At 48.2% G+C, this 136,562-nt stretch overlaps 3 protein-coding genes across 6 annotated transcripts in view; 1 reads left to right on the top strand and 2 right to left on the bottom strand.

Annotated features, from left to right (window-relative positions):
* Positions 1 to 20,636: 20,636 nt before the first annotated feature.
* LOC133359376 (uncharacterized) lies at positions 20,637 to 46,885 on the top strand. The gene is made up of 10 exons (XM_061577775.1): positions 20,637 to 21,248; positions 27,435 to 27,531; positions 27,857 to 27,985; positions 30,403 to 30,516; positions 32,561 to 32,683; positions 33,874 to 33,962; positions 34,101 to 34,389; positions 35,913 to 36,188; positions 37,210 to 37,388; positions 42,864 to 46,885. Exons 1-10 carry the CDS (start codon positions 21,192 to 21,194, stop codon positions 43,026 to 43,028), a joined length of 1,518 nt encoding a protein of 505 aa, XP_061433759.1. The 5' UTR covers positions 20,637 to 21,191; the 3' UTR covers positions 43,029 to 46,885.
* A 14,247-nt stretch (positions 46,886 to 61,132) lies between these two features.
* On the bottom strand, positions 61,133 to 85,020 carry LOC133359611 (uncharacterized). Of its 2 annotated transcripts, none has more exons than XM_061578077.1 (10): positions 84,205 to 85,020; positions 81,667 to 81,787; positions 79,797 to 79,925; positions 77,532 to 77,651; positions 75,875 to 75,991; positions 71,178 to 71,230; positions 70,209 to 70,500; positions 66,044 to 66,319; positions 63,685 to 63,863; positions 61,133 to 62,286 (listed from the first exon to the last, which is right to left on the bottom strand). In XM_061578077.1, exons 1-10 carry the CDS (start codon positions 84,250 to 84,252, stop codon positions 62,122 to 62,124), a joined length of 1,500 nt encoding a protein of 499 aa, XP_061434061.1. In that variant the 5' UTR covers positions 84,253 to 85,020; the 3' UTR covers positions 61,133 to 62,121. The 2 variants fall into 2 exon arrangements, with proteins under 2 accessions (XP_061434061.1, XP_061434062.1); XM_061578078.1 differs by having other exon boundaries at positions 70,209 to 70,497.
* A 27,856-nt stretch (positions 85,021 to 112,876) lies between these two features.
* LOC133359698 (cGMP-dependent protein kinase 1-like) overlaps positions 112,877 to 136,562 on the bottom strand; it is a 329,349-nt gene continuing 305,663 nt past the window's right edge. For all 3 annotated transcript variants that reach the window (XM_061578215.1, XM_061578213.1, XM_061578216.1), the window contains 11 exons: positions 135,879 to 135,944; positions 132,193 to 132,267; positions 130,097 to 130,193; positions 129,234 to 129,373; positions 128,561 to 128,650; positions 128,040 to 128,181; positions 122,614 to 122,777; positions 120,334 to 120,456; positions 118,451 to 118,513; positions 117,993 to 118,059; positions 112,877 to 116,709 (listed from right to left, as the gene is read on the bottom strand). In XM_061578215.1, coding sequence (XP_061434199.1) covers positions 116,611 to 116,709; positions 117,993 to 118,059; positions 118,451 to 118,513; positions 120,334 to 120,456; positions 122,614 to 122,777; positions 128,040 to 128,181; positions 128,561 to 128,650; positions 129,234 to 129,373; positions 130,097 to 130,193; positions 132,193 to 132,267; positions 135,879 to 135,944 — 1,126 coding nt within the window. In that variant the 3' untranslated portion in view covers positions 112,877 to 116,610. The remainder of the gene's footprint in view (positions 116,710 to 117,992; positions 118,060 to 118,450; positions 118,514 to 120,333; positions 120,457 to 122,613; positions 122,778 to 128,039; positions 128,182 to 128,560; positions 128,651 to 129,233; positions 129,374 to 130,096; positions 130,194 to 132,192; positions 132,268 to 135,878; positions 135,945 to 136,562) is intronic.

Genomic DNA, 136,562 nt, shown 5'->3' with positions numbered 1-136,562 from the left:
GGGAGCGCTGCGTAGAGCGGCGCACGAGTGGGTGTCGCGTGTGTGCAGGTGTGTGCGCTCGTAGCGTGGGGGAAGGGGTCGGTGCGTTCCCAGGTACCCGCTTCGTCTATCGCCGCAGGGACTCGCGCGGTGTGAGGGCATCGTCATTTGCCCTCCGACCCCTGACCCCCGTTTAGACCGCGTGATTGGTGGAGAGACAACACAACGTTTGCAGGTGAACGAGAGCGGGCGGCGAGCTATGCCTCTCACACGAGCTCGCGGAGGGACGGACCAGGGAGGGGAGCCATCGGGCGATGAGCCCAGCGACGGCAGCAGCTGCTCGCAGAGTAGCGAGGGGTCGGCGAACGGCGGAGCCCCTACCATAGGCACAGAGCAGGGAGGGACTTTGGGGACCAGCGGCCCCAACAATATGCTATTGCTGCTGGCGGCAATAAAAGTTGTTTAAAAGTCAAAAGTCTCTTTTTCCAATATCTCCCTCTCCCCATCCCTCTCCCTCCCTCTCACACACACGCGCGAAGGCTATGCGCAACACTTTGTAAGCAAGACCCCCCACCCACATCGTATCCCAGGTGATGCGCATTGGAGAGACGTCGAATGGCGTTCGACTTGAGAAATCAACGAAATTAATATAATCTAACTTGTACTGCAGTACATCAGTGGTGCAGCAGAGGGCAGTCGTCCCACGTCAACGCACAAAGCCACCCCATAGCACCAACGCGTAGTGGGCCAGCGTGGTGAAGTATGGTCGAACGGAACGTGCGCCATATTAAGTAAATACAATTAAATTGTACGTGCTATAAAACTACGGTGATTATCTGGCGATGATGCTACTACATAGAGAATAATGTATGCATAGAGACCCATAGAGATGCATGTCCAATCATATATACATATACATAGAGATGCATGGAGAATCATAGAGACCCTTATAGATGCATGGAGAAAAACAGAGATAAATACAGACCCCCTATAGATGCATGGGGAATCACTGAACTAAACATTTTTTTATTGTAGCTCTTTTACATTGAGCTATCGCAAATCATAGCAGCTCAACAAAATGGCTGATATCATCATCACATCGACATTTACAGCAGGAGCCAAATCAATCTAAACGCGTAATGTTGATGCTGAACGTGTAGGAGGAAAACCGGAGGACCCGGAGAAAAATTCATGCGACCACCACGGGGGGAAGAGAGAGAGACGAAGGCTCCAAATAGAGAGCAGCAGGCATCGTCAGGCTCGGGATCGAACCCACAAACTCCTGCATATCTGGAGAGGGAGATAACATCTCGCAGGGTCGGGATCGCACCCACGACCCCATGCATACCAGGCGAGGTAGTTAACATCTCACAGGGTCGGGATCGAACCCACGACCTCCTGCATACCTGGCGAGGTAGTTAACATCTCACAGGGTCGAGATCGAGCCCACGACGTCCTGCACACCAGGCGAGGTAGTTAACATCTCGCAGGGTCGATATCGAGCCCACGACCTCCTGCACACCAGGCGAGGTAGTTAACATCGCACACAGTCGGGATCGAACCCACCACCTCATTCATACCAGGCGAGTTGCTTCTTCATCTCCTTGCCACCGTTGCGCCCAATTCAAATCACCGGATGGAGCGCGCGTGACTGCCTCCAGTCTCCCGCCAATATCTCCACGGTAACTGAACAAGATGCGCGATGACATTCCCTCCCCCTCGCCTCTACCCTTCCATTCTAAGGACGAACGCTTGTGTTGCGTTCGAAACGTCGTGATTTATTTTATTTCTACCTACGTGACTTTACCAAAAGAACCAAAGAGTAAACATAGTTTATGTCAATGGATCACTATGCATCTATATCGGGCTCTATGAATATCTATGGTTTCTATGTGTATATATTGGTATCTGTGTCTCTTTGGGTCTCTAAGTGTATCTATGGGTCTCTACGTGTATCTGTGGGTATCTGTATCTCTTTGGGTCTATGTGTGTATCTTTGGGTCTCTGTGCATCTCTACGCATTTATAATATTTGGCTGCTATATATCTCGAGGTGACGATAGGCCACTTCATTATACTTTTTGTAACAGCCAGATCGCTTCTGTAAAAAAAGCTATATAGCTCAGCGGGCATTACCTGGTGAAAATTACAGTTGTTTAGTTTACAGTTGTTTAGTTTAGTGCAATAAACACTAATCAAGGAATTGTCTGAAAACATCTTAACTTAATATTTGAATGTAGAAGCCTCCTGAAAAGGAGTCATACGACTCGTTGTGCCCTCTCCTGGATGAGTTGGTACGAGATTATAATTTATTATTAGTGCCGAACACATTAATACTCTTGGGGCATATCATGGCCCCTCTGGAGGCTCCTTCTGTTGGATGTTTCTGTTAGGAAACGTCACTTTAAGATGTTCTTTGTTATGAGTTGTTTGTTGCGGTTGCAGCCGAGTAAAGAGCCTCATGGCTCACAGGGCTATACCTGAAAAATGAAACTGGAAAAAAACCCTGAAATTAAGCCGACAGAGCAGTCTCTCTGATCATCCTCGGATGCCTTTGGAACTCCCTCACCTGCCTCAGAAAGATTACGACAATTCGGATTCGGCATTTCAGTGTCCATTTTATTTAAACTCACGCGACGACGTTTCCGTTAGAAAAGGCTTTTAGAGATGGATTTCCATTATATTCCTCCAGAATAATTATTCTGATTCTGATTCTACACACGTTTCGATGCCCAGAGCTCGAACCCAGGATCTCGGTTGTTTCTCGTGTGATGCGTTGCTCCACTGTGTGTGTTGTTCTTCTGGCCGTGAACTTCACCGAGTTCACAGCGGTGGTTATCAATGAATTAAATTGACAGAGGTTTAAATTGCGCCGGTGCGTTTGTCTTCTTGCGTTTGCTTGCTTCACTTCTCTCTCTGTCACCCGAGGGAGACCCCAGCCGCTCCCCGCTTGTACTGCAGAGTTTGCGGTACACCTCACTGTTTGCTAATTGTTTTTTTACCCTTTTATCTGGCAACAAGACTGACACTTTTTTGTATACAAGGAGTCATGTTTGCATTGACCACAATACCTGCAGTCGGAAGGCGCACATATGGGCACGTCATCTGGTCCAACACCATGTGAGACTAGCCTCTAAGGAAAGCTGTCTCGGGTGTGGACCAATCAATTTGAAGGACAGTGCATACATTATCAGAGTTATGTTTTTTGTTTGCATTCCGACTGCAGGTATTGTGGTCAATGCAAAAATGACTCCTTGTATAAAATAAGGTGTCAGTTTTGTTGCCAGATAAAAGGATAAAAACTCCATTATCATATTTTGCTACTGGCAAATGAGGTTCCAATGGTATAAATATCTCACTGTTTATCACCCCTTCTTCAGCCACCAGGAGCTCAGGGAACATCTAGGCCAGTGGTTCTCATCCGGGGTTACCACGTGGCAATGTCCCGGGAGGGTATGTGAAGGTTACTTATATACGTGTGAAATTCTATCATATGTGATAGTCATTGGTGAATAATCACGTATGTATCTGCCAATCTAAAATAACTACGATAGCATTTAAATCGATATGGTAACCTAGAACGATTTAAAAATACCTTTCTAAACTTATCGATCATACACAATGCGGGTTTCCTCACACTAATGGACCATTGGCTAAACTGTTGTTGTTCATTCTTCGTAAAATGTATTTCTCAGAACCACGTTGGGTCAGGCAAGAGGGGTACAACTTTTCGGTTGAAACTAAATTTAACAATTGGGGAAGGGTCACACAGTATTGTAGCAGCCAAATAAAAGGTTGAAAACCATTGACCTCTAGGCAACGTTGAAGAGTCACGACCAGTGCCCGCTTATTCATTCCCACTGACTCCCGAACACGATGGCACAATGAGTCCTAGATTACGACTCACTAACACTGCCACCCGCCGTCCCCCCCCCCCCCCCCCCCCGAGCGCCTCGTGTCTTAATGCACTGCCCCATCTGCCTTTGGCCCAATCACATACCTGTCAACCTCGTATCAGTACAGACCAATTCAGACGTTACAAAGTCCCATCACAAGACAGAAACACAAACAAATTGACAAAAATGCCCATATTGAAACGGCTGTATGCCATTTAGACCTGAAAACGCAAATTCCCTGTCCACGAATACATGGTAAACCGTATGCGTTGACAAGGTATGCATTTAATTACGTCACAGATTAATTTTATCATGTTACAGCACGTCTTTGTAGTTGCTATTGCTGCCTCAAATTAATAAATAGAAATAAGAACATTCCTTTTAATACCGTGCGAATATTTATCAAGCCGATGGGAGGATGGCAAGACAGTTGAATTTCCTGCCAAACGGCTCGAACGGTGGGCGGTAACTCCCGCATTGACCTCAATGTGGGGCACGAGATGGCCCCATTCAAATCTATGGGGAGCGCGAAACAGTCGGCTTTCCCGCGAAACGGCTTCGAATGGTGGGCGCGCGCTCCCCATTTCAACCAATGGGGGGCGCGAGACTCATCCTGGCCAACAGCTCTAACGGTCGGCGCGAGACCTTTACCTGGGGGCGCGAGACCTATCCCTGAAGACAACGGATTTTACGATGGATGCTGCTCATGTCGCGCGTACATACGAGTCGTGCAAGTTCAACGTAGCCGCGCCTGCAACCTAGAGCAGTGTGGCTCTTAATATTTACTGCAGCATTGCACTGCTTTGATTGATGAAACAAATTAGATGTTGTACTTACGCGCCCATGCCTAATGTGTGTTTTCATGATTTACCTTCGAAAAAAATCTGTCCATGTCTCGCTACCCCCAGAAAGGGCATCTCGCACCCCAGCGAGTGCGTGCGCCGCAGGTTAAGAACAACGGCCCTAGAGGGTCGCGATTCAGCCCCTGGCTGAATGACTTAGCAGATGGTCACCTTCGCACATTTTCCGTCTCTCCACGTAACAAAACTAAACGATTTCTTAAACAACCTTCTGGGAGCGCCTACAATAGTTAAATAATTTGGTCGTTAAGCAAGTATATGAAATACACGCTAAAGGCTTTATTGATTCCAATATCGAAAATGATCCCTTTTCACCCAAAAAACGTACTTTATAATATTTAAACAATGGATATGAATAAGTAAAGATACTAACAACATTATATACACGGAATATGAAAATAAACACGGTTATTTTATGCCTTGATTAATATTTACTGTTACCTACAACAGCCTGTCATTAACAGGGGAACATGTTGGGATCTATGGGGGCACTGCACTATTATAGACTATACCACTATAGAATACTATGCACTACACTATACACTACACATTAGGCTCTATAGAGGCCCGTCGTTAAATGATTCGTCGCTAACAGGGGTGGCTGTTAAGAGGGGCTTCTGCTGTATTTTCCTACAGAACTGAATATACGAAAACATTTCTTTAATCGATTTATAAATTCTTTATTCGCATTTACTTTTTACAAACTTCTAAATTCAACGTCAACGCCAGCAATTGTCAACACACATTCCGTCATCTCCAAGGTACATTTTGGGCAGAATTTCTGATGAAAAATATCGTCCTAGACGTTATGTAGTAGCGCTTTAGAGATTTCAATCCTTGGTTTGCGGGACATCGAGGAGGCTATTCATTACATTGGCCATCTACGGCCTATCCACTGATCGGCGAAATCATCATTAAGCTTCGCGTATGAACCGTTAATAAAAAATGTGGTGGAGCTCGAAAAAATAAATGGTCAGCTTAGAATTAATGGCAAGATGGTTACAATATCTACAACACTCTTGGAGTGATTGTACTTTCAAAATAGTGACTTTTCAGACATCCTAAATTATCTACAATATATTCCCTTGAAGACTACGGTGTTGAACAAACCTGTTGAATAGTTTTTTTTATCATGGGATACCTTTTTTTTACAGAAACAAAGTATAATAAATAAGAATTTTGATGTTTTACCCTTTCTGGCAATAAAAACACAAGTTGTGTTAAGATGGTCAAACACCAAATAGATACCCTTTACAAGGGATAAAGTACTGTATAGACCACACTGTAATTGGGGTGAACATGCAAACAAGCATGCTCTGCTAATAATATATGCATCGTCTTACTGCCATAAAAGTTATCCCAATGATATAGTTGCTTACCCCGAGCTATAAATGTTCTGATAAGTGTGCAAATAAGCTCCTTGGACACATCCATTTTTGTACAAGTAGAGATTTATTTCTAACAATGTACTTACAGTTCTATGTTACAACCGCCACACTCCTAATTACTTTGGCTATCTTCAGAACCGCTGGATTGCACCAAGTGGGTTCTCAAACAGTCAGCCCTGATGGTTTCCACCTATTTGGTCACAGACTTTTATCCCCGATGGTTTGCAACAAGTTGTTAACAAACAGGCAACCACGATATTTCCTACTTAGTTGGTCACAAACAGTCAACCCCGATGGTTTCACCAAGTTGTTCACGAGCAGTCGGCCCCGATTGCGTCCACCTTGGTCGTCAATCAGTCCCCAAGAAAGTGCCCAGACTGCGCACATCACTGCCCCTTATATACTCGCTCGGCCTCGCCCCTATCAGACAGTGTCCCTCCCCCACCACTCTACGACAACAAGTTGTGTCCTTTATTTAATAATGATTGCAGTGCCTTCCGGCCACCTGTTAACAATGATCTCAATCTTGATTTGAAGCTTTCATGACTGCAGGAATCCATACTCTTTCGTTCTTTCGGTAAAGTCAGGTAGGTATAAAATACAAAAAATCACGACTTTTCGGGCGCAATAAACAAGCGTCCGTCATCGGGTGGGAAAGCATGGTCTGCTGCTGAGGCAGATTGTTTTAAAAAGTTTGAAATGGGTGTAGGCCAAGGGTCATAAAGAAGTGGCCAGGTCTAGTGATGTTAATATGGGAAATTAGCATGTAACTGTAAGATAGGAGAGTTGCCTCCTCGATGAGGGCACGGAAGTGTGAGATTAGCATGTTAATGTAAGAACGAAGAATGGTGCAATCCAAAGGCATCAGAGTGCAATCCAAAGGATATGTGAGCATGAGAGTGCAATCCAAAGGACATGTGAGCAAGAGAGTGCAATCCAAAGGCATGAGAGTGCAATGCAAAGGACATGTGAGCATGAGAGATCTAAGAGAGATGCACCGAGAGAGAGAGAAAGACACACAGAGAGTCCGAAATAACAGCTGACATAGGCAGGTAGAATTGAAACAGCACAATCAATTAAGACTTTACCTGGTTAATAACGTCCTTCCAATGATTTCTCAGTTTGTACCCATCTTCTCGGTTGAAGTTGTGTCTGTGTTTATATATCTGGATGGCTTCATGAAGAAATCTCTGAAGGTAGCCAGTAGGTTTGCAGAATTGCGTGTGAGCCCACAGCGTTAAAACAATGAGCAGCAACGGAAGAGATATTGGCCCAACCGTGTTTCAGAACTGCCTTGTGTTCACGAACGCGGTCCGAGACATGTCATTTCATTTCCCAAATGTAACTGCTGCCGCATCCACAACTCAGTTTTTAGACACTAGGATATTGCATTTCAGGAATCATATCCTTTACAGATGGGATTAAATCATGGATTTTGTGTTCTGTGTTGAAACGAACCTGGATCTTGTGTTTGTTTAAGATTTTGGAAATATTTTTGGTAATCCCTGCTATGTATGGTAAAGTGATGGTTTTGGTTGGATCCTCAGACGGTTGTCTCCGCATGGCTGGGGAGACCGCTTTGCGGATTGGACGGTCCGAGTATCCGTTCATCCTGAGGGCTTGGTGTACGTGCACCAACTCACTGGCTAGGTGGTGCTGGTTGGAGATGCAACGGGCCCTATAGTGTAGTGTTTTGATGAGGGAATTCTTCTGGGCTGGATGGTGGTGGGAGTCAGGCTTTAGATCGGCATCCGTTTGGGTGGCTTTCCTTAGACCGAATGTCCCAATGAGCCATCAGGTCTCTTCTCGATCAAACATCCAGGAATGGTAGCTTGCCATCCTTTTCCACTTACATGGTGAACTTTAACGAAATAACCAAAGAGTAATGATCTCAACGCACGCCTTCCCGCACTGTCGCTGTACAGTCCCCTACATGTGCATTGTCTTTGTATTGTTCGCCTTTTGGCGTTTTCTCTGGGCTGACACTGGTGGTGAGACTAGGCCATAAAGAAGGCTGTTGTCTCTGGCCAATCAGTTTCAAAGACAATGCCCATACAGTGAGGGAAAAAAGTATTTGATCCCCTGCTGATTTGGTATGTTTGCCCACTGACAAAGAAATGATCAGTCTATAATTTAAATGGTAGGTTTATTTGAACAGTGAGAGACAGAATAACAACAACAAAATCCAGAAAAACGCATATCAAAAATGTTAATTGACTGTTGATTGGGTTTTTGGTGGTGATGAAGAAATTTACAATTAAGACTTTAATATTAATGTTGATTTAAATATGTAAAATACTCATCACAATTGGGTCTAGACTATTAACACTGGTGTTCAATCCCATCGACAGGGCGACTGAGCTGAGGTGTTGTTGTTGTGACGTGGAGCGTGATGAGGGGTGGTGGTTCGTTGGGTCACGATCGCAGGCAACGCAAATGCCCCTCGGAAGAGACACTTTGAAATGCCGTTTCATAAACCTCTGGTGCTCATCTGTTGTGGAGTCGCCCTTACTTCTCAGGAGGACAGAAACACAACGCGGAGTCACAACTCATCATCGTTTACGAACTTTATTATTGTTAGTTTAACACATAATAGTCGTATAGGGCATTAGCGACCAATTTCTATCCACAATGGAGGTTATTTTGGGGTGAGATTGCGTAAATATAAATGTGTCGTTAAGCCCGTGGCTACAGGCTTTGTGCTGCTTGGATATCTATTGTTAAGTGATACATGCTTTAACTGCACGCTTACACAGATCACCATACCTGGATGGTGATTAGCTGTGAGCAGCCAATAACTCGTATTGCGATTTTTGCACCCAAAAACGTCAGGATGTACATACATGGCGTGCATGAATTATATGCATGCGTGATGTACGTACATTATGTATGTTGATTAACTGTGCATCACCAAACCAATAATAGATATCCGTGGTCATTTTCGTGAATACACAAACCCCCCCCCTGGTTCTCGCACCTGATTAGCTCACAAATGATGACATCACAGTTATCCCTCCTCGATTTAAGATAAAAATATAATTTCTCTACAACTCTTACTAATTGGCTTTGTAGGGTGGTGGCAGGTTGAACGACACATTCATTTTAACGCGATCTAACCCAAAAACCGTGCGAACGGTGTCCCCTTTTGTGGTGCCACAGGCTTCCTTAGGAGACTCTCCAAGAAATCCCCCGTGGATCTGAACAGCTACAGCGACGTTGTCCTCCGGGACAAAATCTGCTTCCAGACGAGGGAGCTGCTCCTGGCGCTGCGCGACGACCTGACGCCTCTGGTCTCCCAACTGCATATCAGGAACATACTCACCGACAACAGTGTGCTGGTATCTATATATATAAAATCGCGAATCTGTCTGTCTGTGTGTGTGTGTCGCCGGACCATACGCACTTTCATTGGACGGCGGTTGCCCCTGGCAACGGGTAGCGACGCCTTCGCCGCTTTCATTGGACGGCGGTTGCCCCTGGCAACGAGTAGCGACTTTTTCGCCGCGGGGTGGACGCCATTTTTTATTCCCGTTAAAAATAGGCGCACGCCGTAACACAAAGTTTAACGTCCTCTTCACTCCCCCCCCACCACAATGTGTGCAATTACTATTATAGGGTCGGTCGATTATTAAATTATAGCGATTACACAGTATTATTGTATCGCGGGGGATCGGCGCGCCTCATTAAAACCCTACAACGGATCGGCGCGCCTCACTAAAACCCTACAACGGATCGGCGCGCCTCACTAAAACCCTACAACGGATCGGCGCGCCTCACTAAAACCCCACAACAGATCGGCACGCCTCACACAAACCCTACAACGGATCGGCGCGCCTCACTAAAACCCTACAGCGGATCGGCGCGCCTCACACAAATCCTACAACGGAAGCATAACGCATTGTAGTGTCGTGGTTAGCGCGCCACGCTATGAACCCGGCGACCCGAGTTCCATTCCCGCTCACGGCCACCACCGGTGACGATTATTTGAACCGGTCCTGAGCCTCCCCTAGGTCGACTCAGCCTCAAAACGAGTAACTCCTGTGGCGTATGAACATCGCCACTGGGGACACAAAGGCGGCCTAGCGTCGTGGATCCAAGACCCGGGTGAAGCCGGGTAGTAAAGCTAGTGTCTGCTAAGATCATTATAATCATAATCGTAATTTATCATCTCGTAAATAGGTGTTTGGTATTCGGGCACCGAGGTGTCGAACTGTTAAAGCCTCGCGTCGGTCTCTCTGCTGTCACCGCCTCGGTGTGGAACTCTCTGTCCCGTGGCACATCCGCAACATCAAATGCACTCTGACTTTTAAGCAACATCTAAAGGCCTTTATCTTGTTTGGGTCAGGCTTTCGAGCAGCCGAGCTTGGCACTGCGCCTTTGAGATGTTGACTTGTCTGCAAAATGTGGTGTGTTATAAATGTCATTATTATTATTATTATTTGAATAATAATTCATAGTCAGAGTGCATTTGATGTTGCGGATGAAATCCTCGTTTATTACCTCAGTAGTGGTCTATTTCCTATTCAGGCACCTCAACAACTCGTGTAGTTAAAGACGAACGCACATCCGGAATGGTATATTAACGATAGAGATCTTCAATAATAATGATGGGACAATGAACGCAAACAGTGACAGCGCTTGGCCTTACTCCGACTCGGGCCATAGCTCAGCCCCTTTTAACATGACGACCAAATGTAAGTTGTCTACAGCAGTGTATAATGTAGTGTATAGCGTCGTGTATAATAGTGTAGTTTCTAGTAGCGTAGTGTTTTGCAGTGTACTGTAGAATAGTGTATTATGGTGTAGTGTACAATAGCGTGTATTTATGTGTAACTTCTTTCGCACCATACGTATTGTATATAGTATCATACATAGTGTAGTGTATAGTAGTGTAGTGCATAGTAGTGTATAGTCGTGTAGTTTATCATAGTTTAGTGTATATAGCAGTGTAGTGCATAGTAGTGTAGTGTATAGTAGTGTAGTGCATAGTAGCCTATACGTATGTTGAAATGCTTTCCTGCTGTACTAAGCCAACCGTGTTAATCGGAGGTGTGAAAACCTGAACAGCCCAAAATAGGTTCCCGAGACAGCAAAAACGAGACAGTGATTTCCATGTTCATGATGGTCTCTTGCTGGCAGGGTTCATCCACAGCTGCGACACTTGCTTTGAGTGACCATGAGTCACTATTTTTGGCACCAGCTATCAGCATTTTCACTATGAGGCAACAACTGCTCCTTAAACAATCTTACCCAGTGACCGTGTGCCAAAAGAAACCTACGCGGCTGTGCCTTCGATGAAGAGTAGAAGAATTAAAAATGTTACTCCAATGGGAAAGACTCACACTTCGTATCAACCGACGCAGTACCTCAAACCGGGCATTGCCCCAAGGACCCAGAATGCAACATACGGAGGATGGGCAGGAAGCTGCGTGTGTGGGGAGGTGCTGGGACTGCCCACTTTGCCCCAAGGGGCGTGGCATGGTCTGTGCCTCCTCCCTGCGGCCCATTACATGGAAGGGATAACTCTAAAAATGTTTAAAATGTTAAAATATGAAAAAGTATTCGTGAGTGTCTGGGTTTTGTGCAACCAAACAACAATTAAGCGGATACACTATCGTTCAGTGCAATTTTATTGCAAACGCAGCCTTCAAAGTTCTTTATCCAGTTACATTTTGGACGTAAAATGTTATTACAGTGGCGGGCAAAGTGTGACACTCATACATTTAGGGGAATTTATTTTTATTTTCGTTTGATAGATTTGTCTGAGCTTTTTGCGGTTTCCGTATTCTTGATTCAAATTTACACTTAAACCTTTCTTGGATACGAATGCGCATGACCTCATTACCAGTTAATATGAAGGGTTTAATTTAAGCACCATTTTTTTTAAACAGTCGTCACACTGCAAAACATCCCCTGCATGCGTAAAGGGTGAACATTCCTCTACATAACAAATAATATTAATAGTCACATTTGGTAATGGCGCCATCAAGTGGTGCTATGTCACAGATGCAGACGCCCTTCCTCCACTAGGGGGCGTTGGGGCGCCATCTCCACCAATCAGCTGAAAATTTTAATCATGAAATTTTTTTTTTCAAATAAACACTTTGTTGACTTTTAAATTTAGTAAAAATGTAATGATTCTTTCAACGTTAATTGCCGAATCAGGATGACATTTTAATTTGTTCATGTTAGAAGCCGCTGCGACACCACGGTCTAATTTGTGCCTCGGGGAGGTCTCGGGGTCGGCTGTGAAGGCATCTGAGTGAGAAATTTCCTTTCATTCATTGCGATTACCTTCGAATTTTAGCCACGCCATTTGAGCCCCATTTACGGCGGTGATTACGATGTCACAACGCATGGTTGCATTGTGCAAATGTAGCAGGTTACGGTCTACACGTAGGTGGGTGTTAGATTGTATGCGGCTGTTATTGTACAGTACGCAGTGTCTTGGTTGCATTGGCTAATTTGTTGAGTCGTGTCAGCTGATCTTGAATTGTTCTTTAGGCTTTTGGCAGTGTCAAAAGGCTTCCGTGGTGTGGACTTGAGGGTCATGGGGACATTTGAGTGTTTTTTTGTTTTGTTTCATATTGTGTATAAATGCCTACCGTTGGTAGATAAGACAGTTATGTCACTTTCATGGGAAGGCCAATAACATGACGAGGGTTTTCATAATTAGAACACCAGATTTTCCGAGGTCACTCACAACAGCCGCAGCTAGTGAAAATATCACGAGCCACCACTGCACATATGGTTATCGTCTGCCAGTAGGGGGCAATGCTGCTATGCGCGCTTTGTATTATCTATCCTTCAATGTTAACCTGACTAGGCTATCGGCGTTGCGTTGTGAAACGAAATATCCTCTTCGGATTTCTCACAAAGCAGTATTTTATATATATTGTGATGCATAAAATAATAAAAGAAATATTCAGTGAGAATTTTTACGTAAAATATGTTGCAAAAATGTGAATGTAATTCAGTGTAAATGTAATTAAATGTGTGCTTAAGTGTAATTAAGAATGTGTTTTTATTGAATTCTAATTGTTGTACATCCAATTAAAAGAATGTTACGATTGATAATGTGTCTGATTAAGAAGCGATTATGCATAAAGTTATCACTAGTTATTATCATTGGCTCTCGTTGTCTAGGTGTATGTATTATCAATCGTGATAATATAAATGATTGTTGCTTATCATTTACGGATTCTCGCTTCATTAATCATGCGTAATTGTCAGGTTGTAGGTTCCAGATCTCACCACAGAATACAGTTCTCGCAACTGAGACAATGATACATGAGTTTGGACAGAAGCACTCGGAATCCTGCTTGATCTAAGCAACTTTAATATCAACTTACTCTAATATCCAAATACACTTGTCATCACTTGTCAGAAATTGTCAAATCTCACGATCACGTGATTAAAATAGAATAGGAAAATACCTCAAAATGGCAATATTTGTACGGAATGCGTGTAAAAAATAGAGAATGCATATGAAATGGTTAGAAAGCATCAACAATCGGATCTGTCGATCATGTGATAACAATAAAACATCCCGTCTCATGTCTCATTGGAACGCGACAATAGACAGCTCGTTTGTTGTGGTGTGTGATGCATTCAAGCTGAGATTCTTCTTCTCTCACAACGTGTACAAGGTTCAGTGAAAAATGGTGAGTGAGTGTAAAGTTAATGTCCCATCTTCTATCTTCTTTCCCCCTGAAAAATACCTCCAGTCCTACAACGATGTGTAGAACGGCAGGCTTCGTCGACAGCTGGAGAGCGCTCGCGGCTCCCGAGTCAGCACGCTGCAAGTCAGCCGTGAGCTGCTGCACACGCGTTGTTACCTGCACGCCAGGCTCGATCTGCAGCTGAAGCATGCTGCAGCACGCTGGCCCAGCACGCTGCCTGTCAGCAACCTTGGAAGTGGCTTGGTTCGCGAGCACCTTCGGTCGCTCACTCTTGAGAGATCCCCCGCTGTGAGGCAGCCTGCACGTGTCCACACTCACTCTTCTGACCTCTCCACAATCTCCTACAATGGCAGTCAATGGGGCTCAACCAACAAAACTTTTTCAGTCTATAGCTTGGATAATATTTCATGGGCACTCAATATTGGTGGAAAACTCGTCTAAAATTAACTTCTCACATATATTAGCATACTATGTTGTTGTGCGGGGGGCGCCGCAGGCACCCCCCGCACAATCACAGCCTGCAGCATCCCCGAACAACTACAGCCTGCGGCGGCCCCGAACAACCACAGCCTGCAGCGTCCCCGAACAACTACAGCCTGCAGAGTCCCCGAACAATCACAGCCTGCGGTGGCCCCGAACAACCACAGCCTGCAGCATCCCCGAACAACTACAGCCTGCAGCGTCCCCGAACAATCACAGCCTGCGGTGGCCCCGAACAACCACAGCCTGCAGCATCCCCGAACAATCACAGCGTGCAGCGTCCCCGAACAACTACAGCCTGCGGTGGCCCCGAACAACTACAGCGTGCAGCGTCCCTGAACAACCACAGCCTGCAACGCCCCCCAACAACCACAGCGTTCGGCGGCCCCCAACAGACTGGTCAAGTAAATCCTTACGATCCACTCGCACAGCGTGCGGTGGGCCTTCATCCAGCAGTGGATTTAATCACCAAAAAAACTCCAGTACTAATGTAGTGGACAGAGCACGGCTCTGCCTCAGGGCAGCAGTGGAGAGAGTGCGTCTGGCTCCCTCACGGCAGCAGTGGAGACAGCGCGGCTCTCCCTCTGGCCAGCAGTGGAGAGCACGGGGGTCCCTCAGGGCAGCAGTGGATGGAGCACGGCTCTGTCTCACTCTCACTCACCCATCTCCTCACTCCCACTCACCCGTCTCCTCACCCGTCTCCCTTGGGGCAGCAGCGGCCCGAGCACGGCTCTGCCTTAGGGCAGCATCGGGGGGCGTACATGTTTGGGAGGAGCTCAGCTCTGGTTGGCTGGTTGCTCGCGGTCACGTGACGCACTTAAACCAATCTGTGCCGCGTTAATCACAGGCACAGAATGAAATAAATAATGACAGATGAGGGCTATTATCTTCTTGGTTCTTTCGGTAAAGTCACGTAGAAGGGAAGAATTGTTTTATTATGTTTTATTATTTTATTACTTCCCTTCTACGTGACTTTACCGAAAGAACCAAGAAGATGAATCCCTGCAGTCACGAAAGCTTTAAATCAAAAAGAGGGCTATTATTTTTTATGAAAATTACTTCGCACATATCTTAGCTTATCACAACTATTAGCTTTGTGCAGTACAACTTATCGAAGTCCTTGACTCTGCAAGTGACTAAAAATATTAAGAAAACGTAAAATAAAACTGCCAGCGATACTTAAGAGTCTGCCTTAGCAAGACATCAAATACTCTTTGCCTCTGCAAAGCTCATTCTTAGCCAAATTACGGGTGCTTTCCCCGGAGTCTGCCTTAACAGGAGTGATGAATATGATTTTTGTATACTGTTACGTAGAATTTCTAGCTTATTTAATTAATTCCCAAAGACACATCGAAAGCCCAAAGCTTCTCGCGGTATCAATGATCTCGAGCATTCATCCGGTCAGTCTTAGTTCACGTTTTGTTCTGGTTCCGCAGACATCCTGGCACCTGAGGTCATAACCCCTATCATACTCCCTTCCTTCGGAGGTTTGTTCGTTTTGTTTGTTTCTCGATCCACTTTTCCTGGTGAGGATTGTGGCAGCAGCGTGTTGAGTATGGCGGTCCAGACCTCCCTTTCCCTGGCGACAGACTCCAGCACTACTATACTTTCCACTACACTATACACTACTACAATACATTCTACTACATTATACACTACACTACTATACACAAACCCCAGCTCTTCCTGGTGAAGTCCCAGGGTTTTCCAGGTCAGCTGAGCGACATAGCCCCATCAGTGTGTCCTGTGCCGGCCCGGGGTCTTCACTCAGTGGGACGTGCTGCCCGGTAGAGTTCTCGGGGGAGTCTACCAGGGGGCATCCTTACCAGGTACCCAAACCGCCTCAACTAGTTCCTCTAGATCTGAGGCTGTCCCGGATTACCGAGCTCCTCAACCAATCACAGAGAGTGAGCACAGCAACCCGACGGAGAAACCTCATTTCGTCCCCTTGTACCCGCGATCTCATCCTTTTTGTCATTACCCAAAGCTCATGACCATAGGTGAAGGTGGGAATGTAGAGCTACCTGTAAACCGCGAGCTTCACTACCATGGAACGGTACAGTGCCTCCTTCCCCTCGGACGCCGCACCAATCAGCCGGCCGATCTCCCACTTCCACTTACCATCGCTCGCTAAAGAGACCCCTTGGTACTTAACCTCTTCCACTAAGGGCAGCTGTTCCCCCCTCGCTTGGAGAGCACACCCCACCGTCTCCCAGGAGTGAGCCACGACCTCAGATTTGGAGGTACTGATCCTCATCCCAGCCGCTTCACACTCGGCATCAAACCGTTCAAGTGCATGCTGGAGATCACAGAGTGACGAGGCAACGAAGACAACGTCATCTAAAAAAACAGCAGCGACACCACCACCATGCCCCCAAACGAGATATTCTCCATACATCAGCTGGGCCTTGATATCTTGTCCATGAAAATCACAAACAGGAGTGGATACAGGATGCACCGTAGGTGGAGTCCAACACCTACAGTGAACGACTTTGATTTAACACCAAACAGGACCCTGCGGGGTGGGCTGGTAGGAACGAATAAGCAAAGAATATAAACATAATGTATTATTACACTTGTTTAGCCAGGAAAGCCCCACTGAGTCTAAAGATTGTTGTAGGGTCCTGCAAAGTGTTTGCAGTAGGGGGCAATGTTGCTACACCGAATCGGACGATACAAAGGGAGAGTGTGAGGCCTAGTTTTAGGCTTTAGGCCTAGCTGTAGGCGTTAGGCCACTGTGAGTTAATTTGTAATTTAAATGTTTTAATTGTTTATGTAAAAGCTTTAAATGTAAATGTTTCTATTTAAAAACATCAGGGAATGTAACATTGTAAAACATTAACTCCCTTTCACACACGCGGGGGTACGATACGAAGGGAGAGGTTGAGGCCTAGTTCTAGGCTTTAGGTCTAGCTGTAGGCTTTAGGCTGCCGTGAGTTAATTTTAAAATTAAATGTTTTTATTATTTATGTAAAAGCTTTAAATTTAAATGTTTCTATTTAAAAGCATTAGGGAATGTAACATTGTTAAACATTAACTCCCTTGCACACACGCGGGGGTACGATACGAAGGGAGAGTGATAGGCGTAGTTCGAGGCTTTAGGCCTAGCTGCAGGCTTTAGGGCGCTGTGAGTAAAATTAGAATTTAAAAGTTTTAATTAAAAGCTATCTCAGGGAATTATAAGGGAATGTTACACTTGTTTAGCCAGAAAAGCCTCATTAATTTAAATGTTTTACTTAAAAGCTATCTGAGGGAATTATAAGGGAATGTTACACTTGTTTAGCCAGGAAAGCGTCACTGAGTCTAAAGGTTTTTGTAGGGTCATGCCAAGTGTTTGCAGTAGGGGGCGATGTTGCTACACGGTCGGACGGACGGTCGGACAGACGGACGGACGATATAATCTATTGTAGGCTGGTCCACTTCGTTCCTACCAGTATAATAAGGAAACTGCTCTCACTCTGGGAATAGAGAGACCGGATAGTGCACAAAAGCGGGACAGGTGCATTATACTCCCGCAACACCTCCCACAAGACATTGCGGGGAACATGGTCACATGCTTTGTCCAAGTCTACACAACAGAGGTAGACCAGAGAAGCATACTCCCATGATCCATCAAATATCTTTGGGAGGGAAAAGAGCTGGTCTATTTTTCCATGCCCATGACGGAATCCACATTTTTCCTCCTGAAACTGAGGATCGACCACCGGGTGGAGCCTCCTCTCCAGCACTCTGGCATAAGCTTTACCTGCGATGCTGTGGAGTGTGATTCCTCTGTAGTGAGAACACACACTCCGGTCCCCTTTTTTAAAGTGGGAACCATGACCCTAGTTTTCCAATCCAGAGGTACTGTACCTGCCTTCCATGCGACATTGAAGAGGCATGTTAACCACAACACTCCTCCACTGTCCAGCGATTTCAACAACTTTTGGTGAATCTTGTCCACTATACTTTTAGGTTGTTTCGGTAAAGTCACGTAAAATAATAATAAATGAAAATAAATCAATTAAATCACGACGTTTCGGAGGCAACACAAGCTTCCTTCATCAGGTGTAAAAAGGCACAGCAAAATAACTGTAGCGAGAGGTATTTGTGATGATACATTATTATATAGGGTAAGAGGAGGGGGAGGAGCCAAGGAAGGATGGGGGGGGGGGGAGCCAGGAAGGTGAATCTTGCCCACCCCAGTAGCTTTGCTGATGTGAAGGTCCTCAGCAGTCATGTGGGTTCCGACCATATCAGCTGTTTCCAGGGCTGCCTCCTAAGAGGAGGGCATGTCCACCAGGTTGAGGAGCTACTCAAAGTGTTCCTTCCACCTCTAAACTATCTCCTTAGTTGAGTTTAATGTTTCACCCCCCTTACTGAAAACAGCCTGGGCCACGTTCCATTGACTCATCCTAAGGCGTCGGATGGTTTCCCATGACATCTTTGAGGCTGCCCGATAGTCCCTCTCTATGGCCTCTCCAAACTTGTCTTATGCCCGGGCTTTCGCATTCGTGACTCCTGCAGCTGCTGCTCTCTTGGCAAGCCGGTACTTGTCAATCGAGGCGGGAAAACTTTTTCTGAGCATAGTTCAGAAAGCCTCCTTCTTCAATGTGACAGCTTTCCTCACTGCTGGTATCCACCAGCGGGTCCTAGGGTTGCCGCCATGACAGGCATCAAGTTCCTTCAGGCCACAGTTTTCACAGCTGTATCCACAATCGATGTCCTGAATATTGTGCACTCGGACTCAATGTCCACGACCTTTCTGGGAGTGAAGGATACGTTTTCCCGGAGGTGGAAGTTTAAATATAAGTGCACTGGGTCTTCTGCCAGATGTTCCTAGAAAACCCGCACTATTCGTTTGGGCCTTCCACGTCCATCTGGTTATTGCTGCAAGTGTCGGATCCATCTAACCACCAAGTTGTGATCTGTGGACAGCTCTGCCCCCTTCTTCACCTGAGTGTCCAGAACATACTGCCTGAGGTCCGATGATACAACTAAAAAGTTATTAATTGACCTTTGGCCAGAGGTGCTCTCATTAATAGCGTTGTGTTCGAATATTGTGTTTGTTATTGACATATCGTGACTAGCGCAGAATTCCAATAACATCTCACGACTCGGGGTCAGATCAGGGGGGAGGGGCATTCCTCCAAATCGCGCCTCTCCAGGTGTCTCCATCGTTTCCCACGTCAACATTGAAATCGCCCAGTAAGACTATGGAGTCGGTAGGTGGCACTCTGCCGAGCACTGCACCCACCGTCTTCAAGAAGGCCAAATACTCTGAACTGCTGCTTAGTGAATGAGCAGAGACAACAAAGGGGTTTTCCTGGTATTGGGGATATAATGATAGATCTTCTAAAACTCATCGTTATGATCATAATACGTGATTATAACGTGCGTGTATAAATCATGGCAAGGTGCTCATTCTTTGTGCTCTTACCACTGTGGGCACGTCGGTGGCTAGGAGATGTAAACTTACCTCGCCTGGTACGCAGTAGGTCGTGGGTTCGCTCCCGACCCATACCCCAGCTGTATATTTGGTGTCTGTGTATCTCTCTCTCCCCGTGGAGGTCGCATGGATTTTTCTCTGGGTCCTCCGGTTTTTGCCCTCCATACTTGGAATCAATGCCACGTGTTTAGGGTATTTGGCTGTTATAAACGTCCACGTGATAAGACACTTTGTTGAGCTCTAATTTGTTATCGCTTCTGAAATAGAGCTACTATATAGCTCAGTGGGCCCTCATCTGGGAAAAAAACATTTTTAGTTTCTTACCCCTCTCCTGACAATGTGAACAAATCTCGATGTTTTTATTTAGCAAATTATCTATAACTTCCAAACCTCGATATTTTAATGCAGTAGACTCTCGATTATCCATGCTAATGACAGGGAGGATGGCAGCGGATTATCCAAAAATATACATTTTACGCACATATTTTTCCCAAAAACCACTCATACAGGTATAAATTTGTCGTTTTTTTAAGCACATCTGACGATTTTGATTGTTACTCTTTGAATGTATAACGAATACTAATAATTGACCGATCGATTCGCGTGCTCAGGGATAACACTTTCCTGCTCCTGCGCATAAGACTCAGCCCACTAACTGGACAGCAGTCACGTCAATCAAAATAAATCAAACTCTGTCCACTGTTTTTAAAGATCTGCAACTGCTGTATAGTGTCGAGTGATTACGTAGATTTCGGATGAACCAGGGCACGTATTTATTTGGTTTAAGAACGCGATTAGTAATTAATGGAGGTATGCGCACCACTTGGCCATGTGACCGCACCCAAATTTACGACTGCGTTGTCAGGGCTACAGCAGACTGCCAACTTCCTCTCATAAACTTAGCACTGTAAACCACGCACGTGACCTTTGCAAGGAACTCGCAGTAAGAAAAAACACGAAGGGAAAACTTGCCACAGTGTCACTAAGCAATTGCCTAGTCTCTTCGTTTAGCATTGAATCCGGCTGCGATTTAACTGTTAAGAGCGAGATTTGTAAAAAAAAAAAACACATTTGGAGGTGACAATGTAGAGAAGAAGCTTGCGAACTCAGGCTTCTGACAAGAGGGGGTCGAGAAGCGTGACAAGAGGGTGAGGAGACAGGAGAGATATAGTGGGGAATATAGAGAAACAAGACAGATGTGGATTTTTCCCTCCAGATTTAGAATCAACATCACACGTTTAGAGTAACGTGTCTGCTCTACAATTCCACTTGATAAGTCACTTCGTTGAGCTGCTATCATTTGTGATAGCCAGGTTGCTCTTGAAAAAGAGTTACACTGCTCAGTGGGGCCTTAAACCAGTGAAATAAAAAAATATAGTTAAAAAGTAGTTGAAGAGAAAAATAATATTACAGAGCCGTCATAGGAGGTGAGAGGTGAGAAAGGAATCGAAAGTCTGAGGGCGAGGAGTGAGGAGCTTCATGACCAAGCGGAGGAGCTCGCCTGGGCTGGCGCTGAGAGGAACACTCCTACTGATGGTGAGGACCACCACTTATAGTTTCATTCACTCGTTCATTCATGTGTAATGTTAAGGGCTATAACCTTCATAGGGGAAGCATTACTTGAGGATGAATAATTTTTCCATATCCAGCAGTTGATGTTCTCTCTCTGGAGTGTTTTTTCCTTTGGCAGCCATTTCGACGTTAAATCTCGACCTCCCGGCCATCATTCCTTCCCTCTATGACGAGTCCTTTCCAAGCTCAGTTACTTTTACAGTCAAGATAATTCTAGATTGGAAGTGTTCGTGACTGCAAGGATTCATACTCTTAGATTTTTTTCGGTAAAGTCACGTAGGTTAAAAATAAAAAATAAAAATAATAGAAATAAATTAATAAATCACGACGTTTCGGAGGCAACACAAGTCTCCGTCATCATGTGGGACCGTCACAGATAAATTTACTGTATCAAGTAAGGCAAATAATTATTTCTTTTTACCTACGTGACTTTACCGAAAAAACCTAAGAGTCGTCAAGATAATGTTTGAAACTTTCCTATGTTCTCTAAAACACGTTCCTCTTTCTCTCTCAATATAAATTCCAAACCTGCATCTTTCCAAGGTTTTTCGGCGCACGTATAAGTTTTTGCTCCATTCATTCCATCAATGTCATCGGTTCTTAATGAGATTGAATTTTGTTGTTTAACCAGGAGAAAGCCCATTGTTAATCACTATCTCTGTCTCAAGTGGCATGACAGTAATATTTACGAGTAAAGCAAAGATAATTTATTATTTAAGTAATCGATTACTCTATCCATTATCCATTTGATCACTCAATCAGATAACAAAAAAACAGTTATGGGGAAGAAGAAAAAAAATCTAACCTCTTCCCACATGTGTTGCTGGACGGGAGGTGATGGGCAAGGCTTCGTGACGCCATTGGCATCATGAGCCTTCAGGGATACAGGACGTGAGGGCAGCTGCCATTTTTTAAGGGGTCTAAGTTATTGACCACAAAACAGCAGTCTTTTAAGATTGTTTGGCCAATTCATCAATTAAATAGAAGAAATCGTCCCAAACTCATCTCTACAAAATCACCTTTTTGTGTCGATCATTGCGCCTATAAGTGGTGGCAGAGAGCAAGGTGCAGATACCGGGTTATGATCTCACCTGCTGTAACGACCACCCAGTGTTACAGTGAGGGAAACAAGTATTTGATCCCCTGCTGATTTTGTACGTTTGCCCACTGACAAAGAAATGATCAGTCTATAATTTTAATGCTAGGTTTATTTGAACAGTGAGAGACAGAATAACAACAACAAAATCCAGAAAAACGCATGTCAAAAATGTTATAAATTGATTTGCATTTTAACGAGAGAAATAAGTATTTGGCCCCCTCTCAATAAGAAAGATTTCTGGCTCCCAGGTGTCTTTTATACAGGTAACGAGCTAAAATTAGGAGCACACTCTTAAAGGGAGTGCTCCTAATCTCAGACCAACTGTAACGACCACCCAGTGTCATGTCCTCATGCATGGCGGGTGTTCTTTGAGTGTCCTTTCCTCCCAAACGATGCCGTGCGCTCGCTATTTCAAGTGCAATTGACAAACGTCCCAATGGTGCGTGATCCACTTGAAAAAAAGTTAGTTGATTCTTAGTCAGGCTGTTATGGGCATACCGGTAGATGAATTACATTGTAGCTGTGCATGACTTCAAATAATATTGCGTGTGTAAGAATGACTGAAGATTATAGGGAAAAAAGGGGTGAATCAGGTTGCCTTCGTTAATGTACAGTGCAATCGTAAACATAAACCAGGTTTACAGCTTCGGTATCAGTCTGTCTCTTTGCCGTTGCAGTCCAAGGTACAGATGTTAATGGTCATATATAATACCTTTCGTGAAATGTAGTCAAGTTAATGTTTAAACCTGGTGACAACTCAAGAGAACAGTCATCTAATTTGCAAGAGTAACCTGACATTGTGGTGGAGAGAATGGACAATATTTATATGCAGTAGTCCCTCAGTTTACGTTTTTAATCCTTTACACGAAAACTACTGCTTACCGAGATAACTGCTAAATTAATATAGGAATTACACGTTAAAAGCATGAAACCATTCCAAGATGATCGGAAGTGAACCTTCGTTTCAAACGAATTACTTTCCTATTCCTCGTTTCCTTTTGCGAATTCACTTATGAGTTGAAAAATAAGTAAAAAGCACTGAGTATGCAAGAGAGCTGTTTTCACTCCCTCAAGTCCCACCTCTTCTTCCTGGTCCATCATTCTCTGCATCCGTAGGTACCCACCATAATTCCTGAACCCACTATCCTCCCTCCACCATACCCCATCCCTAATTCACCATATCACTTTTAGCTACCCTCGTTGTGCAGCTCATAACCCTTATGAATCGCCTTGGATAAAGGCGTTTTATATAAATATAAGATACGATAAACAATTCCATTCGAGGTCTAAAGGCTTATAAACAGGAATCGCTGATTGGCTGAGGCATGCCCAGTCCCACTTACGAGCGCTCAGATTTGCCGAAATTCGTGACCGTGGCCTGTTAGGAACCGGGCCGCACAGCAGGAGGTGAGAGCGGTGATTCCTCGCGTCGCCCGCCATTATTTTATTGACCACTTCCGTCTGCGCATCTTTCCCACACTGCGCACTTGTCTCGGTTACAGTTTTGGTAAGCCCACAAGCTAACCATAGCCAAAATAAGTAAAAAACAAACGTCACTGGAAGCATCTTGCAGGAAACCGGTCCCTGGTGCCAAAAAGGTTGGGGAACGCTAATATAAAATATACCGTTAATCAACAACGTTAACGTGAGTCAAAACCATAGGGTCCTATGGGAGGTTTAACATTAACTGAAAAACCGTTAACTGATGTCACTGTTAATCGAGGGACTACTGTATATTAAAAATGCAGAACACTGGGAAGACAATGAAAGTCACCCTATTGTGAATGTGATGAAGTGCGATCTCTGAATTAGGTAACCACTGCCCATTATAGCCTTACAGAGGAGGCACTGACTTTATACATAAATCAACTTTGGATGCCATCGAATGGATCACCTTCTCAACATGAAGTTTAAATATTTTGTCCTTGGCTTTGAACTTGCCATAAGAAATACCGGGAAGTTGACTATCATCCCAACGAGTCTCACCACCACTATGGTAATTTGAAATTAACACCAAGGGCTCAGGGCCGCAGTTGAGATGAACGCTGCTCTATGCTTGTTCGAGCAGACACTGGCGCCTGCTACTGTGTAGGTTATACCAGGGATGCTCAAATCTGAAAATGATGCGCAAAGATGTGTCTTGCATGTACAACATGTCAGCCCTGTTCAGACCACCAGCTCAATGCACACGATTGTGTGTTGCTCAACCTATTTGTTTCATGGCCTATGATAATTTTGTCTGTTGCAATGAGTGTCATCGTCCATAATACGTTTATTTTGGGTTAGATCGTGGAAATATAATTGCGTCGTTAAACCAGCCACCACCCGACACATATCACACAGGGGCGGTTTCTTCATTAGGGCGATTGGGCGACGCACCACCAATGTCATTCAACCACAGAGTTACGCTAGCCGTTATTGTGCCTCTGGATATAGTCCAATCAGCGTCATGTCACGTTTTGTGGAGTACCGCCTCTTTTTGGGCGATTTCACTCTGGCTGAGAATCGCCCAGAGTGTTCCCATAGACTTACAAAGATGTTTTTTTTCGAACGGCGGGCGCTACAATGCATTCTCTATGGCTTCCGGGAGGGCTCGCACTAACGTGCTTACGTCATCATACGTAAGCACGTTTCATCCAACAATATTATTTGTCGCCACCTAGTGGAATCTTTAATAAAAGAAACTGAGTGGATTGTAATAATAGTGAGTATAGAAACAACCAAGATGTATTGTAAGAGTCACTTTATTTTTCATTAATATTAAAGAAGTGAAGTTGCCTTTACATGCTTAAGCTGTTAATTTATCCATTGCATGGGTGGACCTTATCCTTATCAATCATCCAGACATTTGCCCCCCCTGAGAGATTTTGCAGGAGCCGACACTGATATCACATAAACAAAATATGCCATTTTGTTACTAGTGTTGTGTGGCTATTCTTGACACCACTGGAGACTTGTAGATCCACACTGAGACGGAGCTTCATGTAAGGGCTTGCGCCAGTTGTTTATTAACCACTCTTCACACCTCACTTACTCTCGGAGTACTACACACTCACTGCCTACACTCCACACCCGACGCCTGCACCCATTACGGTGCGCGTCAGAACTCTGGCCTGCACGGGGAACTGTCTCCCATTATTCTACGCCCCGGCACGGCTTCCCCTCGTCTGCCCCGGGCGGGGGCACGCCATCACCGCCCGGCGACGAGGTTGGGCTTCTAACCCTCGAGCCTTCCTTTGGTGGCTGGACTGTTCCCACTGCAGGCATACGTTCCCATCCCTACTCACACTCCACACCTCAGGGGATGGGTACTGGGGATTCCTAGCACTCACACAGGCTACTCTAGCCTGGCGCTAATTTCCCCCTATCCTGGGTCCCAACTTCCAACCTCACACCTTCCCGGCTCCTTGCGACGACCCGGAATATATCACGGGTCCCACCCTATATATTCCCGGGGGACATGACGTCACCATCCCACCCGCCATGCATGACGTCATTCTCTGACGTCACTGCAACGGAGGGCGAGCGTGACGTAACGTCATTATTTACTACTCTACACTAGTACAGCACACCGGTGTGTTGGAGAGCAAATCCACAACATTTACAATCTCACTATGACGTTGATCCAGTAATTACAAAGAGCAAATTAGGCGGACAACCTAATTGGCTGTGTTGGGTGTTGGCGGGTTTAATGACGCATATATGTGCGCGATCTAACCAAAAAAAACCTGTATTATTGATGATATTGGTCGTGAAAGCCTCCATCGTATTAAACTGAGTTTCATCGTCGTTTATTGATTTGAATTATTGCTGCCTTCACGCAAGTTATGGGTCCGATAGTGTAAACGTACAACTCCTCTCCATATTTGAGGCTCCCGGAGGCAGATGGCAACATCATATATGACTGCTGTACTGACGATTCCTAATGTGGATGAATCCGGTCTAGAACTGTCTTTGTTTCATTACTGTTTGTTGTTGGGGTGACCACATTTTCTCGACTCTGTGAGTTGGCATTTAAAAAAACACAACGGCCAAACATTCAGTTATTTTGAGCTGGTGATCTGGATTATGGTGAGAAGCCTTTGTTCGTAAAATGCTGCACACGTTTGCCTGTTGTAAATCTGCTCGGGTTTGCTGTGATATGATGATGCAGTTGTTCTGCTGTGCCTCCAGGCACATTCCGTTTTCTGAGTTTCTCATTCACAGGCAGTGATTAAATTGGTGGTTTCACTTAGTACATTCTTCATCTGTTGTATGATGGTTAAAGCTTATAATGTGAGGTCTAGTTTTTAAATGGACTCAATGGCCTCCTGAGATGCTTAGTGGAGAAATGAAACACCTCCCACAACAGAAATTAGTGTTCAAGTTAAATTTCGATTTAAAGCTTTTGTGACTGCAGGGATTAATCTTCTTGGTTCTTTCGGTAAAGTCACGTAGAAGGGAGATAATAAAATAATACAAATAAAACATAATAAAATACAATTCTCCGGTTCATGGCTGTCTTTCCGACAGCCATGTTCTTCCCCTGAGGACGGCTGCTTGCGTTGTGGCCGAAACGTGAGAATTGTATTTTATTATGTTTTATTGTTATTATTTTATTACTTCCCTTCTACGTGACTTTACCGAAAGAACCAAGAAGAGTGTTCAAGTTGATATGTTCCATGGTCTGGGAGTCATCTCTCAATTGCGAAGCAGGCAGCCACCATTGCCTGTTCTCTGTGCGAGTTCAGTTGACTGCTGTTTATCGCCTTCGAGGGGATGTCTATGCCAGATACCTGTGCTGCTGGATCAGTGATGAAGGTGTTGTGGGTTCTTTATGTTGCATGCGTGTCCACGATTCCATCCGCCTGATAAAGGGTTGGTGCCAGCTGCACCAATCGTTGCTGCCGATTTACACATTTTCCAACGTGATGAGTTTTAATCTCGTTACAAATGATTCATGGAAACAACAGGGATAGGTTTTCTGAAACCACCAGGACTGTCGCAATCACAAAGTTACGTTTGTCGACGTCACCCTGAATCACTCCATTCTGTGTCGACCTTCTCTTCAGGTGTATTGTGCACTGCAGGAGCAGTCTGCCGCCAAGGAGTGTGGAGATGGATTCTACAAATCACCAGAAGGAGTCTGTTGCCTGTTGTGCCCTGCAGGTAAAAGCAACACACAGGCACGGAGACCCCCAATCCCTGTGGAACGGCAAAGTGTGGTGGCCAGGTCCTTCCTGTCCCAACCAAGTCACAGGCCCTTCTCCTGTGGAAAGGAACACAACTGGCCCTTGTGTTTACCCCGTGACCTCATCACTATCAGGATACAAAAAGTGATTCGATACTGAAGACATTTTTTAGTCAAGCTATTGTACTCTGAACAGAACCTAACACTGGTTGACTCTCAGTACAGCCCGTGTCTCTCTGAACCAACTTGTGGTCACTGTGTTTGTAAAACGCCTTTGCTTGCTCGCATTTCGTTGTCCTTCAGGGACGTTCAAGGTGGTGGACTGCATAGCTGACGGAAGGAAGGCTTTGTGTGATCTGTGCTCTAAGGGCACTTATATGGACAGAGACAACCAGGAGGAGAAGTGCTTATGGTGCAGCAGCTGTGGTTCAGGTAAGTGGCAGCACAGCAAGTAGGTTGTTGTCATATCTGCAATGTGCGTGATATTTATCTCATGTATGCATGACGGGTGTTCCTTTGGATACTCCCATTTTAACTGGCATGAAGCAAAGACAAAACTTGATAAGCAACTGACCAAAACTTTTTTAAAGAGAGAAAACCCCACCTCGAGCTAAATATTCCAATTGTCCAAATCATGATCTTGTCAAGAGACAACAAATGCCTGGGAACTCTCACACGCCACAGAAGATGACGTCACAGAACCACATTTTAATTCCAATTTGTAGGCCCCTTTATTCATACTATGGTTAGGCAATTGTGTCCTTCTGACAGACAGGTGGCATTCAAACTGAAATGAAATTTTAAAAATTAATTGGTGCAGCTAATTAATATCAACTCGGTATAATCACAGGCAGCTGAAATCCAGATTAAAATCCAGGATATTGTACGATGCTTTTTGCAACATACGTAGCCAACTGTGCTACTCTTAGGTTGTGTATAGTGTATTGTATAGTGTAGTATATATGTAATAGGTTCAACTGAGTCTGAGACGTAGACTTGGAGGCAACACATTTATTCAGTTCCAACACACGGGGTAACTTTCCCCTTAACAAAATAACAACCTGTGGTGTTGACCACAAGGCTAACTACACTAGTTACTACACGACACTAGTTACTACATTACACTAGTTACTACGTAGCTAGTGTAGTTAACCTGTTGGTGACCACCAGGTTAACTACACTAGTTACTACACTACACTAGTTACTACGTCGCTAGTGTAGTTAACCTGGTGGTGACCACCAGGCTAACTACACTAGTTACGACATAACTGCTAATTGAGACCGGGACCAACAGCTTCGGCCCGGGTCTACGTGTTTGAGACTCGTTGAACGGAGAAGGTAGACAAATATTTCTTCGAGGACGAACAATAACCACGGTCCCTTTCGGGACCCGGCTTATATTCTCTGTGGTGTGGCCGGCTCCGCCCTTGGCCACGTCCACTTTCCAGAATCCTCGGGAAGGATCTGGGTCCCAATCACGTGACCCCCCCCACAGCCACTTCTTGGGGCCCCTTTGTCAGCTTAACTGGTCACGTGTCCTCCCGGGTCAACCAGAGTGCCATGGCTTCGAATAACCTCATCCTCCGGCCAGCACCCACACACCCTGTCCTGTAGGGTCGGCACTCCACGCCAAGCGTGGCACCATCTAGCTCTATCATTCAGCGCTCACCGGGCCCCTCTAGGGCCAGTACGACACCCACACCACTGTGGTATCCGCGATGTCGCTACACCGCATGTTGTGCCCCTCTAGGGCTGGCACTGCACCCAGCATGTCGACATCCAGCGATGTCACTACATATAGTAGTGTGCGTGTACGTATCCATAATATCAAATTTTGGGTTAGATCACGTGAATATAAATGTCTCGTTAAACCTGCCACCACCCGACACAGCCAATTTATAAGGCTTGACACGTTAAGAAAACATACCAATTCGTTAATAGTTTAGCACACTGGTGAGTGGGAGAGTAAACCTACTACAACATTTACATTTTGAGTACCGTATCGTTTCGCTAGTAATTACAACCAGTAGCATCAGTCAACATCCAGAGTTACGGAGAAATCTTCGTGTTTTGGTCTTAAATAGAGGGGACAATGTAATGTCTTCACTTGTGAGCCAATCAGGTGCGAACAACAGAGGGGGGTTAATGTATGCATATCAACTACAATGGATAACATCATGGGACCTCCTTTTCCAGTATTAAATTATAATAATAGGGTTTTCCCATTTATGGCAATAAAACAGGTGTTAAGATGTTAAAACACCAAACTGAAACCTTTGCAAGAAATCATGTCTGCATTAACCACATATACTTGTGGTGAACATGCAAACAAAAAGACATAATAATAAGTTGTGTAAAACTAATTGGAGAATCTATTGAAATTGAGATAAATACAATTAATTTTAACTGCTTTGACAAGCTTAATGCGGCCTGGAAGCGTATTATTAAGTAATACATCTTACAACTGTATTCCTTACTAAGTAAATACATGCTAATCAACTGGGATTAGCAATCTAATCTATTGTCATATAATTACAATAACCGCCCCCTCCTCCACCTCTGATCTCTCCAACACACCAGTGGGCTGAAGTTGTAAACTAATTGGTGCGTTGTTTATGTGACAAACCTTACTGGTTATGTCGGGTGGTGGAGGGTTATGACACATTTATACTTACGCAATCTTACCCAAAAACCTTTATTATGAAATATATGTTGAACTTCTTTCACACCGTACGTAGCCAATCGTGCTAATCTGTGGGTTTCTGTGGGTCTGTATTGGTCTGGGTTTGTGTGGGTCTCTGTGTGTGTATGTTTGTTGAACTTTAGCACCGTCAACTTTCTCATTGCAGGCGAGGAGGTGGCTGTGAACTGCTCCGTGGCCCAGGACACGGTGTGTCGGTGCATGGAGAGGCTCAAGAGAGATGGCGATTCGGGAATTTGTCTGCCTGAGGAGACACACTCAGGTAGTAGTAGTGTAGTGAGTCCAACTGAGTTGCAGACGTTGTTCCTTTTAGAGGCAACACATTTATTGTAACACCATAACACAAAGGGGTAACGGCCCCTTTACCCAATATAGCCTAGGGTGGTGGCCACCCAGCCAACAACGCTATACAGAGGGGTTACTGCTAAGAAGGGTCGGACCCTCACTCGGGTCTCCGACGACGTGGTTGCCTCGTAAGAGGGAGATCTTTCAGCTTGAGACGTAGAGCTTCCCGCTTGTAGGTGTTGAGCTTCCAGCTTGTAGAATGCAGTGACCCCCGGTCCCTCTTAGGGACCCACCTTATATCCCCCTACGGTCAGGGCTTCTACGCCCTCAGCCCCGCCCGCCTTCTCCAGCATTCTCGTTCTCTCTTGATCCCTCTCAAGAGCTCTTCCCGGACACGTGATCACCCACTAGCCCCCCCCCCCCCCCCCCCACCTGGGGCCCCCTGTGTGGACTCTCTGGATCACGTGTCTACAGGGTCAACCAGAGTGCCATGGCCAGGGGCAACCCTGCCCCTGGGCTGACACTCACCCACTTCCCCTCACCCACTTCCCCTCACCCACTTCCCCTCGTGGGAGCCCCCACCACAAGCTTGCGTGGTGCCCTCACTATTCCAGTGCTCACCAAGCCCCGCTAGGGCTGGTATTACACACAGCCACCCACACGGTGCTGTCCATGTTGTAGGAACATCGAATGGCGCGGCCCTTCTAGGCCGGCACCATACAGTGACATCTCTGATGTCACTACAGTAGGATTACGAAGCCGCTCAAGTCAACCACAACAGCAGATTTTTTTTCTCAGCTGACAGTGGGAGCAAGAGACAGCCTGACAACTCAAACAGCAGAAGCTGTCTGCAGTAGAAGTGTAGTGGTGATACACGCTGCCAGGAGGGATCGTGAGGCAGCGCGTGGTGATTGGTTACATCGAGTGGGTGCTCACATCGCGGTCCGCATAGGCTCCGCCCCCTCGGGAGCGGAGGGCTATGTAAGGTGATGCGCGCTGGCACTCGGGGAGTTGGTAACCAGAGAAGACGGAAGACGGAGGGAGAGATAGGCCCTGGAACCCCTAGCCCCGCTGCCCTTGTAAGGGCCGGGGTTCTGAGAGGCTCAGAGGCGAGGCGTTGGGATTCACGGTCCGACGCCCTTGTAAGGGCTCGGGCTGTGTAGCCCAGTGGTCGAGACCCGTAGTCTGACAAGAGGGGTCTGATAGCTCCCCGTGGGGAGAGCGTAGCCAGAGAGCCTGAGTCGAGGCAGAGATAGGTACGCGTACCCCACGGGGAAGACGGAGTACGTGGCCGAGTCAGGCACGTGAGAGATAGGTGTTATCTCGGTTGGGACTGTTACGTGTGCAACCGTTGTGAATAAAAGAGTGCTGCCCCGTCAACTCGTCTCCCGCCATTATTGAAGATATTACAGAAGCACGAATTGAAATTCAACCTAATGTCTATTGCAGGCTTCAGGGGCTGCATGTATGGTCAAGCCAGCCATGTGTGATGTTATTAGTTTAATACCTGGTGCAATACTGAACACCTAATATTTATTTTCTCTACACAGAAGTTTTAGGCTGGAGTCCCCTTGCCTCCAAATCTTCACACTCATTTCAGAGGTTTGTGGTTTAAGCCCAACGGCTACCCTAGTTGATTCTGCTGGTGCATTCAACAAAATAAAATGCACCATCTGCTTCATGGTGAATGATAGAGTTCTGGTAACCTTATTTGGAAATAGAAGGCCATGGGTTCAAATGTTAGAATTACCTGCAAAGTTCGTTCTTAGGGGAACGCAAATTATCAAAAAATATCGCCAACAGCTGTCCAAATGCTGCAAATGATAATCTGTGGAAAAACGCCTTCATGATATTGTTGTGCTAAACAAACTATAGAAATAATGCAAAGAGCAATTATTTAATGGTTTGATAGAGGTCTGGATTCCCATGCATTGCAATGCATCATAGAGACCAGACAATTAGGCCCAAGAGGGGACTGCTGTTGACACCTTGTTATTTTTTTCTCCTTCGTAAAATTTCAGACACCACAGTAGTCGTGTTGGTAACAATCTTCGGCTTCGTCCTGACTGCACTCCTGGTGTACACATTTTACTTAAACGTGAAACTGAAGGGGTCGACTTTTAAGAAGATGTTGAAGCGATCTGGTAAGTGGTAATGTTCCGTGCTTAATCCAAAGATTGCATCCTGGTATTGGGCTGAAATGATACATCTACCAAAATTGATTTTTACTCTCATTATATATGAATTAAAATGTGCGCAGAAATCACATCTCGGCACGAGCCGCCTCTGAATGCTCTCTGCAGACACCACTGCACAGAATGATTAAAATGAGTCGCATTCCATTTGAGAGCTTGGCTATGGTGCCATTCTAAATGGTCCCTAGAAGAGTGTTGGTGACAGTCATCTCTGCCATGCCTCAACTCATCCAACAATATTCACACTCGCATAAAGTCGTGTTGGATAGGACGCTCAATTGAAGTGTTGTAATTCCTTCGTTGTGTGCTTACTGCTTTTCTGACAAAGAGAGAAAGTGGACAATTATCGAGGTCCCGAGGTGCATCGCGATAGGATTTGGACTGATTCAAAAACGATCGTAAAACTGTCTGTTCATGGTCTTTGGCCGCAGGTGATGACATTTTCATCTTGACAATGCAATTATGCAAACTTTACATTCCAGTTAATGTCTGTCCAATCTTAAACAATATGAATAATTACTATTTGGTTCTTTCGGTAAAGTCACGTAGAAAGAAAATAAATAAGTTAAATAATAGAATACGACGTTTCTATTGCAACACAAGCAATCGTCATCAGGTAGAAAACAAACCTAGTGAACTTAAAAATACAAAGCAATACAACACAGAGAGTCGGCTAACACGAGTCAGCATATTACCTGGTTGCTTTACGTTCTTACAAAGATTGCTAAATTTGAGAGAGAGACAAAACACAGACACGGAGACACAACGACAGACACACAAGCAGAGAGAGAGACACACCATAAACATACAGAGTATAAAGAATGTAAATCTTCTTGGTTCTTTCGGTGAAGTCACGTAAAAGGGAAGTAATAAAATAATAAAAATAAAACATAATAAAATCAAATTATTGATTTTATTATGTTTTATTTTTATTAGAACCAAAAAGATGAATCCATGCAGTCACGAAAGCTTTAAATAGAAAGAATGTAAATGTTCTTCTTGACTTTAATATCACCATGTTGAGTATTCTGTGTCCAATTATAGAATAGTTTTTCGTTTTGGACCTCTAAGAAAATGATACAACCATATCAGCTGTACTATGAATCAGTGATAACCTAATTGTATCGGATGTTTTTCAGACACTCCTCCTACAAATTATGAGCATGATGAAAATCTACCGCTTGTTCATATAATGCGAAATGAACACAAGGTGCCATATGGAGTTCAGGTAAATTCAACACAGCATGGTTACATGATGACCCTACTCTACATTGTTTCATTGTGTAGGCGTACATACCAGTACAGTGAAGACTCTATCCCACAAACACAGAAATAATTGTAAACGTGTCTTCTCCACACGTTACAGAGGAGCAATGATAGCAGCGATACAATGCAACTCATTCAAGAGAACAAAGAGAATATCAAGGCCTGGATCGGAACGGATCCCTCGGCTTTCCTGGAGCATCTCAACGGCCTCAATTTGATTCCACGGCGTGTTCATCAAGCGGCTGTCAACAAGGGCGGAGAGGAGAGTGTGGAGCTCGTGATGGACCACTTCATCAGCCAGGGAGAGTCGGGCTGTGAGAAACTGTGGGACGCCCTCTACTCTGTGAGGAAGCAATACGTGCAGCTGTGGAAGTGGATTCAGAAACACGGTACGACCCACGTAAACGAATCACAAAAAAAAACTACGGCTAAACAATTTTTATATTTCCAACTGTAAGGGCCCCCACTGAGCCATGTATCTCTTTATTAGAAGCGACCTGGCCATCATAAATGATAGCAGCTCAATGAAGTAGCGATATCATCATCATAATCAACATCACGTGGAAATGTATATTAGCAGCCAAGCAGGGGCGGTTTCTTCATTAGGGCGATTGGGCGACGCACCACCAATGTCATTCAACCACAGAGTCACGCTAGCCGTCACTGTCAGCCTCTGGATATAGTCCAATCAGCGTCATGCTACGTTCTGTGGAGTACCGCCTCTTTTTGGGCGATTTCCCTCCAGCTGAGAATCGCCCCGAGTGGCCCCATAGACTTACATTCAAAGATGTTTTTTTTTCGAACGGGGGCGCTGCAATGCATTCTCTATGGCTTCCGGAAGGGCTCGCCCTAACGTGCTTACGTCATCATACGTGCTTACGTCATCATACGTGCTTACGTCATCATACGTAAGCACGTTTCATCCAACAATATAATTTGTTGCCACCTAGTGGAATCTTTAATAAAATAAACTTGAGTGGTTTGTTTTAATAGTGAGTATAGAAACAAACAAGATGTATTGTAAGAGTCACTTTATTTTTCATTAATATTAAAGAAGTGAAGTTGCCTTTACATGCTTAAGCTGTTCATTTATCCATTGCATGGGTGGACCTTATCCTTATCAATCATCCAGACATTTGCCCCCCCTGAGAGATTTTGCAGGAGCCGCCACTGCAGCCAAGTACTATCAGTACGTGATGCTGATTCTACAGACTTACTCATAGAAACCCATACTCAGAGGCCTACAGAGATCTAGAGTCCAAAATAGAACCAAAGAGACCCATACTCATCGAAACCCATACTAAAACTAAGCTATTTATTTATTTATTTTACCAGGTAAAGCCCAACTGAGCAATGTAGTAGCTCTCTTTCAGAATTGAAGTGTATAGAAGCAGCCACATCTTCTAAATATGGAGCGGGAAACCAGAGGATCCAGATAAAAATCCACAAGACCACGTGGAGAGAGACACCGCAAACTCCAAATATACAGCAGCAGGCATCAGGGTCGGGATTGAATCCACGACCTCCTGTATACTAGGAGATGTACTTAACATCTAGCCACCGCAGTTGCCCACCAGTATATTGATATTGAATGGATTTTTTTAGAGTCAAGGAGGGAAAAATTTGGCATATGCATTGCTTTTGTAATGCTTTCCAACACCAGCTCGTCCTCGGGGGAAGTTATTAGCGACAATAACGCTACGTTTAAAGCAGCACGGCAATGACGCCACGCTGCGTGTGACTGAACAATGTCACGTTACATTTGAGAATGTTTGAGTACCGATGTGATCTTGATTATGTTATATCTTGTGGCTTGATTCCAGAAGTACAACTGTAGCTGAATATTATTTAAAGTCAATTAAATGTGTTAAACGATACGTTTGAAATTCATATGCACCTCTGTTGACTGCAGGCGAGGCATTGAGGGCCATTCGAGATAAGGAGTCGGATCTGAAGCTGTGGATTTCCAGAGACCCCAATCATCTTCTGCTGCAGCTGATGAGCCGAGGACGAATCTCGAACGAGCTCTTCACTGAAGCCAAGGGCATCCGGGATGGCGCGGAGGGCGCGCAGCTGCTGCTCAAATACTTCATAGAGAGAGGGAACGATGACTGCCTCAAGCTTCTGTTTGCTCTGCAAGCCGTGCAGGACCGTTATCCTGGAGTCAAGGAGTGGCTGGGAGGCCTTGGTAGTAAACAATCTTTGAGATACCTTCCACCTCTTTCATGTTAACCGGCCATCATCTCTTCCAGTGACATTTCCTGCCCCTCCAAGCCTCACGTGCACAGCAGCGTGTAGACTATTCAGAGTAGAGGGCATGCCTCCAATTCAGAATTGGGGTGGACTATGTGCTGCTGAGATTACACACCACATTAGCTCTATTGTAGAGGCTGCCCGAAATTCGGTTTCGGTTTCGGCGCTGAAAGTTGGCAATTAGCCACTTACGGCATACTTTCGGTTTCGGCCGAAAGTAAAATTTTTACTTTTGGTCTGGTTTCGGTTTCGGCCAAAACTGATATTGACTTTTGGTCGTCAACCGAAGATCTATTATTAGAATACAACGCTAGTGCTAAGTCTATCAGTCGGTCAGTCGGGGGATCTTTGTCTTTAGCCTGTGTGTATCGGGGGCGGGGCAGCGACTGCGTAGCGATTCGCACGCTGCGCTACGAACCCGGCGGCCCGAGTTCGATTCCCGCTCATGGCCGGTGACGATTATTTGAACCGGTCCTGGGCCTCCCCTAGGTCTACTGAGCCTCAAACGAGTAAGTGGTGTGGTATGTCAATATCGCCACTGGGGAGACAAAGGCGGCCGGCCGTGGTGAATCCAAGTCCCGGGCGAAGCCGGGTAGTAAAGCTAGTATTTCATAAATCTTGTGTTCGGTAACTTCGGTTATATATCTTTCTGTTTCGGTCTTGGTCGAAAGTGTAGTTAAACTTTCGGTTTCGGCCGGAAGTAAAACTTTTACTTTCGGTCTTGTTTCGGTTTTGGCCAATTTTTATCCACAGTGGAGGTTTTTTTTGGGGGGAGTTTGCATGAATATCAATGTATCGTTTAGCCCGTAGCTACAGGCGTTATCCATAACCTCTTATGGATAAAATATTCTAGAGGGCTAACATTATGTTCAGCTGTCCAAGAGCACTCCAACCTGCTCTCGTCCACCCCTGAAGGCTGAATCAGTGCGAATGTTGTCCCCTTTGTGGTGCCGCAGGCTTCCTCAGGAGACTCTCCAACAAGTCCCACGTGGTTCTGAACAGCTACAGCGACTTTGTCCTCCGGGACAAAATCCGCTTCAACACGAGGGAGCTGCTCATGGCGCTGCGGGACGACCTGACGCCTCTGCTCTCCCAACTACAGATCAGGAACATACTCACCGACAACAGTGTGCGGGTATGTCCACTAAGATCATCGTCATCATATTCATAATCGTCATTTATCATCTCATAAAGAGGTGTTTGGTATTCGGACACCGAGGTCTCGAACTTAAAAACGCCTCGCGTCAGTCTCTCTGCTGTCACCGCCTCGGTGTGGAACTCTGTCCCATTGGACATCCGCAACATCAAATGCACTCTGACCAGTGGCGGCTCCTGCAAAATCTCTCAGGGGGGGCAAATGTTTGGATGATTGATAAGGATAAGGTCCACCCATGCAATGGATAAATTAACAGCTTAAGCATGTAAAGGCAACTTCACTACTTTAATATTAATGAAAAATAAAGTGATTCTTACAATACATCTCCATGTTTGTTTCTATACTCACTATTATTACACTGCTTACATCACATTACTCGCTTAATACACTGCTTACTTATACTGAAATTTTGCTCTTCTCTCTTTCAAAGTAGCAAAGTGATCAATTACTCTCTCATTGAAAGCAGACATGTTCCTGACTAGTTCCCTCTCCATGGAAAGCATAGCCATTGCATTCAGACGTTCCTGTCCCATTACATTTCTCAGGAATGTCTTGATTCTCTTTAAGGTTGAGAAACACCTCTCAGCTTCAGCAGTTGTCATGGGAGTGGTTATGAGGATGTTCAACAGAGCAACAGTCTCTGAAATAGTATCCTGGAGGTTCTACTTCAGCAAAACCTGGTACAGCGCTAGTGCACCACAGCAGCCCTTGAATTCTGGACTCTCATAAATGACAGACAGTTCAGTCTTCAGCTTCGCCTTATTTAACATAGGGTATGCCCTGACAGTGATGTTCAGAGCCTCAACAGGGAATGTATGGCCATGCTGTTGAAACATCTCTCCTTGTAGCAGCGTGGCACTTACAAGGTGGTCGGTAAAGAAGAACCTTTCTTTGGTGTGCAATACAGTATATAATTTAATGTTGGGTTTGTCTATGGCAGTATATAGTAGGGTGTAGACTCGTGTGATGTAAGAGAATAAAGTTTAGATGGAAGCATATTATATATATTTTTTACGACGTAGAATTGTAATGTATTACTTACTGTTAGTAACTCAGCGTATTGTAGAGTATATTTAGTATACTGATGATAATATGTAGTTTATACTTTAGTTGTTTACGTGGTGGTTTTAGTTACTGCAGCTACATACTATTAACACTCCTTCCCTTCATTAATGCTACCCATATCCCCTCCCTTTGATGCTGCTAATCCTGCATAATGCACGGGCATATGCAGTACTAATCACATACCTGCATTTCCCATAAATATGCTAAATTCCTCTTGATATGCAAATTCTTTTGTTAAGGCTCCCCATTTCTTCCCCCTTTCCAACCCAGCTTATATACATGCTCCAAGCACGTGTGCTTTTTCATTCAGACGCTGTCGCCTCGACAGACCTGGTTTTCACCTGAGGACGGCTACATGAGTTGTGGCCGAAACGTCGTGAGAATTATTTTATTATGTTTTATTTTTATTATTTTATTACTTCCCTTCGACGTGACTTTACCGAATAAACCAAGAAGATGAATCCTTTCAGTCACGAAAGCTTTAAATCGAAATTCCACTAGGTGGCAACAAATAATATTGTTGACTGAAACGTGCTTACGTATGATGATGTAAGCACGTTAGTGCGAGCCCTCCCGGAAGCCATAGAGAATGCATTGTAGTGCCTGCCGTTCGAAAAAAACCATCTTTGAATGTAAGTCTATGGGAACAATCTGGGCGATTCTCAGCCAGAGTGAAATCGCCCAAAAAGAGGCGGTACTCCACAGAACGTGACATGACGCTGATTGGACTATATCCAGAGGCACAGTAACGGCTAGCGTAACTCTGTGGTTGAATGAGATTGTTAATGTGATTGAAAAAGTACCTTTCACACTTTGGTGGTGCGTCGCCCAATCGCCCTAATGAAGAAACCGCCCCTGACTCTGACTTTTAATTATTATAAAAAAATATTGACAACAAAATAATAATGCCATAACGCACCAGATTTAGTAGTGCGTATCATGACGTGAGGCTGTAACAGTTCGAGACTTTTGATGTCCGAAGAAGATTTGGAGCGACGCTGCTGTGTAGGGTTCTACCATGAGCCTTCAGTGCAAGGCGAGAGAAGTGAGGCGAGGTGTGGTGGTGGGGAACCGGTGATGAAGGGGTGACAAATACAGGCGATTATTATAATTTGTCCTTGCTGGGGAAGGAGAGACAATGAAGGCCATGGAGCGCAGTGGCCTAGTCGAGTCGTAGGTTGGTGGACACCAAGGACGACACGAGGAAGGTTGTTCTGCAACCCTTGTAATTTGCGGACGTTGCTCGATGATGGCTTGGAGGGAACAGCATTGCAGTAGTCGAGATGAGGGCTAACCTCGACTGCAGGCGACGGTGTTGGCAATATTTATGGTAATGACTGGACGTGGGTGACAAAGAGTAGTTGACATGAATGTCCAGAGAAAAGGTGGAATAATCCAGTGACACCAGTGAATTTGAAGCGGTCCGTAATGGGCATTGTGGTGCTGGTGATCGTGATGTTGAGCGGAAAAGAGGGTGACATGAGCCGCTGTCTGGTCCCAATGAGTGTGGCTTCAGATTTGGCTGCATTTAAAGAAAGATAATGCGACCAGAACCAGTGCTGCGAGGCTGTTATGCACTCTGAGAGATTTTCAATTCCTTGAGCATTAGTGGGGTTCATTGGTGTCTATAATACAATGTCATCAGCATAGTGGTATTTAATTCCGAAACTATTCTCGATCTAATGAGCAAACGAAAAATGTACAAAAATAACAACTTGGAGAAGTACAAACAAATGCAACAGAAGATCAGAGAAGCAATCCGACAGGCAAAAGAAAAGTGGATGGAAGAACAATGCGCCGAGATTGAAGAACTAATTAAAAAACATGACAATTTTACTCTGCACAAGAAGCTCAAAGAAGCTGGTAACATCTACAGACCAGCCCCAACAGCTACCTTGTATGCGGACAACAACCAACCAATCCTAAATAAACAAGAAAAAATGGACACCTGGATAAACTATATACACAAGCTCTATGGCGCCGCGAGAACACCTGCAGAAAAAGACCAACAGATGTCGAAAGACGCTCTACACATTTTAACATCAGAAGTAGAACATGCAATCAAAACAGCTAAGTCAGGCAAAGCGTGCGGGCCCGACACAATCCATGTAGAATTGCTCAAACTATTAGACAGTAACAACATACGACAACTGACTAATTGGTACAATCAAATATACAATGGCAATAAAATTCCATCCGACTGGCTACAATCCATCTTTGTGGCCATACCAAAGAAAGCAACAAGCCGGAAATGCGAGGACTACAGACTGATAAGCTTGATGAGCCACGTGCTGAAAGTCTTCCTGAAGGTGATCCAACAGCGCATACGCTCCACATGCGAAAATGCATTGAAGAACACACAGTTTGGCTTCTGCAAAGGACTAGGCACAAGAGAAGCAATCTTCTGTCTACAGATACTACTACAGCGATGCTACGAACATCAGAAAGAAGTGTACATCTGCTTCATAGATTACGAGAAAGCCTTTGACTCAGTAGACCACGACCGACTAGCAGCTCTATTAAAACAACTGGGACTAGATAAAAACGACATCAATTTCATCATTGCTCTTTATTGGAAGCAAACAGCCCAACTCCGATATGACAACGAATTGACAGACCCAACACCAATACAAAAAGGTGTACGACAAGGCTGCCCACTTTCACCCAGTCTTTTCAACATCTACTCGGAGCAGATTTTTGATCGAACACTAGCAGATAAAAACATTGGTATTAAAGTCAATGGACAATATATCAACAACATCAGGTATGCCGACGACACTGCACTGCTGGCCGATTCGGAACAAGACCTACAACAAATCTTGGATGAGGTTGCCACAGAGAGTCAAATATGGGGCTTACGAATTAATAAAAAGAAAACAAAGGTTATAAAGGTCAGCCAAACTACAAGCGAAATAACAATCAAGCTTGGCAGTGAAAAATTGGAACAAGTACACCGATTTAAATACCTTGGTGTAATCATTGACGATCAGTTGAACCATGAAGTCGAAATCAAGAGCAGAATTGAACAAGCAAGGCAAGCATTTATGAAATGGAAAACACTCTATGCAGACCGCAACTTGAGTACATCACTGAAACTGCGCACACTGAAATGCTACATCTGGTCAATATTGTTGTACGGAGTAGAGACGTGGACACTGACAACAACAGCAACAAAAAGGCTCGAAGCTTTCGAGATGTGGCTGTATCGAAGAATGCTGAAAATCCCATGGACAGCCAAAACCACCAATACACAAGTTCTGCAAGATATGGGCACTGACAGGCAACTGCTGAAGACCATCATTAGCAGGAAGTGTTACTACCTAGGCCACATTACCCGAAACGACCACAAATACCAGCTATTAAAGCAAATCCTGGAAGGAAAAATCGAAGGAAAAAAACGACCAGGACGGCCAAAAACGACATGGCTCAGTAACATCAAAACATGGCTACAATTAACAACAGCACAAACTCTACACGCCATGCTAGACCGGGACCAATATCATCGTGAAGTCGCACACGCCGTTAGGCAGCACTAAAGAAGAAGAAGCATGGGGGGATGTGTAGATATCAAACAATAGTGGCCCATGCACGGAGCTCTGGGGTCCCTGCACGAGTCCTTTGTGATAGTGGATGTGGATTCACCTTTTTGAAGAGGTGGTTCTCTCTCGGCCACATAGGATGAGATTAATTTTAGGACTATTTCTCCAATTCCAAAGTCGGACTCAAGAAGACTTGTAAGCTGGTAAAATTAACAAAATCGAGAAGTGATCGAATGCCCAGACCAATGAGAGCCGCGATTGCCGAGTCGACGATTACATTTCAGTCTCCATTGAGTAAGTTGAACGGTCGGCAGATTTACAGGAACAGGCGTTTGGCGACGAGGTAATCTGAGTCTTAATTTGAGCAAGAGTACGACTGTCACGAAAGCACTATTGATATGCTTTCTAGGCTTTACAGAACATGTCCCATTTTGAGTCTACTGCAGAAGTGGTTGACAGTGATAAATCAGAGTGATCAGCAATGAGTGCTATGTGTGTGTCTGATGTAATTCCTTTTAGTGCTGGTTTTGTTTCCAACTTTTAAGGGGAATCCTGTGATCAATGTGGCCAGTATTCTGCAGGGGTAAGTCCCGAATAGCAAAATCAATTTTTTTCCAGAAGTGTTTGTTCATATTGGATCATCTTTACTCGAGTTATTGTAGCCACAGGCATTACAGATTGACGGAGCCAATTTTAAACTTTTGGTTGGAAGGCGTGAACAACAAATATGGGACCTTGTTGTACGTGTCTCACAATCACGTGCACTAAGTCAAACTTTCGTCATTAACGTTGCTTCACGGCTGAAACAACACAAACAGAGTGGTTCTTGCGGTCATGTGTTCACCCGCAGGAAGTGAAAGGAATGCAAGCTCGGCAAGGCAGCGAGAAGGCGACGCAGCACATGGTGGAGTTGGTGATGGCGAGGGGGCGACCCAGGGTCAAGCAATTCTGGGAGGCGCTGTGGGACCTCAGGGAAAGTTACCCAGACCTGAAGGACATCTTTGATAAATTCTAATGGATGGAACCAGAAAGAGAGGAAGACCTAACAGAGAATGGCTTGACGACGACATCATAACGAGATTGGTGCCAGAAAGATGTGACCACTACTTGAGCAGATTGACACTACAAGACAGAGAGAGGAAATTGGAAACAACAAATCTTGATTCAAAGCTTTCGTGACGGCAGAAATTCATACTCTCTGGGTCTTTCGGTAAAGTCACGTAAATAGAATAATAATATTTTTATTCTATCTACGTGACTTTACCGAAAGACCCGGAGAAATATAATAATAATATTTTTATTCTATCTACTTGACTTTACCGAAAGACCCAGAGAGTATGAATTTCTGCCGTCACGAAATAGAATAATAATATTTTTATTATATCTACGTGACTTTACCGAAAGACCCAGAGAGTATGAATTTCTGCCGTCACGAAATAGAATAATAATATTTTTATTCTATCTACGTAACTTTACCGAAAGACCCAGAGAGTATGAATTTCTGCCGTCACGAAATAAAATAATAATACTTTTATTCTATCTACGTGACTTTACCGAAAGACCCAGAGAGTATGGAAACAACAAATCATGAAATGTGCAGAGGACCACCTCCTACGACGGGGCTATCTGTCCATGGATCATGATGATGATGTATGAGTTGTGGTGCAGTGGTTATCGCACTGCACTAACCATGGTGGCCTAGTATGCAGGAGGATGATGGTTCCATCCGGACCCTGACGATGCCTGCTGTTCTATATTTGTAGTTTCCCGTGTTGGATTTTTATCCCAGTTCACGTTTATAATTAACGTCACGCATTATTTGGCTCCTGCTATAAATTTCGACGTGATAATATTAGCCTCTTCGTTGAGCTAACATTTGTGGTAGCCAGATTTTTTTCTGAAAAAGAGCTACACAGCTCAGTGGGGCCTTAACCTGGTAAAATTAAAATTAGTTTAGTATTTTTTTGTCGTTATATATGATTGTTTGCTTATAACTGTGAAGTAATGTGTTCAACTAAAAGTGAGATTTATCTTACATTATTTAGAGTGACATGGCTATGGTACAGTCTAGCAAGGTATTTATTGGCACTCACCAACAATCATGAGAGGGAATATTTTTTATGAAATACTAGCTGTACTACCCGGCTTCGCCCGGGACTTGTATCCACCACGGCCGGCCGCCTTTGTCTCCCCAGTGGCGATGTTAATACGCCACACCAGTTACTCGTTTTGCGGCTGAGTCCCTCCCTCACCACTCTCCCTCCCTCACCACTGTCCCTCCCTCATCACTCTCCCTCCCTCACCGCTCTCCCTCCCTCACCACTCTCCCTCCCTCACCACTGTCCCTCCCTCACCACTCTCCCTCCCTCACCACTGTCCCTCCCTCACCACTCTCCCTCCCTCACCACTCTCCCCCCCTCACCACTCTCCTTCCCTCACCACTCACGCACGGCCGCCTTTGTCCCCCCAGTGGCGATGTTAATACGCCACACCAGTTACTCGTTTGAGGCTGAGTCGACCTAGGGGAGGTTCAAATAATCGTCACCGGTGGTGGCCGTGAGCGGGAATGGAACTCGGTTCGCCGGGTTTGTAGCGCAGCGTAGCGTTAACCACTACACCCACCGCTCCTCACACACCACACACGCACAGACACACACACAGACACACACACAGACACACGCAGACACACACAGACAGAGAGACACACACACACAGACAGCACGCTAACCACTACACTACCGCTCCCCACACACCACACACGCACACACACAGACACACACACAGACACACACACACAGACACACACACACAGACACACACACAGACACAGGCAGCACGCTAAGCACTACACTACCGTTCCTCCTACACAACACACGCGCGCGCGTACACATACACGCGTTTGCTGCAGACACACACGACTTTCAGGGTGCGTACGGCAGTAAACGACTGAAATAATAAAACGGCAATACTGCGCAAGGAACTCCTTAGACCTGCAACACATTTGTGTAATGCGAGCGTAAACACACAAATACATACAAACACATACACAATACACACACACATACATGCAGACACACAGACAGACACATAACACACATACATACACACACATACATACACAGAAACACATACACACATACATAGACACACACATACATACACACAAACACATGCACACACGTACATACATACATACAGACACGCAGACATACACATAAAGACATAGAAAAAAACGCACATACATGCACACACACACAAACACATACACATACATACATACACACATACATACAGACACACAGACATACACATACACACATACACATGACCCGGCTTCGCCCGGGACTTGGATCCACGATGCCCGGCCGCCTTTGTCTCCCCAGTGACGATGTTCACACACGACAGCAGTTACGCGTTTGAGGCTGAGTGGACCTAGGGGAGGGCCAGGTCCGTTTCAAATAATCGTCAGCGGTGGTGGGCGTGAGTTGGAATCGAACTGGGGTCGCTCAACCAGCTTAATGACTATTTGTACAAAGAACATATAAAGAATCGATTATAATAACCAGGCTACAGTCCACATTATAAACTGCCAGTACACGCAGTCAGCTTCATAAGCAGGCTAGAGTGTACATGATAGAGTGGCAGTACGCTCACCGAGCTTAATAAGCAGGCTACAGTCTACATGATAGACTGGCAGTACGCTGACCCAGCTTAATGACTATTTGTACAGTGAACATTTAAGTAATCGATTGTTGGCGCGTTGGGTTTAAAAGTAATATTAATTGCACACATTGTGGTGGGGGTGGAGTGAAGAGTAGGAAAAACTTTGCTGAATTTACCTCAGAGTGGCGTGGTGGGTGTCGAGGCCTAGTAGCGTGCAGAGCCTGCGGCCTCGCCTAAATTGTCCACCCGGCAGAGGCAGGGTACGGGTGGCGTTCCTTCCCCCCCCCTAGCGCTCCAACAATATTGTGTAATGGCTATTATTTAATTATTTACGGAGCCTATGAAAGTGGCGAAGGCGTGGCTAGCCGTTGGCAGGGGCAACCGCCGTCCAATGAAACTGCAGCCTCTGGCGAAGGCGTCGCTAGCCGTTGCCAGTTCCAATGAAAGCGGCGAAGGCGTCGCTAGCCGTTGCCAGGGGCAACCGCCGTCCAATGAAAGTGCGTATGGTCCGAAATCCACACACACACACACACACAGACGGACAGACAGACATTCACGATTTTATATATATAGATTTTGTGTACCGACGTGACTTTACCGAAATAACCAAAGAGTATGGATTCCTGCAGTCACGAAAGCTTAAAATCAATATTGGTCTATGAACGTGCAGTGTTTGTGTGCATTGTGTTTGTTATTGTAACGTTCTGACCCTGTGCCCCGACTGGACTTCTGGTGAGATGTTAACTACCTCGCCTTGTATATAGAAGATTGTGGGTTTATTCCTGACCCTGACGATGCCTGCTGCTGTATATTTGGAGTTTGTGTGTGTCTCTCTCTCTCCATGGTGGTCGCGTGGATTTTTTTCCGGGTCCTCCGTTTTTAATAAATAGTAGTTTTATCTGTGAAAAAACAGCTGTAGAGCTCATCAGATTCGATAATTGGTTCTTTACCCTTCTATCCTTCTATCTGGCAACAAAACTGACACCTTTTTTGTTGCCAGATAGAAGGGTAAAGAACCAATTATCATATTTTTACTGGCAAATGAGGTCCCCATAGTCTCATCAGATTCCTTCTGAATTATAAATATTGTAAATCGAGTCAGGTTATTGACAAGTCCTTTGCAATAACCAGATGTTGCTGATACATACAGCTAACGTGCGTTGTCTTATGCGGTACTGTACATTAATAAAATGTGATCACTTTCTATAACCGGGTGCTCGTTATATATCATCTCACACAATACAACACAAAGACCCCCCCCCCCCGTGTAGCCCATAAACGTCAACAACACGCAACTTAACGTGAACTTTAAGTACACATCGGAAGGCTACACCGTGTACTTGTCTACCGCGTTGCCACGCTGCTACGTGTGCGGTGGCTTCAGCCATGCCCGTGCAAATTGCACGGGCAAACCAAAAGGAAAAAACTCGCAGCCTGCAACAAACGTCACGCAGCAGCAGCAACAGCGCCAGCAGCCGCCACAGCATCAGCAGCGCGAGCAGAAGCAGCAGCCGCAGCAGCAGCTGCAGCAACCGCAGCCTAAGCAGCAGCAGCCAGCACTGCATGAGTGCCAGCTGTTGCAGCAGCAGGACGCTGACTCGGCGGCCGGTCGCGCAAAGCCGCCCACCGACGACGAGGATGGCGAGGGCTTCACCCTCGTCACCTCCCGCAAGCGCAGGGTAAGGCCCGGCCACGGCGGAGGAGGCCACGCGCCCCTAATCCTACGCGCACGGCCACCGCCGATCACGAGCCCGATCCAAAAGTCGATGGCGACTCGCCTGAGGACAGCACGGTGGGACAAGTGCCGCCAACATCCTCGCTGACACCGCCGCATGCTGCCTCAGCATCCTCAGGGCAAGAGGAACCACGAGCCGGTGCGGCGCCTGATTGGCGCCACACTGCAGGAAGGCGACGAAGGCCGGCTCACCTCACCCGAAGGGAGAGCAAAAGAACCTCCACTACCAGAGGGCAGCCACATTCTTCACGATGGGGCCCTGCCATCACCAAAGGTAAATGAGGTTTCTGCCGAGTCACAGTTTGACGAGCTGGAGGACTCGGACGATGAGGTGTCGGAGACTGAAGGAGAGGACAATGTGAGTGACTCAGCTACTCACAAGTCAATAGCGAGTGCGATTACTCACCTGGGAACATCCACAACTTCCTCAGGAAAACTTTCAGGAAGCGTCAAGATAGGGTTGGGGCCATTTTCCCTGACCTCACCACTTTCCTCAAAGCGTCCCAACAAATCTGCCGCAACAGCGACAGGTTTGTTATCTCGACTCAGGAATACTACCTCCTAAAAGCGTTCATGCGTAAGGCGTAGAAGGAGCTTACTTAATTAACCCAGCCACCGGCAACTACCGTTAACACTGCCACCACCACACAACTACATGATGGCTTCAGCTATTAAGGTTGCTAGTCTGAACTGTAATAGCGCTCGCAGTGACAAGAGGTGGGACCAGATCTGCCACTTTGTCAGGCAACACAAAGCAGATGTGACTCTCCTCCAGGAAACTCACCTCGACGCTACTCTGGCGGCCATTAGCCGACCTCGTAACGGAGACTGGATCTGCATGACGTGCGGTGACTACAGCATCCAGCCCAGCGGCAGTACTCTTGGTGCCGCTGCGGCTCTCAAGGCAGGAAAAGCCTTGCCAGGCTCGACCGATTGTACGTCAACGTCAGCAGCGTTAACCTGCTCACGGACAGTAAAATCGTACCCTCCAGTTTTTTCGATCACCACCTGATCTCTGTGCTGCTGCGAATTCCCAGAGCGGAGCAGCACAGCGCCTACTGGAGACTACACGTACAGCTGCTTGATGACACCGACTTCAGAGAAACCTTGAACGCCTTTTGGGCTCAGTGGCTGCCTGCCATAGGAAGCTTCAGCTCCCACCAGTTATATTGGGACAACACAAAGGCACAGGTCAGGGCTCTCTGTCAGCAGTTCATGAGCCAGCACGCCGCCGCCAAGAACGAGGTGGCGCGCCAACTGCAGAACGAGCTGCTGGCACTAGAGGCAGAGCTGAGCTCATCCCACGACACGCAGCAGGGTGAGACGCTACTGGAGAAGCAGTGGCTTTTCAGGTCCATCACGGACGAGCAGGCACATCGTGCTTTTGTGTGCAAAAAGATGCAGCACCTGTCGCAGCTGGACTCTCCCTCTAAGTTTTTTTTCCGCTTAAACAAATCAACACCACAAACATTTCCAGTTTGCGAACCCCAGATGGACAAACAGCAACATCTGAGAGTGAGATCGCCAAGACCGCCAGGGATTTCGACTCCCAACTTTTTGCCACCGAAACCATACACAACAGGGCTGTCCAGGAGCTACTGGACGGGGGCCCTACCTTAGGAGTCCCCGAGCGGGATCGTCTGGACAGCCCCGTCACCCTGCAGGAGCTCCACACCGCTGTGAAATGGCTCACAGCTGGTAAAGCCCCGGGGATTGACGGCCTGCCGGTTGAGTTTTATGCGGCCTTCTGGGATGAGCTTGGTCCTTCACTACTACAATTGTTGACGGAGAACCTGCAGAAGGGTGAACTCCCACAGAGCTGCAGGATGGGCGGTGGTCTCCCTGCTACCCAAGAAGGAGGACCTGCGCCTCGTCGAGAATTGGCGACCCGTGTCCCTCTTGTGCGCCGACTACAAAATACAGGGATTTCCCCTCTCGGGGCTGCTGTACACCCTGTCCATTGAGACACTGCTACGCCACCTGAGACTAAATCTGTCTGACCTTAAAGTCCCGGGACCTGAGAACACGGTCATCAAGCTCTCGGCTTACGCAGACAACATATGCATCGTGCTCAACGATGCGCATGACGTCTCCGCACTCTGCCAGGCAGTTGCAGTGTACGAGAGGGCCTCCTCCATCAGGGTCAACTGGGCCAAGTGCGAGGCCCTGTGTTTAAATGTCGCGAGGCGGCATTCGCTCTGTGCTCCTCCCAGGACGAGTCAGTTTGCGGGACGACGGAGTCAAGTACCTGGGCATTTACCTGGGGAAACCACTCGTCGCTCTGAACAACTGGACAGAGCTGGCCGACACAATCGAGGCTAAATTACTGACGTGGGCACGCCTTGCTCCGCAGATGTCATTCAGGGGCCGAGTGCTCATCGCTAACACCCTGGCAGCATCCGTGCTGTGGCATAAGACAAAGGCCTTCCAGCCTCCTGCTTGTCTACTCACCAGAGTCAACTGCTCACTCGCACACTTCGTGTTGCATGAGAAACACTGGTTCAGGCCGGGCGTTCTCTGCCTGCCGGTGGGCGAGAGCGGCCAGGGTCTGGTAGACGTCGTCGCCAGGGTCATGAGTTTCAGGCTCATGGCAGTCAGGCGGCTGCTGTACGACCGGGAGGAGCTACCCTGGAAGTCGCTGGCCCTCGCCCTGCTGTGGAATGCAGGGGGGTGCCTGGAGTACGAAAAGGAGCTCTTCCTGATGGACCTGAGCCTGGTCGACTACATGAGGCTGCCAGGTTATCACCAGAGCTTCTTGGACGCGTGGCGGAGCTTGGAGTGAAGCAAAATGCGCGCGCCCTATGACCTCGCGCAGTTCCTGAAGGAGAGAGGATCCTGGCTCTATGCCTCACATCAGCAGGGCTGCGGACAGTCTTCCAGCTCGTGCAGGCCCACCATCCCAAGTGGAAGACCGCAGCTGAGATCGCCAGCACCGTGGGATTCTGCTCCATGCTTGCCAGGGAGAAGCTGCAGCGGGACGTGCTCCGCGCCATGAAGGAGCTGCGCCTGAAGCTGGAGGCGCCGGGGGATGGTGGCGGTCCTCCCCTCCTTCTCGGAGTTGTGCTTCTCCTGCGCGCATTCCCCTGGCCACAGTAACTCCGGCAAGCTACTGAAGCCCCGAGGCTGTAGGAACGTACCCCTGAAGAGTGCCCCGAACACAGCGCTCTACATGTGCTGTGTCAAGGTGCTGCATTCCCGGGACCTGGCCAACCTACCGGATACAAAATGGAGAGACCATTTTTCTCCCCTCATTGCGGCTGCCCCTCAGTGGAAACAAATGTACAAGTCTACTGTAGCCCAACGTGGTGACCTCCAGTGGAGATTGGCACACTGCACGTTGCCATCGGCCATGTGGCTCAGCTGAATCTCGCAGGGGTAACAGACTTATGCATTGCCTGTGGTGCCAGGAAGGATCTGCCCCACCAGTACTTACACTGCCAGCGGCTCAAACCAATGTTCCGCCTTTTGGGGGACATCTTCAGAAAACTGGGGGTGCCCTTCTACAACAGCAGCTTCTCATATGGGGTGCCTTACCTGGCTAACAAGCGCCATAACCTCGTCAACTTCGTCTCTGCTCAGGCGAAGATGGCGGTGTTCAGAACAAGGAAAAAGATGCTGGAAGGTGACACTGATGGCTGCTCTGTGCTTCCGGTGTTCAGGGGCCTGCTTAAGGTGCGGCTCCAACTGGAGCACGCATACCACACACATGTCGGTTATGTGCACTTCTTCTTCGAATGCTGGGGAGCCAAAAAAGCCCTCTGTACCAGCGTGGACGGCACCCTCATGTTCACCTTCTTAGGCGCTCGCTCGTCACTGTGGCGTGCGCGATGACCACCACCACCATGTGACTTCTCTTTCGTGTTGTGCATGGTGCATTTAGCGCCACAGTGCGTTGATTTATAGCATTTATTTGTTTTCTGGTGACTTTGTGTATTTCATATTTGGAATCGCCTCCAGTGCTGTTGCTGCTGGCAGCAATAAAAGTTGCTTAAAAGTTAAGTATCTTGTTCCCCCCCCCCCATCTCCCCCCCTTCCTCTCCCCATCTCTCTCTCTTTCCCTCTCGTTCCCTTCCCATCTCTGTCCCTCTACCCATCTCTCTCGCCTTCCAATATCTGCCTATCCCCATCCCTCTCCCCCCCTCTCACACAGACGTGTAAGCTCTGCACAACACTTTGTAAGCAAGACCCCCACCCACATCGTATCCCAGGTGATGCACATTGGAGAGACGGCGAATGGTGTTCGACTCGAGAAATGAACGAAATTGATATAATCTAACTTGCACTGCAGTACATAAGTTATACTCTTTGGTTCTTTCGGAAAAGTCACGTAGGTAGAAAAATAAAATTAAACAAAAAACAATATATCACGACGTTTCGATCGCAACACAGGCGGTCGTCCTCAGGCGGAAAAAATAATCCAACAGTTGCAACTGTTGAACCAGCGAGGGAGCTGTTACAACAAGAGGTTATATATGTGGCGATGGGCAAGCAAGCGGGGTCTGAGCTGGAAAGGAATTCCATCCCCGGACGCAAGCACGTCAGTTGTGTTAATGGGGGAGATTAGAGAAAGAGAGATTAGGGAGAGAGTTTAGCTTGAAATGAACTTCCGTCACCGCATAAGAGTATCGTCGCATATGCGCTCCACAGCAGTGTTAATGAGAGATTAGCACTATGTTCATGGGAGAGATTAGGCAGGGAGATTAGGGAGATTAGCAAGTTAATGTCATGTATATGTGTAACACAAGCTGCGGCGGTGCCAACTGCGCTGTGAGGCAAGCGTGTCCACGCAAGTGAACCACCGTAACGGTGGTTGCGTCAGTGAGACACAAAGCCCATCACACAGCCAGAATCATCGATACATTGAGGCTAAGAGAGCAGAGGTGGCCATGCTAGTAAGACCCCAGCCCTTTAATGCAGAGGCACCCAACAGGGCAATGCAACTCAGTGTCGGAGATAACAGCCAAACGGCACCACAGCAAGTTATGACTTTGCTTGGTTAATAACGTCCTTCCAATGATTGCTCAGCTTATACCCATCTTCTGGGTTGAAATTGTATTTGTGTTTATGTATCTGGATGGCTTCATGGACAAATCTTTGAAGGTAGCCCGAAGGTTTGTAGGGTATCTTGGTCTCGGAAAAAAACAATATCGTGCTAGCCCACTGCGCTATAACAATGATCAACCACTGCAGAGGTATTGGTTCTGCCGTGTTTCAAAGCTGCCTTGTGTTCGCGAACATGGTCCGGGACATTTCGTTTCGTTTCCCCAATGTAACTGCTGCCGCAGACACAACTTCGTTTGTAGACACCAGGGTATTGCATGTCAGGAATGACATCCTTCACAGATGGGATCAAATCACGGATTTTGTGTACTGTATTGAATCGGACCTGGATCTTGTGTTTGTTTAAGATTTTGGAAATATTTTTGGTAACACCTGCTATGTATGGCAAGGTGATGGTTTTGATTGGGTCCTCAGATAGTTGTCTCCCCATGGTTGGGGATACAGCTTTGCAGATTGTGCAGTCTGAGTATCCATTCATCAGGGCTTGGTGTACGTACTCCAGTTCACTGGCTAGGGAGTTCTTCTGGGCCGGATGGTGGTGGGAGTCAGGCTTTAGATAGGAATCCGTGTGGGTAGCTTCTCTGTAGACAGAATGTCCCCACGAGCCATCAGGCCTCTTCTCGATCAAAACATCCAGGAAGGGTAGCTTGCCATCATTTTCCACTTCCATCGTGAATTTGATGGATGGGTGTATTGAATGTATGTGGTTGAAAAACTGGTTCAGTGCTGGCTGGACATGTGGCCAGATGATGAAAGTGTCATCTACGTATCACTTCCACAGGGAAGGACATAGAGTGGATGTCAGGATGGCATCTGTTTCTCCATGAAAACATTCGCTACCACTAGTGATAAGGGATAACCCATAGGGGTACTTTCATTTTGTTTGTAGAATGTACCATTCCAGATGACGTGAGCGTTGGTAAGGCAGTACCTCACCATAGTTGGTACATCAGGATTCAGTCCCTGTTGGACCAATTCTTCAATGATTGCTATGGTGTCAGGTACAGGTACTGTAACTTGGTGAACAGGAAGACTACATCGAAGCTGACAAGCAAATTATCTGGAGACAGTGAAATGTCCTTGATTATAGTTTTTCCTGTGAATGGAAGCAGGGTCTCAGACAGAAATCGGGCTAGTTTGTAGGTAGATGAGTTGATGGTAGAAATGATCGGATGGAGTGGAGAACCTTCTTTATGGATTTTTGGAAGACCATAAAATCTCTGTGGTCTAGCAGCCGAATGTTTTAGAGAGAGCTGCTTGTTAGTTTCGATTCGAGAAGTCGAATTAGTGATGGTATTATTGTTTTTTGTAGCCAGACAGTTGGTAGGATCTTTGTTGATTTTAGTATAACTGCCATCATTAAGATGGTCCTGGATGTTGTTGTTGTATATGGTTTTATCCATGATAACCATGGCATTGCCCTTGTCGGCTGAAAAGATGACAATGTCACCTCTCTTTTTCAATTGAGCGAGTTCAGAGCGCTTGTCCCTGCTGATGTTACTAATGGGTTTCTTAGCGTTTTTGAGGATGGCGGCGATTTCAGATCTTGCCACGTCTGCTAGGATGTGACCTAAACCTTTGAGGGCTACGTTAACCTGGGCAATGATATCATCCACTGGGATGTGTTTGGGGGTCACTGCAAAGTTTAGACCTCTAGCTAGTATCGATTTTAGGCTATCGGAAATTGGCATGTTACTCTGATTGACAATCTTGTTAAAATATAACGTTTTAACCTGCTGATCTGGCTTCATTTTTGACAGGATGTTGAATTTAGCAATCAGGTTAACGTTTGGTTGACATTGTCGCGGCAGAAGAAAGTCATGTTATCTACAAGGTCCCAATCAAATGTGGATATTTTAGCTGTTAATGCTAAGTGTGATTGTAAGAGACATTTGTCTAAATGATCAAGTTCAAAACGGAGCAGTTTTATCCTCTCTGAGATTAGCGATAGACTAACTTTGAACAAGATCCGTTTACCATTAGAAGATGTGACAGCATGAGATGTGAATGTAAATGCGATCGGTATTACCTTGTTATCGCGGCATCTCTTGAAAAAGGTTGGCGACTCGATCAGGTGAGCCTTCTTGTCTCGCAGTCTGTTTAAAGCTCTAACAGATGTGTGGAAACCCTCCCCATAAAGGCGGTTCAATCTTCATTTGAAGCTTTCGTGACTGCAGGAATCCATACTCTTTGGTTATTTCGGTAAAGTCACGTAGGTAGAAAAATAAATAAAACCAAAAATAATATTTCACGACGTTTCGATCGCAACACAAGCGGTTGTCCACAGGCGAAAAGATAGTACATAAGTTGTGCAGCAGAGGGCAGTCGTCTCATGTCTACGCTCAAAGCCACCACACATCACCAACGCGCAGTGGGCCAGCGTGGTGAAGTATGGTCGAACGAAACATGCGCCTTATTAAGTAAATACAATTTAATTGTACGTGCTATAAAACTACGGTGATTATCTGCCGATGATGCTGCTGCATAGAGACCCATAGAGATGCATGGAGAATCACATAGATTCAGAGAGACCCTTAGAGATGAATGTAGAATCACAGAGATTTATTTATAGGGACCCATAGAGATGCATGGAGAATCACAGAGATTCATAGGGACCCATAGAGATGCATGGAGAATCACAGAGATTCATAGAGACCCATAGAGATGCATGTCGAATCATATATACATACATAGAGATTCATGGAGAATCATAGAGATAACTTGAGACCCAAAGGGATGCATGGGGAATCATAGAGACCCGTAGAGATGCATTGAGAATAAAAGAGATGCATAGAGACTGAACTAAACAATGTTTTTATTGTAGCTCTTTCCCATTGAGATATCGCAAATTATAGCTGCTCTACGAAGTGGCTGATATCATCACATCGATATTTACAGCAGCAGACAAATCAATCTAAAAGCGTGATGTTGATGCAAAACATGTAGAAGAAAAAAAACACGCGACCACTACGGGGAAAGAGACACAGACTCCAAATATACAGCAGCAGGCATCGTCAGGCTCGGGATCGAACCCCCGACCTCCTGCATACCAGGCGACGTAGTTAACATCTCACAGGGTCGGGATCAAGTCCACGACCTCCTGCATACCAGGCGAGGTGCTTTTTCATCTTCTTGCCATCGTTGAGCCCAATTCAAATCACCGGAGGGAGCGCGCGCAACGACATCCGGTCTCTCGCCAACGTCTCCAAGGAAACTCAACGGGAGCGTGAGACCCTCCCCCCTCCCCACCTCCACTCTCCATTCTAACCAATGGGAGCGCGAGACCATTCCCCCTCCCCGCCTCCACTCTCCATTCTAACCAATGGGAGCGCGAGACCCTCCCCCCCTCCCCGCCTACACTCTCCATTATAACCAATGGGAGCGCGAGACCCTTCCCCCTCCCCGCCTCCACTCTCCATTCTAACCAATGGGAGCGTGAGACCCTCCCCCCTCCCCGCCTCCACTCTCCATTCTAACCAATGGGAGCGCGAGACCCTCTCCCCCTCCCCGCCTCCACTTTCCATTCTAACCAATGGGAGCGTGAGACCCTCCCCCTCCCCGCCTCCACCCTCCATTCTAACCAATGGGAGCGCGAGACCCTTCCCCCTCCCCGCCTCCACTCTCCATTCTAACCAATGGGAGCGTGAGACCCTCCCCCCTCCACGCCTCCACTCTCCATTCTAACCAATGGGAGCGCGAGACCCTCTCCCCCTCCCCGCCTCCACTTTCCATTCTAACCAATGGGAGCGTGAGACCCTCCCCCTCCCCGCCTCCACTCTCCATTCTAACCAATGGGAGCGCGAGACCCTCCCCCCTCCCCGCCTCCACTCTCCATTCTAACCAATGGGAGCGCGAGACCCTCCCCCCACCCTGCCTCCACTCTCCATTCTAACCAATGGGAGCGTGAGACCCTCCCCCCCTCCCCGCCTCCACTCTCCATTCTAACCAATGGGAGCGCGAGACCCTCCCCCTCCCCGCCTCGACTCTCCATTCTAACCAATGGGAGCGCGAGACCATTCCCCCTCCCCGCCTCCACTCTCCATTCTAACCAATGGGAGCGCGAGACCCTCCCCCCTCCCCGCCTCCACTCTCCATTCTAACCAATGGGAGCACGAGACCCTCTCCCCTCCCCCGCCTCCACTCTCCATTCTAACCAATGGGAGCGCGAGACCCTCCCCCCCTCCCCGCCTCCACTCTCCATTCTAACCAATGGGAGCGCGAGACCCTCCCCCCTCCCCGCCTCCACTCTCCATTCTAACCAATGGGAGCACGAGACCCTCTCCCTCCCCGCCTCCACTCTCCATTCTAACCAATGGGAGCGCGAGACCCTCCCCCCCTCCCCGCCTCCACTCTCCATTCTAACCAATGGGAGCGCGAGACCATTCCCCCTCCCCGCCTCCACTCTCCATTCTAACCAATGGGAGCGCGAGACCCTCCCCCCTCCCCGCCTCCACTCTCCATTCTAACCAATGGGAGCGCGAGACCCTTCCCCCCTCCCCGCCTCCACTCTCCATTCTAACCAATGGGAGCGCGAGACCCTTCCCCCCTCCCCGCCTCCACTCTCCATTCTAACCAATGGGAGCGCGAGACCCTCCCCCCTCCCCGCCTCCACTCTCCATTCTAACCAATGGGAGCGCGAGACCCTCCCCCCCTCCCCGCCTCCACTCTCCATTATAACCAATGGGAGCGCGAGACCCTCCCCCCCCTCCCCGCCTCCACTCTCCATTCTAACCAATGGGAGCGCGAGACCCTTTCCCCCTCCCCGCCTCCACTCTCCATTATAACCAATGGGAGCGCGAGACCCTCCCCCCCCTCCCCGCCTCCACTCTCCATTCTAACCAATGGGAGCGCGAGACCCTCCCCCCCTCCCCGCCTCCACTCTCCATTCTAACCAATGGGAGCGCGAGACCATTCCCCCTCCCCGCCTCCACTCTCCATTCTAACCAATGGGAGCGCGAGATCCTCCCCCCTCCCCGCCTCCACTCTCCATTCTAACCAATGGGAGCGCGAGACCATTCCCCCTCCCCGCCTCCACTCTCCATTCTAACCAATGGGAGCGCGAGACCATTCCCCACACCTCGCCTCCAACATTCGATTCTAACCAATGGGAGCGCGAGACACTGTCCCGCCCTCTGCACTCCACCACCAATAAATTCCCAAAGGCGCACGCGTTCCCGCCCCCTTTGAACCAATGGCAGCACGAGGCCCCCCTCCTCTCTCCACCCTTCTTCCATTGTATCCATTGGGAGCACGATAAGCCACTTGGTTGAGCCGTTTTCATTGGTGATAGCCAGGTCGCTTCTGAATAAACAGCTACATAGCTCAGTGAGGCTTCCTGGTTAAATAAACATAGTTTATGTCGATGGATCTCTATACATCTCTAAAGGGCTCTATGCACCTCTATGGGTCTCTATGTGTATCTATTGGTATCTGTGTCTCTTTGGGTCTCTATGGCATGTGGGTGGCTTCCAGGCTGTACACAATGCAAAAATTATAAAAATAGACTTTTGTATTTGGGGGGGGTGGGGGGGGGCGCAATAATGGATATATTTTGCACGGCAAGTGAGTGGTGACGTCACATATGTGATGTCACCGGCATGCGGAAGCGTTACGCAATCTGCCTGCTGACGTCACGCATCCCCCCACCCTCCGTGTAGGCCGTATATTAATCCAAGACAAGAATCCAAGTCTCGGGCGAAGCCGGGTAGTAAAGCGAGTCTTAACATTAAATATCAATGCAGAAGCCTCCTGGAAAGGGATCGTACGACTCAGTGTGCCCTCTCCTTGATGAGTCGGTACGACATTATAATTTATAATTAGTGCCGAACACATTAATACTCTTGGGGCATATCACGGCCCCTCTGGAGGCTGCCTCTGTTCTAATTGCGCTAATTGTGCTCTGAAGATTTTTACTGGTTTTTCCTGGATGTTTCTGTTGGGAAACGTCAATTTAAGATGTTCTTTGTTATGATTTGTTTGTTGCGGTTGCACCCGAGTCATTAGCCTCATGGCTCACAGGGTTATACCTAAAAAATGTAACTGAAAAAAAACTGAAACAAGCCGACAGAGCAGTCTCTCTGATCACCTACCTCAGAAATATTACGACAATTCGGATTCGGCATTTCAGTGTTCATTTTATTTAAACTCACGCGACGACGTTTCCGTTAGAAAAGGCTTTTAGAGATGGATTTCCATTAGATTCCTCCAGGATAATTATTCTGATTCTGATTCTAAACACGTTTCGATGCCCAGAGCCCGAAACCAGGATCTCGGTTGTTTCCCGTGTGATGCGTTGGTCCACTGTGTGTGTTGTTCTTCTGGCCTTGAACTTCACCAAGATCACAGCGGTGGTTATCAATGAATCAAATTGACAGAGGTTTCAATTGCGCCCGTGCGTTTGTCGTCTTGCTTTTGCTCGCTTCACTTCTCTCTCTGTCACCCGAGGGGGACCCCAGCCGCTCCCCGCTTGTACTGCAGAGTTTGCGGTACATATCACTGTTTGCTAGTTGTTTTTTTACCCTTTTATCTGGCAACAAAACTGACACCTTTTTTTTACGAGGAGTCATGTTTACATAGACCACAATACCTGCAGTCATAATGCAAAAAAAACCATAACTCTGATTATGTATGCACTGTCCTTGAAGTTGATTGGTCCACACCCGAGACAGCTTTCCTTAGAGCCTAGTCTCACATGGTGTTGGACCAGATGACGCCAAAAGGCGCACATCTGGGCGCGTCATCTGGTCCAACACCATGTGAGACTAGGCTCTAAGGAAAGCTGTCTCGGGTGTGGAACAATCAACTTCAAGGACAGTGCATGCATTATCAGAGTTATGTTTTTCCTTTGCATTCCGACTGCAGGTATTGTGGGCAATGCAAACATGACTCCTTGTAAAAAAAAAGGTGTCAGTTTTGTTGCCAGATAAAAGGGTAAAAAACAAATTATCATATTTTTCTACTGGCAAATGAGGTTCCAGTGGTGTAAATATCTCACTGTTTATCACCCCCTCTTCAGCCACAAGGAGCTCAGGGAACATCTAGGCCAGTGGTTCTCATCCGGGGTTACCACGTGGCAATGTCCCGGGAGGGTATGTGAAGGTTACTTATATACGTGTGAAATTCTATCATATGTGAGAGTCATTGGTGAATAATCACGTATGTATCTGCCAATGTAAAATAACTACGATAACATTAAAATCGATAGGTAACCTAGAATGATTTAAAAATACCTTTCTAAACTCATCGATCATAAACAATCAGGGTTTCCAAGTGTAACCAGCGATCGCGAACAGATTACGTCACCCGTGCAGTGTCCGTTGACATTTTTGTTTGTATTCGCTTGCAGTTACTTCGCTAAGTTTGGATGACCTCACAGATTGGACCATTGGCTAAAATAGTGATGTTCATTATTCGTAACATGTATTTCTCAGAACCACTTTGGGTCACGCAAGGGGGATACAACTATTCATTAGAAATTAAATTCAACAATGGGGAGGGGGCGGGGTGGGTCACAGATTAATGTAGTAACCAAACAAAAGGTGGACAACCATTGACCTCTAGGCGATGTTGAAGAGCCACGACCGGTGCCCGTTTATTCATTCCTACCGACTCACCAACACGATGGCACAATGAGCAGGGCTAAGTGTGCCCACGTGTTCAATCGCAATGTGATCGTCCTAGATCATGACTCACCAACACTGCTCCAGCCCCAGCTCCTCGTGTCTTAATGCACCGCCCCATCTGCCTTTGGCCCAATTGCATACCTGTCAACCCCGTATGAGTGCTCTATCTTATTACAGACAAATTCAGACCTTATTGGTCACGCTGCGCCCTTATAAATCTCAATGTTCATCCTTCAAAGTCCCATCACAAGGGAGAATCATAAAAAATATGGATTGTTTTACTCAATTTCCCCTATACAAGTGTAATCCGAGCAAGGACAGGGTGGGTGCTGCCTCCGCTCCACTTACACGGGCCGGGGTATTGGGGAGGCGGAGCCTGATAGACGGAGCGTGTGGGAGGAGCCACTGCTCACCTCGGCTCCAATGGGAGTCGGGATGAGTGGGGGCGGAGACAGGGGCAGTACGGGAAGGAGGAGTCAGGGTCACGTGAGAAGGAGGATATAGGGTGAGAGCCGGAAGAGATCTGGAAGTTGAAAGAGAGTGGAAATAGGGGAGAGCCACGCTGGGTGGTGGCGGAGGAGTGGCGCCATTTGCCACGTGGTCGGAGTCACGGCACCGTCGGCCAGCGGTGTACGTGGGGTAACAGTAGCTAGCGGAAGGTGAGGAGCTAGCGGGGTGTGAGGAGTTAGAGGAGTGTGTGGGGCACACGGAGCAGCGGAGTGGCTGCGGGGTGTGCGGGGCACACGACGCGTGCACGGGGTGCACGGCAGAAGAGGCGCGGGTCCGACCGTGGATGCCGCGGGGTGCGAGACAAGAACCCAATAAAGGACAAACGGAGACCTACATCGCCTGCAGAGTCCTTTATTACACAAGGATATATAATTATATGCACCATGCCATTCCTAATGTGAGGGACAAAGCGAACCCCTGCACCCCCCCCCCCCCCCCACACAATTATAAAGTCAAACGCCGCCTATGACCACGTGTTTATCAATTGATGTATAAAATGTTCTCTTTCCCCCACTCCCTCTTCCCCCTGCCCACCCATACAAATCTTCACTCTTTCAGTTAACACAAAGTAGGATGCTTTCGCGATCAATATTATCAATAACAGTTTTTTTTTGGGTTAGACCGCGTGAATATGAATGTGTTGTTAAACCCACCACCACCCGACACAGCAAACTAGTAAGGTTTGTCACGTTAATAGAACAGGCCAATTCGTTACTAGTACAGCACTAATCATTGTGTTGGAGAGGAAAACTACAACATTTACAATTCGAGTACCGTGACGTTTTGCGGATGATTAATGATGCTGAGAGAGAAAGAGCCACCTGAACCAAGAGCCGGAACCCAGATATCAGTGATGCTGACTCAAGTGATGTTCGATGTGGCCATTATTGAACAAACACGGCCATTGTGAGCACGTTGATGATACTTTGAGTCAGCTTGTGCCACTTTGGCCGTCAATCTCAAACCGCTCGTCGCCAAGTAACACCACTGTCCCACTTTGATCATTCGCAGGCAGCATTTCAAACACAAGGCAACTCCCGAATCTGTCTTCTGCCACTAATTTCAATGTGAATGTCATAATAATAATGATGATTACAAAAGAATATCTCTATTCCTATATCTTGCGTGTGTTTCGCAAAAATGGATGCATTGTTCGATCATGAACTCGGAGGCAAGGAGCTGGAGTTTAAAGTCGCTCGTGTGCCAGACAGGGGTAAAACAGAAGCGTGAATCAACTTGCATTACTGATGAACTCCCTGCTATGCGGGAGGATGAATAGGGGTGTAGGAGGATTAGGCGAAATGGAGAGAGGAGTGGGGAGAGGAGGTAGTATGGACGAGGGAGAAAGGAGGAGGGAGGAGGAATTGAATCCAATATCTCAGTGGTGCTAGTTTGATGAGTATTTTAAGAATCCAAACATCCACTAGGAACTCTCAGTGACACAAGTGGATTGCTAAAGAGAAAAACAAATCACAAAGTGAAATGTCACTTCAATTAATCAACTCGGCTAGACAACATCACATTTCATCAAAGATGCGGGTCATCTTTGGGTATTGGGCTTGAAGTTGCCAAAGGATCTCCAAGAACTGCCTGGACTTTCCTCGGCCTTTTCCCAGAACGAGCTCTATCAGGTGCGTCACCGCCGATTTACGTCCTTTTCTTTTCTCCATGTCTCTTATCTCCTGCAAAACATAACATGGGGCTCTATTAGTGCGACAATGAAGATCTATCGATGCTGCAATACCTACATATTAACCCCTTTCCATTTCTCGAGACATCTGCAAGTTGCAAGGGTGGTGGGTGTGTCTCCGTTCACCGTTGAATCTCGGAATGTGCAAAGCGGGCTCAGGGTTAATTTTATTTAGAGAGAGGCGTAGTAGCACCTTTGTTTTTATAAAGACGTTGTTACTCATTGCAGACAATCATAGCGACACGACTGCTGCCACTCTCTTCGATATCTGGTGCCAAAAGTGTGTCACACCATGCCCTTCCACATGGCCTTGTGAGGAGCCTGGGTACTGATAGCATTATTTCAGCTTTTCTCTTCCAGTTCCGTTCCAACGACGTACACGTAGTACGTCATTGGAACAGAATTAGAAGAAAAAAATGTGATGACGTTACACTATCTCATCGGTACAGAATCAGAGAAAAAAACGGATGACGTACACGTACGTCATCAGAACAAGAAAGGGTCTGTGTGAAAATAAATATCCATCAAACCCTGCAACACCTTCAAATTAACATGTTGTTCCTTTCCATGCCGTCAAGAATCTCTCTTGCCACAACCATAATCGGATTTTGGGTTAGGCCACGTAATGATCTGACCGATTTTGTGTCGTTTAGACCCCCCCACCTCCCACCATCCGACACCATACCAAATTAATTGTCACGCGTACAAGCATTTAAATCACCAAATTACACAATTTCAGCTCGCTGATGAGTTGAAAAACATTTCTCCTCAACCCATTTGATCATAAAACCGTGCTCGTATATCCTGTGTCTATTTGCTGCAGAGAAAACCATTCAATGGTCTGTTTTTCTCATCATTAAAGACTTGCCAGTGTGAAGGAGTGTATTAATCCATGCAGACAGAATGATTCGTTTTATTTTATGAATTCCTAATTTGTTACACATGGTGGTAACTGAACAATCTCAGGTGAGAACCATGGATTCTATCACGTTTTTGTTTTGTTTTTATTCTACCAGGTGCTATAGAGCTCTTTTTTTCAGAAGCGACCTGACATCACAAATGATAGCTCAACGAAGTGGCTTATCATCACGTTGAAATTGATAGCAGCCAGCCAAATACTCTAAACGCGTGAATTTGATACTAAATGTGGAGGGGAAAAACCGGAGAACCCGGAGAAAAATCCACGTTACCACTACGGAGAGAAAGACACCGCAAACTCTAAATATACAACAGCAGACGTCAGAGTCGGGATATAATCATCGATCTTCTTTCTACCAAGCGAGGGAGTTAACATCTCCGAGCCACCGTGGCGCCCAGAGCAAGGATCTCAGCGGTGCTGGCAGGTTAAGCCCGTCTTTGCATCATTCCACGGGAGACATAAAATACATACCGCTGTGACTGTCTTGCTGAAGTAATTTCTCTTTTCGAGGTAGCTGAGCAGCCGTTCCAGGTCATGCATTATAGCTTCACAGATCTTCGCCTTGTTGAAGCGGATTTGGTTGTGTAAGCCATTGTCCTTGGTCGTGGCCAAAAACCTCGGGAACTTGGTCAAGAGCCTCTTGAAGAATCCTGAAAGGCAGCGAGGTCGTCGGGTTTTTTCGATCTTCAATCACAATAGATATACTACAGAAATACAACAGTAATACAACAGAAAAACTACAAAGATACAGTGGTCCTTCGTTTTACGACACCATCGATTAACGATATCCTCCTCCCAATGGGGGTCCACGATTGTTTCTCATTAACGATACATTTTCGATTAACGATGCGTGTGTGTGCGTGTTTTATGATACCACGCGGACCGCCAATTTCGGCCAATCGGAGCTGCTCCTAAGTGGACACGGCGGCAGACCTCAGCCAATCAGTGGCCACCCATTTTATGAGCTGTTTTGAGAGCAACTGGATGCTAAGTTTGTCAATGTTTTCATGTTGCGCTGCTTATGGAGACAGCTCTCTTCAACACTTAGTGGGTTTTTTTCACTTAAATGTTAAATAAGAACAATGGCCCCCATAAAATGAATGTGAAGAAAGACAAGAAAGTGGGGAAAAACAATTAATGTGCCTTTAACGTGCGTTTCCTAAATTCGATTAACAATAATTTCAATCCATCATATAGGTTTCTTGGGTTAGATCGCATAAATATAAATGTTTGGTCGTTAAACCTGCCACGACTCGACACAGCCAATTAGTGAGGTTTAGTGTCATGTAAACAGAACATAGCAATTCCTTACTAGTACAGCACACTGGTAGATTGGAGAGCAAATCCACAACATGTACAATCTGAGTACAATTGTAATTACAACTAGCTTCATCAGGCAACAGCCTTATTTGTGGAGAAATCCTCCTGTTTCGTTCCTTAGAGGGGTAGATGTGATGACGTCACTTGTGAGCCTTTGACGTGCAAAGAGGGTGGGGGGAGATTAATTAATGCAAATACATTACAATGGGTTTTCCATTTCCAGTTGCATTATTCATATGGTAATCAATGTACATTGTGCATGCACATTGTTCTTGTAACTGCTGTCGCGATCTATCCCAAAAGCATCTATATTATGGATGATATTGGTCGGGAAAGCCTACGTGATAATTTCAAAGGCCGATGGTATTCGTGGAAACGATTAATATCGTCCAACGAGGGAGCCACTGTAGTTGCTATCTAGAAAAACCACGAAACTGATATCAAACGAACTCACTCTCAATTCATTTGGACAACAGTCTTGAGTCTTAGTGTTTGACGTCGCTCGCTTTGGTGACCGTTCAGTTACGCTGCGATGGCAAGGGCTGACCCCTTTCCAATTCGACAAACCCGCTGTGTTGCACCGCACACAGCGAGTGGGAGCAACGTGGACTCTACAGAATAATAAAAACCTAATTTTCAGACCCCCCCCCCCCCAACGCATTGCACCACCCTCCTGGCTTTAACATTCCTCCATTAACCTCCTCCTCATTGCCACTGGTGGCACCATAAACCGCGTCAGGACATCAAATGGCCGATGCTACACCACATCACGTTCATGAATGTAAATATAATTACAACGGTAGTGCGATTGTGGCCATGAAACCCAAACTATGGCCCATAAAGCAAACCCCACAGAGACCCAGAGAAGAAAAGGTAACAAAAACGCAAATGTATGATGATGATAAGGATGTTTGTGGCAGAAGAGTTGCTTAAATGTTATTTAGCAGAGACAATGATTGTACATTATTCTATAGTTGCCGTTTCTGGCTTTAATTTTCAGAAATAATTGCTGTGAGTGCACGGGGTCCATTCTCATTTAATAAACGTCTGCATTTCCCGACGAGGAGTGAGAAATTGACGATACTATGGCGAGGGGCAAAATGTATTTATTTTTTTGCCCCCACAATCGCTTTTTGCATCACGCGAGCACAGACACTCATCGATGACGTCTTAATAAAGTCAGCTGGAAAGCAGTCAAACGGAAAATGCCTTTTTGTAATTATATTATTGCCGTTCCTGGAATCTCGTATAATTAAGTGAGCGCAGCTTCTGCCAATCCCCAGTTCGAATTTTCAGCAAAAAATGGCTGTTGGTGAAAACTAAAAATTTCCTTTCATGAGGTTAATTCCCAATTCGCCAGAGTCTGCAGCGGTGAGAATTACAAATCACTATGGCAATGGGGACCATCTTGTTAATCGGCAAACGCTTCCACATCACACGTCATTGACGGCGTCTCATGGTCAGCTGGAAAACAGTCACGGTGCACGCGATATTTAGAAAGTTCGCTCACTCAGAGAGTTCAGCCACTGCTTGACCTCAGGGTACTCGTTCTTCACTGCGTACAGCGCGAACAGCAGCTTCTCGCAGTCGTCGTTGCCTCGGCCAACGTAGAAGTCGAGCAGGATCCCAGCCACCTGCTCGTCACTCTGCGCCACCCTGACTTTGGCCAACGTGTCTCTTGGTATCAGCGACTGGTTGATGAGTTGCAGAAGGAGGTGCCGCGGGTTCGTGCCGATCCAGGCGATCAGCTGTGGCCTGGATTTTGAAATGGCCTGCACCGCATTCCCTGCAGTGACAGAAACACGCTATGTAAAGGCAGGTTGCAGAATGTGACCGTGTGGTAGGTTGGGTGGTCATCGTGCTCGACACTTAGATCACGCCGCGCTGTGGATGGATTCAAGTCCCACCATAGAGGATCTGTAAGTTCCAACAGGAATCACCAAAGTGCTGCAAAATTTAATATAAAATCGGGATATAGGACCATCAGAGGCTTCATTAAGATTTCAGCAATAGTGGACAGCCCTTCGAACTGTAGTGGACAGCCCTTCCATCTGCTGCTGTCCATGGTTTGAGCAGCTTCGTGGAAGATCACAGTGGTTCGGGCAGGTAGACTAATTGCCATCTATTTTCATCTGTGCGGCTCCAAACGTTGCAGATAAAAGGGTAAAAAACCATAATTGTTTTTTTACCCTTCTATCTGGCAACAAAACTGACACCTTTTTACAAGGAGTCATGTTTGCATAGACCGCAATACCTGCAGTCATAATACAAACAAAAGAACATAACTCTGATAATGTGCACTGTCCTTGAAGTTGATTGGTCCACACCCGAGACAGCTTTCCTTAGAGCCGAGTCTCACATGGGTTGGACCAGATAACGCCAAAAGGCGCACAACTCAAAGACAATGCACCAGCAGAGTATGAGAGCTCGGGGCAAGCATCTACACTATGGGAACCTCATTTGCCAGTAAAAATATGATAATTGTTTTTTTTACCCTTCTCTCTGGCAACAAAACTGACACCTTTTTACAAGGAGTCATGTTTGCATAGACCACAATACCTGAAGTCATAATACAAACAAAAGAACATAACTCTGATAATGTGCACTGTCCTTGAAGTTGATTGGTCCACACTCGAGACAGCTTTCCTTAGAGCCGAGTCTCACGTGCGTTGGACCAGATGACGCCAAAAGGCGCACAACTCAAAGACAATGCACCATCAGAGTATGAGAGCTCAGGGCAAGCATCTACACTATGGGAACCTCATTTGCCAGTAAAAATATGATAATTTGTTTTTACCCTTATATCTGGCAACAAAATTGACACCTTTTTACAAGGAGTCATGTTTGCATAGACCGCAATACCTGCAGTCATAATACAAACAAAAGATCATAACTTTGATAATGTGCAAATGAGGTTCCCATAATGTAGATGCTTGCCCCGAACTCTCATACTCTGATGGTGCATTGTCTTTGAGTTGTGCGCCTTTTGGCGTCATCTGTTCCAACCCATGTGAGACTCGGCTCTATGGAAAGCTGTCTCGGGTGTGGACCAATCAACTTCAAGGACAGTGCATATTATCAGAGTTATGTTCTTTTGTTTGTCTTATGACTGCAGGTATTGCAGTCTATGCAAACATGACTCCTTGTAAAAAGGTGTCAGTTTTGTTGCCAGATAGAAGGGTAAAAAAACAATTATCATATATATATATTTTTTATCAGAGTTAGGGATGAACGGATACTCTGACCGCACTATCCGCCAAGCTGTTTCTCCCACCATACAGAAACAGCCACATGAAACTCCGACCAAAACTATCACCTTGCCATACATAGCAGGCGTAACCAAAAAGATCTCCAAAATTCTAAACAAACATAAGATCCAAGTCCGATTCAGTACAGTGCATAAAATCCGTGATTTGATTCCATCTGTGAAGGATGTCGTTCCTGACTTACAGTATCCTGGAGTCTACAAATTGAGTTGCATTTGTGGTGATTGCTACATTGGAGAAACGAAACGTCATGTTTCTGATCGTGTCCGCGAGCACAAGTCAGATCTGAAACACGGCAGAACTGATTCTTCGGCCGTTGCCGATCATTGCTACAACTCGGTGGGCTCTCATGAAATTGTATTTTCCGAGACCAAGGTTCTCTGCAAACCTGGCTACCATCAAAGGTTTGTACACGAAGCCATACAAATATACAAACACAGACATAATTTCAACCGTGATGACGGTTACAAACTGAGTAATCATTGGAAAGATGTGATTAGCCATGCAAAAAAGATTTAACTACACTTATTTGCCAACCTTATTTGACAGACAACCATTACAGTTTTACCATGTTTAGTGGTGGTCTCCCTGTCACAGGTTGAGTCACAAACCGCACCTCTCCATAACAAAGGCTCAACCTTTGTTATGCAGTCTATTATTAGTCTTAAGCCTCACCTTACCATATTAATAAAAAGTATGCGGCCCTTGCCCCACCACCTTCTCCAACCATTATATAAACGGAGTGGTAGCTCCTGCAATCTCTCATTTACTTGATACAGCTGTCGTGGCTGTGACGGTACCACCTGAAGACGGAAGCTTGTGTTGCCTCCGAAACGTCGTGATTTTTATTTTATTTTACTTTTAATGTTTTACCTACGTGACTTTACCGAAAAAACCTAAGAATATCATATTTTTACTGGCAAATGAGGTTCCCATAGTCTGATAATGTATGCACTGTCCTTGAAGTTGATTGGTCCACACCCGAGACAGCTTTCCTTAGAGCCTAGTCTCACATGGTGTTGGACCAGATGACGCCAAAAGGCGCACAACTCAAAGACAATGCACCATCAGAGTATGAGAGCTCGGGGTAAGCATTTACACCATTGGAGCCTCATTTGCCAGTAATACTATAATTGTTTTTTTACCCTTTTATCTGGCAACAAAACTGATACTTTTTTTTACAAAGAGTCATGTTTGCATAGACCAGATAAAAGGGTAAATAACCAATTATCATATTTTTTACTGGCAAATGAGGTTCCAATGGAGATTTATGTCGTAACACAGATGCACGCGGTGACGACCACCACCGCGCACTTTCCCACCCGGCCACGTTCCAGCCAGCAAGCCAGCCAGTAAAACTTGTTTTTTTCTAATATACATAGTACGATTCTATTTTCTGTTTTCATTTTTTGCTGTGTACGGCACCCTGCAGCCTCTACACGAGAGGCGCCTCGTCACCAGTGAAAAGGGCACTCTACTTCCAGTGGCGGCTCGTGACATTTCCAACAGGTTGGGGCTGTTGTGAGTGACCTCTGAAAAGACGGTGTTCTAATTTAAAATAACCTCGTCATGTGATTGGCCTTCCCATGAAAGTGACACAACTGTCTTATCTCCCAACGGTAATTATTTATAAACAATACGACAACAAAACAACAAAGCACTCAAATGATGTCCCCATGACCCTCAAATCCACACCACACATCCCCTTTGACGCTTTCAAAAGCCTTAAGAACAATTAAAAATCAGCTGACAAGACTCAACAAATTAGACAAGGCAAGGGAAACAGAAAAGTGCATTCTGCTTTGCACATCCACATAGCTACCAGCTCCGGCTAAATGTCCTCACGTATGCTTTTTCTCGGTCGCCTGAAGGCTGGTTTATATAGATTTTTGGTTGATCATGACCTAGTTGTTTGACATTCTTCGTTTGCTGCACCTGCTGCCATCACGATTGTTCTTTTCGTCTAGAGAGTAGAGGCCTTCACCTGATATATTTGCACAGTGCAGCCTAGCGTTGTGACATCGCCATTACAACCACGGGCTCCTTTTTCACTACCCTGAATGGGTCGCTAACGGCGTGGCTAAAATGCGACGGTGATCGCAATGACTGAAGGGAAATATCTCACTCGGACGCCTTCACAGCCGCCCTGAAACCTCCCCGAGGCACAAATCAGACTGTGTTGCAGCGGTTTCTAAAATTAACAACTTAAAATGTTCTCTTCATTAGGCTATTCATGTTGAAAGAATCAATATATGTTTTTTATACACAACAAAAAATGTATGTTTTTTTATTAGAAAAAATAATATCCCCTCTCAACGCCCCTAGTGGACGAACGCTGCCTATCCACTCCACAACCAGCAACTCCTCGGCGGACGCTTTAGTTACGCACAGGGGCAATGGACAACGAACCGTTTTCCTGAAGCATCCTCCAGATCTGCAGGTAGTTTTTCCTGACAGCATAGAGAGCGTTCCACAATTTCAGGTGCTCTTCCTCTCGCTCATTGATGAAGTGGTTGAGCAGGAACTCCACACACTCCTCGCCGCCCTTGTTCATGGCCACGCTGTGAACTCTGCGCGTGATCGTGCGGTTGTTGCTCAGGTAGTCCAGCAGAGGGATGGGGTTCACACCCACCCACTCCTTCAGCTCATCCCAGTGGTCATTCATCACCTGCAGTGGTGCAATGGCGTCGTCGCCCTCCTGCTTTGGATCGGGGGGGGGGGGAAACACAAGAGACTCTCAGTCGGTGCAAGCTACTGGGGCCCACGGTACACAACTGGTTGAGGCTGCTATGCATTGGTTCAGAGGTCAGATCTCCGGAGCTAGCACCCTTCTGAGTCACTGCCGCATCGCCACCGTGGGCGTTATCATGGCTAGGAAGATGTTACCTATCTCGCCTGGTATGTAGGAGGTCGTGGGTTTGATCCCGAACCCACACATTTTGTAAGCATTTTAAATTGAGAATGCTTGCATTGATTGCCGCGCCTCCAATTGGCACAGTTGACTACGTGCAGTAGAATAAACTACAACTAAACTATGTTTTACTTTACCAGGTAAGGCCCCACTGAGCTATGTAGCTCTTTTTCAAAAGAGACCTGGGCATCACAAATTATAGCTCAACAAAGGGGACGTGGAAATGTATAGCAGCCACATACACTAAACGCATGACGTTGATTCTTAATGTGGAGGGGAAAAAACGGAGAACCCAGAGAAAAATCCACAGAACCATGGATTCACTGTCATAGGCTATATGTAAATTTGTGCTGTGTGATTACCGAGTGGTGTACATTTGTGCCATCGGTTTAAAAGATTGGTGGAGACACCACACATGGTGCTGGAGAGCTGAGCTGCTACTGGTGTCAATGTTGCCTCCACGTTACCTGAGTCTCAGAGATATTTACTATGAGTCGGGTCCCCTCTTCACGACCAGAGCCTGTGGACACATTGCAGAACAAAGAATTGAGGTTTGCGCTGCCTCGATTACATATTGGGCGCCACGGTGGCTAGAAAATGTTAACTACCTCGCCTGGTATATATGAGGGCATGGGTTCGATGCCAACCCTGACACCTGCTGTATATTTGGAGTCTGCATCTCTCTCTGTCCCCGTGGTCGCATGTAATTTTCTCTGGTCCTCAAGTTTTTCCCCTATCATTTTCAACAATCACGCGTTTAAAGTATTTGTCTGCTGATATACATTTCCACGTGATGATGATAAGCCACTTGATTGAGCTATCATTTGTGATAGCCAAGTTGCTTCTGAAGAAGAGCTATATCGGGCAGTGGGTCTTAAACCCGGTAAAAAAATTAACAATGAATCACATTATCACTTTATAATAATCTCTGAGAGCAGCCTGCTTTGGGATTTTATGCTTAAGATGTTTGTCACCTGATTCGTGATTAGCGTATTTATTATTATTATAAGTAACGTTCACGTGGAGGGAAAAAACGGGAGACATCCTGAGCAAAACCCACATGCCTTTGAGCCAACTGAACCAGGATTTGGCTAAACTTAGCCCTCTATTTACCAAGGCAACTGAACATAAATTCAGACCATGTGTTTCTAACCTAACATAAAACATTCACAAAAATACATTTAAGAATCACAGTTAAGAGACACTTAACATTTTATATGTACTGTTAAACGAATACAAACATCTAATCAATGGTCCTCAAACTGACACACTCTAAGTGTGTCTGTTGCTGGAAGCCAGAAGTATATCAGGCGTAGAGGATGCCTAGCGAAAGGCTTCACAGCACAAACTGCTGCTGTACAACATACTGCTGCTCCTACATATTAGCTGCTTCTAGATAAGGTTCTTATTCTACATCGAGTCCCACAGTGGCTAGAAAATGTTAACTACTTTACCTGTTTTACAGGCGGTAGTGGGTTCGATCCCGACCCTGACACCTGCATACAGTATTTGAAGTCTGTATGTCTCTCTCCCTGTGGTCGTGTGGATTTTTCTCCGGGTCCTCCGGTTTTCCCCTCCATATTTAAAATAAACATGCGTTCAGGGTATTTGGCTGTTGCTATAAATGTGATAACCAAGTCGCTTTTTAAAAAGAGCTACGTAAGAGCTCAGTGGGATCTTACTCTGATACAAAAAAAATGTTTATCGTTTAATACCTTCGCAGGTTCGTACACGTGTCGAGGGAGCACAGCGAAGAGATATCGGTAAAAGCAAATAAAAAATCATGCCCCAACCGGGAGAGATGACCGTGATCAACAGGCTCCTTTGCACTCACAGAGACCCACAAACAGGTTGGAAGCAACGACGCCCATCGGTCAATGCATACGTTGTCGCCTCACGGGAAGTTGCATCTGTGTTCTCCCAACACGGTATATCGATTGAAGTTAAGCAACTCCACGGAGGAAAACACGTTGTTTGTGTTGTTGTTGTTGGAGGAAAGCAGTTTCTGCCCGCACGTGAATTACACCGTCTGCAGATTATTACCGGCAAACGAAACTCGTTTCGCTGGCAGGTAATACTAATACTACCCAATATTACACTCACCAACTCCGTCTTTAAATTACGTTTTCACTGAAAAAAATGTCATTATGTATTATGATTACCCTTTTAATCACCCAACCGGTAATGGATATCTATTGTAATTTATAACACATTCCTGCGGAGGGAGCTGTTAGGAACGTTGGGTTGCTCGGTCAATGGCCAGGGTCAACGGCGGCGTGGTGTATTCCGCAAATATGGCCGACTGTGAGGGCGGGCACAAGCCGGCCCACCTCCCACCCAGCCCCACCCTCCCCACCCCACCCAGCCCCTCCCCACCCTCCCCACCCGGCCCCTCCCCACCCTCCCCACCCAGCCCCTCCACACCCTCCCCTCTCCACCCAGCCCCACCCCTCCCATTTTTGGATGCACGACGGACGGATGGACACAATAATCCCCTGTGGGCTAGTGTAACCAGGAGGTTCACCAAGAAAACAGTTGGTAACACACTACGCCGTGAAGGACTGAAATCCTGCAGCGCCCGCAAGGTCCCCCTGCTCAAGAAAGCACATATACATGCCCGTCTTAAGCTTGCCAATGCACATCTGAATGATTCAGAGAACAACTGGGTGAAAGTGTTGTGGTCAGATGAGACCAAAATGGAGCCTTTTGGCATCAACTCAACTCGCCGTGTTTGGAGGAGGAGAAATTCTGCCTATGACCCAAATAACATCATCCCCACCGTCAAACATTAAGGTGGAAACATTATGCTTTGGGGGTGTTTTTCTGCTCAGGGGGCAGGACAACTTCACCGCATCAAAGGGACGATGGACGGGGCCAGATCTTTGGTGAGAACCTCCTTCCCTCAGCCAGGGCATTGAAAATGGGTCGTGGATGGGTATTCCAGCATGACAATAACCCAAAACACACGGCCAAGGCAACAAAGGAGTGGCTCAAGAAGAAGCACATTAAGGTCCTGGAGTGGCCTAGCCAGTCTCCAGACCTTAATCCCATAGAAAATCTGTGGAGGGAGCTGAAGGTTCGAGTTGCCAAACGTCAGCCTCGAAACCTTAATGACTTGGAGAAGATCTGCAAAGAGGAGTGGGACAAAATCTCTCCTGAGATGTGTGCAAACCTGGTGGCCAACTACAAGAAACGTCTGACCTCTGTGATTGCCAACAAGGGTTTTGCCACCAAGTACTAAGTCATGTTTTGCAGAGGGGTCAAATACTTATTTCCCTCATTAAAATGCAAATAAATTTATAACATTTTTGACATGCGTTTTTCTGGATTTTTTTTGTTATTCTGTCTCGCACTGTTCAAATAAACCTTCCATTACAATTATAGACTGATCATTTCTTTGTCAGTGGGAAAACGTACTAAATCAGCAGGGGATCAAATACTTTTTTCCCTCACTGTACATGTACATTAAAATACACACATTTATTCATATGTAGTGTAATAGCGCCGGCTGGTGGACAGCAGTGGTAACTGTTGTGGATAAACAGTCCACACGCCGGTGAGGGTGTGCACGGTGTGTGGGCAGAGGGGAGGAACTAGGGTAAGGGTCACAGAGGACCCCATCTGGAGGACCCTGGAATCTGCTAGCGAGTTCAAGAAGGGAGGCGCGGTCAGGGCGGAGCCAGGCCGCGCTGGGAGCATAAAAGGAGCCGAGATTGAGGGCTCAAGGCTGCTGGTTCTGGGAATGGACTCGTCTTGTCGTTGCTGTCGCCGTCGTCGATAAACGTCTAAACGTATCTGGGCAGAGGGGAGGAACTCGTCCCCACCGGCAGCGCAGGGAGAACTCCTCCTCCCTCCGCTATGGACAGCCAATGGGCCACGTGAGTGGATGAGTGAGTGAGTTGGCGGTTTCACGCGCCGTGGTGACCTGCGGCGAGGTGGGTTCGAACGTTGTGTGGATCACTACTGAGAAGTTTGAGGTGCTGCGGTGTTGTGACGCGGATGGGTGTTTTTTTTTGGTCTTGATCGCTGCTGCAGAGGTAAGCAATTGCCCTTATGAAGATGACCTTTGAAATTTTGTTTCGGCGTTTCATAAACCGACCCCCCTACATCCCTGGTGCTTAACTGTTGTGGAGTCGCCCCCCACTTTTCCAGGGGACAGAAACAACAACGCGGAGTGTTACCGACTCATCAACATCACGCGTTTGGAGTGATTTTACTGCCTCTATGAATTTTCCCGTGATGATGATATCAGAGATCATTTGATATAATTTGTGATGGCAGGGTTGCTTCTGATAAAGAGCTACATAGCTCAGTGGGACCTTACACCTGGTCAAATAAAAATTGGTTTCATCAATGGGAAATGTTTTGTCAGCATCAACGTATGAAAAATAAGGCCTTTAGGTGTTGTTCTCTCGTCAATTGACTCTGGTGGTGAGACTCTGCCATGAAGATGGCTGCTATCTGAGCCGGAAAAGCCCTCTGTACCATCGTGGACGGCACCCTCGTGTTCACCTTCTGAAGCGCTCGCTCATCACCGTGCTGTACGTGATGAACACCACCACCACCACGTGACTTTTCTTCCGTGTTGTGCGCGGTGCATTTAGCGCCACAACGTTTGGATTTATAGCGTTTGTTTTATTTGTTTGCTGGTGACTTGTGTATTTCATATTGAAATTGCCTCCAGTGCTGTTGCTGCTGGCGGCAATAAAAGTTGTTTAAAAGTCAAAAAGTCTGGTGTAGTAGGCCAATCGATTTCAAAGACCATGCGTACATTATCATCAGAGCCATGTTTGTTTGCATGTTCAACCCAAGTACCGTGCGTGGTTAATGCAGTACTTGATGATTCATTGCAAAAAAAAACTGGTTTAATCTATTTGGTGTTTGAACATCTTAACACCACCTCCCATTTTATTGTCAGGCAAGGATAACACAAAGCACCTATTTTGATTATTCATCCACCACTCATCACGGTCTCGGGACCTTATACATTTTTTTTTTTAATTGTGGTTGTTGTTCCTGCAGTTGCTGTGGTTGTGGATGTCTATTTAGCCGACCTGTGTCACCACCACCAACCCCGCCCCAACCTCTCGTAAGGATTCACGATGGGAGGAGAGGGGACGGTGCAGTCGTTTGTAGGTGCAATGGAGGAGGTGCTCCCACTTACGAGAATTCATCAGCTTCCTCCAATGCCAGGCAAGGGCGGCGAGGGTGGCGATCACGACACCAAACGCAACGACGGTGCACACCAGTATGATGACTACGTTGTCTGTCAGGGCGTTTGCTGGGATGGCAGCAAAAAAAGAAAACAGAAAAAAAACGAGGGCATTGGGATGCTGCTGGATGCTTCTGGCCGCTGCTACCCTGCGCAAGCCTTTGCTCGGCCTGCATTACACATCATCTCCCAGTGTTATCGCGTGGACTGTGCTCTACCCTGCACAGTAGACTCAATTATCGAGCGTGCGGTTTATCCGATTCGCCGGATTAACCGTGCACACTGATATTTTCACGCAAATTTATGACTCGGGAATTTTCCCTTAAGCCCAAATTAATAATCTAAAAAAAAGTCATGCAACATTGTTATTCTTGGAAATGTTTGTTACAAGTCACATTGTGCTTAAACCGTTGCTCCGGTTAATCCGAGATCAAACGTGATCGCCCCTACAGCACAGTAGTTGTAATAGCTTTACAAAAGAGTGGGTGGGCAGAATTTGACTGATGTTGATTGGCTGTGGTTCTGCTGCTGTCATCCACTCAGTGGGCCGAGTCTTCTGCTGGGTGGGAGCAGGAAAGTGTCGTCATTGAGCATGCACATAATCGATTGGCTCTATTCTCTACCACGATATTTTTTTTGTTCATTAACAAACAAAATTTGCTTGGGTTAGATCGCGTAAATATAAATGCGTCGTTAAATCCGCCATCACCCGAGATGGCCAATTAGTAAGGTTTGTCACGTAAACAGAACGTCCTAATTCCTTACTAGTGCAGCACACCGGTGTGTTAGATAGTAAACTCACAACATGCCCTCGAATTGTAAATGTTGTGGGTTTACTCTCCAACACACCGGTTAGTGCTTTACTAGTAATGCACTGGCATATTTTGTTTACGTGACAAACTCCTTACTGTAGTAATATGTTTTTACCCTTTCAACTGGTACAAAAACTAATACCTTTATACAAGGGATCATGTTTGCAATAACCAGTTGAAAGGGTGAAAACCTATTACTATATTTTATCACTAGTAAAGGAGATGTCTCATAGTGTAAATGCTTACCCCGAGCTCTCAATACTCTGATAGTGCACTGTTTTTGAGTTGTACGCCTTTTGGAGTCATCTGGTCCAACACCAATGGAGACTAGGCTCTAAGAAAAGCTGTCTCTGGTGTGGACCAATCAACTTCAAGGACAGTGCATATCATTATCATTATCAGAGTTGTTTCTTTTTGTTTGCATTTTGACTGCTTGTGTTGTAGTTATTGCAAAGATGATCCCTTGTATAAAGGTATCAGTTTTTATACCAGTTGAAAGAGTAAAAACCTATTACTATATTTTGCCACTGGTAAAGGAGATGTCTCATAGTGTAAACTCCTTACTTATCGGCTGTGTCAGGTGTGGCGGGTTTGAACGACACATTTAAATTTACACGATCCAACCCAGACAAACCTCCATTATGGATGATATTGGTCGCGAAAGCCTACCTACTAAGTGTTAAACTTTACACTGATAACTTCAACTTGCAACGATGCACAACCACCGCACATCACTGGTGTGTGTGCATGTGTTTTTATTCCTGGCTGTGGTACTCGAGGCACGGTGATGGTCTTGCCTGAGCTTGGATTGGGCCCTTCAGAAGTGCAGAGCCACGAGTGGGGATCCCTCACGGACCCCTCCTTGCACCGACACACTGCGTCCTGCCCCACGGAGCAGTTCACGGCCACCTCCTCATCTGGAGAAAACGAGAAATGGTGGTGGAGAGACCGTCTTGGGGTTTGGTCACGATGATGAGCGTTGGTGTGGTCATGGTGGTGGTCGAGGTGATGGAGGTGGAGCTGGTGGCACCAGTGATGGTGGTGGTGCTGCTGCAGGTGGTGGTGATGGAGGTGGAGATGGTGGCAGTGGTGGTGGTGCTGGTGGTGCAAGCGGGGCATCGGGCGGCTAAAACACAGCAATTTGGCACACTAGGAGGCACAGGTGGTGCATCGGCCACTCATCTCAGTCAATCCATGACACCTCCAGGGTGTGTCCCGTGACCTCCACCTCATGCACCTAGCCTGGCACAGCAGTACAACACATGGCACCTGCAGGGTCTGTCGCGTGACCTCCTGCCAGCGGGCGTTCGATACTCCACGTGGCCTTAAAGTGCACGTAGCCTGGCATAAGCATCGTGAGATGTCACCGCCACTTAGTGGCGAATGGCGGTTGTTGTTGTTGGACCTGGTGGTGGGGGTGCTGCTCATGGTGGTGGTGCTGGTGGTGGTGGTGGTGGCTACGCTTGCTGCACGTGACCGCCTGTGATCCCTCACACTGTGGATGGCAGCAGCTAGGGTTGGTGGATCACCGCACGAATGTTTTAATGCAAAGTGTGTGGACTAATCCCCATCTGTTCCATCTCACTCCCTTCAAAGTGTGTGGACTAATCCCCATCTGTTCCATCTCACTCCCTTCAAAGTGTGTGGACTAATCCCCATCTGTTCCATCGCACTCCCTTCAAAGTGTATGGACTAATCTCCATTTGTTCCATCTCACTCCCTTCTACCTGTGGGTAGGCGTCGATGAGGAGCTGTACCCCAGGCTATGCCAGGAGAAGGCTGTTTTGTCTGAAAATTGGATCGAGTGTTTTTCCCTCACATTTTCTCCGGGTGCTCTGGTTTCCTCCCACATGTATGCACACGTATTAACCCTTTTCCCATTCCGATGACAGTCGCAAGTCGCAGGGTGCATGGGTGGTGAGTGTCCCCGTTCACTGAACACGCAAAGCGGACTCGGCGTTCATTTTATCTAGAGAGAAAGACGTAGCAGCAGCGCCGTTGTTGTTTTTATATCAAGACGTCGTCACTCACAGCAGAGAACCCTAGCGACACGACCGCCACAACCGCAGCTCCATGATAGCCGGCGGCAAAAAAACGCGCCACACCACTCGAGCCTCAGTGTACCGATAACGATATTTGATGACGTAGCCATAAGCAGCAGGTGCGTCATCGGAATGGCAAAAGGGTTGGCCGAGAACACCTTCATAAACAGAAGACCGCAGAGCTTGGATAATCGGCGGCAGCCCCTCGCGCGGCCGCTGTTGCCGTCCCGCTCATTTTACAACAAAACAAACTAATTTTTCGTTGTATTTTACCAGGTAAGGCCCCACTCAGCTGCTGTATAGATATTTTTCAGAAGCGACCTGGCCGTCACAAATGATAGCAGCTCAAGGAAGTGGCTGATATCATCATCATCGCCGTGTGGGAATTTATAACAGCAGCCAAGTACTCTCGGAACGTGTGACGTTTGATTCTAAATGTGGAGGATAAAAACCGGAGGACCCGTAGAAAACTCATAATAAACGTTTTTTTGGGTTCAGATTGCGTTATTTATAAATGTGTCGTAACCCTCCACCACCCGACACGGCCAATCAGCAAAAAAGTGTCACGTTGACAAAAGACAAATAGTTCACTACTTGAGCCCATCGGTGTGTTGAAGAGTGAGAGAGACGCAAACTCCAAATATACAGCAGCAGCAAGCGTCAGGGTCAGGATCGAACACACATCCTCCTGTATACCAGGCGAGGGAGTTAACATCTCCTAGCGACCACGGTACCGTGGGTTCCTCCTCATGCAACCACGATGCTGCTGGTGGTTTTGATGCTGGTGGTGACGATGACGAGGATGACGCTGCTGCTGCTACTGGCGGCGTTGGTGGCGGCAGTGGTGGCGGCGGCGGTGACGGTGGCATTGGTGGTGGCAGTGGTGGCGGTGATGGTGGTGGTGGTGGCAGTGGTGGCGGTGACGGCGGCGTTGGTGGTGGCAGTGGTGGCGGTGATGGCGGTGGTGGTGGCAGTGGTGGCGGTGACGGCGGTGGTGGTGGCGGTGGCCCCACTCATCACCTGGTCCGCATCGCCTGCACTCTGAGCATCGGGTCTCGTTGTGCGGGCGGTCCGTGAAAGTCCCTTGAGAGCAGATCTCGCACAAAGCCGGTCTCCCATCGCTCGCACAGTCGCTCGCTTTGTAAGTCCCTGTGGGGTGGGTGGGGTGGGCGGGGGTGATCGTGTGATGGGAACACTTTGCGGTAATTAATCAATAAACGACGAGGGATGTGGGTGGTGGAGAGAATGCAAGGGAAGGGCTGTGGGCTTGGAGACAGACGGCGTGGTGACTAGATGTTAACTCCCTTAACCTGGTATGCAAGAGGTCGTGGGTTCGATCCGGACCCTGTGAGAAGTTAACTACCTCGCCTGGTATGAAGGAGGTCGTGGGTTCGATCCCGACCCTACGAGATGTTAACTACGTCGCCTATAGAGGCCGACCGAAACTTAATTTCTAGTTTCAGCCGATAATGAAACAAGACCGAAAGAAAAAATTTACTTTCGGCCAAAACCGAAAGTAAACCAAAAGTTAACTTTTTGGCTTCGGCCGAAACAGAAACTATGCCGAAAGAGGCCATTTGCCAACTTTCGGCACTCTGAGGCTACTGGGCAGTTGGAGGCAGTCGCCCTCCAGCAATAGCGGAGGAGAAATGCTCACAAAAACGAGCAGAGTGCCGCGTTAATAAAACGCAGCTAGGTGGGAACAGGAGCGAGCACAATTTGTGCATCTGCCGGTCATCTCAGACAACCCATGTCACCTGGGGTGTCCCGTGACCTCCTCCTGCACCTAGCCTGGCACAGTAGTACAACCCACGGCACCTGGGCCATGTCCCGTGACCTCCTCCTCTTGTCGGCAGCAGAATCAGGGAGAGCCTTCCACACACTCCAACTGAGTGGGACGAACGGTGGCTGCTGCTGCTGTTCTGATGCTGCTGCTGTTCTGATGCTGCTTCTGCTACGGCTGCTGCTGCTGTTGTAGGTCAGTGGTTCTTACCCTGGTGTACACGCACCACCCTGGGGGTGCGAGATGCCCTTTCTGGGGGGGGGGCGGGTAGTGCGAGACATGGCCAGAAGGTTTCCTTTTGGAAGTTAAATAATCGACAACGCGAACGAAGTACGAGATACGCGAGTTACAACTACGCTGAGGAACGTCAAACCCCTACGTGTTTAGGGGCCGTTCATAAATGACGTCACGCGATTTTGGACGATTTTTGACCCCCCCCCCCCCTTCGTCACACGGCGTCACAAAAAGTCAGACCCCCCCCCCTCAAAAATGACGTTACAAAGATCTGCCCCCAAATCGCTTTAAACTATTGTCATTGTAGTGCGTATTTAATGTGGCGCTGCACTCTGATGTTGTAGGAGAAAACATTTGTTAAAAAGTCTATTTAATTAAGTAGAACGTGTTGTCTATATTCATTTAAAGTTGCGCATTTTGATGTGACGTCACATTTCTCAAACCCCCCCCCCCATCGTCACACATCGTCACAAATGTCTGACCCCCCCCCCCTAGATGCGTGACGTCATTTATGGACGGCCCCTTATTGACATTATCCCTTAATTTTTGCTTAACAAATCGAGAACCCGAAGAGGGGGGGGGGGTGTTGCAAAGGCGGCAGCAAAAAAAAGTGGTGAAAGGAGAACCGCCCGCGCGTCTGGCAGACACGTCCAGATTTGAAGCTTTCGTGACTGCAGGGATTCATACTCTTAGGTTTTTTTCGGTAAAGTCACGTAGGTAAAAATAAAAAAAATAAGTAATAAAAATAATAGAGGAAATAATAGAAATAAAATACTAAATCACGACGTTTCGGAGGCAACACAAGCTTCCGTCTTCAGGTGGAACCGTCACAGCACGATTGATGTATCAAGTAAAAGAGTCCGTCTCTCTCACCTGCGGGGCAGAGGGTGCAGCAGAGGCCGCTCCGTGTTGTGAAGAAGCCTCGGGCGCATCCTTCGTTGAGCGCAGCCGCGTGGGCAGAGGTGACGATGAGTGCGGGGAGGAGAAGGAGGAACTGCGGGAGACAAACCGAGACCCCGAGCGCCATTTAGGGTTGGAGGGATTGGGGGGGGGGGCAGATTGATTTATCACGCGACCAATTTTACTGGAAGAAATATGCATGGCCTGGACAAAACGCCTGCTCGTTTTCATTCGCTATGGTTGCTGAGCACAGCTCCAGAAGCCCAACATGTCATCGGGTCAGCAATGAACAGCACTCCAATGAAAGTTGTTGTTGATAATAATTAATATATACAGGTAGGAACAACAGTTCCACACTGCCAACCAGGGATTATTTGTTTGTCTGTATGTCGTGCAGAGCCACGCCCTCGATTTGTATTTCAGAGAGCGCTTCAGCAGGCTCAGCACCACGATCGCATGAATGCGCTGTCCAACCAAGTTCCTACCTGCCCACTCCGAAGGAACGTGTTTTATCACGCGATTATTTTCATTTAAGGAGTCTTCGTCGCAAAAATTTGTCGAGCGTAGCCGCGTGGAAGGAGGGACCGGAGATAAACCGAGGCCCCCAGCGTCATTTAGGGTTGGGGGGATAGGGGCGCAGATTTGTTTATCCAGCGATTATTTTCACTTAACGAGCCGCCGTGTCGCCATCAGTGTCAGAGGTTCCACGCGGAACAAAGCTGCCCGCATTCCGCGGCTTAATGGAGGATGGGGGTCATGGTGGAAATTTGTCTTTGTATGTAGATAGGGGGCCGTCCATAAAGGACGTCACGCATCTAGGGGGGGGGGTTGTCAGACATTTGTGACTATGTGTGATGATGGGGGGGGGGGGAGTTGAGAAATGTGACGTCACGTAAAAATGCGCAACTTTAAATAAATATACTTTTTTTTAATGTTTTCTCCAGCGCCACATTAAATACCCACTACAATGACAATCGTTTAAAGCGATTTGAATTTTTTTTATTTTGGGGGGGGGGGGTAGGGGGGCAGAGCTTTGTGATGTCATATTTGAGTGGGGGTCTTCCTTTTTGTGACGTCGTGTGACGAAGGGGGGGGGGGGGATAAAAAATCCGCCAAAATCGCGTGATGTCATTTATGGACGGCCCCTTACGCAAGAGGTACGTTGGGTTCGATCCCGACCCTGACCCCTGCTGTTGTATATTCGGAGTTTACGGGCGTCTCTCTCCCCGTGGTCGCGTGGATTTGTCTCCGGATCCTCCGGGTTTTTTCCCCTCCACATTCGGAATCAACATCACCACGCGTTCAGAATTATTTGACTGCTGCAGCACATTTCCACGCGATGATGATATCAGCCACTTCGCTGAGGTGCTATGAATGTGGCCGGGTCGCTTCTGAAAAAAAACTACATAGCTGGGTGGGGCCTTACCTGGTCCCATACTAATAAAATATAAAAAACATACTTTTTAAAAAACACGCTTTAATGAAATGTACCGTACTCGTAATGGCAGAACTCCACGACTCCAGGAAGTGGCCCCACAGCTTGCCATAGCTTAAGGGACAGTGGTGATTTACAGGCAACGTGAGTTGAGCGTGGACAATTAGACCCGTAAAAAATATTGTTTACAAATATATATTTTTTTATGATAGAATATCATATTGTCATCAGTATGACATACCTATACCAAGTTTGCAGTCGATACGACATGGGGAAGACGGTTGAAATTGAGTTACAATATTTGAGGATACGACAACACACAGAGTGAGTTAAATAAAAGCGTGTAAAATGTTTATTTATTTTTTTCATGATAGAATATAGTCTTGTCATCAGTATGACATAAGTATACCAAGTTTGCAGTCGATAGCACATTGGGAAGTGGGTAAAAATTGAATTACAACAATTTTAACGGATACGACAACAGACGGAGTGAGTTAATAAAAGCGTGTAAAATAATAAAATAGTTTAGTTTAGTCTATTGATCTCTATGGGTCTCCAGGCGTCTGTAATTCCCACGTGATGATAAGCCACTTCGTTGAGCTACTATCATTTTGTGATGGCCAGGTCGCTTCTGAGCTACGTAGCTTAGTGGCCTTAACTGGTAAAATAAAACATCGTTAAGCTTTAGCTTGGGTCTCGATGGGTGTCTGTGGGTCTCTGTTTGTTTCTGTGAGTATCCGTCGGTATCTATGGTCATGTATAGGTCTCTGGAACTCTGTGGATTTAACCTGGTAAAGTAAACATTTTTTTATCGTTGCTAAATCTCAGGTGCGGGTCGGGGGGTCAACAAGAAACCGGCCGCACAACAAAAAAACCCACGCACGGTCCAACAAGCACGCGCAATGATACAAAGAGGCGCGTTCCGAGCTCCGGTGCCATCGTGTTGACCGTTCCTGCAAGCCCACTGTAACCCCCCCCCCCCGTCTCTATCTCTCAAAGGTGCGACAGCAACAGCCCTCGAAGGTGACGGAGATGCGTTCCTTTGTCTCTGTGTCGCTACGTGCACGGGGACTCACCCGGGTAAGGATGAGAAGGCGGGAAACTCCACGGCTCTTCAAATCCATGGCGTCCTGCACTGCTCCCCTATCTCTAACACGCGCATGTGTCAGTGTGAGAGAGAGTCTGTGAATCACCTGTGTCTTTCTCACATCTCTTGCTCGCCTGGGTATCTCACTAGTGTATCTCTGTCGCCTGCCCCTCTCACCTGTGTATCTATCGCCTGTCTCTCTCGCTCACCTGTGTGCGTCTCGCTGACCTGTATTCCCAGCTGTCTCAACTGGCCCACCTCTCTCTCGTCCGCCTCTCACCTGTGCGTCTCTGTCGCTTCTGTCTGTCCCTCACATGCGTCTATCTCTCTCTCACCTGTCTGCTTCGTCTGTGTCTGTCTCTCACCTGTCTCTCTCACCTGTCTCTCTCACTTGTGTCTCTCATCTTTCTCTCTCACCTGTCTCTCTCTCTCTCTCTCTCGCTCACCTGCGTGTGTCTCGCTGACCTTTATTCCCAGCTGTCTCACCTCTCTCTCGTCTGCCTCTCACCTGTACGTCTCTGTCGTCTCTCTCCCTCACCTGCATCTATCTCTCTCTCACCTGTCTCCCTCGCCTGTGTCTATCTCTCACCTGTCTCTCTCACCTGTCTCTTTCACCTGTCTCTCACCTTTCTCTCTCACTTGTCTCTCGCACCTGCGTCTCTCTCTCGCCTGTCTCTCTCTCTCTCTCGTTTCTCTATCATTTGCGTCTATCTCTCACCTTTTCCCCCATCACCCTCATCTGTCGCTATCTCTCTGTGCCTCTGCTGTATCGCAATCTCGCACCTCTTCTATGTGCACGCGGGGAGTTCTGCGCACCTCTTGAGCTACTTCCTCAACACTGCAAGTCGCGGCATGACAACGAAAACAACAACACAATTTATTGGCTCAGGCCTGCAATCCCCCCCCTGCTTCGTCCTCCTTCTATCCACCAACCCTATCTCATGGTCTCGCTCGCCCTCTCTTTCTCTCTCCGCCTCTCGCTGTTGGCTCGTTTCTCTTTCCCGTCTATTCCCTCCCTTCTTCTTCTTTAGTGCTGCCTAACGGCGTGTGCGACTTCACGATGATATTGGTCCCGGTCTAGCACGGCGTGTAGAGTTTGTGCTGCTGTTGTTAATTGTAGCCATGTTTTGATGTTACTGAGCCATGTCGTTTTTGGCCGTCCTGGTCGTTTTTTTCCCTTCGATTTTTCCTTCCAGGATTTGCTTTAATAGCTGGTATTTGTGGTCGTTTCGGGCAATGTGGCCTAGGTAGTAACACTTCCTGCTAATGATGGTCTTCAGCAGTTGCCTGTCAGTGCCCATATCTTGCAGAACTTGTGTATTGGTGGTTTTGGCTGTCCATGGGATTTTCAGCATTCTTCGATACAGCCACATCTCGAAAGCTTCGAGCCTTTTTGTTGCTGTTGTTGTCAATGTCCACGTCTCTACTCTCTCCCTGAGAAAAAAAATTAAGAGTAGGCTTTAACCCATCTGGCAATAAAACAAGATGTGTTAAGACGTTTAAACACCAATTATATACTTCCCGAGGACACCATGGTGGCTAGGAGGAAATGTTAACCACCTCGCCTGGTATGCAGAAGGTCGTAGGTTCGATCTCGACTTACTACTGCTGTATATTTGGAGTTTGCGTGTCTCTTTTTCTCCCTCTGGTGGCCACTGAGTGGATTTTTATCCGGATCTTCCGGGTTTTCCTTCCATTTCGAATCAACGTTACGCGTTTAGAACATTTGTCTGCTGCTATAAATGTTTACGTGATAATTAACTTCGTTGAGCTATCATTTGTTAGCCAGGTCACTTCTGAAAATAGCTAGACAGCTCAGTGGGGCCTTACCTGGTCAAATTAAAAGAAGAATTTAGTTTTAGTATGGGTCTCGATGAGTATGGGTCTCTGGGTTTACGTCTTTGTGGGTCTCTATGGTTATTTATGGCTCTATTTTGATCTTTGCATCAACGTGGGTCTCTGAGTCTGTAGAAACGTGCGTTTAGAGTTATTTGGCAGCTACTAAACATTTCCACGTGATGATGATGACGTCAGCCACTTCGTTGAGCTATCATTTGTGATAGCCAGGTCAGGGCTTCTGAAAAAGAGCTGCACAGCAGCTCAGTGGGACCTTAAGGGGCCATCTATAAATGACGTCACGCACCTGGGGGGGTCAGACATTTTTGATGTGTGACAAGGGGGGGGGGGGGGTTGAGAAATGTGACGTCACATCAAAATGCGCAACTTTAAAAAAATATAGACGACACGTTCTACTTAATTAAATATACTTTTTAATAAATGTTTTTTCCTACAACATCGGAGTGCAGCGCCACATTAAATACGCACTACAATGACTATAGTTTAAAACGTTTTGATGCATGTTAAACACAATTTGGGGGTGGGCAGACCTTTGTGACATCATATTTGAGGGGGGGGGTCTGACTTTTTGTGACGCCATGTGACGAAGGGGGGGGGGGGGGTTAAAAATCGTCCAAAATCTCGTGACGTCATTTATGGATGGCCCCAAACCTGGTAAAAGCTCGTGTTTTGCCCTCCACGCACTCTGACGCAAGAGACAAAGTGAAACTGAAACGCGACAGCGGTCACATCTCTCGCCAGTCTGAACTCAGATTTTTAACGTCGTTTTATTGAATTGTGTAATAAAGGACTCTGCAGGCGATGAAAGTCTCCGTTCGTCCTTTATTTGGGTTCTTCTCCTCCGCACCCCGCTGGCCTCCTCCTCGGACTAGCGTCGTCTCTCGCGCGCCCCGCGCACTCGCTTCCTCCTCAGCTCTTCAACTCGTCCCTTCACCCCACTGGTCCCGACAAGAGACCAGCGTCTCCTCTCGCGTGCCACGTACGCTCTGCTAGCCTCTCCGCCAGCCCCGTGTGCCCCGCACACTCTGCTAGTCACTCCGCTAGCACACTCTGCAGCCACACCGCTGGCCCCATCAGCCACGCGGCTGATGGCGCGATGGTCACCCAATGTGGTTCCGCCTCTTCACTCAATCGACTGTCCCCGATCTCTTCCGGGCTCCCCCCTATAACCCCTCTCTCACGTGACCCTGACTCCTTCCTTCCGGATCGTCAGATCCGCTCTTCTCTTACTGCCCTGCTGGCTCCACCTCCAATACCTGGGTCGTGTGATTGGGCTAGAGTCCAGCAGCAACCTCATTCACGCTCGCATTACAATTGGATAACCTCCCCCACCCACTCCCCGCAGACGAATTAGAAACATCGTTCCAAACGGCAACTTGTGAAAGGAGGACACGGCTAGGAGTGCGGAGCGTGTGGATCCATGGACACGGGAGGAGCCGTGCAGCGCCTGCCGTGGAGACAGCGCAAGAAGGGGGAAGTGGCCATGACGCCACGGAGTGGAGGACTCCAAGGGCGACTCAGCGCATTGCTGCTGCTGCCGCTGGCGTTTCTCGTAGTGGTGGTGGTGAGGACGACCTCGTGCTGCACTTTGCGATCCTGAGATCGCCGTTCCAGCGTGGCAAGTGTCTTAAATAACCCCTGATCTCTACCCCGGGTGCTCCACCGCGCTCTGTGTAAACGGCTATGGGATTCTTTTTTCCAGTATAAAAAAAATTACGGAAAACAAATAAGAATAGGGTTTTTACCCTGTCTGGCAATACTAAAACAGGAGTTGTGTTTAGATGTACAAACAACCAAACAGATATCGAAGATTGCAAGGCAGCATCAAGTACTGCGTTAGCCCACAGATACCTGTAGCAAAAACATGCAAACAAACACGCTCAAATAATATCTGCGCATTGCCTTTGAAACGTGTTACCTTGCGACAGGTATCTGTTTGATATGTTTGATGTTTGAACATCTGGGCTACACCACAAAGCACATGGTAGGCAGGCAGGTCGCGCGCGTGCGGTGGGGGTAACGCTGTGGGCAACTGAGCACTTACTTCAAGACGACGGGTGTGGTGAACGCAGAAGAGTAAGCCAAATAACCACTCTGCCAGAGCTCGCAGAGTGATTGTATTCCTCTGGGAAGGCTACGATCGAATCAGAACATGTATTCATACAGGAGGAATCCAATGAGCTGTGAAGCTCTCTTTGCACAGATGAGGTGTATATATTCAAGTGCGTGAATTGCGTGACCTCAGTTACAAAAGTTGAAGCTTCATCCATGAGACATTACACTTTGAAGTGGGCTCGCTGAAACAACACCACCATCTTGAGTCTGTTGTGGAACTGGCTCAGACACAGGAATGGATTCCGAACATGAGCTGGTCGCGTATTCCAGGTACTTGAGCCTTAGACGCTGAAACTGCGCTGGCCATATCGCATGCGAGTGTAAAGGAGAGCCGACACAAGATTGCAGGGGTCTCGTCCTTTAATCCTTTTCTTCCATCCACACCTGTCCCCAGCCGTCCCAATATCGTTCCCGCCAAAGGCCCCCTCTTCCCGCCCGTTCTCTCCTTATAGCTCCTCGATCACCCCTCCCACTAACCCACCTATTGGTGGGAATCCTTCCCCTGATACCCCTACACGAGGTTTACACGCAGGTACAGCAGCAGGTCGCTACAAGCTGCAGATTGTAGTCGGATTCGATGTAGGTCTGTTGAAGCCGGTATGCACTGATCGGCGAGATAGGACGGAGCAGATTGATGGAGACTCTTAAAGACGAGTAGGCATCATTTATACGCAATTCTGTATTTAATAGGTAGCCAGTGCAGCTCATCACGTATCAAACTCGTGATCCGATCATATTTATGTTTCCTAACTATCAGACGAGCTCCAGCATTTAACACTGGACTAGAGTTGCCGCAGGTGAAAAGAGCTAGCACAGCTGACGATACTGTTGCAGTAGTCCCCGCAGATGATGATGAATGTGTGGATGAACATCCTCGCAGTCTCCACAGTTAGAGCACGACAGACTTTGCGGAGTTGTCGAAGCAGGTAGAAGCATCGTTCGCTCAAGTGCCTGATGTGAGTGGCAAATGTAAGTTCTTATTATCATCTGACACTGGGATGTCGCAGCCGTCTATGTGGAAAAGCTCACGTTTGACTCTAGAAATCTGATCGTGGGTCCCAAGCACCATGATTTTATTCTTAATCCAGTTAAGCTTCAGATGGTTTGATGTCATCCAGTTTTTTTATATCATTGAAACACAATGAGGCGTGGAACGTGTGAGACGCACAAGTCAGATTTTGTATGGAAGTAAAGTTGTGTGTCGTCGGCATATGAATGCATGCCGATACTATGACAGCAAGCGATGCCGATGACATCCGCAGGATAAAGTAGGAAGAGTCACCTGTGTGACAGGTTACTGGCAGAGCTGACACTTTGTGTCCGACCTGTGATGCAGGACTCAATTTATCAAGCACAGTACCTTGTATACCATAAACAATTCGAAGGTGGCTGACTAAAATGTTATGATCAAACATGTTAAAAGTAGCAGACAGGTCTAGTAAGCAGAGTAGCGTGACTTCACCATGGTCAGCTGCCAGGAGGGCGTCATAGATGACCTTCAGGTTTGCTGTCTCTGTTGAGTGACCACGCTGGTATTCTGATTGGATGCTTGGAATGAGGCTCTTTTGCCCTATATAGGCTACGAGCGGGAAGTACCTGGCGTTGCCCGGGTCCAAAAAATATTTCAAACCTACTCTTAAAAATGTAACAGTAGAGCGTACTGACTGTGGTGGTACCTGCTATGATTACTGTTGTATGTGTTGGTTATCAAAATTTGTTATGTTGTATGCGTGCGTGGGTGAAATTATTATGTTGTATGTGTGGGTTATGAATATTCAGTGAAAATAATAATAATTAAATGAAATTTGGCCAAATGTGTAATTATCCGGAAATATGTTAATTTATGTAATTATGCACATTTTAATTATGCCAATTCGAGAGGTAATCGTATTAATTATGCGAGTGGGTGTAATTATGATAATGCAAGTCGTTATGATAACCAGACCCCGCCTCGGTGATGAGGGTGGGTTATCGATCGGAATAAGGCAATTAATCGTATGCAGTTATGCAGGTGTGGTGTAAGTATGCAAGATTAACTTAGATTAACTCGGCATCGTTGTCTAGGTTCGTCTCATTCTCGCTTTAACATTCCCAGAGTGTGTATTCGTGGTTATATTTTAGGTCCCCGGTTCACCCCGTTATCGCTTTAACATTTACTGAGTATGTATTAGTGTGTTTATTAAGGTCACCAAGTTCAGATCTCAACGCAGAAGCAGATCTTATGCATAGATTTCAGGAAAGAATCACACAACCACTTCTGTATTGATCAATTTATTACTAATTCAACCTTAACTATGATATAGTATGCGAACTCTCAATCCCGGAACGTCAACACGGCATCAATACAGTATCATCAACGATTGTCTGATTTCACTTTGACAACGGCACATGGATCCCGCATAACGCGATGGTTGTTAGTGAGAGAGAGAGTCGTTAAAATATGCAAATACTATGCTAAGAAAACCTTAACGTTAATGAATGATTATACTCAATTTTGTTCACGCAGTACCGCACTCCTTATTGATCATACGCAACCCTTATCACGTTGTTAGCACCTTGGGTCACGGAACAGTTGAATATTCTGTAGAGGATGCGAGTACGTGCGGCGATTATGACTGAAAGATACTTGAAAGATTATACGGCGATAAAAAAAACACAATCAAAAACAGTTATTATTCTTAAAGGCACCAATCTCAACAGATACATCGGCAGGTTATCTGACAACAGAACGGCTCGGAGTAAGGGCCTGCGACGGTGCTCCTTTTTCGAAGATCGTTATCTTATACCAAGTTTACTAATTGGGGACCAGATCACCTGATAAGGATCCGGTGGGCCACCACTCCCCACGTGAGCGTGGCTCGGCGGAAGGAGGTGCCAAGAATCAGTTCGTATTGATGGATCTGTTGGGAATTTATGCGATTAAGAGTACAGCCCACTAAATATTAAAGATAAAAATTACGAATACTTTTATAAACGACGGATGGCCATCACTCGGTCTCGTTGTGATGCCTTCCCAGCCACGGATGGCTTATGGGTTCGAGTGTGTTTGAGTGGTAAGAGTTGTCTTGAATAGTCAGTGTTCGGAGTCGATTCTTTATGTCAAACAGACGCCTGGTGGTCGTGTGGTGAGGGGGCGGTGCGCGTCATACGTATCAGTCGCTCCCCTGTCACCGTGGTGAACTGGTTCGGATGCCCGTTGATACGCTGTCGCAGTTCGGAACCCGGTCGGTAGGTGGCGCCCACAACTCGCTCGCAGCGTGCAGTGTTGGGTCGTCGACCAGGGTGTGCACGGAGCCTCGTCGCCAAACCGCGACCCTCACCACTCCGGCGGCAGCAGAGACCTCCGACTCGGCAGAGGTTGACCCACGCAGGCCGAGTTGAGCTGTCAAGCGGGTCTTGCCCGCCTGCAGAGGAGATGGGGAGCCGCTTGAGTCGAGTCCCGAGAGCCGGCTTTGGTAAGCCGATCGAACTCGGCTGAGTCCCAGACGAGCTGAAGATGAGTCGAGCCGACCCGCTGGTCGCAGCTCGCTCCTGAGCCGACCCTCCCGGTCGAGCTCGCTCCTGAGTCGACCCGCTGGTCGCACTCGCTCCTGAGTCGACCCGCTGGTCGCACTAGTTTCCAATGCTCAGGATCCTTTCCTTTATGCCGAAAAATCTCCCTGGATCCCGCCCACAAGGCGGGGCTTCTTTCGATTTTTGCTGTGTCAGGATCTGTCCGTAGGCAGGTGTGTCCATGTGTGTGTCCGTACGTCCGTATGTCCTTGTGTGCATCACCCACGGTATATTCCGTTGTCACACTCCCTCCATAAAACCCACGAGCAAACAATCAGATGTTACAAATTGCCTCGAAGTCGTCTCTCTGTCTGGGTGCAATATTATCTCTTGTCTGGCCTTCTTCATGAACCCAAAACACAGACGTTACAAATCGTCTCATAGGCGTCTTTGTTCGTGTTGCACAACCTGGAGGGAGGGGCAACACTCTCTCCGACCCGGCGCACAAATAAATGGTTAAAAAGTTTTAAGTTAACATTTGTCCCTTACTATTTCACAGTTATGATTCTGTATGTAACCTAAGGTCTGTCGTTTCCCATCGTGGTGCTTGACTCAAGTGGAGGTGTTTCCCCGAGCGTATACACACTCCTATCCCGCGCTGCGGGGATACAAAGACGGCCGGGATCTCCCTTTCTCTCCGACCCTGGGTTTAACATCGTTTTTTTTTATTATGTATTTATATTCGACCTGGTGGTGATTCATCCCGTTATCCTGGCTTTTCCATAAGTTTTACTTTTGTCTTTTCATGCATATGCTTATTATTATTAATTTATTTCCGATATCTTAGGTTAAGGGGTAAGTTTCTTGATCCTAGGAATTCGTATTCCTTGGTGTCTGCATGGTTATATAAGCGGAATATAGTTTACGGTGAATAGCGTTAACATTGATGTTATGTACGATATTATGTATTGTGATGTCTTTAACTTAACTTGTTTGTCAGGGCTTTACTGACACGAAGTTGCATTCCATAGCCCCGCAGTCTTTGCCCCACCCTATCTCTGCTCGCCGTTGTTGTTGCTGTCCAGCTGACGCCGTTAACTCAAGGCCTCATTAATTTCCGTCACTCCTTGTAGGTGAGGGCGGTTGAACCTTGGAGTCAGTTCTGGTTTTTGTCTGCCTGCTTCTTCTTGTGTCCCCTGACCCCGGGAGTTATTATTTCTACTTTTATGGCCTGTCGAAGCCCGACTCGCTGTTGCTGGGCTGGTGTCGTTCCCGGCTTTTTGCTTACGTTTGCAGTTCGCCGTGCTCTTAATTTCCTTCCCTCTTCAACCTTATATCGACTATTCGCTCCTGTCTGGGTGCGATTCAATTTTGACTTAGGAAGGTTCTGATTGTCATATGCTTCGGGTCGAGTTGTATAGAAAGTATTAAAGTATGGAAATAACATTTCATATTGACTTAATGATGGTGATGGTTCAGTAGGCGTAACTTGTGGCCTGGTTTAATTGGAGTGGGTGTGAATATCAATAACTTTAGCCTACCCTGTTGTTAAATTCCGACTTTAACGTTACTTTAATAGCAATACAGAATAATTGAGCTTTTTGTCTTAACTAGGCGAACGCGAACTTCTGGTGACCCCCGCAGCCTTGTTGTTCAGCTGGGTCTGCCTCCTTGAGAGATATACACCACTCTTATTCTCGTCTCACTGTGGCCATCCAACCTTCTGCTCTGGGAGTGTTATTCTTAATTTCAGGTCAAAGGCCCCCTCACGTTCAGACGTGCAGGGTTGTTTAAATCAGCTCCCTCCCCTGTGCACACAGCCTTGAGCTGACCCACTTATTCCTTGGCCTTTTTGGGTTTATCTTTGTTCCCTCAGCTGCAGGAGGACAAGGCGTACTTCTACCTCCCCCCTGTGTGCACGTGTTCTAACTAGCTCGGAATCCCTAAACACACAATCAGTGTGACACTCTCACTGTCTCTGCCGCCTGCACGGGTGACATGTGCCCGTTCATCAGGCCTTATCTTTCCTTGAAGCAAGGTTGCAAATTCTGCCATCCTAGCCCTCCTCCAGTTCATTACTTAACAACACCTGGTGTTTTGCAGTTTGCTGCGCTTTGGTGTGTTTCATTCATTAAAAAAACAAGTAAAAAGATAATATATAAAAATATCATCAAATATTATTAATCTCAATTTTGGAAGGAGGGTTAGTATACAACATTACAGCAGTGCATACCGACTCTGGTGGTACCTTTTTTCACTACAATAGTACATGCTGACTCTATAGTAGTATTTATGGACTCTATAGCACAAAGTACTCACCTGACAGAGTGGTGTGGTGAGGCCTAGTCCCGTGCAGAGCCTCTGGCCTCGCCTAGATTGTCCAGCCGGCCAAGGTGGCACCTTGGCAGGCTGGGGTTGGGCTGCTACCCCTGACCCCCCCTCCCCATCCATAGCCACGATCTCCCCAGCCGCTTTGTAGTACAATGTAAGGCCGATAGTGGTAGCATCTAGCGACTGTATATAGTAGTAACTGCAGGCATTGTTGTGGGGGGGACATCACACAGTGAATAATTTACCTGAGCGTTTAGTGTATTTTTATAGCATTTTTAACGTAAAAGAAAATGTACCCCTCACTCCCAACGGAGGAGTGCAACTTGGCATGGGCCGTTCTCCCCACCAAAGGCGCGTGAGTTGGTATGGTCGTGCATGCATCATGAATAAATAAATAAAAATAAAGCGCACAAAAATCGCACTACATCGCTAATTTAACTAATTTTAAGTTGACGGATGTGAAAAAGAAATAGCGCTTGCTCACGGCGGGGCTTACGGCGTGGTATCTGGCTATTTTTATTTTACATAAAACCCCACCGTTGGAGAGCCAAATCCTTCGGAAGCGCGCAAACACACACAAACCCACACACAAACCCGCACACAAACCCACACACAAACCCGCACACAAACCCACACACAAACCCACAGACAAATTTGGACGTTTATATATATATAGAAGATAGAAGATAAGCTTGCGACATACCCAATCTCTCGACTATTTTCAACATGAATGCCAAATTGGAAATTTGCTTGTGGTTATTCTTGTCAGAGGAGTCTGTTCCAGTCGTGTTCAACCGGAGTGTGACTATAGCATGGCGCTGGCTATTTCGTAGACAACCCTGCATGAGTGAATCATTCCACGTGCTTTTGATGAACTGCAGAAGCTCTGGAATAAACTCCTTTAAAATTTGTGTCTTTATTGGGTCCAGTGCACAGGACTTTGATGGAGCAGCCATGATGATCCTCCAGATTTTTTCAGCTGTAAATGGCACGAACATATACAATAACTCAGGAGTATTGCTTTACATTTCTCAATGAATGGCAGCAACCTTCTGAGTTAAATTATTCATGACGTCCTGCGCTGACGGGCAATTTGCTCCTGGTTTATTTGCCATGTCTCTCCGCAGAAGAGTCGCCATGCAGACCCACCGCTTGCTCGGCTGAGCAGACCGCTGAGTGAATTTTCGGCTCCAGTATGACGACTACTTCATGGGACCTCCTTTGCCAGTACCAAAATATGAGAATAGGTTTTCCCATTTTTTATGGCAACAAAACAGGTGTTAAGATGTTTTAACACCAAATTGAAACCTTTTACAAGGAATCATGTCTGCATTAACCACAATACTTGTGGTCAGAATGCAAACAAAAAAACATACTATGGTAATATATGCAGTCTTTGTAACTGATTGGTCCACACCAGAGACAGCTAGTCTCAAAACGGTGTTCGTCAAAAGGCGTCCTCTGGTCTAACTAGCCTCTGCTCCTCTGGATTGAAAGGAGCCAATTGAGGTGGTTCGAACATCTAGTAAGGAAGCCCCCCAGTAAACTCCCCCTGGAACTCTACCGGGCACCTCCCACTGCGCGAAGACCCCTGGGCCGGCCCAGGTGGACGCTGGTGGGAATTTTGTCGTTCAGCTGGCCTGGAAACGCCTGGGAATTCCCCAGGAAGAGCTATAGTCTGTGTATAGTAGTGTATAATGTAGTGTATAGTGTAGTGTATAGTAGTGTCGTGTACAGTGTATAGTAGTGTAGTGTATAGTAGTGTAATGAATGGTATTATCGTGTTAGATTCTGTCGCCAGGGAAAGAGAGGTCTGGACCACCCGACCCAACACAATGCCACCGCGACCCTCACCAAGACCAGCGGATTGACAAATGAACGATCAAACAATGTTGCTTTGTAACTCATACCAGTAAAGAAATGTATTTATACATGTATAAAACTGTCATTACAGTCTGTGGTAATCTCATTTCATGTGTTCACCCTACAGGCACCCTCACGACAGCGAAAAATGATGAAACCATGATGTCAACACGAAAAATGGTAAACACATTGAAGCCCACGCTAGCCCGAATATTCACTCTGTATGCTTGACGACGGGTACACTGTGGGCTACATAGCACGTGAATGCGAGGCACCTGAACCCACGCTATCTCCCCTGCAGGTGGACCATGAGCATGAGGCAGTGAAGCTCATCCGTGGGAACAGAGATAATCTCGTGGACTGGATTGGGGTGGATCCCTCGCCCCTCCTGAATCATCTCAAGGACTCTCGCATGATTCCTCACGACGTCCACCGAGCAGCCAAAGCGATGCTTGGAGACGAGTGTGCCGAGCTCATACTCAACCACTTCATGAACCAAGGAGATATGGGCTGCATACAATTATGGGATGCCCTCTGCTCCGTGAGGTTGCAGTACGAGCAACTGCAGCATTGGATCCTAGAAAATGGTATGAGATTCATTATATCTATGGGACCTTTTTGCAGCTCTCAAATATGATGAAAAACACAAGAATACGTTTTTACCCTTTCTGACAATAAAATAGGAGCTGTGCTAAGATGTTCTTATTTCTTTAATAATTTTCGAGATTGTTATTCCTTGGACGTTAGGGTGTGGCTGGCGTTACTATTATGTTGCACGGTCAGCCAGGTCACTTTTGCACTTCTGATGGTTGGAGCTCCATGGGTGTGAGACTGATTCTGAGATGCATGTGACGCCTTTATTTGTAGCTGGCCGCCATAAGGGTTTGCGCTGGGTACTTGCAGTCTATAATGATGAGTGATTTCCCCTCCACCAATCAAGAGTCAGGTCATTCATGCCGCTCTTCAAGTGATAATGCACACACCAACATGTGCAGATTAATCATGCACCTCGGATTTTGACATAAATTAATGACTCTTGAATTTCCCTTAAGCCCAAATTAATAATCTAAAAACAGTTATACATTGTTATTCTTGGAAATGTGTATTACAAGTCACGTACATAAACCGAACAAATATGTGTTCCCGTTAGTCCAAAATCAACATGATCGCCTCTATAGTACAGTAGTTGCAATGTCTTCAAAACAGTGGGCGTAGTTAGATTGTTATTGATTAGTGTGGCTCTGCTGTCCATTTATTGTGCGGAGTCTTCTACTGGGCAGGAGCAGGAAAGTGTTATCACTGTGCACGCGCATCATCGATCGGTCGATTGTTAGTATCCATTCTTAAATGACACCTATATCAGTGGTTTTTGGCATAGAGATCCGCGCAAAATTGTTATAGTGTTGGATTATCTGCGATTTTGCATTATGTGCGGCATCCTCCCTGTCATTAGCGCGGATAATCGAGAGTCTACTGTAATTTATTCAAGATATAAGAGATGGGCGAGGTTTAATGCGGGCGAGGCCAAGTGTGATGTTAAAGATGGCGAGGGTGGTCTTGTAGTTGGACCTGGGATTGCAATAGGAGCCCATGGAGAGATTTGTGCAGGGGCGGTTTCTTCATTAGGGCGATTGGGCGACGCACCACCAATGTCATTCAACCACAGAGTCACGCTAGCCGTCACTGTGTCTCTGGATATAGTCCAATCAGCGTCATGTCACGTTCTGTGGAGTACCGCCTCTTTTTGGGCGATTTCACTCCGGCTGAGAATCGCCCAGTGTTCCCATAGACTTACATTCAAAGATGTTTTTTTTCGAACGAGGGGCGCTGCAATGCATTCTCTATGGCTTCCGGGAGGGGTCGCACTAACGTGCTTACGTCATCATACGTAAGCACGTTTCAGTCAACAATTTTATTTGTCGCCACCTAGTGGAATCTTTAATAAAGGAAACTTGAGTGGATTGTATTAATAGTGAGTATAGAAACAAACAAGATGTATTGTAAGAGTCACTTTATTTTTCATTAATATTAAAGAAGTGAAGTTGCCTTTACATGCTTAAGCTGTTAATTTATCCTTTGCATGGGTGGACCTTATCCTTATAAATCATCCAGACATTTGCCCCCCCTGAGAGATTTTGCAGGAGCCGCCACTGGATTTGTGGATTAGAGTGATGTCCTCCTATGGCCATTTCTTCACGCAATGTTCTGCTGTCCAATGAGTTCCACTCTAATCTGTAAAATGATGTTGACAGCACAGGCTAATAACGGGCGACAACAACAAAAATACCCATGTAAAAGTTGCATGCACAACGTAACACAAAGCTTTTCATTGGGCACAGGAGAAGCGGTGTCAACAGTTCGAAAAATGAAGAATTATCTGACGTCATGGATCGGCGAGAACCCGCTGCCTCTTCTAAAACATCTGAAAAGGAAAGGACTGATTTCGAGTTTCATCTTGACGAACGCTACAGTCATCACCAATGGAGCAGAGCATACAGAGCTGCTGCTCAACAACTTCATAGAAAGAGGCGATGATGACTGCCTCAAGCTGCTGCTTGCTCTAAAAGCTGAGCAGGACCAGTATCCTACATTGAAGAAATGGCTGGATTCTCTTGGTAAGACCGGTTGAATATTGAAACTCCTTCCCTATAATTATCGCGTGTAATTAGCTTACGTGGGTTGTCAGGCCATCAGAGTGTTACAAAAACAAGTCAATCTTGGATTTGGTCACAACAATGCAAGTGTTGAGGTGTAAATGATGACTCAGAGGCAGATCTTCATGCAAGGGCTTGCGCTGGTTATTTATTAGGGGGTTTAGACAACTTCCCCAGGGGTAGGGCTCCTTCACTAGGTCCTTCACCCGGACCTTCACTCTGTCTGTTCTTAGCTCGGCTAGCTCCGGTCTCTCTCCCTCGTGTCGGATTCGGGGGATCAGCCAACACCGACCGACCAGGGAGAGCAGCACTTCCTGTGACTACCACCGGCTTCTTTCTCCAGACTCCTTCAGCCTACCCCTGGCTGGCTCTTCAACCGTTCACCTTCTCGGACTCCCACAGTGACTCTACTTTCGTCACGGGGTCCCCCTTAAATACCTAGAGGAGACATGACGTCATTGCCCCGCCCAGCGCGTATGACGTCACTTCCCATGACGTCATCGCACCAGGCGGCGCGCATTACGTCACGTCCCCATATTATTCATCTACATAATTATGGAGCGAGGTGGTGAGGGAATGGTTATACCCATTCCAATGACTGCACAGAAATTTTGGTTTTCATTTAAAAATACTGCTCCCAGGGTACTGAACATTCTCAGTTTGACTAACATACGGAACGCATCCTTGTCAAGGCATCTAAAATGGTGCGCCACATTGGGATTTGAGAAGCAGTTCTGTGATTTACTTCCAAATGATATCAATAACAAGGGGTGATGATCTCACAATATGGCACTGCGTACTCAATTAAAATATAATTGGTAAAAACGTTAAAATATTATCTAGATCATGGTGTAAATATTATTTGGCCAGGATACGAAATATCAGTGTCAACAATTGTCATGTTATTTTGAAAACTGAAGTCTGAATCCTAGCTTTTTTGCATTTCAGAATTCCTCTAAATCCAACACGGAGAAGCTGACGAAGGCACTGAAGAAAGACTTGACACTTCTACATTCCAGCAGACGAGAGACACTGACCAGTAGTGAGGTCATGGGTACATGATTTCACAACATGCTATAGGTACATTAGAACCCCTCTTAACGACCACATGTTGACGACTAAGAACCCAATGTGTTGTGCATAGTAGTATTTAGTAGTGTAGTGTATGGTAGTGTTGTAGTGTATAGTAGTGTAGTGTATAGTAGTGTAGAGTATAGTAATGTAGAGTATAGTAATGTAGTGTACCGTAGTGTAGTGTATAGTAGTGTAGTTTTAAGTAGTGTAGTGTATAGTAATCACTCTTTACTTTGTTATCCAATTGCACTACCTGTGCCAAGCATAGGACATATATCTCCACTCATGTCAATATTGATATTATTATGGTGTTTGCTTTATGGAGGCTACACCAGGACATTAGCGGAGTTGTGGCAATAAAGTTTGACTGCGTATGTTTCTGACCGACAAACTGCATCCGTGTGAATGCATTTACAATGTAACCTATCTCTTCTGAATAAACAGCAAACAAACTGTGCAAGACACCCCACACAGCCAACTCAAACTGACCGTGATCTTAGATGGTCTTTTTAGCCTGTTAATCAAGTTATACGCGTGCAAATTTTGTCCATTCTGGTGGTTACATTTTTTGAAATAGCCACAATCGGCAGATCCTTGAATCGCAATTAAAAATGCAAATTGAAAATGTGGTTTGATTCCCGATTCGTAATACGACACCCCCTTATGATATTTTATGTTACCCTACATTCACTAAAATATTAAAACAGTAAGCATTTTTCACGTAAACTCATTCATATTTTTAATCGCGTTAAATATAACTTGCAGAGTAAATACAGTATATCGATAATAGTTTTTTTGGTTCAGATCGCGTAAATATATCAATGTGTCGTTAAACTCACCACCACCCGACACAGCCAACTAGTAAGGGTTTCATCTTCTTGGTTCTTTCGGTAAAGTCACGCAGAAGGGAAGTAACAAAATAATAAAAATAAAACATAATAAAATAAAATAATTCTCACGACGTTTCGGCTACAACGCAAGCAGCCGTCTTCAGGTGAAGAATGAGACACTGCCAAGCTAGGAGCTTATATATAAGAATGAGACACTGCCAAGCTAGGAGATTATATATAAGCTCCTAGCTTGGCAGTGTCTCATCACCTGAAGACGGCTGCTTGCGTTGTAGCCGGAACGTCGTGAGAATTATTTTATTTTATTATGTTTTATTTTTATTATTTTGTTACTTCCCGTCTGCGTGACTTTACCGAAAGAACCAAGAAGATGAATCCCTGCAGTCACGAAAGCTTTAAATCGAAATCTAGTAAGGGTTGTCACGTATACAGAACATGGGTGTCGCTATGGGTGTCTCTGTGGGTCTCTGTGAATCTGGGTGTCTGTGGGTCTCTGTGTATGTATGTTGAACTTCTTTTGCACCATATGTAGCCAACCATGCTAATATGTGGGTCTCTCTCGGTTTATATGGGTATCTCTATGGGTGTCTCTGTGGGTCTCTATGGGTCTGGGTGTCTGTGGGACTCTGTGGATCTCTGTGGATGTATGCATTTTAAAATTATTTCCCACCAGCTAAATGAACACGATTTAAAGTGTGGAACTTCAACACCATGCGACTAACGAAATAACAAAATGAAAAAAAGGTGTTTATAGTATAATGATGAAGGAAACAGCACACTTACCTCACATAGCGTACGTGTGATCTTTGTCCTTGTGTGTGTAGTATTGTACAGACAGACTCTTGTACGTCTTTTAGTAGCACACACTTTATTTGTGAATACAGTCCCTATGCACCGAGGGGTATACGGTCCCCTCACCCGTTACACTCCGAACGTACAAGCCTACAGGCTACTCATACCCCGCTCCTTCAGTGTCCTCTGACTGGACCTAGGGAGATGTCTCCCTGACCACTGGTTACTCTGAACCCTAGCCCTTATAAGGGCTGGAGGGCTTGGTCCAGGGTCCTATGCTTCTTCCGCCGTCTTGGGTCTTCGTGTCGTCGGACTCCCCGAGAGCTCTGAGCGTTCTGGCTTTATACTCGTTCGTGGCCGGGTTGTCCAATCCCCGGCCACCTTGTGGAACCCTGTGATTGGTCGTTCCCAATCTGCTTTTCGATCCCAATTTACCCTATCTGACCCTGACCGTTAGGTCGCGCGGGAAAACCTTGTTAACGGTCAGCTCTCACAACTTGTGAGACCCTGACCGTTAGTTTGAGCGGGAAACCCTTGTCAACGATTAGCTCTCCCTGTTTGTGAATATCGAGTGGGTAACTCTACTACATCACCCTCCCCTTCGGAAGCCTCAGCCGTCCCGGCTGTTACAAGCAGAAAATCCCCATCAATGAATCAAAGTGTGTGTGTGTACCACAACCAACAAGAACAGGTACATCCAACAAGAACAGGAACACCCACTACAAATACCCCCCCATCAACAACGCAACATATGTACATGGTCAGAACCAACCACAAATAACGACATTCGCGACGCACAACGCATGCAGCATCCAGCTGCCGCAAAAAAAATGATGGGCAATCAAGAAAAGCGACGCGATCTAGCCCGTGTGTATTTCGCGGGCCCGTCGTAGGGGATGGGTGCCCCTTTCCGGGCTGCAGGCTGACCAGGCATCCTGGCAAAAATGTCAGCAGGGGCAGGAGGCCTCTCTGCGGGGACCCTTGGAGCAGACGGGTCGGGCAGCCTGGCAAACATGTTGGGCGGGTCAGGCATCCTGGTAAACATGTTGGGCGGGTCAGGCATTCTGGCAAACATGTTGGGCGGGTCAGGCATTCTGGCAAACATGTTGGGTGGGTCAGAAGGTCTCTTTGCAGAGACTCTTGTTGTAGACGGGTCAGGCATCCTGGCAAACATGTTGGGTGGCTCCCGGGTCCTTCGTGCAGAGACTCGTGACTCGCACGGCTCCCTCAGTCCCGCATCATCTGCAGGAGGAATGAGACGTCTGCGCTGTGGGTTAGGTACCAACGGGGCGACATCCGGCTCGTCGGGCATATCACACGCTCGGCCCTCGTGTTTTGAGTGTGACGCAGAGCCGCGCGGAGCAACAAATGGCTTCAGACGAGAGGGGTGCACGAACCAGCGCCGTCGTCCCCAACGTATCTTAACACACTGTGGGCGCATTACCTGGACCACCTCAACCGGACCTCGCCATGGTTTTAGGAGTTTAGCCGATGTGGACACCGGCACCTGGGGGCAATGAAGCCACGCCATATCACCTGGAGCCCACCGATGCACGGACGTGCGAGGGGCCTGCAACCTCGAATTTGCCCGCTGGCGGGAAGCGGAATTTTCGATCGCCGCAGCACGAGCCTCAGACAGCTTTTGCAGGTTGAACCGCAAATGGTCAGTGAGCTTCGATGACTGTGGAAGCTGCTCTATCCCAAGCCGCACATCAGCGGGGGGAATGGCCTCCCTGCCATACATTAGGAAAAATGGGGAGAACCCTGTCGCTGCATGTGGCGCCATGCGGTAAGCAGCGAGGACCCCTGGGATCTGCAGGTCCCAGTCTAAGTGGGATTCGTCAACCTGATGGCATAGCATAGAGGTGAGGGTTCTATGCAACCGCTCCACCATGCCATCTGTTTGGGGGTGATAGGGCGAGGTGCGCACCTTCTTAGTGCCCAACAGGCGGCATACCTCACTCAGCAGGGTACTGGAAAAATTTCTTCCCTGATCGGTCAGCAACCGTTCTGGAGCGCCCTTGTCCAGCACATAGCCTTGAACAAAGGCGTCCACCACGGCTGCTGCTGACTGGTTGGGGAGGGCCCAGGCCATAGGCCACCGTGTAAAATACTCCACCCCAACCAGCAGGTACTTGTTACCACGAGGCGTTGTAGGGAAAGGCCCCAAAATGTCGAGAGCAACCAGCTCGTTCACACGGGATACCGTGATGGGCTGCAGCGGTGGGCATGCCGGCGTCGCTGGAGGTTTACGTTGCGCACATTGGGTGCAGCCCGTTAAAATATCAGTTACGTCGCGAAGCATGCCCGGCCAGTAAAATTGTAATCTTAGCAACCCAATGGTTTTATGCACACCCAGGTGCGACAATCGCTCGTGTGCTGCGCACACAGCCGAACACCGCAAAGCCGATGGCACTACAATTTTGTACTGGCAAGAATCAGCGTCCCAATGCATGAGCAGACCGCGGCGCATGGCAAAAGAGTTCGATTTACTTGAACGTGAGGACGAATCACATGCGCGACGACGCAGAGGCAACAATGACGCATCGTTCATTTGGTGCCGACCCCATTCGTCCAACGTTATCCCCAGCAAGTCGTCACTTGCTGGCGGATTTTCGTGGTCCGCACCCGGCGCAGGATCGGAAGGAAGGGCAGCAGAAACCGTTTCAAGAGGTGCAACCGGGCGTACTATTTGCGGTCTGCACCGGCCAGAACCCGTAAAACAGGCGCATTGTTCTGACGGGAGGCGAGATAGCGCGTCCGCATTACTGTGCTGTGTACCCTTGCGGTAAATCACCATAAAATTGTAGTCCTGGAGGACTTCAAGCCATCGGGAGAGCTGGCCAGACGGTTGATCAATGCGCAAAGCGTATTGTAACGCAGAGTGATCGGAGCGCACGGTAAACCGTTGACCGTACAGGTATGGCCTGTATTGTTGTATAAAGTGAACAATGGCCAGCAGCTCGCGTCGGGTTACGCAATAACGTTGCTCTGCAGGGGACAAAACTCTGCTTCCATAGGCAACCACCCTCTCAACGCCCTCAATGATTTGGGACAGCACCCCGCCGATCCCGGTGTTACTGGCATCGGTGTCCAGAATGAACGGCTTTGCAAAATCGGGGTAAGCCAGGGGCGGTGCTGCTACAAGAGCATTCCGTAAGGAGTCAAATGCGGCCTGTTCCGCGTCCCCCCAATGAAATTTCAGCCCTTTCGCTGTAAGAGCGTGTAGTGGCTTGGCGATTGTAGCGAAACCAGCCACAAAACGTCGGTAGTACGACGCGAACCCGATAAAACTGCGAACATCCCCAGCAGAGGTGGGGGTAGGCCATTGGCTGACACATTTAGTCTTTTCAGGGTCTGTGGAAATACCCGAGCGGCTGACTATGTGGCCTAGATAGCGCACAGACTCACGCAAAAGGTGGCACTTCTGCGGTTTGAATTTAAGGTCCGCAGCTCGCATCTTTTCGAAAACAGCGCGCAACCGTTCAATGTGTTCGTTGAACGTGCGGCCAAAGACGATAACGTCATCAAGATAGATAAGGCATGAGTCCCACTGGAGCCCAGCGAGGACCAGCTCCATGAGCCTCTGAAACGTCGCTGGAGCTGAGTGGAGCCCCATGGGCAATCTATTAAACTCGAAAAGGCCCTGTGGTGTCCGAAAAGCAGTCTTTGGCTTTGACGCTTCGTCGAGGGGGAGTTGCCAAAACCCTGACAGAAGGTCCAAAGTGGAAAAATAACGCGCCCCTGCCAGGGCATCCAATGACTCATCCATACGTGGAAGAGGATATGCGTCAGCCACAGAAATTTTATTTAGGCGCCGAAAATCTACACAGAATCGAAGACTGCCATCGTGCTTTTTGACCAGCACTATCGGGGCACTCCAGGGGCTGTTGGAAGGAGAAATGATATCAGCCGCCAGCATGTCGTCAACTGCCCATTTAACATGCTGTTTCTCCGCAGGGCTGAGCCGAAACGGGTTTTGGCGGATAGGGGCAGCGTCACCAGTGTCAATGTGGTGACGCAGCAGCTTGGTGCAGCCAATATCAAATTGTGATTTGCTGAACACATCCGAGAATTCCCGCAAAAGAGCCCGCAATTTACTCTGCTGTGACCCGGATAAATCGCCGGCATCCGCGCAGAGAGCGTCAATCCATCCCTCGTCACCGTTATGAGGGCGAGGCTGCTGACTGTTCGCTACGTGTCCGACAACCCCGGTTCCCAGAGGCGCCACTGTCGCATGAGCAAGCACTGTCCCCTGTGAAATGACGGTGTCTGACAGACCGACATTCAAAACTTGTATAAATGGTTCCCTGTCGCCCGCTACAAGAGTCTGTGCGGCCACCAACGAAAGGCTGTTAACTGCTGTGTTGGAAGGTCCCAATAAAATGCCATTTACCAAGGCGGTGGGAGCGAGCGGTTTTTTTAATTGTAAGGGTACGAGCATTTGTGCCCCTGGCGGAATGCGTACAGCGCAAGCCGCAAAAGCCTGTACAGAAACATTTTCCGTCCGTGAATGCGTGGCCGCGGGTAAAAATGCCATCCGGCGGCCCGAGGGAAGTTCAATACATCCCTGATCGATAAGGATTTTAATGGGCATTTTGGCAAGAAAATCAGTTCCCAGAAGGCACGGCACCGCAAGGGAAGAAGACACAAAAACAGGGCCGGCCAATTTAATATCTCCAATGGCAATTTGCGCCCGAATTTGGCCGAGAATCCCCAGGGAACTTCCATTTGCAGTGAAAAACGGAACGGAAACCTTTTCCAAAGATCGACATCGCACGGGCAGTATATTGTAAATCAACTCAGAGATGATAGTGGCCGATGCACCGGTATCGACAAGCACGCGCACCTCTACCCCCTCGATCGAACCAACGACCACCGAGGAACCCGCCGTCGCTGCAACCACTCTATGGGCCAGCTCTGACCACTGCCCGGGTCGCAGTGGTCGTGAAAAGTCGGCCAAACGCCGCGCATCATACGCCGTGTTCCGAGCGGAGTCAATGGTGTGTTGTGGTGTGTATGAGGACCGAGCGTGTGGGGTGCCGCGACTTGCCTGGTTATGCTGCGCTGCTCTGGAAGCTCTGTAGTCCCGGTCTCGGGATCCGGCGGAGCGGCGGCGAGGTGCACGGCAGTCGGGAGAGAAATGGCCTCGGCGGCCACAGTTGAAACACGTCGCGTCGTCGCGGGGGAAGGGCCGTCCCCGCTCCCAGTCGTTGCGGCGACTGGTGCGATTTGGTGATCGCTGGGGCGTCGCGCTGAACGTCGAGAAGACTCGATCAGGAGAGCGAGCGTTGTCCCTGCTGGCAGGTACCGATGTCGTAGCCGAAGCGGTGATGGTCTCGTCCTGGTCCAGCATTAAGTGAGCATGAATGCTCCGGGCAGCTCGCAGTGAGCACATGTCCTCGTCATCCACGGCCTGGATGACAAGGCGCAGCCCCCTCGCCATCTCCAGCAGCTTCTGAAGGACGAGTGCGTCGATAGCCTCATCGTCCATGCGGGGGTAAGCCGCTCTTGCCATGGCGAGTAGCGCGGTGCGGAACGCCAATGGCGACTCCCTTGGCTTGCACCGTCTCTCGTAGAATTGGTGGCGTGTGGCGGAAGGAGGTCCGTAGACATCAGACAGCCGCTGAAGTGCTGCTTGTAGTGTCGCCCTTTGTCGCTTGGGAATGGAGATGAGTGCAGCGAGAGAGTCATCGTCCAAGGTGGCTGGCAATGCACGAAGTGCTTGTGCATCCGACCAGCCCACCATCTCCTGGTGACTGAGGAAGCGACGTTGAAATGCTGCCCAGTCGCCCCCTGTGGACGAGAATTCGCGAAAGACAGGCAGTCGCTGCTGTAGAGCAGCTGTGTCGTCGTCTTCGTCAAGCTCGGACTCGGTTCCGAACGCAGCGATGGCTTGGTCGACAACATGTACTGTACGGCGTCGCAGCCGTGATGACGCGGTGTTGTTGGAGTGTCCTGCAGAGGCAGCATCGCTCTCTGATAACGCAGTGTGTCGTGATTGGCCCCCGGAGGTCCCAGCATGCACTTGGCTTCCGCCCCCACGTGACCCATCGGCGGGAAGGACGTTCTCTTCCGGGTTTGCGATGGCGGGGACGCTCGCTGTCGGCCGCTCCTCCCCGCCCGCAGCCCCCAGGGTAAGCTGCTCCAGGATGGCTGCTGCAGCATGCAGCAGCTGGGCGAGGCGGGCGTGAGCAGCCTGGTTGCCGTCGCTCGCGGCGATCGGCTGCACAGCTGGTGGTGGGGCGGCTGGCAGCACGCCAACATCTTCAGCGCCGCCCGCAGCACCCACGGGTGAGTCGGAGCTTGCATCATCGGGACTTCGCGTGCGGTTCGTTCGTCTTGTTTCCATCTCCTGACGCCAAATGTAGTATTGTACAGACAGACTCTTGTACGTCTTTTAGTAGCACACACTTTATTTGTGAATACAGTCCCTATGCACCGAGGGGTATACGGTCCCCTCACCCGTTACACTCCGAACGTACAAGCCTACAGGCTACTCATACCCCGCTCCTTCAGTGTCCTCTGACTGGACCTAGGGAGATGTCTCCCTGACCACTGGTTACTCTGAACCCTAGCCCTTATAAGGGCTGGAGGGCTTGGTCCAGGGTCCTATGCTTCTTCCGCCGTCTTGGGTCTTCGTGTCGTCGGACTCCCCGAGAGCTCTGAGCGTTCTGGCTTTATACTCGTTCGTGGCCGGGTTGTCCAATCCCCGGCCACCTTGTGGAACCCTGTGATTGGTCGTTCCCAATCTGCTTTTCGATCCCAATTTACCCTATCTGACCCTGACCGTTAGGTCGCGCGGGAAAACCTTGTTAACGGTCAGCTCTCACAACTTGTGAGACCCTGACCGTTAGTTTGAGCGGGAAACCCTTGTCAACGATTAGCTCTCCCTGTTTGTGAATATCGAGTGGGTAACTCTACTACATGTGTTTGGTACGGTGGCTATGTCGAGACCATCACAACCACCATCACCAACCATAACGCCTCTACCAACCTGGTGGTCCTCTCCACGTTGATCCACGTTAACTGGGATATTTTATTATATTTTTTGTTGTCTTTTGTGTTTTTTGCTGCGGGGGGGGGGGGGGGGCAATTGATCGAACGAACCATCCGTGTAACCAAGCCAAATGAACGCAAAACCGAGACGGCAATTGTTGAGCAAGAGGCAAATCCAATGAGCTCAATGGAGTCGATTCACAGCGAACGTGAAACTTGCAGCGGAAGAACGAGACGATCGTTCTGCCATTCTAGGGGTTATGCGCCAATGTAGTTTGGTCGGTGGTGTGACGCGCTTGTGCCTCGCAGGTTGAAGCGCCTGGGTTCGATTCGTGACCTCGGGTAAACGGTTCTCCGTCGAGTTTTTACGTTCTCCGCCTCTTCTGACAATTATCTGAACCGGTCCCGGGCCTCCCTTAGGTCGACTCAGCCTCAAATGAGTACCTGGTGCGGTGTGTAAACATTGCCACTAGGGAGACAAAGGTGGTCGGGCGTGGTGCTGGCCACCCACCCCCTCGTTTACCGTTCCGGCCTTCATATGTACTCACTAACAGCACTTGCCTTAACAGTCTGTTCATGTCTATATGGAGGATCTTTGTATATTTGTAGCGGTTAGCGCGTCGCACTACGAACCCGCTCACCTGAGTTCAATCACGGTCAACACCAGTGACGATTATATGAACTGCTCCTGGGCCTCAACTAGGCCGACTCAGCTCCAATTAAGTGCCTGATGCGGTCTGTAGTAAAACTTGCCACTGGAGAGACAAAGGCGGCCGGGTGGGCGTGGTGCTGGTCACCCACCCCCTCGTGTCCCACAGTGCCGGCCTTCATAGGTGCTCGCTAACAGCACTTGCCCCAACAGTTGGTTACGTCTACACGGGGGATCTCTGTCTGTATCTTTTGTGTGTATGTTGAACTGATTTCACACCGTACATAGGCAACCGTGCGAATCTATGGTGCAGGGGAAGGGCAAAAAACAAAACACAACAACAAGCAGTTTTTAAAGAAATGAGTTTTCAATCTAGATGATGATTTAAAAGTGCATAGCTCCCAGTGATTTCCTAATATCGGAAGGAGCGTTCCAGACAACCGCAGAAGTATATTTGAAATCGCCACGTGATGATGATGGGGTGACCCCCGTCTCTTTTCGATGTTTGAGCTAAAAGCCGCTGCTGCTGCTACCGAGGGTGTGTTAGTGTGTGTGAGAGGATGACTCTTATTTTCAATAGGGCGAGTCCCTGATAGCGACACACAATGTAACGTTAAAGTTACATTAAGATCGGGAAAAAAAACATAAACGAGAGTTATACCCCCCCCCCCCCCCACTTGGCGACACGGTGGTGAGATGTTATCTCCCTCGCCTGGTGTGCAGAAGATTGTAGGTTCGATTGTGACCCTGACACCTGCTGTATATTTTGAACAAGCTGCTGCTCCTACATATTAGCTGCTGCTAGAGAAGGTTCCTATTCTACATCGAATACCACCGTGGATAGGAAATGTTAACGATCTCGCCTGTTATGCAGGCGGTAGTGGGTTCGATCGCGATCCGGACACCTGCTGTATATTTGGAGTTTGGGTCTCTCTCTCCCTGCGGTCTCGTGGATTTTTCTCTCCCAGTCCTCCGGTTTTCCCCTCCACATTTTGAATGAACATCACGCGTTTTAGAGAGATTTGACTGCTGCTATACATATTCACGTGATAAGGCACTTAGTTGAGTTATTATTACATGCGGCCAAGTCCCTTCTGAAAAAGAGCTACATAGCCCAGTGGGGCTTGACCTGGACCAATACAATTTTTTTTATTAGTTTTAGTTTCGTCTATGGATCTCTTTGGGTCTCTATGTATCGCTATGGGTCTTCTATGCGTTTCTAGTTTCCACTTGATGATAAGCTGCTGTCATGTGTGCCATGTGGCTTCTGAAAAAGAGTAACATAGCTTAATAGTGGGCCTTACCTGGTAAAATCTAAATAGTTTTGTTCAGTGTATAACATCAGCACTGGGGAGTCAAAGGGAGCCAGCTGTGGTGCTGCCCTCCGACACTACAGCGCACCGTGCCGGCCTTCATTTAGTAACATGCGTTTAGAGTATTTATATTCAGGGGCGGTTTCTTCATTAGGGCGATTGGGCGACGCACCACCAATGTCATTCAACCACAGAGTCACGCTAGCCGTCACTGTGCCTCTGGATATAGTCATGTCACGTTCTGTGGAGTACCGCCTCTTTTTGGGTGATTTCACTTCGGCTGAGAATCGCCCCGAGTGGCCCCATAGACTTATATTCAAAGATGTTTTTTTTCGAACGAGGGGCACTGCAATGCATTCTCTATGGCTTCCGGGAGGGCTCGCCCTAACGTGCTTACGTCATCATACGTAAGCACGTTTCATCCAACCATATAATTTGTCGCCACCTAGTGGAATCTTTAATAAAATAAACTTGAGTGGATTGTATTAATAGTTAGTATAGAAACAAACAAGATGTATTGTAAGAGTCACATTATTTTACATTAATATTAAAGAAGTGAAGTTGCCTTTACATGCTTAAGCTGTTAATTTGTCCATTGCATGGGTGGACCTTATCCTTATCAATCATTCAGACATTTGCCCCCCCTGAGAGATTTTGCAGGAGCCGCCACTGTTTATATTATATGACAACTATACCCATGTGATGATGCTATCAGCTAATTCGTTGTGCTTCTATCATTTGTGATAGACAGGTCACTTCTGAAAAAGAGCCACTACATCGCTGAGTGGGGCCTTAGCTTAGTTTATTTTCTTGTTCAGTCTATGGGTCTCTACGTATTCCTACGGGTCTCTATGTATCTCTGTGGGTCTCTATGCGTCTGCAATTTCCACGTGATAATGATATCAGCCACTTCGGTGAACTGATATCATTTGTGAATGCCAGGTCGCTTTTGAAAAAGAGCTACATAGGCCAGTACCTGGTCAATTAAAAACGTAGTTTAAAAGGCTAGTTTATTTGGTTACTTACAGATGGACGGAGAGACAGACTTCAACGCCTTAACCCTTAATTTGAAACCGATGTGTAAAAAAGTACACTTAGGAAATCTGCTTTAAACATCTCGCGATTTATTCCCTCAAGAAGAAGAATCTTTATAATAATCATAATAATCAGGGTTTCCCCCTTTTACGACCAAACGAATATAAATTAAACGAGACAGATACAAATCAACACAATTCTGCAATAATAACAATAAGGATGATGTTAATACTAATCATTGCGTGAATACTGATAGCCCGGGAATCGATCGTGGGAGAGAGAGACAAAGAAATAAGTAAGAGATAAGAGAAAGGCGAGCGGCAGTGAGTGAGGGAAGAGGGAATGGGGGGTTCCCACAGAGGCCGACTGGTGCCTTGGTGGGGAAGAGGACTGTTCTGTTAAGTAACGCCACCCCACGTGCCACGTGACACTCCGCCATCTTAGGGACGTCATACTCCCACGCCAACGAGCGCGTCGATGGGGTGTTTTAACGATATTTCGAGAATTTCCAAAAATCGGCAGAATGATAGAGGCCGACTGGTGCCTCGGTGGGGGGGGGGGACGACTGCTTTGCTAAGTGATGCCACCCCCACGTGCCACATGCTATTCCACCATCTTAGCGACGTCACACTCTGACGCCGTCGATCCCGTCGATGGGATCCTTTTACTGCACAAATTTCGCGAATGAAACGAAAATCGTCCCAAAGTTCCCCTTCCGCTGTTGATTGGCGAGGTTCTTGGAATCGTACGCAGAAGCCTGCAGTGGGTGGCCTCCCCTACCGCGGAAATAAAACCACCGTATTCTGTGTCTGCTGGGAAACACAGCGGCGCTGCAGAAGCGATAGAACGAGCCCGTGAAGTGTGCGGGGATGGATTTATGATAACGGGAAGTAGGTTCGGCATGCGGTTTTCCGGTTTGTCCCTCCACATTTAGAATGAAGGTCATGCATTCAGAGATTAGTTGGCTGCCGCTTATAAATGTCCACATGATGATGAAAAGCAGCCACTTTGTTGAGCTGCTATCGTTTGTGATTGCCAAGTCGCTTATGAAAAAAGCAATTTTGCTCGGTGAGTCTTACCTGGTAAAATAAAAAATGGTTTCGTTTTTTTGTTTCGTTTAAGTCTGCACAGATACTTGTGGCAAACATGCAAACAATCTTGGGTCTCTGCATTTGTATGGGCCTCTATGATTTACGGTCTCTATAAGTATGGGTCTCTGAGTTTGTATAATCAATATCACGCGTTTAGAGTATTTATCTTCTGTTATAAATGTCCAAGTGATTATAAGCCACTTCGTTGAGCTGAAAAACGGCTATATAGTTCAGTGGGGCCTTACCTGGTAAAAAAATAAAAACATTGTTTAGTTTATTTGATAGCATGCTCAAACCCATCATGAGCCCATTAGGTCGTTCACTTTGCTTGGCATCGCTTCCCATTGGTGTGCACCGTCGGCTTCACGCACGGGGTACAAACAACAAAAACGACGAAAAAAAACCTCCATCTTTTTTTTGTCTCCACGGGACAAGTTCTGTCACGCAGCAGCGCCCCCCCCCTCTCCTTTGTGACGATGGCCCCCTCGCCCCGCCTTCCTCGCCTCGCCCCGCCCCCTCACCTCGCCCCACCCCCACCCCGCCCCACCCATCGCGCACAACAACTTGACGCGGACTCAACAATGGCAACTACCGAACCGTCGCCAGAAACACCTCACGGCATCATGGCGGCCGCGTGGACCTACGTGTTGTGTGTAGTGTGTGTGGGGAGCGGTAGTGTAGCGGTTAGTGCTACACTGCGCTATGAACCAGGCATCCCGAGTTCGATTCTCGCTCAAGGCCAACACCAGTTACGATTATTTGAGCCGGTCCTAGGCCTCTCCTAGGTCGACTCTGCCTCAATTGAGTACCTGGTACTATGTGTAAAAATATTGCCACTAGGGAGACAAAGGCGGCCAGGGGTGGGGTTGGCCACCCACCCCCTCGTGTGCCGTGCAGGCCTTCACAGATGCTACTCGCTAACAGCACTTGCCCCCAATAGTCTGCTAAAGGCTATACGGGGGAACTTTGTCTCTATGTATCATTTTTTGTGTGTGTGTGGAGTTGCGTTCACCCGGCGGTTTGTGTTACGTTTCATGCAGATTACATAAGGCACTTTTTGCACCCCACAAGGGAGATAAGAGCCGGTTGGGAGAGAGAGGGAGAGAGAAAAAGAGGGACAAGAGAAAGGGAGGAGCCAGAGAGATCGAGGAGATAGGAGTGAGAGGGGGGAGATGAGTGAGAGAGATAGGGGTATAGAGAGGTACGTGAGATAAGGAGTGAGAGGAGAGAGGACTAGAGAGACGAGAGAGCGAGATAAGGTGGAGAGATAGCGAGTGAGAGGGGGGGGAGAGACAAGGATGAAAGGGGACGAAAGATAGCAGAGGGGTAGAGGGAAGAGAGAGGGACGAGAGATAAGGAGGAGTGAGAGAGCGAGTGAGAGAAAGAGGTGGTGGAGGAGAGAGATGATGACGATGAGAGAAATGGGGAGATAGGAGGAGAGGGAGGAAAGAGACGGAGTGAGATGGACGAGAGAGGGGATGCACACAAAAAAACAAAAAACACAACAACAACAAAAGAGAGAGGGGATGAGGGAGCGAGAGGTCAAGGTAGATAAGATTGATCGTAAAAAAAAGAGAGAGGGAGAGAGTGGGACGAGGGCGAGGAGAGGAGGGGAGAATGAAGAGAGGGAAAGAGGAAGAGGGGTCAGGAGAGAGGAGAGAGACAAGAGAGGGACAGGTCAAGACAGAGAAGATTGAGAGAGGAAGATAGGTGGACGAGGGAAATGGGGAGAGGAGGGGGGAATGAAGAGAGGGAGAGCGAGGAAATAGAGGAGGGAGAGAGAGGGAGGAGAGGTTGAGAGGGGAAGAGAAGTCAGGAGAGAGAGAGATGAGAGAGAAGGCAGCTATTGATAGTGAACGCGGTGAGTTTCACGTCATTTTCTCCCACGTGCCGTTGATGTCCGACGTTCTGCTCCACCTGCCGGGAGATTCTTCAGGAGCGCCCACACATTTTTCTAAAATGATTCGTTCCTTCATTCATTTATCCTACAACAGCAGCAGCGTGCCCAGTCTCCCCCCTCCCCACTTCCAAAGAATGGCGAGCGGCCAGCAACAAGAAGCGCCATCAGAGGCGTCGATAGCGGACGGCTCAGCCCACTACCCACACACATCCCCGCTCCCCCCCCGAAACGTCGTACAATCGCACCCCAACAGCAGCTGCTACTAGTGTTGTTGCTTCTGCTGCAACTGCTGTCACTGCTGATACTTCTGCTGCTGCTAAAGCTGATGCTTCAACTGCTACTTCTGCTGCTGCTACAGCTGATGCTATGGTTGATGCTAAATCCTGCTTCTGCTGCTGATGCTCATGCTGTTGCAGCTACTTCGGCTGCTCATGCTGCTACTTCTGCTGCTGCTACAGCTGATGTTACAGCTACCGTTGCAACTACTTCTGCTGCTACAGCTGCTACTTCTGCTGCAACTGATGCTTTAACTGCTACAGCTTCAGGAGTAGCCGAATTGATTTGTTTCATATCGTCGATCTGAATGATCCGATTTGGGGCAGTCGTTCACGATTATGTTGCACGCTGCTGCTACTTCTGCTTCTATAGCTGCTGCTGATGCTACAGCTGTTGCTGCTACTTCTGCTTCTATAGCTGCTGCTGCTACAGCTGTTGCTGCTACTTCCGCTTCTACAGATGCTGCTGCTGCTACAGCTGTTGCTGCTACTTCTGCTTCTACAGATGCTGCTGCTGCTGCTACAGCTGTTGCTGCTACTTCTTCTGCTTCTACAGCTGCTGCTGCTGCTACAGCTGTTGCTGCTACTTCCGCTTCTACAGCTGCTGATGCTGCTACAGCTGTTGCTGCTACTTCTGCTTCTACATCTGCTGTTGATGCTACAGCTGTTGCTGCTGCTACTTCCGCTTCTACAGCTGCTGTTGATGCTGATGCGGTGGCGATGATCCGAATTAGTTTACGCGTGACGAACGCACACTCACAACTCTCACTCGTCTTATCGGCGATCGCATTGGGGGTGGTGAGGAGCAAGGTGGTCTGCATCGTTGGTTTTAGAGGTGACCGATTACTTTTCCGTTGCGTGTAGCCACTTCAAGATGTTTCTTGTTCATGTTTTTGTTTTGTTGCGGTTGCACCCGAGTCAAGAGCCGCATGGCTCACAGGGTTATACCTAATAAATGAAACTTAAAACTGAAAACTGAAAAAACGTACTCTCGCGCGCGCATGTGTCTGTGTGTGGACGGGAGCGGTGGCGGGAGCAGTTAGCGCTACGCTGCACTACGAACTCGGAAACCCGAGTTCGATTCCCGCTCACGGCCACCAACAATAAGTGACGATTATCTGAACCGGTCCTGGGCCTCCCCTATGTCGGCTCAGCCTCAAATGAGTACCTGGTGCGTTGTGCAGTAAACATCGCCACTGGGGAGACAAAGGCGGCCGGGTGGGCGTGGTGCTGGTCACCCACCCCCTCGTGTACCACAGTGCCGGCCTCCATAGGTGCTCGCTAACAACACTTGCCCCATTGTGAACCTCACCGACACGGCCATCGTGAACCTCACCGACTTGGCCATTGTGAACCTCACTGACACGGCCATTGTGAACCTCACTGACACGGCCATTGTGAACCTCACCGACACGGCCATTGTGAACCTCACCGACACGGCAATTGTGAAACTCACCGACACGGCCATTGTGAAACTCACCGACACGGCCATCTTGAACCTCACCGACACGGCCATCTTGAACCTCACCGACACGGCCATCGTGAACTTCACAACCTCCCTATGCTAAGGGCCAGGAGGGCTTCAACGGCTCCTCTGAGCCTCACGAGCCATTCACTCGTCCGACCCACGACACACAGCACCGTCTTACAGCTTTGGTAACTGTTGAGTTGCTACAAATGTTCACACGATCGAGCCATAACCAACTCGCCCAACACACCGACGAGAGAGATAGGGTGGGGGCGGGTGTTGTACTGCACTGCCCCTATGTTCACTCACCCCTCATACACGCGAGACACCCCCACCACCACCACTGATACCACCACTGCCACCACCACCACTCCCACCAGCAGCACCATCACAACCACCACCACTACCACCACCACTACCACCACTGCCACCACCACTGCCAACACGGCCACTACCACTTTCACCACCACCACCACTTCTACCACCAAAGCCACTACCACCACTGCCACAGCTACTACCACTGCCACCACCACTACCACCACTGTCACCACCACTACCATTACCACAGCCACTACCACCGCTACCGCCACTGTCACCGCCGCCACTACCCCGACCGGCGGCAGGCGGCGTGGCGAGCCATCAGAAGTCTTTGTCCCAGCCCGAGTCGTCGTCTGGGGGAGGGCTCTCTGTGTCCTCGGGGAAGCTGTCGAAGTTGCTCGTGTCCGTGGGGGAGCTCACCTGGGGACAGGTGGGACACACACAAACACAAGGGTACAGAAACAGATCCTCCCGTGTAGCCCCTAACAGACTGTTGGGGCCATTGCTGTTAGTGAATTTGCACCCACTCACTCACCCACTTACTCAATAATCCACCCACTCACTCACCCTCCCACTCACTCACCCACCCACTCACTCACCCACTCAATTACTTACTCACCCACTCGCCCACTCACCTACTCACCCACTCATTCACATACTTACCCACTCCTTCACTCACCCACTCATTCACTCACTCACTCACCCACTTACTCACCCACTCATTGACCCATTCACTCACTCACCCACCCACTCACTCACCCACTCACGCCCTCAATTACTACTCACCCACTCATTCACTAACTTACCCACTCACTCACCCACTCAATTACTTACTCACCCACTCATTCACTCACCCATTCACTGACACCCTCACTCAGTGACTCACCCACTCACTCACCCATTCATTTACTCATTCACACTCACCCACGCATTCACTCACCCACCCACTCATTCACTCACGCATTCATTTACTCACCTACTCACACACTCACCCACCCACTCACTGACCCACCCTCTACAACGATCTCCCGTGTAGGCTGTAACAGATAGACTGTTGGGGAAAGTGATGTTAGTAGCTAGCCCTTGCAAAATGTTTCATCTATTTGGTCTTTGAACATCTTAACAGAACTCCTGATTAATTGCCACATACTTGAATACTTTTCCCATAGATAAAACATTTTTAGATTTGAAGTTCTCGTGAATGCAGGGATCCATACTCTTTTGTTCTTTCGGTAAAGTCACGTAGGTATAAAATAAAATACATTTAATGTATTTATTTTATTTTATGCCTACGTGACTTTACCGAAAGAACGAAAGAGTATAAAACATTGTTTTCTATGTTACCAGGTGTAAGGCCCCACTAAGCTTCGTAGCTATTTCATCAGAAGCAACCTGAGCCATCACAAATGAAAGCAGCTCAAGCAAATGGCTGATATCATCACCATCATCATAATCACGTCGACATTCATAGCAGCAGCCAAATCACTCTCTAAATGCGTGGTGATGTCCATTCTAAATGTCGAGGGGAAAAAGAAAAAGGAGGACCCGGAGAAAAATATATGCAGTGACCACCACGGGAAGAGAAACGCAGACTCCAAATATATAGCAGCAGGCATCGGCAGGGTCGAGATCGAACCCACGACCTCCTGTAGACCAGGCGAGGAAGTTAACATCTCCTAGGTACAGGATAGCCCTTGACTCACCTTGGGGATGATGGGGGGAGTGAGAGTGCCCTTCCTGAGACCTTCCCAATTGAAGCCTTCAAACCACCTGTTCATAGAGATACACAGAGATATACATAGAGATACATGGAGACCCATAGAAATACACAGAAAGACACGTAGATACACACACTTTGAAGGAAGTGAGATGGGACAGATGGGGATTAGTCCACACACTTTGAAGGAAGCGAGATGGGACAGATGGGGATTAGTGCACACTTTGAAGGGAGTAAGATGGGACAGACGGTGAATAGTCCACACGAAGTGAGATGGCACAGATGGGGAAAAGTTCACACAGCTTGCTGTACCGCCTTCTGGCTAGAGCCAGGGGGTAGTTCACCTCCTAGATGCCCACGCACTCACGGGGCAGAAGAAAAAGGAGTTTGGCTCCGTCCGTGTATGATCCAACAACCTGCCTTATGGCTGCCTCTGACACTCACTTGTGTTTCTGAATGTCCCTCACTCCGTTCTTCATGTTCCCAAGCCTCTCCGTGGGATTGTCCCTGTGGACACACACACACCAGTAAAGACACAACAACAACAACCGCCATTCGCCACTAAGTGGTGGTGACGTCACCACGACGCTTGTGCCAGGCCATGTGCACCTTGAGGCCACACACACGTACACACAGGTGAAGATACACACAGATACACACACTTCTACAAAAGATAAAGATCCCCCGTATAGACTAAGGCAAGTGCTGTTAGCGAGCACCTATGAAGGCCGGAACGCCACATGAGGGGTGGGTGGCCAGCACTACAGCTGGCCGCCTTTGTCTCCCTAGTGGTGATGTTTTACACACCGCACCAGGTACTCATTTGAGGCTGAGTCGACCTATAGAAGGCCCAGGGCCGGTTCAGAAAATCGTCACTGGTGGTGTTGACCGTGAGTGGGAATCGAACTCGGGTCGCCGGGTTCGTAGTGCAGCATAGCGCTAACCGCCACACTACAGCTCCCCACACACAGGCACATATACAAATACGCACAGGTACACATACATCTGTAATAACAGCCATAGAGGGTTCACGTGGGGATTGGCTTGCCGGTCCTGCTTTGTAGCCAATAAGGGATGAGCCAGGGAACATGGCCTCTGCGTGATCGCGGCGTGTTAGCAGGGGGGAGTGGCCTGGCCATTCGGGGCCCCAGCTAATGGGGAGCCGGATCAGAGGCGTGGTCCCGGGATTGACAGGGAACCATCGAGAACGGTCAATGCTGTCTACGGAGGATTGGCTGGGGGGTACCACGTGACGGAGGGATTAAGAGAGAGAGGGAGAGAACGATCGAGAGCAGACTGGGGAACGAGCAGAGCAAGAGCCACGCGCGTACGGGGGCTCTGGGTGCCACGTGCGCGGTGGGAACTTGGTGTGAAGTCTGCCCGCTCTCTGTTGTCTGCCAGAAACGCAGAGTGTGTGAGTAAAGTGTATTGTGGAAGTGGAAATAAAAAGGACCGATTCCGAAGCCGTCTCAGAAGGATTATTACACATCTACACTCACAGGTACACACACAGGTACACACACAGGTGCACAGACAGGTACACACACAGGTACACACAGAGGTACAATTAGATGACTAGCATCCTCTTGCACGTACACACAACTACCCCACTAGCCACCACCCACTCCCACGTCCTCCCCCAATCAGAATCAGCATCTGCACCGGAGAAATACAATGAGCTACAAAACTCATTATCACAGATGTCCAACTCACCTCCCCTCCCCCACCCTTCGCCCCCAATTCCGCCTCCATCCCCACCACTTCTCACTTCCCCTTCCCACCTCCCCCCCACTCTTCCCTCCCTCCCCCAATCCCCTCCCCAATCCCCTCCCCAATCCCCCTCCCTCCCCCCATCCCCCCACTCTCCCCCTCACTCCCCCATCCATCCACTCCCCAACTCCCTCCCCCCCTCACCCCCTCCCTCGCCCCCTCCCTCGCCCCCCTCCCTCGCCCCCTCCCTCGCCCCCCTCCCTCGTCCCCCTCCCTCGCCCCCTCCCTCGCCCCCCTCCCTCCCCCCCTCCCTCGCCCCCTCCCTCGCCCCCTCCCTCGCCCCCTCCCTCGCCCCCCTCCCTCCCCCCCTCCCTCGCCCCCTCCCTCGCCCCCTCCCTCGCCCCCCTCCCTCGCCCCCTCCCTCGCTCCCTCCCTCGCCTCCTCGATCTCCCTCGCCCCCTCCCGCCTCCCTCTCCCCCTCCCTCCCCAACTCCCCTCCCTCCCCCATGCCCCCACTTCCACTTCCCACCCCCTCCCCACCCCCCTCCCTCCCCCACCCAACCTCTCCCTCCCTCCCCCATGCCCCTACCTCCCCTTCCCACCCCCCTACCCCGTACCGGCAGAGCTTCTTGATGAGGATGGCTGCGTTCTTGGGGATGCGTTTGGGGAACTCCACCATGTCGATTCCCCTGAGGATGATGTTGTAAGTCTTCATGGGGTCCGCGCCAGAGAACGGGGGGCTGACGCACGGACACAGAGAGAGTGAATGTGTGTGTGTGTATCTGTGTGCGTGTGTATCTGTGTGTGTGTATCTGTGTGTGTTCATCTGTGTGTATCTGTGTGTGTGTGTATCTGTGTGTGTGTATCTGTGTGTGACCTCCTGCCAGCGGGCGTTCGACACTTCACGTGGCCTCAAGGTGCACATGGCCTGGCACAAGCGTCGTGGTGACGTCACCGCCACTTAGTGGCGAATAGCGGTTGTTGTTGTGACTGTGTGTGTGTTTATCTATGTGTGTGTATCTGTGTGTGTGTTTATCTATGACTGTATGTGTCTCTGTGTGTGTGTATCTGTGTTATGAGTACCTGGTGTGGTGTGTAGTAAACATCGCCACTGGGGAGACAACGGCGGGCGGGCGGGTGTGGTACTGGTCACCCACCCCCTCGTGTGCCGTTCTGGCCTTTGTAGGTGCTCGCTAACAGCACTTGACCCAACAGTCTGTTACAGGCTATACGGAGGATCTTTGTCTGTGTGTATCTGCCACGATCATGCCCTCCCTTATCTACGCTTGCGAAACGTGGACCACCCTAATGGAACATCTTCGCCGATTAAAAACATTTAGGCTAGCCTGCCTACGATCCATCTTAGGTTTAACCAGGCTGGATTGTGTCAGGAGCTCACATATCCTTGAAAGATCTGGACATTGTCCCATGAGTGAGCTCCTCCGGCAGGCAAGGCTACGTTGGCTGGGTCATGTAGCCCGCATGCCCTGCCACTGCATGCAGAGCCGGCCCAGCCACTAAGCAACCCTTGCAATTGCAAAGGGCCCCGTGGCCAGCAGAGGGCCCCCTAGAGTCACTGCTAGCTCGTGGGTGAAAAAAATCATACATCAAAGGGGCCTCCAACCAAATTTTGCTTAGGGCCCCCAAAGGTCTAGGGCCGGCTCTGACTGCATGCCTAAACAGCTTTTGTTCGGCCGGATCGAGGGGGCTAAACGGGCGTGGCACGGGCTGGAGAGGAGATGGAGTGACGTGGTACAGGAGGACGTGGAGCTGAGTGGACTTGCCGATGACTGGTACCAGTGGTGTCAAGATCGGCCTCAGTGGAGGAGGCTCGTGAAGGACGCTACTGGGCAGTTGGAGGCAGTCGCCCTCCAACAACAACGGAGGGCGGAGGAGCGACGCTCACAACAACGAGCGGAGCGCCGGGTGGCTAAAGCACAGCAAGTTGGTACAGTAGGGGGCACAGGTGGTGCATCAGCCAGTCATCTCGGTCATCTCGGTCAGTCGACCCGTGGCACCTGGGTCTGCCCCGTGACCTCCTGCCAGCGGGCGTTCGACATTTCACGTGGCCTCAAGGTGCACTTGGCCTGGCACAAGCGTCGTGGTGACGTCACCGCCACTTAGTGGCGAATGGCGGTTGTTGTTGTTGTTGTGTGTGTGTATCTGTATGTGTATGTATGTGTCTGCGTGTATCTACGTATGTATGTGTCTGTGTGTGTGTATCTACGTATGTGTGTATGTGTGTGTATGTGTGTGTATCTGTAAGTCTCCATGGGGTCCGAGCCACACAACAGGGTTTGCCACACGGACAGAGAGAGAGAGTGTGTGTGTATAAAGGGCTTGTCATTGTGTATCTGTGCGTATCGGTGTGTGTACCTGTGTTTGTATATATACGTGCGTTTGTATTTGTGGGTGTGTATATCTGTGGTTGTGTGTGTGTATCTGCGTGTATCCTTGGGTGTGTACATCTGTCTTCATGGTGGAGGTAGTAAAGGTTGTGGTGGAAGAGGTGGTGGAGATTATGGGGGTAGTGGAGGTGGTACAGGTGATGGTGGTCGTGGAAGTGATGATGGAGGTGGTGTTTGTGGAGGTGTTGATGAAGGTGGTGATGGAGGTGGTGATGGTGGAGGTGGTGATGGTGGAGGTGCTGGTGGAGGGGGTGATGGTGGAGGTGGTGATGGTGGAGCTGGTGGTGGAGGTGGTCATGGTGGAGGTGGTGATGGTGGTGGTGGTGGTTGTGGAGGGGGTGATGGTGGAGGTGGTGATGGTGGAGGTGCTGGTAGAGGGGGTGATGGTGGAGGTGGTGATGGTGGAGCTGGTGATGGAGATTGTGGTGCAGGTGGTGATGATGGAGGTTGTGGTGCAGGTGGTGATGATGGTGGTGGTTGTAGACTCACCTGCCCGTGAGCAGCTCGTACATGAGGATGCCGAGCGACCAGTAGTCTGCGGAGACGTCGTGGCCCCGGTTGAGGATCACCTCGGGGGCGACGTACTCCGGAGTGCCGCAGAACGTCCAAGTCTTACGGCCCAGGCCGATTCGCTTGGCGAACCCAAAGTCAACCTGGACGAGTGGGTGGGTGGGTACGTGGGTTAGTGAATGGGTGGGTGAGTAGGTGAGTGAGCGGGTGAGTGAGTGGGTGGATGAGTGCGTGGGTGGGTGGGTGAGTGGGTGAGTGGGTGGGTGGGTGAGTGCGTGGGTGGGTGGGTGGATGAGTGGGTGAATGGGTGGGTGGGTGAGTGAGTGCGTGAATGGGTGGGTGAGTGGGTGAGTGCGTGGGTGGGTGGATGAGTGGGTGAATGGGTGGGTGGGTGAGTGAGTGCGTGGGTGGGTGGGTGAGTGCGTTGGTGAGTGGGTGAGTGGGTGAGTGGGCGGGTGAGTGAGTGAGTGGGTGAGTGGGTGGGTGAGTTCGTGGGTGGGTGGGTGAGTGGGTGAGTGGGTGAGTGGGTAGGTGAGTACGTGGGTGGGTTAGTGAATGGGTGGGTGAGTAGGTGAGTGGACGGGTGAGTGAGTGGGTGGATGGGTACGTGGGTGGGTGAGTGGTCTGATCGGTGGTGGAGTGGGTGATTGATAGTGGTGATAGTGGTGATACTATTCACTACACACTACTATAGACTACACACAGTACACTATACACTACATACTAAACTATAATCTGCAATACACTACACTGAACACTACACTAATATACACTAAACTATATATTCCATTATACACTACACACACTAGACTATGCCCTATGAACTACAATACACTACGCTACTATACACTACTATAGACTACACCAGGGGTCGGCAACCTACGGCTCCGGAGCCGCATGCGGCTCTTTACGGGCTGCTTCTTGACGATATGTACGTGAGTACAGCATTGCGGCTCTTGAAATACTGAATTTTGTACCGAATTGGAAAGAAATGGCTCTTCTTGTTATTTTGGTTGCCGACCCCTGGACTACACACATCACACCATTCACTACACTACACACTACGCTACTATGTACTACACTATACTACTGAAGAGGAGTCGGAGACTGGTTAACGCACTGGTTTATTCTTAACCCCACAGCCACACTGGTTCCAAAACCAACCCCGAACACGCGGATCATAGCCCCTTTTAACCCCTCCATCTCCACCCTCGTTCCCAATACATATCCTCGTCTCGCACGCCAGGTCCGGGTGACGTCAGTGCCCTTTAAACCTTGAGCCTGGCCGAGTGTATTCCCGTGCGTGTGATTGGTGCGTGTTATACTGAGTGTGGAGATTTCATGTCTGTGTGGTGCCTGTGCGTGAGGGTGGCTCGCAGATCCCTTACACTACTATACACTATACTACACATTACACTATACACTACTATACACCACACACACTACACGACTACGTGCTACACTATCCACTACACTATAAACTACACTACACACTACACTACACACTATACACTACACTATCCACTACCCACTATACTATACACTACACTACAACAACAACCGCCATTTTCCACTAAGTGGCGGTGACGTCACCACGATGCTTGTGCCAGGCTATGTGCACATTGAGGCCATGTGAAGTGTCAAATGCCCGTTGGCAGGAGGGCAGACCCAGATGCCAAAGGTAAACTGACCAAGACGACTGGCTGATGCACCACCTGTGCCCCCTACTTTGCCAACTTGCTGTGCTTTAGCCACCCGGTGCTCCGCTCGTTGTTGTGAGCGTCACTCCTCCGCCCTCCGTTGTTGTTGGATCGCGACTGCCTCCAACTGCCCAGTAGCGTCCTTCACGAGCCTCCTCCACAGAGGCCGATCTTGACACCGCTGGAACCAGTCATCGGCAAGTCCACTCAGCTCCAAGTCCGCCTGTACCACATCACTCCATCTCTCTCTAGCCCGTGCCGTGCCCATTTAGCTCCCTCGATCCGGCCGAACAAAAGCTGTTTAGGCATGCGGTGGCTGGGCATGCGCGCTACATGGCCCAGCCAAAGCAGCCTTGCCTGCCGGAGGAGCTCACCGACGGGACTTTGTCCAAATCTTTCAAGAATTTGTGAGCTCCTCACACAATCCAGCCTGGTTAAACCCAGGATGGATCAGAGGCAGGCCAGCCTAAATGTTTCTAACCGATAAAGATGCTCCATTAGGGGGGTCCACGTTTCGCAAGCGCAGAGAAGGGAGGGAATGACCGAGGCCGAGAAGACCTGAAGCTTTGTACGGAGTGGTAGACCAGGTAGCTTCCACACAGCGTTACGCAACCGATGAAAAAATAGTGCCACTCGACTGATTCGGAGTAAGACCTCTGCTGTTAAACCGAAGCCGGACATGAGAACACACCCACTCTCTCCACAACTGCCCTATCACCAATTGGGAGATATGGGGGTGGAGTGTCCCATGGTACAAAATACCCAGGCAGGTGCTTAGTTTTGGTGGGGCTGATGGAAAGACCCCACTTCTTGGTGGCAAGCTCCAGGTTCAGCAGCAGCGCGTCCAACTCCTCCTTTGAGTGAACAGCAATAACCAGATCATCGGCATACATAACGTGGTTGAGCAATAGGGAGCCATCCCTTGACCGTTCCCGGGCATCGATCAGCATCCCATTGTATCTGTACCAATTGGAAACTGCTCCGGTACAGCTATTGAAGGCTTCACGAACTACGTGATAAAAATAGATGTTAAATAATGTGGGAGCCAGAGGACATCCCTGTCGCACCACAAGGTGTGCAGGGATCGGCTCTGACTCCCGGCCACGTAGTTTTACCTGCAGCCCGCTCACCGTCATGAAGGTCCTTAATGATCGTGAACAGAGGGTCAGGGACTCCGAGAGCACGGAGAACAACCCAGAGCCCAGGCCTACTGATGGTATCATAGGCCTTGACCAGGTCAATAAAGCAGATATGTAGGTCTTGTTGGAATTCCCTACACCTCTGCTGTAGCAGACGGTCAGAAAATATGGCATCTGTGCAGGACCACCCTTTCCTGAAACTGCAGTGGGGCTCCGCAAGCTTCTCCGCAGCGTGACTAGCAAGGCGATGTTGAATAATCCTTGCCAGGACCTTTCCTGGCACACTGAAGAGTGGGATGCCCCTGGAGTTGTTGCAGTCTGTGCGGTCCCCCTTCTTAAAAGAGGGGGACCACTAGGGCATCCTTCCAATCCTGCAGAACCCGTTCAATGGTCCACACTGTTGTTATGATGTCATGTAGGGCAGTCTGTGCACAAACGCCACCCTCCCTCAGCATTTCGCTTAGGAGTTCATCTCTGCCCGGTGCCTTTCCTAGCCTCAGACTCTGGATTGCCTTCGTAGCTTCCTCAACTGATGGCACCTCAGCCAGCCACTCATAGGGGGTGACTTCCTCCTCCAATGTTTGAGGCACCGCAGCCTAAGCAGGGACATCCCCACTTTGTCCCACGTTGTTTTCCTGGCTGAGGGATTTGCCCTCCCCCAAGACCTCACAAAAATGCTCAGCAAATCTGCAAACCTTTACCTGGGGGTCGGAGATTGGATCAACGTTCTTTCCTCTAATGATGGTAATAGGTGAGGGGCTGCAAGTTACTTTTTTGATGGAATTAAAGAGCAATTTGTGATTGCGGGCCACTAAGGCAGACTCCATCTCCTCAGTAACCCGCGACCACCACCCATCCTTGCAGTGCCTCACGGCTCTCCGTACCTCTGAGCGAAGGCTGTGGTAAGCCTCCTCATTCTCTGTATGCTGTAGCCGATGAGAGTGGGCCTGTCGCTTTTTCTCAGCCAGCTTGAACACCTCCTCTGTCAACCAGGGTCTCTGGGGAGGTCTGGATCATGTACCCAAAGCAGCCATTGCAGCGGCATGAGCCACAGTTCTAAACCTCGCCCATTTCCCCTCGACATCAGGAGGAGTGGAAGACGATGCCAACCCCAGCCTCAAGTGATGATGAAATTCTCGCTTGCAACTTTCATCAGCTAGCTGAGACCATGCCACTAAGGGTTTGAATGGGGTCCTGGGTGTACACCCACCACCGGAGTGCAAGAATGGCAGGCGCATCTTACAGATGACAAGTCGATGGTCAGTGGGCAGATCAACTCCACGGTAGGTCCTGGTGTCAAGGACATGGGCCTGTATCCGCTGTTCCGTCACTATGTAGTCCAGCAGATGTTCTTGCTTGGACCCGGCATGCATCCATGATGTAGTGTGGATGCGCCGATGCTGCAACAGCGTGTTGGTAATTACAAGCCCATGGGCTGCACAAAAATCTAGCAGCTTCCTGCCGTTGTTATTGAGCTGATCTGGCCCATGCCTTCCAATTACTCCAGACCAGGTGGCAGCATCATGACCAACTCGGGCATTGAAGTCACCCAACAAGATGTTTTTATCCCGAGGGGCCACTTTAGTTAGCACCTGTGACAGGAGGTTATAGAAGGCATCTGACTCATCGGCCTTGCCTGCATCCCTCCACAGATGTTCGTTTTCAGTGGAGGCATAAGTAACCACGACCACTACTCCTCGCCTCTAGTTGATTGGAAGACCAACCCAAATAGCCTGGGGCTTACAGCTTCCCCCACCGCACCGCCACACTCATACGCCCCCTTCACTCTTTTGTTCAGAAGAAGAGCCACACCCTGTTATTTGGCAGTCTCCTGCCCCGAGTGGAGGACTGTCTCTCCTCATGGTGACAGGAGCCAGAGCCGGTCCACCGGACCTCCTGAATACCACAGATATCTAGGCAGTACCGGTCCGGCTCCCGACAGAGGAGTGGCAGCCTCTCCTCCGCAGTGAGCATTCTAACATTCCACCTGGCCACACTTAGTGTTTTTTTGTTGTTTCTGGAGGAACCCCGAGGGTAAGGATTCAGTCTCCTGGCTCCGCCAAATGGGGTTTGGCCAGGAGACGTCATAGACGCCTGTCCCTCCGGGGCCTCCGGCACATGCTTATTTATTAAATTTTGTGGTCGTGGTTTAGTGGTAATTAATTCAAGGTGGAAGGGTTACCAGCCCCTCGCACCTGTCCAGAGCCCCCATGTAGCCGCTTTGTTGTTTACAAATGCCATGAGGGGAAAGGCCAATTGGCCCTCTCTCCACGACACTGCCCATGACAGCATTGCCCATCCGGCACCACAAGGAGGTAGGGGGATGTTTTGCCGGACGACTACACTACACACTACACTACACTATACACTACACAACTATACACTGCACCTAAACTCAACACTGCACTACACACTACACTACTATACACTACACTACACACTACACATCACTACACACTACACACTACACTATACACTACACTACACACTACACATCATTACACACTACACTACACACTACACTACACTACACACTACACTACACACTGCACACGCCAAAAGGTACCAGCTTGGTGTATCCACGCGTGTCCAGGATGAGGTTCTCAGGCTTGAGGTCTCGGTAGATGATGCCCTTGGAGTGGAGGTAGGAAAACGCCTCCAGCACGCAGCCCGTGTAGAAGCGCGTCGTGGCGTCATCAAACGAGCCCCTACACGGAGACGGACAGACACACATAGAGAGACGCACACATAGACATAGAGACACACACACATAGAGACGTATACCTCGAGATATATACATAGAGACATATACTCACAGTCCCACTTACTCACTCACCCAACCACCTACTAACTTATTTATCCACCGACCCACTCACTCACCCACCCACCTACTAACTTATTTATCCACCCACTGACTCACTTACCCACTCACTAACCCACCCAAAATACACCCACCCAGTCACTCACCCACCCACTCATTCACCCATCCACGCACTCACTCACTCACTCACCCACCCACCCACTCATTCACCAGTCCACTAACCCACCCAAACATCCACTCGCTTAGTCACTCACCGACCCCCTCACCTGTCTCTCAGTATGGTCCATAGCTCTCCACCCAGGCATGCCTCCATCAGCATGTAGAGATACTTATTGTCTCTGAACGTCCTGTAGAGTCTGTAGGGACACAGATAGTCAGAGAGTCACACCCAGAACCACACAGATTCACATAGAGACCCACACAGACTCACACAGAGACCCACATAGACTCACACAGAGACGCACATAGACTCACACAGAGACCCACATAGACTCACATACACTCAAAGAAACCCACACAAACTCACACAGAGACCCACACAGACTCACACAAAGACCCACAGACTTACACAGACTCATCGTCATCACCATAATGACCATTATTATCACCAATAGCAGCGCCACCACATCAACCAACACCACCACCACCTCCCTCATCACCACCACCTCAACCATCACCTCCCCCATTACCACCACCACCTCCACCATCACCATCACTTCCCCCATCACCACCAACTCCACCATCACCTCCCCCATTACCACCACCACCATTGCCACCACCTTCCCCATCACCACCACCAGCACCACCACTTCCACCACCATCTCCCCCATAACCACCATCACCTCCCCCATCACCACCATCACCTCCACTCCACCCCCCAAAATCCCACACGGCCCCCCGGGATTTTCGTCGAAGCGGATCTAGGGGTGGGCCGCGCACCGCACGATGAATCCGCAGTGCGAATCGCTCATGATGGACTTCTCCGAGCGGATGTGCTCCTGCTGGCGGGTCTCCACGATGTGCCGCTTCTTGAGGATCTTCATGGCAAAGGTGCGGCTCACATCGCTCTTCAGCTGCACCTGATGGACGTGGTGGAGGAGGAGGTGGAGGAGTAGAGGGAGGGAGGGAGGAGGTTAATGGTGTGTGTATGTGCGTGCATGTGAGAGAGTCTCTAAGCATGCGTGAGTGGTTGAGTGTAGTCGGTGGGCGGGTGGTGTGGTGAGTGGGTGAGTGAGTAAGTGGGTGAGTAGGTGAGTTTCTGGGTGGGTAAGTGATTGGGTGAGTGAGTAGATGAGCGAGTGGTTAAGTGAGTGGGTATGTTGGTGGGTGGGTGGATTGGTGAGTGGGTGGGATGGTGAGAGGGTGGGGATGTGGTTTGGTGAGTGGGTGAGTGAGTGAGTGGGTGATTAGGTGAGTGAGTGGGTGAGTGTGTGAGTGGGTTAGTGAGTGGGTGGGTAGGTGAGTCGGTGGGAGAGTCAGTGAGTGAGTGAGTGGGTGAGTTGGTGGATGAGTGAGTGGGTGAGTGGGTGAGTGAGTCAGTGAGCAAGTAAATGAGTTGGTGAGTGGCTGAGTGTATAGGTGGGTGAGTAAGTGGATGTGTGAGTGGGTTGCTGATTGGGTGAGTTAGTGGGTGAGGTGAGAGAGTGGGTGCATGAGTGAGTGAGAGGGTGAGTGAGTGGGTTGGTGAGTGGGTGAGTAAGTCGGTGAGTGTCTGGGTGGGTGAGTGAGCAGGTGAGTGAGTAGGTGAGTGAGTAGGTGAGTGGGTGGGACCGTGAGTGAGTGGGTGAGTCTGCGAGCCTCACCAATTCCACGCGACCAAACCCACCCACACCCAAGGTGTCGATCGCCGTGAAGTCGCAGAGAGACAACTTGGAGAAGAACGACCCTTCCACCTCCGAGCTGAGTGGATGGGTGAGAGGGTGAGTGGGTGAGTAGGTGAGTGAGTGGGTGGGTGGGTGAGTGAGTGGGTGAGTGAGTGAGTGGGTGTGTGGGTGAGTGGGTGAGTGGGTGGGTTGGGTTTGTGAGTGGGTGGGTGAATGAGCGAGTGGGTGAGTGGGTGGGTGAGTTGGTGAGCGGGCGGGTGAGAGGGTCAGTGAGTGGGTGAGTGAGTAGGTGGGTGCGTGGGTGGGTGAGAGGGTCAGTGAGTGGGTGAGTGAGTAGGTGGGTGAGTGGGTGGGTGAGTCGGTGGGTGAATGCGTATATGCATAGATATACCGAAAGGATTAATTTAATTTCACTCGGGCCTCTATCACACCTACAGATAAAGACAAAGAACCCCCCCCATCCCGTGTAGCCTTAACTAGACTGTAGGGGCAAGTGCTGTTAGCTGTCAGTAGCATTCACCCATTCAGTTGCCCTCTAAGGCACTCACCCATTCACCTGCTCCTGTACCTACGTTCTCACTCATGGACTCACTCACTCAATCACCCACTTACCCACTCTCCGTGTGAGTCTCCGTATGAGTCTCCGCGCGAGTGTGTCTCTCCAGTATGTGAGGTTGTATGGCTGTGTGAATCTGTGACCCTCTTTGTGAGCATGTGCGTCTCTGCGTGCGAGGGGCCGCTAAACTCTCCACCCGGCACTTTGTCGACCAAACACCACGGTGGAAACACCGAAATAAGCTCGTGCTAGAGCCCAGGGGGACAGGCCCTCATCACGCCTTCTGGCCAAACCCCATCTGGCAGAGCCAGGAGACTGAACCCAGCCTTTCAGGGTTCCTCCAGAAACAGGAGAACACTGCGATTGGCCACGTTGAATGCTCAGAATCTCGTTGCAGAGGAGAGGCTGCCCCTCCTCTGTCGGGAGCTGGACCGGTACTGCCTGGACCTCTGTGGAATACAGGAGGTCCGGTGGACCGGTTCTGGCTTCAGCTAATATGAGAGGTGGACAGTTCTCCAATCGAGGCAGAAAACTGACAAACAAAAGGGAGTGGCTCTTCTTTTGAACAAAATAATGAGGGGGGTGTGGGAGCGTGGCGGTGAGGTGTGGAAAGCTGTAAGCCCCAGGCTACTTGGGGCTCATCTCCCCATCAACAAGAGGCGAGGAGTGGTGGTCGTGGTTGCTTATGCCTCCACCGAAGATGAAAATCAGTAGAGGGATGCAGCCAAGGCCGATGAGTCAGATGACCTTCTATGACTTCCTGTCATATGTGTGTCAGTGTTCCCTCTGGATAGAATCATCCTGTTGGGTGACTTTAATGCCTGAGTGAGTTATGATGCCTGAGTTGGAGTGATCGGTAGATGTGGGTCAGATCAACTGAATAACAACGGTAGGAGGCTGCTAGTCTTCTGTGCAGCTCATGGGCTCGTAATTATCAACACGCTGTTCCGGCATCGGCGCATCCACAAAGCATCATGGATATCATGGATGCACGCCGGGTCCATACAAGAGCATCTGCTGGACTATATAGTGATGATGTGAATGCCTGTTATTGGTATGTCTGTGTGAATCTGTGGCTATCTGTGTGAATTTATGCGTGTGTCGCTTTGTGTGTCTCTGTGTGAGTCTCTGGGTGAGTCTCAGTGTGTGCGTCTCTGTGTGTCTCTGTGAGTCTGTGTGTGTGTCTATGTGTGAGTCTCTGTGTGTGTGTTTCTACTTGAGGTTGTATGTTTGTGTGAATCTGTGTTAGTGTCTATGTGAGTCTCTGTGTGAGTCTCTGTCTTTGTCTCTATGAAAAGTTGTATGTCTATGTGAGTCTGTGTGAGTCTCTTTGTGGGTCTGTGTGAGTCTGTGTGAGTCTCTGTATAGGTCTGTGCGAGTCTCTGTTTGTGCCTCCGTGTGAGTCTGTGTGTGAGTCTGTGTTAGTCTCTGTATGGGCTTGTATGAGTCTTTGTGTGAGTCTCTGTGTGTGATTGTACGACTGTGTGATTATGTGACACTGCGAAAGCTAGGGACTCACGTCGCTTTGGAGTCCGTGTCCTCGCAGCATTTGGTGGACATGTCCTCGATGCCCCCGATCAGATGTTTAAACGACCTGATGTCGAGACACAGAGAGACAAAAAGAAGGGTGGTGGGGGTGAGTTAGTGAGTGGGTGGGTGGCTGCGTGGGTGAGTGGGTCGGTGGATGAGTGGGTGGGTGGGTGAGTGAGTGGGTGAGTGAGTGGGTAAGTGAGTAGGTGAGTGTGTGGGTGAGTGAGTGGGTGGGTGAGTGGGTGAGTGAGTGGGTGGGTGAGTGAGTGGGTAAGTGTGTGGGTGAGTGAGAGGGTGGGTGGGTGAGTGGGTGAGTGGGTGAGTGAGTGGGTGGGTGAGTGAGTGGGTAAGTGAGTGGGTGGGTGGGTGGGTGAGCGGGTGGGTGAATGAGTGGGTGGGTGAGTGGGTGAGTGATTAGTGATTGAAGCGTCAGGTATTCTCAGGCACAGTCATGCCCTCCCTTCCCTATGCGAACCATGGAGCCTGTTTGACAGAAAATCTGCGCCGAAATGAAACATTCAGACTGGCCCTGCCTATGGAGTGAACTTCCAGGTTGGATTGTGTGAGAAGCTCAGATCCTTGAAAGATCTAGACACAATCCCATCATCAGCCTCCTTGGGCAGACAAGGCTTGCGTTGACTGAGTCATCTAACCCGCACGCCCAGCCACCGCATGCCTAAACAGCTTTTGTTCGGCCGGACAGAGGGGTCTAAACGGGCACGGCACGGGCGAGAGAAGACATGGAGTGATGAGGTACAAGAGGATGTGGAGCTAATTGGACTTGCTGATGACCGTTACCAGCTCGGCCATCTTTGTTTGCACACCGTACCAGGGACTCATTTGAGGCTGAGTCGACCTAGGGGAGGCCCATGACCGGTTCAGATAATCGTTACTGGTTTTTGGCCGTGAGCTGGAATCGAACCTGGATCGCCGGGTTCGTAGCGCAGCGCACTAACCGCTACACGAGTCTGTGTGTAGCTGACACAAACACACAGACACGCACAAAGATAGTGGGGAGCGGTGGTGCAGCGGTCAGCGCGACGCTGCGCTACAAACCCGGCTGAGACCCAAGTTCGATTCCTGCTCACGGCCACCACCAACGCCTGGTGGTCATTACCTGAACCGGTCCTGGGCCTCCCCTAGGTCGACTCAGCCTCAATTGACTACCTGGTGCGGTGGTGTGTAAAGAACATCGGCACTGGGGAGACAAAAGCGGCCGGGCGTGGTGCTGGCCACCCCCAACCCTCGTGTGCCACGGTGCCGGTAGCCTTCATAGGCGCTGCTACTCGCTACTAACAGCCACTTGCCCCAACAGTCTGTTACAGGCTACACGGGGGATCTTTGTCTTTGTCCGCAGACGTACACAGACAGAGACACACACACACAGCAGTCAGTGTCTCCCCCCCCCCTCTCTCACCACTCTCCCCCCCCCCTCTCTCCCCCCCCCTCTCTCCCCACTCTTCCCCCCCCCTTCTCTCTCCCCCCCCCTCTCTCCCCACTCTCCCCCCTCCCCACTCCCCCCCCCCCTCTCTCTCCCCCCCCACCTCTCTCTCCCCCCCCCCCTCTCTCTCCCCCCCTCTCTCCCAACTCTCCCCCCCCTCTCTCTCCCCACCCTCTCTACCCACTCTCCCCCCTCCCCACTGCCCCCCCCCTCTCTCCCCCCCCCCACCTCTCTCTCCCCCCCCTCTCTCTCCCAACTCTCCCCCCCCTCTCTCTCCCCACCCTCTCTACCCACTCTCCTCCCATCTCTCCCCCCCATCCCCCCTCTCTCTCCCCCCTCTCTCCCCACTCTCCCCCCCCCCCTTCTCTCTCCCCCCCTCTATCTCCCCACCCTCCCCTCCTTCTCTCTTCCCCCCACTCTCTCTCCCCACTCTCCCTCTCCCCCCCTCTCTCTCCCCACTCCCCCCCCCCTTCTCTCCCCCCCCCCTCTTTCTCCACACTCCCCCCCCCCCTTTCTCCCCACTCTCCCTTTCTCTCTCCCCCCCCTCTCTCCCCACTCTCCCCCCCCCCCCTTCTCTCTTCCCCCCCCTCTCTCTCCCAACTTTCCCTTTCTCTCTCCCACCTCCTCTCTCTCCCCACTCTCCCCTCCCCCTTCTCTCTCCCCCCCCTCTCTCTCCACTCTCCCCCCCCCCTCTCTCCCCACTCTCTCCCCCCTTCTCTCCCCCCCCCTCTCTCCTCACACCCTCAGGCCATCATGAGCCACTCTGTTCCACATCTGCCCCACATCTGCCCCCCTCACAAAGCAGACAGATCATGCACAGAAGCAGGTACAGCTCCCCCGTGTAGCCCACGCAGGCTGTCTGGGTCCAGTGCTGTTGGCGAGTAGTCAATAGATTGTAGTGGTGGTGGTGGTGGGGTGGTCTGAACCAACATGCAACCTCCCCCCCCCCCCCCCCCCGCCCAGCCACCTTTGTCTCCCTACGCTCTAAACTAAACTATTTTATTTTTTAATTTACCGGGCAAAGCCCAAACTGAGCTACGCATCTCTTTTATCAGAAGCGACCTGGTCATCACAAATGATAGCAGCTCAACGAATTGGGTGACAGCATCACGTGGACGTTCAGAGCAGCAGTCAAATATTCTAAATCGCGTGACCTTAATACTCATAGAGGCCCATACTCATAGAAACCCATACTCATAGAGACCCACAGAGATCCAGAGAGCCATATAGACCCATAGAAACCCACAGAGACGCGAACAGACCCATACTCATAGAGACCCATGCCATATAAAACAATATAAACCCACAGAGACCCATAGAAACCCACAGAGAAACGCAGAGACCCATACTCATAGAGACCCATACTCATAGAGACCCATACTCATAGAGACCCACAGAGATCCAGAGAGCCATATATACCCATAGAAACCCACAGAGACCCATAGAAACCCACAGCGACGCGCAGACACCCATACTCATAGAGACCCATACTCATAGAGACCCATAGTAAAACTCAACTATTTTTTTTAATGTTACCAGGTATAAGGCCCACTTAGCTATGTATTTTTTTTTAAGAAGCGACATGATCACCACAAACGATAACTCAACGGAAGTGGCTGATATCGTCATCACGTGGAAATGTATAGCAGCAGCCAAATCACTATAAACGTGCGACGTTGCTTCTAAATGTGGAGGGGGGAAAACTGGTGGACCCGGAGACAAATCCACGCGACCACCATGGGGAGAGAAAGAGATGCAGACTCAAAATATACAGCAGCAGGCATCGTCAGGGTCGAGATTGAACCGATGACCTTCTGGTTTCCAGGCGAGGGCGTTAACATCTCGCAGGGTCCGGGATCGAACCCACGAACCTCCTGCAGACCAAGCAAGAGAGTTAACATCTCGCAGGGTCGGGATCGAACCCACGACCTCTTGCATACCAGGCGAGGTAGTTAACATCTCCTAGCCACCGTGAATATGATGAGAGGGAGAGAGACACAGACTCTAAATATATAGCAGCAGGCATCATCAGGGTCGAGATTGAACCGATGACCTCCTGGTTTCCAGGCGAGGGAGTTAACATCTCGCAGGGTCCGGGATCGAACCCACAAACCTCCTACAGACCAGGCGAGGGAGTTAACATCTCGCAGGGTCCAGGATCGAACCCACGAACCTCCTACAGACAAAGCGAGAGAGTTAAAATCTCATAGCCACCGCTGCACCCACTCACTCACTCTCTGTCGATGACCAGGCACGTGACTGACTCCACTGCGATCACGTTGGCTGTCCTCACGTCCTCCCTGTGGGCAGGAACACACACGTGGCAATAGAGGCTCGTCATCATCATTATCACCATGACCATCAACATCGTTGCCATCATCATTATCACCATGACTATCATCATTATTACCATTATCACCATTATGGCGATCATCATGGCCATCATAATCATTATCATTATTATCATCATCATTATTATCATCATTAGGTTTATCATTACCATCATCAACATCATTCCTATTACCATAATACTTACCATCATCATTACCACCATCATAACCGTCATCATTATTATCATCATCATTATCATCAACATCATTACCATCATCACTATGATAATTAACATCATTACCACCATCATTATCATCATTATTATCATCATTACCATCATCATTACCATTATGAGCAACAGCAGAATATGCATGAGTGTGTGATAGGGTGGGTAAGTGGGTGGGTGAGTGAATGAGTGGGTGAGTGAGTGGAAGGGGGTGTGAGTGAATGAATGGGAGGGTGGGTGAGTGAGTATGTGGGTGAGTTAGTGAGTGGTTGAGTGAGTAAGTGGGTGAGTAAGTGGGTGAATGTCTGCATGAGTGGTTGGGTGAGTGTGTATGACTGTGTATGAGTGAGTAGGAGCGGTC

The sequence above is a fragment of the Lethenteron reissneri genome, chromosome 65 (assembly GCF_015708825.2).
Source record: "Lethenteron reissneri isolate LAM-NWPU_2019-01 chromosome 65, ASM1570882v1, whole genome shotgun sequence".
Classification (NCBI taxonomy): Eukaryota; Metazoa; Chordata; class Hyperoartia; order Petromyzontiformes; family Petromyzontidae; genus Lethenteron; species Lethenteron reissneri.
Note: the sequence above shows the minus strand (reverse complement) of the source record. Positions and strands in the feature narration are given on the sequence as shown.

Excerpts from the sequence above, each read along its gene's own strand:
- LOC133359376 (XM_061577775.1), top strand. The coding sequence starts at position 21,192 with ATGACCAAGCGGAGGAGCTCGCCTGGGCTGGCGCTGAGAGGAACACTC. Across the intron at positions 30,517-32,560 it reads GCCTGAGGAGACACACTCAG|ACACCACAGTAGTCGTGTTG; the intron begins GTAGTAGTAGTG and ends GTAAAATTTCAG. Across the intron at positions 37,389-42,863 it reads TCACCGACAACAGTGTGCGG|GAAGTGAAAGGAATGCAAGC; the intron begins GTATGTCCACTA and ends GTTCACCCGCAG.
- LOC133359611 (XM_061578077.1), bottom strand. The coding sequence starts at position 84,252 with ATGGATTTGAAGAGCCGTGGAGTTTCCCGCCTTCTCATCCTTACCCGG. Across the intron at positions 79,926-81,666 it reads CTGCACCCTCTGCCCCGCAG|GGACTTACAAAGCGAGCGAC; the intron begins GTGAGAGAGACG and ends CCCACCCCACAG. Across the intron at positions 71,231-75,874 it reads GAGGAAGCTGATGAATTCTC|GCTCTGGTCGTGAAGAGGGG; the intron begins GTAAGTGGGAGC and ends ATGTGTCCACAG.